Here is a 127,954-nt window from a genome sequence, read left to right on the forward strand (position 1 = left end):
GGCCAGCAGCCTCACGCAGCAGGTGGTGCCTGGAAATGCAAGGGGAGAAAAATTCCTACTAAATGGAAGCATTATTTGACACCACTGCCTTTCGCAATGTTTTCCTTTTGTTTCAGACAAACTCCAAAGCCTCTTGGGCATCGTGGTCAAGGCTGTAGCTGGACTTTTCTGGAGTGGGGGAGGAGGAGACATAGTGGTGTCCCAAGCATGCCAGAGAGTTGGGTGACAGGCCTAGAATTCTGGAAATAATGTTGCGAGGTTTCAAAGGCACAGGTGAAGGGCAGAAGGAGAAAAAAGACTTCTGCCTTGGCTTCTTCATGGCTATTTTACAACCTTTTCTTCTAGAGATGGGCCTGAACTGGAAGTCCCAATCCAAGCGCCCTCAAAAGTTGGAGAAGTTTGGAGCCAGGTCCACATAGAGATTTCATGGTGTTTGGCCCATCTCTACTCCCGGGTTATCTGAAGGCTGAGGAGAAAGGATGGTCCTGTGGTTATGGCATTAGCAGGAGATGCAGGTTCAATTCCCTGTTGAACCACAGCCTTCCTGTGTGACCTTTGGCAAGTCACTTAGCTTTTCTGTGAATCAGTTCCCCATCTGGGGATAATACCACTTCCCTAACTCACGGGGTGTTGTGAGGATAAATCCATTTAAGATTGTGAGGCACTCAGATATTACAGTAAGAATACCTGCCTCATAATAGGAGGTATCCAGGGAGAAATTCTCTTAGACAGGAACTGCTTTCCAATAGACACTGAGAAGTCAGATCAGATCTCATGCACCAAAGAGACTCCCCCAGGAGATGGGGATACCACAGTAAGCTGTAGACAGGCTGTAGAACTAGAGGATTCCATCTTTGTAGACAGACTGTAGAAGTAACAGTATCTGTGTATGGGGTGATGAAGAACACGATTTGGTGACTGGATGCCAAGATGAAGGATCTCACTAGATATCAAAATCAATTTCTGCTGAGTGCTGTAGAGATGGCTGTGGTCATCATACATGATATTGGCAAGGGTGGAGATTGGTCCTGGAAGCTAAATTTAGATTACTAGGAAAAAGACTTCAGTCCAAGCTTTTTATGGTGGCTTTTCTGAACTGCTTCAGTTCCATGCACATAGCTAAATAGGGAAAACTTCAAGGCCTGTGGATAAGAAAATAGAGTAAAGAGGAGGGAATTAAGTTAATTGGAAAGTGGGGAACTTTTGGAGAAGGCAAATTCTTTACTAATAACTTCTGAGGGATGGCAGATCCTACAGGACCCTCTGTTCTCTTTAGAGAAGGCAGATCCTCCACATTAACCAAACAGGAGCTAGGACTCTGGTGCAGAAGATTAACAAGGTTTAGGGGGATTATGTACATGAGGAACTGAGAGAGGCTAATGGGCCCTGAGGAGCACTCAGATCAGGCTAAGACATCTGCTGGGGTTGTCAGTAATACAAAGGTAACTATGTACCCAGGACAGGGCAGTAATCACAGCTGAACTGCAGGAGGGACAAGTTGAGATCCCAGAAGTCCATTCCAACAAAATAACAGTTTGTCTGCTAAAGGAGTTCAATCAAAAAAGGCACGTGGCCAAAAATACAAATGTTAAGGCTGAGATTTTCAAAACTGCCAAGGGGACTCGGACGCCCAATTTTAATTAACATTAATTCTACTTTAAATGTCAATGTACCAGTAAAGTCATCTTAAAAGTAAAAATTAGAAAACTAGAATGCCTGGCAGTAGAAGAAGACCTTGTGGCATTAAAACTGAAACATGGTGGAATAAAAAAAATCAGCAACATCAACAAGAAACTATATTAACTGGGTATAAAGTATATAAGGAGGACAGATTGGGTCATGCAGTTCAGACAGAAGCAGTCTAGCTAAAATATTCCTTAAAATCAAATGAGATAAAATTTCTGACTGGAGAGGATCATTCAGTCGAAGCCATATTGAACAACAAGTTGATTGATAAAGGTAACTGTGTAGATGTAATAGATTTTTGTAAGGCGTTTGACATAATATCACCTAACATTCTGATTTTCAAATTATGCACATCAGTAATCATATGTCAAAAGGACTAAGAACTGGCTGAGGGATCTCAGAAAGTAACGGTTAATGAGGTGTTTCTAGTGGGGTTCTGCAGCAATCAGTACTAGGCCGGGTGCTATTCAACCTTTTCATCAGTGATCTGGAAGTAAATATAAAATCAGTGCTGATGCAATTTGTGGATGACACAAAGTTTGGCAGAGTGGTAATAATGATAAGAACAGGGCAGCCACACAGAGCGATCTGGGTCCCTTGGTAAACTGGGCCTATTCAAATCAAATGCATTTTCATACAGCGAAAAGGAAAGTTTTATACCTCCAGGAATAAAGAATGCAGGCCATGCCTGCAGAGTGGTGGACTGCATCCTGGAATGCAATGACTCTGGGAAAGGATTTAAGGGTCATAGTGAACAAGCAACTGAATATGAGCTCTCAGTATGATGGTGTGGTGAAAAGGGCTAATGCAATGTTTTAATGTATAAGTAGGGGAGTAATGAATAAGGAGCAGGGTGGTGATTTTTTTCTCTGTATATGGCATTGGTGAGACAAAGGCGGGAATATCATCTAGTTCTGGTGTCCACATTTTAAAAGGACGTTGAAAAATTGGAGAGGGTGCAGAAAAGAGCCACAAAAATTATTTGAGGGCTGGACAAAATGCTTTACAGTGAAAGTCGTAAGAAGAGTTCAATCAAAGAGCAAATCAAAAAGATTGAGATGTGACTTGATTACAGTGTAAAAGTACCTTAATGAGGAGAAAATACAGGGTACTAAGGATCTCTTTAATCTAGTGGACAAAGGCATAACAAGAACCAGTGGCTGGAAGCTGAAGCTGGACAAATTAGAAATTAGGCATACATTATAACAGTGAGGGTGACTGACCTTGGGAACAAACTAGCAAAGGAAGTGGTGAATTATCAATCTCTTGATGTCTTCAAGAAGTGGGTGAAAATTAATGGCCTCAGATTATGACATACAGGGGGTCAGACTAGATCAGGGGTCGGCAACGTTTGGCACGCGGCTCGCCAGGGTAAGCACCCTGGTGGGCCGGGCCAGTTTATTTACCTGCTGACATGGCAGGTTCGGCCGATCGCGGCCCCCACTGGCCGCGGTTCGCCGTCTCGGGCCAATGGGGGTGGCAGGAAGCGGCACGGGTGAGGGATGCGCTGGCCGTAGCGACCCGCCACCCCCATTGGCCTGGGATGGCGAACCGCGGCCAGTGGGGGCCGTGATCAGCCGAACCTGTCGCATCAGCAGGTAAATAAACTGGCCCAGCCCGCCAGGGTGCTTACCCTGGTGAGCCGCATGCCAAATGTTGCCGACCCCTGGACTAGATGATCTATTGGTTCCTTCTGGCCTTAAACTCGACGAATCTATGAATGAATCTATGAAATCCTAAACCCTAAGAATACAAACATACTCATAGGGTGTTATACTTCTGGCCTCCAGATCGGGGGAAAGATATTGAATGTGCATTGCAAAGATAGATCAAAGAGGCAGCTAAATCTAAGCAGTAATAAAAGATGACTGCAGTAACTTACACATAAAATGGTCATATGTCCTGTCACGGCAAGGTTCAGAGAAGTGATTTCTCAGCATCTTAAATGAATACATTTGGAATGGATATTTCCAGAACACACAAGAGGAGAGGCTGCTCTTGGCTTAGTCTTAAGTACCACAGAAGTTAGTTCAAAAAGTGACTGTAGTTAAGCCACTAAGTAATAGTGACTACAACATACTTAAGCTGAACAACCTTGCCATAAAAACTTGCACTGTGGCATTCAAGTTTAGCAAAGGTTTTTGTTTTGGGGTATAAAACATAAAAACAAAAAAGGGAAGCTAGTCATAAGTGAGGAAATTAAAATCCATAGACTCAGCATGAAGGCAACTTAACCATAACATAACCGAGTCACATAAGACACGCACATCCCCAAACAAAAAAAGGAAGCAGGAAGGCAAGAAAAAAAAGCAACGTAATGATTCTGCTTTTGTGAATTGGCTTTAGTAGTACTTTGCAAAGGACCCCATGGACTTCAATAAGGGTCTAGCAGACTTGGGTTTTAGTCCCAGCTCTGAACTGACCTGCTGCCTGACCTTGGACAAGTCAGTTCATTTCTTTGTTTCCCCTCCCTCCCTTCGTCTGTCTTGTTTCTTTAGATTGTAAACTCTTTGGGGCAAGGTCTATCTCATGCTCTGTGTTTGTCCTGTGCCTAACATAATGGAGTTCTGATCTTGGTTGGGGCCTGCAGGCATTCCTGTAATACAAACAAATAATAACCATGGAATAAGGTACTATTCGGTGTGAATAAGGGTATCAGAATCTGGCTCAGTAAGTATGTTTACATGAGCTATTTTGAGAAGCTATTTGATCCAAACAAGTATCCTTCAGTACCAGGGCCGGCTCTAGGTGTTTTGGCGCCCCAAGCAAAAAATTTGCCGCCCCAAGCTCTGAGAGCGCAACTGCCTAAGCAAAAAAAAATAATACAAATGGCCTGAATTGTGCCACCCCAAGCACATGCTTGCTTTGCTGGTGCCTAGAGCTGGTCCTGTTCAGTACATAGAAATTCAGCCCAACAGAAACCAATGAAAAAAGAACATACGCTGGCTAAATTCTCCAGAAAAGCCTTCTCATTATATAATAGCTAATCCCAGTATACCATGAAAGCTACTGAATTTTATTACACAAAGCACACAGATATTATAATGTGACAAATATGGCAATGTCACAGACCCAAACATAATGGCAGTGACAGCGGAACTAATGTACAGGCAATTATTCTTACATTATTCAGTACTTTCAATTGCTTTTCTTTTTAAATGGCAACATGATGTAATAATGTATAAATACTGTAAGGGAGGGTTTATTTATAGTTGTCCTTAGTGATAACAATGAAAATATTAATGCATTTTCCCCACGCTATCTTCATTGACTGCAGTAGGACAATCCATTTTTAAGGTAAGAAATGCATTCAAGCCAATCTGCTCCAATGCACTAAAAAGAAGAGGTGTAAATGTAGGATAAGGAGTGGGGTTTTTAACATGTGAACAAAAAGAAAATAGGGGTCAAGGCAAGAGGCCACATCCAATGGAAGAAGAGGGTTAGCATGCTGAGTGTAAAGATACCAGCTACCTTTCAACCAGGAGGCCTTCTTCTGTTAATGGGAAGTTTTAGCTGAGAAAGAACTATTCAGGTGAGTGAGAGTTCGTAGCACCAGACTGTCCGTTGATCAGAGAAAACCACTTAGCTTTTCCACAAGCCAGGACTGCATCTGAGATATGAGTGAAACGATCGCAGAGCTGGGCAAAGATGCAAAGGCATATTCTAGTCTCAGAGTAAATCTGGAGTGATTCCATTGACTTCATTAGAGTTACTCTGGATTTATAACAGCATAATTAAATACAGCATGTGGCCCCAAAGTGAGAATACTTACAAACCACATGGTTTATAATGTATCCTTGGAGTTTCCTTTGGGAACCACATACTCAGAATGTTTCCTCTTTATGGATGTTGATATTACACTGGAGGAAAGACCCCAACATAGGTTAAAGCTACACAAACACCTGACTTCGGGTAACTGCAGTCTGAGAGAGACCTGGGTACTTCCTGATCCAAGAAACCACTTGTTATTGCCCATAAGGGCTGCTGTGTGTTTGTTTGCAAAGAGAACACAGCCTTTCCTTCTCCCTCACCACTGTAATGATGTGCAATCTTCAAAGCAATTCCTCCCTAGTTCTGACACTTCTGGAACTCAGTGAAAGTGGGAGAAACCAGAGAGAACAATGTGTCCTTTGCCTTGGCTGCTTACAATAAAATCAAATCTCACTATTGTAAGATGCTGAAATCACTTGTAAAATATAGATGTCTCTGTGTATGGGAGGAGCTGCCTTTAGCATGAAGGGACAAAGCACTGAAGGCCCAAAAGGAGTTGATTTCAATATAAGTGAGGATCCTAAATGGAAGCTATGAGCCCCATTTCTTCTGAGCATTCAGCCAAGAGTGGCAAAGACCGTGCTTAGGATAAGCAGTGTCGAACAGCTTGATTCTGTGCTGGGCCCATGTCTGACTCTGCAGTCTGTGCTGCTTCTTGGAATTGCAATCCCACAAGCCCTAGCAAAATAATCCTCAATCTACCCCTGAAAGGACTCCTTTTGGGAGACTGAACTGGAATTTATCTGCAGCCTCACCATTCCTGGGACCACCTCTTCCAGACTTTTCATTTACAGGCATTCATGTCTTATGGTTCTGTCAGAGAACATATTGTGGATCTGCAGCTGGTGATGATCTGAGAAGGTCCTCTTGTTTGTGATGGGGATGCTAGAATTTCTCATATTAATAGAGGAGATCCCTCATCCATTTATCTTGCACCCTTCCTACTCAGAACCATTACTGAGGGATACATTTAATGAGATGGAAACATTATTTTGAACTATACCCTCTCCATTTTGCTTGATTTTCAATGTTCCCTCCAACAGCATGTGTTACAGCAGAATCCCCTCATGCTGGAGTCATGTTGTTCTCACAATAAATTCAGCAGAAGCAGAGATATATTTTAACTGGAATGTATGCGTTGCAATGCATTGAAAGAATTCATTAACTTTATTCTGCTTCACTACAAACAGCGTTTCACTGTAACCAGAGTATACTATCCAGGAAGTATATGCCACTTAGAATACTGGAGGGGAAACGTATTTGCAAATATTCATGCAAATAAAAGACATTGTGACAGGGCATTGAGCAGGAACTGCTGAGCCAGCCCTCTATCACTCCAGCTCCAATTAAGGGAGGTGAATTGGAGCTGGTTAGACCACCTGGCCCTAATTGGGGAAGCAGAGACAGCTGCTGCCTAGTTAGGCTGGAGCAGTATAAAAGCCTCAGGGGAAGGGAGCACGGAGAAAGGGAAAAGACGGGGAGTGGAAGTAGAGAGGTAGCTCTCCCCTCCTGCCTGCAGCTGGTAAAGGGCCACTTGTATGGTGAAAAGGTGGTGGGAGCACAACCAGTAAATAAACTGCACTGGTGATTACTGAACCGAGGGTCTCTGAGTGACTTTATCAGCTTAACAGTGGCAGGAGACAACAGGGCCCTGCAGCAACTTGTTACACGTGGGGGCTTGTCTGGGATAACTTGTGCCAGAGCAAGAGTTTGGCAGCCTAGAGATGGAGGAGACCCTGCAGTGGCTGGTAAAGCATCAGGCAGAGGTGCAAAAGGGTATGCAATCCTTTCAGCAGTCCCACCAGCTGGAGAGGCAGGCCTTGCTCAACAGGCAAGCCGAGCAGCAGATGAGGCTGCAGGACTTTATACCAGAGCAGGCCAACATACAAAGCAGCTCCTCCAGAAGATGGCGAGTCCCATGGTAGGGGATGGTATTTGGGTGCTGGGCTTGGGACTTTGTAATATGGGCCTTGCAGATGACCCCGATGCCTTCCTAGGCACTTTTGAGTGGGCAGCCGTGGAAGCAGGATGGGATAGGGCAACCTGGACCTTGCGACTGGCTCTCTACCTGGCTGATGAAGCCCAAGCAGCCTATATAGCCCTGAATGAGGAACAGGCCAGGAGCTATGATGTGGTAAAGGCGGCTGTCCTAGAATGTGTGGGACTGTTGGCCAAAAAGTACTGCCAGAGGTTCCGGGAATCAAAGTGGACAGGGGCTTTGTGGCCCCGGGCATTTGCCCAGAAGTTAATGGACTGGGCCACCCAATGGCTGAGACCTGATGCCCAGACAGTGCGGGGGAAATCCAGGACACGGTTGTCTTGGAACAGTTTTTACAGGGCCTCCCCAAGAACACAAGGCTATGGGTGAGACGGCTCCAACTGAGTATGGTAGAGGCAGCAGTAAAGCTGATGGAGGAGTATGCAGAGGCAGACTTCCCCAGGAAGGAGGAACACCCATATAAGGAAGAGGAAACTGGGAGAAAATCCAGGGAACCCCTGACCGGGAAGGATCCAGAGAAAAAAACGGGAGACCCACTGGGGAGCTCCCACTGGGACCGGGCCACTCGTCTGCTGGCACTGTGGGTGACCAGGACATAAAAAGGGGGACTGCCTGGACGTGGAGTGTGGCTTCGCAGAATTTTGCGGGTGGAAGGCAGGGGAAGGGGTGGAAACTGTCCACCATTCCCGTGATGGTGGGGAGGAGACCCCAGCAGGGTCTGGTGGACACGGCCTCGGCCTGCTCTCTTGTAAGGAGGGGGCTGGTGCCAAAGTGAATTTGGGATGCATCCATGGGGATAAGAGGCAGTGCCCAATGGCCCAGTTGCCCCTTGAGGTCTGGGGGAGGTTCTGTTGGAAAAAGGTTGGGGTAGTGGAGGGCCTGCCATACCCTGTGGTGGTGGGCATCGACCGGAACCCCTGACCAAGAGGGAAAGGAGGTCGGGAGAGGAAATCCATGGTAGGAAAAGGGAGAGACCCCCTCCCCGAGGAAGGGGAAAGCGGTCTCTCTGAAGCTGAAAACCCTAGACAACGCAGCTCGAGCCAGGAAAGACAGGAGAAGAAGGAGATAGAGGAGGTATCCACCCCAGAGCCCTCAGCAGAGCTGAAGGGCCCCACCGAACTCCCTGGAAGATGAGACCCAGGTCCCGCTTGACGGGTTTGGGGAACCTGAAGTCCTGGGTGTCCAGGGGAGAGCTGGGGCCAACCCCGCACCCCTGTTGGAGGCAAAGGGGGCAAAGGAAGGAGGACACACCCGGGGGTGTGAATGGTGCAAGGACCTGTGGGTGGCGGCGGACCTATGGGGGCATCCGCCCATGACGCAATGTGGTTTCTGTGGGTGGGAAATGGCTGAACCCTGCAAGGAAGACCCAGCAGGTCACCAGAAAGATGAGGGAGGACTCCCCCGTTGGGCCACACCCGGTAGGGGGAGAAGGGGACACGGACAGTCGAACTTGGTGGTTCGGTAAGGGAGGGAGGTGTGTGATGGGGCACTGAGCAGGAACTGCTGAGCCGGTCCTCTGTCACTCCAGCTCCAATTAAGGGAGGTGAGTTGGAGCTGTTTGCTTCCCCAATTAGGGCTCGGGGCTCTAGAGACAGTTGCTGCCTAATTAGGCTGGGGCTGTATAAAAGTCTCAGGGGAAGGAAGCCAAGGGGGGCAGGGAGAAAGGGAAAAGGCAGGGAGTGGAAGCAGCAAGGTAACTCTTCCCTCCCTCCTGCCTGCAGCTGGTAAAGGGCCACTTGTATGGTGAAAAGGTGGTGGGAGCACAACCTGTAAATAAACTACACCGGTGGTTACTGAACCCAGGGTCTCTGAGTGACTTTATCAGCAGGAGCCAAGAGGGCCCTGCAGCACCTTTTTACAGACATGAATTTACTTGGACAGTATTTGTGATCCTTTTAATTTTCTCTGGTGAATGATGGAGCAGGTAACATTTTGTTCAAGAAAATACTCATGGAAAGGAAAAGTATTGCAAACTCTTGTAACTATTCATAGGCTGAAATGTGGTCACATAAACCATTCATGGAATAATGGAATATCAAACACATCTGGAATGTCTGCTCCTGGATAATTTGAAAACGGAGGCCCCAGTTCAGCAAGATACTCGGGACTACCTGCGTGCTTAAAATTAGACATGTGCACAAGGATCTGTCTGAAACAGTGCCAGAAAAAGGAGTTACATTTATTTAATGAATTATGTTCTGTGAATAGTTGGCCCAGACATAGGTCCTCTGTTATCAATATGTATAATAGATCTATTAAAAAAATTAAGTATCAATATTGCATGAATAAATGTGGCAACTGGGTAGCTCTTTAGGTGAGCGAATTGGATTGCTATTTGGGCATACAGCTGTATTTCCACACTTCTAATCGTTTCCAGTGGGTGGCCCTTATAAGCAAAAAGCTAAGATGAAGAGGTGATTGGGATGTGCGTGTGGTCACCTCTTTAAATGCTGAATTGTATTTTCCCCAACATAGATACTCAATGGAATATTTACATGTAATCATGTATTGGAATGTATAAGCAGCTATGATTTGCCAGAAAGCATTGTGTTCTGCTTTGGTTTGGGTTTTTTTTGTTGTTCATTTCCTACCAGAACCATTACTGAGGGATACATTTAATGAGATGGAAACATTATTTTGAACTATACCCTCTCCATTTTGCTTGATTTTCAAATGTTCTGAGAAGTCAGTGATTACAAAGTTTAAAATACCACCATGTGAAAGCACAACCAGAAGTGAACACACAAGACAAACAAAAAAATGAAGGGTTAAAAAAAAAAAAAGACAGTGAAAGGCAATGGGTCTGATTTCCATTTCTGTTACACTAGCGTTTACTTTAATGAAGTTACCCTGGCATAAAATTGGCGTATTGGAATGGACACTCAGGCCCAACATATGATTGTGTAATTCATGTTGTTTAACAGAAAAAGGAAGATCCTTTTTCCATTGAAATCAGTTGCAAAACTCCCGTATACTTGAGTGGTCCAAAATCAGACCCTCATTAACTTTAATGGGAGGTGAGTTTTCCCAACAGTGTACCTCTCAGGATTGGGCTATTGATTTAGGCCATGTCTACATTTACATGCTTTCAGCAGCACAGCTGTATCGATACAGCTGTGCTGCTGTCAGAGCTCTTGTGCAGCCGCGTTATGCCGATGAGAAGGGGCTCTCCTGTCTACATAAAAAAAACCAGCTCAAGCAGCGGGGGTAGCTATGGCGGTGGAGAGCATCTCCTGCCGACATACTGCTTTGGACACAAGCACTTATGCCAACAAAACTTATGTTGCTCAAGAGTGTGTTTTTTCACACCCCTTAGCGACAAAAGTTTTGCCAACATAAGCGTTAATATAGACATGGCCTTAGTTATCTATTAACGTTTCCCTCTTCTTAGAGCCATATTCAAATTGCCCCTCAAGTTCAGGTAAATATTTAAAAAGCTGCCTATATAACTCTTGATCATGTCAGATGTATAAAAGCAAAGACAGAAGGTGTTCTTACCTTGCCAAGCAGTGTCCTTCCTTCTTTTAACTCTTTCGGAAGAATAACTATTTTAGAGACATGGACGTCACCATTGTGCTGAGTAAGAAGGGCTTTGGACAGAACATAAGAATTGCCCTACCGGGTCAGACCAAAGGTCCATCTAGCCCAGTATCCGGTCTTCCAACAGTGGTTAATGCCAGAGGGAATGAACAGAACAGGTAATCATCAAGTGATCCATCCCCTGGCACCCATTCCCAGCTCCTGGCAAACAGAGGCTAGAAAAAATGTGTGAATATTTCAAGATAATTAGCAGCATTTTGGTCCCAGCACCAGAAAAAAAAAATCAGCTTTTGCTTGTTACTGATTGCTTTTTTTGGTTACAGAGGCCGTTGTTTGTTTTAATGACAGGAAAAGAGAGCTGTCAGAATATATTTGCATAGTGCAAATGCGGTCACAAATAAGGGAATGTGTATGTTATTTAGCAATTAATGGGGCAATGGTGGGTATGTAACTATGAGAACAAAATTGTTTCCTGGAATATGGTGAAAATAATGCCCCCCTCCCCGTGCAACTGAAGGCTCAGCTAAGCAGGCAATTGCAAACACAAAAACCTGCTTGCTTCCTATTTGCATCGGGCTCTTGAAATGATCTCATGAAACTTTTCTGTTTGTTTATTTTTATTCCTGCCTGCTTAAGATGCATTCTTTGAAAATATAGCCGGTACGTCTGTTTGTATAGACTGTGCTGCTGGTGAGTTAGACCAGGGGTTTGTGTTCATTTGGGAAAAGGAAAAGAATCCTGGCCATCAGAAATGTTTACTATATCAGGAAATGAATTCACTACTCAAGGGTTCCAGTGGATATAAAACAAAAATTAAAACAGGAGCCTCATATAAACGCACTTGGTATTGTTTCCTCCACAAACAGCCCCATACGTGACAAAGCTCAGAGAGAGAGAGGTAGTTTTATTGGGTTGGGGAGGGGGAAGTTAATTGTGTTTGGGGTTCTTCATGTTGGTAAGTTTGAATAAAATTTGGTCGTCTTTCTCCTTCCTCCGATTCCAAAACTTCACTGAGAAATATCACTAGGCAAAATCATTTCAAGCTGTCACCATTACACAATCTAAATTTTATTTCTTCATTAATGCATTACAGAGGAAGAAAAAAAAAACAACAATGAGAGCATTGCTCTGGAATGTGTGTTTATTGAGCACAAAATGATATGTTTACTGAAATAGCAGTTGCTGCCGGGTTACCCAGTGGGAGAAAGCTTTCTCTTTCCACGCTATCCTGATATCCTGGTGTCACTCTGATCCGGAGTGTTTCACTCCATAGATGGAAAGATTCTGCCCTCCCTTGCACCTCTTTGGTTATGATCCGTGTTACAATAGCCATGCCCTCTTCTGAAGGGGAGGCCGGGGGAGGTCATCTCTTATTGTGCAATGGGACGGTGAAGAAATAAGCAAGGATGGTGTGACTGTTCAATGGGAGCCTGACCCTGGGCCAACTGAAGCCGATGGGAGTCTTTCCATGGGCTTTGCATCAGGCCCTCAAGAAAGAGAGATCAAAAGGAAAGAAAGGTCAAAATATCCTGATGTGGGGAAACCAGTGAGTCAGATGACAGGGAAATAGGGCTGAATCCTTGCCCCTTTGAAGTTAATGGCAAAACTCTCATTGGCCTGGGATTTGCCCTTTAGGTGGAAAAAGAGAATGAAAAGTATGAAACATAAGCATGCAGACAAAGACGGTGTGTATCGTGATGGTAAGAGACAGACAAATAAATAGATCAGCTGAAGGAAGAGAGGGAGGGAAAGAAATAGATGGAGGCAGACATGTACCGACAGAGAGAGTAAGAGCAATAAATGCATGTACAGAGAAAGAGAGGCTAAATACAACTCTTTGGTGATGGAACACTTCATCCCAAGAACCCCGGAAGAGCCTAAGGGTATGGCTACCCTTAGTATGCTATAGCGGTGATGCTGCAGCACATCACTGTAGACACCACCTACACCAGCGTTCAGCAACCTTTGGCATGCAGCCCACCAGGGTAAGCCCCCTGGTGGACCGGTCCAGTTTGTTTACCTGCCACGTCCGCAGGTTCGGCCGATCGCGGCTCCCACTGGCTGCCGCTTCCCACAGCCCCCAATGGCCTGGAGCAGCAAACTGCGGCCAGTGGGAGCTGCGATCGGCTGAATCTGTGGACACGGCAGGTAAACAAACCGGCCCGGCCCACCAGAGGGCTTACTCTGGTGGGCCGCATGCCAAAGGTTGCCAATCCCTGACCTACACCGACAGGAGGGATTCAACTGTTGCCTTAGGTAATCCGCCTCCCCAAGAGACGGTAGGTATGTGGACCGAAGAATTTGTCCATTGACCTAGCACTGTCTACACCAGGGTTCAGGTCAGTGTCGCTACATCGCTCAGAGGTATGGATTTTTCACACCCATCAGCGATGTAGCAATACAGATGTAAATTTCTAGCGTAGACCAGGCCTATGGCTGACTGTCGTCAGGCCACAAGACCCATCCTTTTGCACAAGCCTTCCCTCAGTGACGGGGCAGAGGAATGGCTCGGGAACATTGCTCATGGATAAACCACAATAAAACCTTCCCATAAGTAACAGCTACTGGAACCAGGACTGATGGAGAGTAAATTTCCTTTGAGGTCAAAATAATGACAGTCTTAATGTAGTTCTTGATGGCCTGGGTGTGATGGGCACATTATAAATGCATCATCAGGCAGGTAGACGAGGGGTGAAAGGAAGGAAGGATGAATGCATTAGATAGATAAATAAAGAAGAGGAAGGGCCTGATTCACTGCTGCATTACCCCAGGTTCAGCATAAAGCCAGATTACCTAGTGGTAAATAGGGACCAAAGCAAATGAGGGAGAGAGAGAGAAAGAGATGTGGATAGATAAATAGATACTCTAAAGCATGAGGCTCACTTAGGACTGGTCTTCACTGAAAAGTTAGGTCAACCCAACTACATTGCTCAGGGATGTGAAAAATACAGTAGTTAGGTGCCATGAATAAACCGACCTACCTCCCGGTGTAAACCGCGCTAGGTTGATGGAAGAATTCTTTTGTCAATTTAACTACCGCCTCTTTGGGAGGTGGATTAACTACAGTGATGGGAGAACCCTGCCCATCACTGTAGTGCAGTGGTTCCCAAACTTGTTCCGTCGCTTGTGCAGGGAAAGCCCCAGGCGGGCCGGGCTGGTTTGTTTGCCTGCCGCGTCTGCAGGTTCGGCCGATCGCGGCTTCCAGTGCCCACGGTTCGCTGCTCCGGGCCAATGGGAGCTGCTGGAAGCGGTGCAGGCTGAGGGACGTACTGGCCGCCACTTCCAGCAGCTCCCATTGGCCTGGAGCAGCGAACCGCGGGCACTGGGAGCTGTAATCGGCCGAACCTGCGGACGCGGCAGGCAAACAAACCAGCCCGGCCTGCCAGGGGCTTTCCCTGCACAAGCGGCGGAACAAGTTTGGGAACCACTGCTGTAGTGTTTTAAGTGTATACAGAGCCTCACACATCTACACCACAGCTTATGTCGGCATAACTTATGTTGCTCAGGGGGGGTGAATATATCACCCTCCCAAGCGATGTAAGTTACACTGACATAAGTGCCAACGTGGATAGTGCTATGTCTTCAGGAGAGCTTCTCCCACCAACATAGCTTCTGCCTCTCGCAGAAGTGGTTTTATTGTGCCAACTAGAGGGCCACTAGGGTTTTTTCTAAATAAGAATCAAGTCTTCTAGTTGATGTGAAGCACTACTATAATGATAGGGCTGTGTGTGTGTGTGTGCTTGTACATACTGTGGCAGAGCTCCGACCTTGTCCCCGTGGGTCCCGCGCTTCTAGGCGGTTTATGCTAGCCTCAGTGGCTCACTGAGACCCTCCACATAGCCCTTCTCTCTCTAGGGCCAGGGTTACAGTCTACTGAGCCCTTTTCATCATAAGCCAGCAAGGAGGTTGGTGAGAGAACTCCCACAGTCTCTGTTGTCCCTAGGGGCTTGTTTCAGAACAGTTTAGCCTCCTGTCCTGACAGGGGCCTAACTTCCCCTCCCAGGAAGTGTTCCTGTAGTGGTGGGTTGGGGGGAACCCGGGCCCGCCCTCTACTCCGGGTTCCAGCCCAGGGACCCTAATGGTAGCAGCTGTTGGCAGCCGACCTTTCACTGCCAGAGTTGCTACATTTCCCTGGACCACTTCCCCACAGCTCTCCTGCTTCTCCCTTCTTCACCCTTACCAATGACTTGAGGGTGTCTTTATTAACCAGCCCTTCAGCCACACTTCCTCTCCTCTGGCTCTTCTCTGCCTGGCTGGAGTGAGCCCTTTTATAGTATCAGAGCGGCCTTAATTAGAGTCAGGTGTTCACATTAGCTTAATGGCCTCACCTGACTCTTTGCAGGTTAATTGGAGTCAGGTGTTCTCATTAGCCTGGAGCAGCCCCTGCTCTGGTCAGTCAGGGAACAGAAAATTGTTAATCCAGTGGCCAGTATATCTGCCTTCGGCTACTCTGCTGTACCCAACTGGCCTGGGTCTATCACAATACATATACAAGCATATATACATATATGCACACACTCTCACAGGCCAATAACTACAAAGGAAACAAACATGTTTTCTTATTATTACACCAAGATCCAGGCAGCAAAAACAGTCTGCTGTATAATTAAGGAGGCTTTTGCTCAGGATGGCTGCCAAGCAGACATCTGCATTGGCTACTACATTGCCTAGTGTGGATTCCACCACAGCTCTCTAGTGAGTCACTCACCAGCCAATCAGAACATAGCTTGTCAGCTCCCCAACCAACCTAAACAAAACTTCAGTGTTTTCTGTTCATTCCTTCATCCTTTAAAGAAAAATAACACACACACACACAATGCTTCCTGCCATTCCTAACTGGTACAGCATATTAGTCTAATGAAGGGATACTGCTGCTCATGCATCACTCACAATGCTGCCAAAAGAAGGAACAAACAGTCCCTACCATTTGGATGGAACTGCTTGATCTGAACTTTTCAGAGGCTTATAATATGAAAATTCTTGAAAGGAAACATTCTTTCCCCCCTGCTACCTCCCCGCTGTTTATGAAGCTATGGCAGATGTGACTAGAACAATGAAAGAGGAAAGGGCCATGAATAGTTCTGGCAATCGCAGCAGATCTACCTCCACGAAAAAGCAGCTGGGCAGGTAGTAACACTGCTGGCTTGCAGTTATACTAGGCCCCAAACATTGACACAGGGCTCCTCATGCTCTGCATAAGATCATGAAAACTGCACTCACTTTAAGCCCTTGATCCACTGAGGGGCCTACAGAAACCTACAGCCGGCCAGTGGAAGTAAAATTGGTCTCCCACAATTGTTGCAACAGGTCCTAATTAATTATCAATTTCTCCGTGATTATCTTAACCTGTTATGCACCTGGGAGATAGATAGATATAATCAAATCCAAATTAACATAAATATCTGCTCATCTGGGTTTGGTAACCTGGTACCAGCTAGGTGGTGAGTTGTGATTGCAGCTCCAGATTGGCTAAAGTTCGCACACATCCTATTATTTCTGTTACCTGGTTACCCCACCCTCCCATCCCAGCCTGCTTGTTTGTTTTATTCCCCTGTTGTAACTTGTCTTTTAGATTATGGGAGGGTCTGGGATCGGGGAGTGTCATTTTTCAACATGTTTGTACAGCGCCTAGCACAATGAGGCATCAACTGGTTGGCCTCTGTACACAATAAATAATAATAATAATAATTAATTGCAACTCTGAAGCAAACATCAGAATTTAGGCCAGAGTTAGTGACCTAACAAGTCATTGCACTGTGAAGAATTAGCTTCTTGCTAGCACCAGATTTTGCAAATGTTAGCTGAAGCAAGAGCCACGGGCCCAGGTCGAATCCAGATAATGACATGTGAGCTTCTCTCTCATTCAAATTGGGATTTTATCTGTCTAAGGTGCTTGTATGACTCCCATTACTGTAGTACCTGAGCATCTCGCAACCGTTAACATATTGATTCTCATGTCTGTGAGGTAGGGAAATGCTATGATCCCCACTTAGGGAACTGAAGAGAGACTAAGAGGAACATTTTCAACAGGACCTAATTGATTCAGAGACTCAGTCCCATTTTCACAGCTGACTTAGGCACATATAGTCAGATTTCTAAAGGTATTTAGGTGCCTAAAAATGCGGACAAGCTCCTACCGAGATTTTCGAAAGCATCGAGGTGCCTAACACCGTTTGATTTCATCCATCTAATTACGAGCCTGATATGGCCTTCAGCCCATCAACAATGCCAGCCTCAACTACACATTATCCCCTTCTCCCAGAAGTCGCTTCACGTTTACTCCCAAGCCTTCCCATCTGCATAGGGAAAACTCCCAGTTAATATCTGTACAGCCCTTCCCCCACCCCATTTTCTCCAAGTCCCTCGTTAAAACTCACCTCTGCCATATTGCATACAGAAAACTGTCCTCCAATAACAGGTAGGCTGTTGAGTACTCTGATTACAGCTAATGACTGGCTACAAATTGTTCACACTATTATTTGGTGCTAAAACATCTTGTTATTTTTGTTATTCTTCCCTTTTGCCCATCCACTTGTTTGTTTTTTCTACCTATTATGTCTTGTCTTTAGAGTGTAAGCTTTTTGGCTGAGGAATGGTCATTTACAATAACTATGAGCCACCTGTACACTTGAATTGTTATCTACTATACGAACAGTGAGATGCTGACTGAAACTATTAATATTTATATTCAGAATTAATTGCAGGTGCAAAAAGTATGGTCACAGGTGCTTAAGGGTACGAAACTGCTCACAAGAACTAGAGGCCAATGTGTGCCCCCCTGAAAACTTTTCCTTTATGTCTATATAGAGGCTATTACAGACTCATAGTTGTAATTAGATAGTTAAAAGTGAAAGGTAGTTAACACGGCAAGCCATATTTTTGACCCCTTTGTAAGTACAATAATTTTAGTATGTGGAACTCATTGCCACAAGATATCACGGAGACCAAGAGCTTAGCAGGGTTCAATAAAGGTTTGGACATTTTTATGGATAACAAGAATGTCCAGAGTTGCAACAGTAAGGATTATAAACAAAAATGTGAGTTATGGAAGAGATGTAAATCCTCCTGCTTCAGGACATTAATTCTGACTATGAGGGGCTAGGAGAAAATTTTCTCTGTGGGTAGGTTAGCTCATCACTATCTGCTTCAGGGTTTATTGCATCTGCTTCAGAAGTATCTGGTGCTGATCACTGTCGGAGAGAAAATACTGGACTAAGAGGACCACTGGCAATTCCTATATTTCTTTGACCTTTCTTATGTTTGTTCTCAGGACAGAGGAGAATTCCTTTGGGAAGTCTGAATGAAATCTGATGTCATGTCTGAAGCCTGGAATTTAAGGCAATTACCATTTTGGCCAAGTGTTTGCCCACTTATATCACGAACAAGGCTGGTTTGTACATGCTCAGATGTGGTCTGCACATATTCCATTATGAATACTAGTACACCTCTACCCCGATATAACGCGACCCGATATAACACAAATTCGGATATAACACGGTAAAGCAGCGCTCTGGGGGGGGCGGGGCTGCGCACTCAGGTGGATCAAAGCAAGTTTGATAAAACGCGGTTTCACCTATAACGCGGTAAGATTTTTTGGCTCCCGAGGACAGCGTTATATCGAGGTAGAGGTGTATCTGAAGTGTGTTTGAGCATATTGGGTTGAGAAATCCAGAAAGTGAATAATGTTTGACTCCCTTAGCCTTTTCAAGCTCTGTGAACTGATCCTAGGAAAGATGAGAATCCCTGTCAGGCACCTGAGACCACTGGAACAATCACAGGTACCTAGCGGAGATTGTAATCTAGTCCCGGCAGTCAAAAACAAAGTGCAAACACAGAAGCCTAGAGAAGCTGTTTCCTCGATTTCTGCTTTATGCGCAGTTGCTCGTCAGTCTCCTGGAAGCATTGTAACATGCTGCTGATGGCACTGGCTGCATCAGTGAAAAATTCAATGTACTACGGAGGGTCATCGGGGTATTGCTGACACTAGGGCCTGCGTTGTCTCATCACCTTTCCAAGGGGTCTCATGTAGCTATTGAAGAGGAGGGGACAGAGGTTAGATCTCCGTGGGACTCTACCTGTGAGGGCCTTTGTGGAGAAAGAGCATTCTTTGGGGCCTTCTGGAGAGGAATGACTGGTGCAGATGGAGTGCTGTGCTGTCTACCCCAGCTCTGTCCTGTGAACAGGTCGGTAGCATCCTATGGTTGGCTCTGTTGAAAGCTACATGGAGAATTTTCAGAAGTCCCTTAAGGTTCATCTACACAGCAATAAAAACCCCCACAGCAGCAAGTCTCAGAGGCTGGGTCAACTGACTTGTGCTTGCGTGGCTGGCACTATGGAGCTAAAGACAGCAATGTAGGTATTCAGACTAAGGATGGAGCCTGGGCTCCAAGACCCTTCTCTCCTCGCTGAATTTCAGAGCCTGGTCTCCAGTCCAAGCCCAAAGGTCTACACTGCTATTTTTAGCCCTGCAGCATGAGCCCAGCAAGCCTGAATCAGTTGACCCAGGCTCTGAAATTCATTGCTGCAAGGTTTTTGTTTTTGTTTGTTTGTTTGTTTTTCTGTGTAGCTGTACCCTTAGTTACTTAGGAGCCTAAGTCTTATTTTTCAAAGGGACAGGCACTTAAGCATCTGAGTCTTGTTGAAAATCAACAGAATTTAGGTTGAGCTGGGTGAAATTTTTCAATCTACTTTTTTTTTTCCAGTAAAAAATACCGCTTCAGGTCAACTGAAGCATTTTGTGAATTCGTGTCAATTTTGGCAAATTGTTTCAGCTGAAAAAACCAACAACAAAATCAAAATGTTTTGTTTCAACGTTTTCTAAACAAATGTTTCAACTTTTATTTCAAAATAACCTTTTATTTTGAAATTTCCTTTATTTAAAAAAACAACAACCTTAAACGAGCTCAAAATGGAAACACAACATTTTGTTACAAATCAAACAAACTGCTTCATCTGACCTGAAACAAATCTTTATTGACTTTTTGGTTCGCCAAAACTGTTGTAAATGTTTTGCTTCAGGTCAACTGAAAACAATTTTTTTTCTATCTTTCAGAATTGCTAGTGAACTGAAAAATCAGTTATTCACACAGATCTACACCTAAGTGCTTATGTCACTTTTGAAAATGGAATTTAGGCTCCTAAGTCACTTACAGGCTTTTGAAAGCCTTATCTGTAGCCTCTGTTTTGATGAGGAGGTTGTCTCTCTCCATTTTTAAGAAGCACATTAGAACCATTTCTTTTTCATACATGGTTTTTGTCATGAACCATCTCATTTATTACCTTCTGTAACTTTCTATTCCTGTTTTTCTTAAGACACCCCTCAGTTTGTTTTATATTTTAAAAGATACCCCTCCTTCTCCGGATTGTTTTATTTGTATTTTGAATCTGGTTTATACTGGCGATTTGTGAGTCTCTGCCCTGAAATGTCATGATAAGATTGGGCCTCTGAGTTCAAGGATGTCTCTGACGTCAACCACCTGTTGAGCTCTGTGAAGTCCTACACATCTTTGAGGCCACAGAGAGTTCTATTCCTTCACACACAATAAAGCATCTGCTCTGGTATAACTATAGTGGTGTAGAAGCCATTACTGTTCAGAAGAATGCTTTTGACAAATGGAAGTACTCCCACTTTCCTTCTGCATGGACCAGATATCTCCAGGCCAAGGAATTACTCAGCATATCATCAGGTGCGCAAAGATGTCCTTTGCACTCATTACTGGCAGAAAGATAGCTATTGAAAGGACACTGAAGCCAAAAGGCCTCTGGCCAAGTCTGTTATCAGTTCCTGATTCCCATGTTTCTCCCGTGGAGCAAAACAATCATATTTTTCAGTTGACAGAGGGCAAAGCTCAACAAGATTTTTTTTTTCTAGGAATTATTGAACTGTATTTTGTTACTCTTCTCCCTGTCAGGAACAGACGAGGTACCCTGTACATGTAGTAAAAGTTTGCTACTGAGAAAGTCAGCTAGCTGTGAATATTATGAAAGTTCCATGCAAGCCTCTAGCACTGTGACTCTGGAAGTGGTTGGAAATCTGTTAGCATGGCTCTCATGCCTAAGCAGCAGCATAAGTCCCCCTCTGTGCAATCTCTAATACAGCATCTGTTTTATTTTATTGGATATGTGCACTGTATTTAATCTGGGGGGAAACATGTTTGTAACCACTGTTTAGTGTATGTTAAATATCTCCCTCTCTGCTGGATTCACAGAGGCTATGTATCTGCTACAGCAGCTGTGCTCTTAGCTCCAAAGGCCCTGGGTTCAATCCCTGTTGACAGGCATCATACCCTCAGCACCAGGTGATAAGCTGGGATCATTGCTATGGATTGTAGGATGGTTTCGGACTGTATTTGGCAAAGAGGCCTTCTAGTGACGCTTGGATTCTTGCTGAATTGGTGTAATGCTAGAGAAGAGGCAGCTCACTACAGTAATAAGGGCCTGATACATAGGAGTACTGGTAGGAAACAGAAACTTTTCTGGCAACAGTATCACCCTCTGGGTCAGGGTTTTAAAAGTTAAGGCTCTGTTCCATGACAAGGCTCAGTGTCTACTGATTCCAGGGGCTACTGCAAATTACTACTGCTTCCAATGCTCCAGTGTTCCTCTAGGGTGAGCCTCTATTAGCACACAGAAGTGATACAGGCAGCACCCTCTCCCTCCTGATAAACTCCTGTTCCTCGGGGGGGGGGGGGGGAAATGGGGGGTGACATTTCCCTTGTCAGTTTTGACACTGCACCCTAACAATAGCACTAGCCAGAAAATGGAATCTCCACCCCATGGAAATTCCAAGGTTTTTGCGGGACGTGGAAATTGTCCTGATTTTGGATGAAAAGTAAAAACCTAGAAATAGTTTCACCAGACAGAAATTTCAAAAAAATTGCATATTGGGAGAACCTCCCTGCAGGGAGAACTTTGAGTTGAAAAGGGCCTCCCAGGTGCAGCCAGGGTGCCATTGGTTTGATTTTCCCAATGAGAAGTTTAGATTTTGGGGCAAAACTGACATTTTCCTGCAGAAAATGTTGATATTGGGAAAAGAAAATCATTCCAATGGAAAATTCCCAACCAGCTCTACCTAGCAACTGCATATCCTCCCACCTGAGCAAATACACTCACAGGGACCTGCACTTTCATATCAGACCAATAAGTTAGGCTGTTGAGCCAGCTATGTCACAAAGGCCTTTGTCTTGACATCATGCCAGCAAGCAAGATGTGCTGAGGCAGATGCCTCATAGAGGCCTGGGCCTTCACACAAGCCCTGCAAGCTAGAGGCTCTGAGCCAGTTATGTCACAAAGGCATGACATCAGACATTGGCGGGAGAGAGATTGAGCCAGTAACATCAGAGGCCTGTATCTTGATATAATCCTGCCAAGCTAGGAATGCTAAACTACTGGTGTGACAGGGGCCTGATACTTGACACAAGACCAGAAAGCTGAAGTTGCAGAGCGAGCGACATCACAGTAACCTGTTCCTGGACATCACACGAGTAAGCTAGAGGTGTCAAGCCAATAACTGCATACACACTTGCACTTTGATAGCAGCCAGGCATTCTACATATGCTAAACCATTCTCTTCAGAAATGCTTGTACTTTGACATCAGCCCAGCACCCTAGAAATCCAGGGGGTGGAGGGGGCATTTGGCAGCCCAATTCTCTCTCATCTGTTGCAAACAGAGAGCGAATCCCCCATCGTCTTTCCGAGGCTACTTCTTCACAGTCTGTTCTCCAAGGCTTTGTCTGAGCTAGCCTGAAATGATGGGGCTTTGATGGCCTTTTTGGAAAGCCTATTCCACTAGCAGTAAGTAGCAGGGCTCAATTTTTGGAAATCTCTTCTGACATTTCGCCTAACTTTTCCCCTGATTTAACATTTCATTCTATTATTCATTGTTATCCTCCCCTTGGGCCACCCTGGAACAATTTCCTTCCCGTCCTTGGTGTTTACACCCCTCGGTTGATTTAAAAATGCATGACAAAAAATAAATAAATAAAATAACAAGGCACTGACAACATTCAAATATATTACTTGGCTCTTTTCTCTCTATCATTGTCGTAAGAAGGCTGGCTGGGTACCAGACTCCTTGCTTATTACCAATCTTAACTACTCTACTGAAAAATAAAACCTTATAAAAGTCACTAACTAGATAAGTTCTCCCATTTGACACAGTACAAGCAGCAAGGGGATTTGTGTGATTTCCTATGAAGCCTACTGTTCTGAAGGGGAGCTGTTGTTTTTCTTGTAAGGGAAAGGGATTTCAAGGTCATGGAATGAATAAATGATCATATGTGGCTGCAACTTGCCTTGTTACAGAGAGAAGGAAGCATAAAAATCACTCTGCAAGCTAGGAGAAGTGCTCTTGAGAGTATGGTCCCCTGCCCATCCCCCTCTGTGGTAGGAAGGGGAATGCAGACCTACCCTTCCTGGTTCTGTAATTCTGATGCAGGAAGATACAGAAGCACATCCCGATGTTTCACATTCACAATGAAAAATGTCCTTGCTTAGTTTCCCTGCTGCAAACAAGCATGAGCACTTTTTTCTTGACATGAAAACACAAAATTCTCTCTTTCCCTTGTCTTATGCAATGTAGTTGTAGCTGTGTTGGTTCCAAGCAATTAGAGAGACAAGGTGGGTGAGGTAATATCTTGTATTGGACCAACTTCTGTTGGTGAGAGATCTTGTCACTCACCAACAGAAGTTGAGCCAATACAAGATATTACCTCACCCACCTTGTCTCTTTTCCCCGACCTACTGATGCTAAAGATGCCTTTGAGGACTCTGAATGTTATGGGATACATGCACATTGACCCCTCCAGAAAAAAAACAAGTGGGAAATTAACTGTTGGATTTCCTGTTCTTCTTGTGGATTTTTTCAACCAGCCATGTGAAATGCCTGTTCATGGATGCTCCAGCTGGTGCATCAGGGCCTGCATTTTACCCTACTGGGGAGATCTGCATTTAAATCTAATTTAGATCACACATGAGTTTTGTGGTCTCCGTCTACTGCCTAGATTGTTTTTTTTTACCTCCCCAAAACATCATACAACACGTGACTGGTACTCTCCAGGCCCAGGACTAGGACTAGGACGGTGGTGTAACAGATTGTCTGATTCCCCTGTCTTGGGAACTATCATATTCTTTCCATGGTATCATTATATAAACTGGAGAGAGTGGAAGTCAAAAGTCTTGAGTGTCCAAGTGGAGGATGCGGTGTGTGGGCATTGAGGATTACCAGCTTGCCCCAGTGCAGTGAGAGACAGCATAGCTCGGTGGGTATGGCCACACCCTGGGATTCAGAAGATTTAGGTTCTTCTCTTGGCTCTGCCACTGACTCTGGCCAAGTCATCTCAGTTCTTTGTGCCTTCCACTCTCTGCCTCTCTTGTCTATGTAGATTGTTTGTGCTTCAGGGTAGAGACTTTCTCTTACTATGTGTGTGTACAGAGCCTAGCACAACAGGGCCTGTAAGGACTACAAATAAACTGAAGAATAAGTAGCAGTGGCCGGAGAAAGGTAATTCTGTTTCATGGAGGATTTAGCTATTTAAAAATTTGGTTTTGCTCTGATTTGGAATGAAAACAAACATTTCAAAATTCTCTGTGAAAGGGGAGGGAGCCTTGACCCTAGGGCAATCCACCAGATGGGCAGTCCCAAAGCCTCAGACACTGGAAACCCTGGGGTCCCTGGGCTGGCTGGCTGTCTCAAAGCGGTGGATCCTGGAAGTCCTGGTTGCCTGGCCTCGGGGCAGTCCATGTGGACCCTGGAAGCCCAAGGGACCCCGCAGGTCACCAGGTGGGCTGCTGACATAGGCAGTGGGTGTAATAGGCAGGGCAGGCTAAGCCTCCCTGGCACAGCTGCGGCCACAGTCCACCAATTGTGAGGTTTGCAAGGGGAAATTTTTGCTTATCATGTGCCATGCAGGTTCCAGGGCAGCTGAGGAAGCGGTATGTGCTACTCAGCTTCCTGGGTTCATCAGCTCAGGTTCTTTGGGAGAAACATAAGATTTTTCTGGCGGGGCGGATTGGGGTCTCAGGAGGGGAGGCACTGTGCAGCTGGGGGGGCTGCATGGGGGTGAGGGGGCCTCGAGCAGAAAGGGTGCGGCCAGGGGAGCTCCACCCGCAACCCAGGGCTGATAAGGAGCTGTGTGGGTGAGCTGGGAGGAAAGCAATCAGGTTTCTCTCAGAAACCTTTTGAATCCTGCCTGGTTTCCTGAGGAACGTTGTTGATCGAACCTTCCTGGGGAAACATTTCAATTTCAACAAATCAGTAAATTCTGACAAAAAACTCTTTTGTCAGAATTTTTTCAACCAGTTCAATTAATAAAGGGTGGTGTTGTTTTTTCTTCCCTCAAGGGTATCCTGAGGGTTTTTAACAAAGAGGGAAGCTGGTAGCCCTCATTTTCCCTAGCTAGGGTTCAATATACTTGGGGTGTAGAGGTAGTTCTTTCCAGTTTAGAGGGACGCTGGTGTCAGGGGATGCTCTATTCCCAGCTTTCTTTCATTCTTTCCCCCTTCTCCTCCTGCCCCCATTTATATTTCTATCTAAAAGCTTTGATCAATGTACCTACCTATTTTTCTTTCGTTATCTCCCGTCTGAAAATGTGAGAGTGTCTAAGCCAGGGTCAGACCCTTGCAGAGAAAGAAACCTAGGGTGAGTGGCAAGTTTCTAGGTTGCTGCAGCTGCTGCAGGAGGCTAGAACACTTGCTTTTAGGTAATAGGCCCATGGAATCCTGACACCTGCCTGTATTTAGCAAGAGGTTGAGACTATGGTGAATACAAGCTGCTCTGCTGTCGCTGCCGCAGCACAGGATCTGTGGATGCCACAAGCCGGACCCTACTGGGATGGATTTTATTACAGCTGACACAGAGTCTTGAGCCTTACAATGCCAGAGGTCTTTCCATTTTTTTTTAAATGTATAGAAATAAAGGGTATGGTTCCTTTAAAAAGGTGAATGTTGGCAATTACCCAGCTATAAAAGCCCTCTAATAGACCCACTGCTTTTATTTAGGCTGCGATGTTGAGAGAGGACAGACCTGTACCAAGCTCTCCTGAAGATTCTCAATTAGCTCATTCCAGGCTATGCTTAATAGTGGCTACCTGGAATTTTTTGCACATTGTTTAGGTTAGTTTTTTTATTTTAGCTTAAGATCTTAGGTTAGTCTCTCTACCCTTATTTTTGTTTTGTTGACATGACATAGTTCAAATAAGTAAACTACAGACTCTCTGGAGTCTTGCACTTTCCGCTGGTGGGGAAGGATAGTGCCTGTTTTCTACAGAATGATTAGGGCAGAATTTGGAGAGCTGTAGAGGAGCTTAGTGATAGAAAAGCAAGGGGAGTGGCAGATTTGAATTGAAGTGCACAGGCAAAGCTTGGGGGTGGGGGGAAGCTTGCACCACACCTCCCTTTATTGTGGCTGGCTTGAGAACCAGTGAATTGAAAATGCACACACCCAAAGAAAAGCCTTTCCTGATTAGATAGGACACAGTTGTGTTCCTGGAGACATCTCAAAGTGAAAGATCAGGCATAGACTGCAAAAAGAATTATACTGGGGCAGGTGCAGAATTAGGCTCCTTATCAAATGGACTATTATGTCATACAGTCTACAAAGGAAAGGACTTCCCAAAGCCTAGAATACAAAGGATTCTCTGCAGCAGACAGGAAACATGACCAACTCATTCTCACATCCACAAAGTATGTTCACTTATCAAACAGCCAGCAGGCTATTAAAATCTTGCAAAAAACAGTTCCCTAGAGTAAGGAAAAGTAGGAGGCCTGACAGTAACTGCTTTTCAGCTGCTGCTGCTGCTCTTTCTCTTCATTATTCTGAAGGCCATTATTTTTGAACATTATTTCATTTAAATAAAAGATTCTATTGAGCAGCATGGCCTTCCTTCAAACTTAAACAAGGACAAGACAAATCCAAGCAACATTGTTTAGCAAACAGGCTTGTCATTTGACCCATGCAAATACTTAAAACAATCTTCTGTAACTAATCACTTGGAATTTTGAAAACTACCCATCCCACCTTTCAGCTGTTTGCAGGAAAATTCACAAAAAGAGATTATGGAAACAGCAAACTCAAAAAAAAAATGCTGACGAATGTTCATAGAGCAAATGTCAAATCTGCATTGTACCAGCTTTTGAGCTGATTCAGGGTCACATTAATCCATCCTTGTGGCAGAAACATGCCCTGTGACTTAGAGAACGAGTCTCTTAGCTTGAATTTCAATTGATCATCAGTCTTTTGGTTAAGGCATTGGGTTGGGATTCCGAAGACAAGGGTTTAAATTACCCATTTTGCCCAGACTTCCTGTTTTACCATTTTTTTCTCTGTGCCTCAGTTTTCCATTCGCCCATTTGAGATCATACTTCCCTGCCTCCTCGGAGTGTTGTGAGGGACTTGGATACCATGATGATAAGGTCTATAGAGGTACCTAGACGGTGCCCTTAAATGTCACTTTTCAGACGGGAACAGTAACTGCTAGTAAACAAACTACAGACCCGGGCTTATTCCCCAGAAGGACATGGGCGGCAATGGCAGAATGGGGCTGGCCGTTCATTTGAAGCGTGGCAGGACGGGTGGGGCTGATATGCTGCATGTTTAGCTTGGGTTCTTTTGTTACGTTTGTATCTTTTTATGTAAAAAGCACTGATAAGCTGCAGATAATAAGCATCAGAATAAGGACAATGGACTTCAAAAAGCCAATTTTAACAAACTCAGAGAACTGATAGGTAAACTCCCATGGGAAGAAAATCTGAGGGGGAAAAATGGAGTTTAGGGGAGCTGGCAGTTTCTCACGGAAACAATAATATTAAAGGCACAACAGCAAACAATCCCGATGCAAAGGAAAGAGAGTCATATTGACATCTTACTATTTTTCCTATCAGGAGCTCTTTAGTGACTTGACAATCAAAAAAGAATCCTAAAAAAAGTGGAAACATGGATAATTGCTAAGAAGGAGTACAAAAGTATAGCACTAGCATGTTGGAACAAAGAGAGGCTACGGCACAAAATGTGTTACACCTAGAAAGGAACATAAAAGGCAATAAAAAGAGGTTCTTTAAATACATGAGGAGCAAGAGAAAGATGAAGGAAAGCACAGGCCCTCTACTTAGTGGGGAAGGAGAGCTACTAACTGGTGACAAGTAAACATGCTTCTTTATACAAATGAATATCTCACTTTAAAAAAAATTGTATATGAAGCATCAAGCTGGAGCACGCAATAGACAAATCTAAGAAAGGAAACAGTAAAAAGAAAAGAGCGTGATGGTGGAGGAAACAAAGCAACTGGTCATCTCTAGACCCCCAAAGCTTTTTCATCACAAGGATAGACAAAGCAGGAAGAAGAGTTCCCATCTGGATACCTATTCAGTATACAATTTCCAGAACAAGATTCATCAGCATCTGAGCACGTTAAGTAAATGGACTCATCTCACTCTTTGGATATAGATATTAAGCCATGCATTTCTGAAGGAGTCTCTTATTTATTATTTTGTATTGCAGTAGCACCTAGGAATCTGGTCAACAGCATGAAATTCAGGGTGGTTTTGCCTCTTTAAACTTCAAATACTTTTAAATGACTTTACATTTATGCCTACAAAGACTTTCACATAGACATTAGCATTACCAATGGAAGAAACATGTCATATCCTTGTATACATAAAGTGATCAGATTTCTGGAAAATTAGTCTTCTTGGGCCAAGCTGACATTGTCTGAGTCCTTTAGACAACTCTACTATAGCTGTTTGTTTCCAGCATTTCGTTGTTCAGCTGATGAGCTCTCCTCTGCTATTCTGGGAACGTATGTTGTGTTTCCCTCAATGGCATTCATTGTCAACATAAATCCACTGGGAGCCCTAAGCCACTTCTCCCATTGTCTATTGTCTTGTAAGTATATTTATAAACCAAAAAACAGCACAATTAAAGCTAATAAAATACTGAAGTGGAAATTGCAGGCAGCTCAATAGCTCATTTTCTACTTCAATACCTTGCAACGGTGGCAAGGGGTGGATGGGGACTGGTTTTGGAGGCCATGATCTTCATTTTCTCTATAGTGTCCAGTACCATAGTATTTAATTGCATTAGACATATTGTTGTCTACTTATGCTATAGACCTATCCAATGTATGTATAGCCCTCAGTGTCATGTAATAGGGATTCTTCTCATATTTAAAGGATTGCATGGGTCAAGGTTGGGCAATATTAAGGTTACTAATCTCCAACAGGCTAATATTTATATATATATATATATTAAAATGGATGGTAAAGAAGTTCTGGTGCATGTCATTAATGTAAAATGCAAGTTTCTCTGTTGCCAAGATTCCCAGGTTTTATTAGGCCATTCTAATAAGAACAGAAAAGCTGTCCTGCTCCATTTTATAGCAATGAACTTGCTTAACCATTAAGCAAAGTTCTTGGGAGTCAGTTCACACGAAGGAGACTCAGCAGCAAATATCTCAGCAAGGGTCCCCAAACCCCAGCAGCAACATTTTGGCCCCAAAACGGTGGCATCTGGAGGCAGGACCATGACTGACTTTCAACCTCTGATGTGGTCGTATAACTCCTGCTTCCCACAACTTGCTTCAGCAAGGGTTGGAGGATGGTTGCCTTTTGGAAGTTTATCCATCATTTCCACATTCCATCATTTCCACATTCCTTCATAAAGGATCCTTTTCGTCTTCATTACAGTGTCTCATCTGAAAAATCAAGGCGGTCAGGAGCGGCAGTGGTTCTAGATGAATAGGCATTTCTCCAGAGGAAAGCTCAAACAGCACGTGAAGAATGAAACCCAGAAGATATAGAATAGCCTCCCTCGGTGCTGGCCACTTTGCAGTAAGACAGTTTTGCCTGCAGACCTCAGAGGACAAAGGAAGGGGACAAATCAAGCAGACACTTGTAGATTTCTCAAATATAGAGGCTGAGGCTGCTTCCCAGATTCTGATGCTGAATTTGGAGAGAAGAATTCTGATGAGTTGTTAATTAACCTGCCCCAGAGTCCATGAATAACAGTGATGGTGGGCAGCAGCGAAGAGGACATGGAAAGGAGTAGTGACCCACTAGCAAGAGGATGAGAGTGCAAGTGAACCCACCTCAGTCAGGGGAGCAGCTCTGTGGCCCAGGAGATGGAGCAGCCCCATCACACTTCAGCTGCTGAGGCCACTATTGCAAATGCTATTGCTTTCTCTCACCTCCGTCACCACTGACGCTGCCATACCTGCTCACAGCAGGCTGCAAAAGGGCTGAAGCTGCACAGACATCCCGGTAGCTAGCTAACTGATTGCAAGTGCACTGTTCAGACTCCGTAACACCAACCATGCAGACCATGGAGGATGCTATTTGGGCACTAGGCGGCAGTGTCTAATTCTCCTGTTGGTGTATCTGCATCAGCTGTTCTCTTTGTGCAATTCTGCTTATACTTCTTCGTCTAAATGCTGCCTGCTTTTTTGATCCTGCTGCTGGTAGCATTTGTAGCCAGGTGATGCTGCTCCTGCCTGCCGATCCTGGCCTAAATTCCATGACCTTCTTGTTTAATGCCAAGCCAATACAATGGGCTGGCATTCAAGTTACTGGCACTCCTCTGAAGGGATGTGGGAAAAAGACATTTCACCTCACAATCACAGCAGACATGTGGGCCAATTATTAGGCCACTGACACATCGGGCCAGCATGCTGCTCTTCCACTGGACTTGCACTGAGATGACAGAGCAAAACACAGGTCCTAACGAGGCACAGGTCAGCTCTGGGTACGGAAGCACATGCAAGGAAGAGGTGGAGGCTGCCAGCATGATAGCAGCATCCAGTAGGATGTCATCCAGGGCACGTGCAGTTTCCAAACATCAAACCGGTTGCAGAAGCAGAAGGAGATGATAGATGGGCAGTTTGAGCTGAACCTCTTCTCCCCCGTCCCCCTCCCCCACAATGTTTGTTGCTGATGACAATAAGGCCAAAGGGGTGGGTACAGTTCATCATGGCAGATTTGGTTATGCCCTGTGATTTGCTCAACATTTTGGGGAGGGAATTTCATTCTCTAAAGACAGCAAACATTCCTCTTCCACTAGGGGAGTCAAGGCAATTTGCAAGCACTGGGGAAAAAACGTTTTTGGTAGCAGTTGAAGGAACTCTTTCTCCTTCACATCTGTAGCCTCCTGCCAAAGTCTGCTCTCAGTTACACCTGGTGCAACTCTGTCAGAGTCTCTGGGGAGAATTTGCTCCACACCTTGTACAGCGCTTTAGGATCCTTGTAATATATACCTTAAAGATAGGAGTAACTTTTTCCCGAGTGGTGAGGCCTGGTGGTATCTCATGACCAGACACAGCCATTGGGCAACCACATCCACCCCTGAGTCATGCAGTATCAAATTAGATCTAAAAAATGGAAAGTTGGGGTCAAGCATCGTTGCCATGCTGATGACTCGGCTAGCATCAGGTCTCTTCTCGCTCCTACTTCTCTACCCCACTTTTATCAGAATCAAGAAGTAACTGGACAAACGCTATTGGCAGAATTTTGCTCCTTGATGTTAGCCAGTAAAATTCTACCAGCTCCAAAGAAGGAGGGAGGCAGAGCGAGGTGAAGTCATCGTCGCGGTGTGACAGAAAAAAGTAGAACAAAATTAATTGTTTTCAGCGAATGAGAAAATAGAAGGGAAACACTTAAGAGGCAGAAAGGAAGTTCCAGAAGCAGCTGTGGCCTCTACTGTCTGTCTCTGACATCCCTCCTCTCACTCCCCACAGGGGATGTTTAGGTTGAGAGAGAGAGTCTCATTTTATTTTTAACACGACTGGCGCTCTACTGCCCTCGGTGAAACCTTGGACGTTTCCTGTCACATCCTTGAGCCCTCCAAGACCAGTTTATCCTGGCACATGATCTGATGTTCCGCCAAGCACCCTCATTTGATGCAGTGGTAGAATAATTGTGGAACGTGCTTGTCATTTCTATTGTTTTGGAAAGAAGGAACTGACTTCAGCTCCTTGAGGGCTCCCCTCCCACCCCGCCCCATGTTTCCTACTCTGCCCTCATTCTATTTGTTGGCTGCTTTCGTGTCTGTTTCACTAGGAGGGGGGAAATCATCAATTCCAGAAGGATGGTTTAAAGCTGCTCAAGACTCTGTAAAGGTTATTTTACTTTATTCTCTAACAGGAAAGAGGTTCCGCAACTTTAGCTGGAAGAACAGAATGTTTGGTTAGAACAACAGAACATTGACTGGGGATGGGATGGGTGACTCATGCTAAACTAGATGAGGTAGCACCACTAAAAGTTAAGTGATAAACAAGTCAGGGTCCTAACCTCAAGTGTATTCAGAAAACAAGATTTCCCCAGCTAAGTAAAGCCAATCCCAGCTCCATCACCCAATGTTTTTTCAATAGAAGTAGTTCCAATCAAAGATATTACCTCACCCACCTTCTCTCTCTCTCTCTCTCTCTGTCTTTTTAACACACACACACACACACACACACACACACACACACACACACTGCTTTCAGACTTTCTCTCAAAATGTTGCTGTGTTTTACTGCTTCATGGCACCAATGGCACATCAGTGCGTAGGCAAGCACTGGACATGCCTTTCTGGCACAGCTCAGTTCTAACCTGCTGCGTCCCTTGCAAAGGGTATGCTCTGGGGGTCAAGGCACCAAGTTGGAGACAGGAGAGCCGTGTTCTTTTCCTTGCTCTGCACAAACATCCTGGGAGACCTTGGGCAAGTATCTTGGTGTGTCTGTGCCACAGCGCCTCCTGTGCAAAATGGGGGAAAATAATACTTCTTTTCTGTCTTCTCTATTTAGACTAAGCTTTTTGGAGATAGGGGCAGTACAATGTGCTTGTGCAATGCCTGGCACGACAGGGCTCTATTCTATAGCCAGTAGCTCCTGTCATATTCCACACTGATGCTTCTCCTGCACGGAGTGACTTCTCCTGCACGGAGTGACACCCTAACCACCCTCACTGTGATACATTTGGACTCCCTCCATCTTTGTGGGAGAGCCATAACAACAACGGATGTGACAATTCCAGAAGCCTGTTGCTACCATTGAGCCTATTACAATGGAGCCCGTTGTTTCCACAGCGATGGCTATTTCTTCAATTCTGTGTGCCTAGGTTTCTAACCTCCTTCTGACCTTACATCAGCACACACATTTTGGTCAATGGTGGTGGTAGTGGGGGCACTGCAGTAGGAAGTGGACATCAGCCAAAGGCCAAGTTTGCTTCGCATGAAGTGGAGAAGCAGGTCTCAACCAAAGGTCTCCAAATGAAGCATAGTATGCTTCATCTTAATCCAAATAACCTGGCATATAGGCAGTGGCATCTTGTAGAGGCTACATTTCTATACTAAAATTTAAAGGCTGCATATTGGTCACCCCTGGCCTATAACTGAAGATCATAATACAGCCTGGCTATGTGGACACCAGTCTAAACACCACACATTGTGTGGTGGGCATTACAAGGGTCACAGAGAGATGTGTATGATAGCATTGAGATGCACAAAGGCTAGCAGAAGTAGAGTGCTTTATAATGGCATTCATTAGTGTTAATAATGGCATTCATTCCAAACGAGATGGGATGTCACCAATAAAACTTAAAAGTGACAGACAAGCAATAGCATTAGTGTTCTTTTCAGGTGCTCTTTCCCAACAGGCTTCTCTCAAAGCACCTTCTAGCACAACCTCAGCTGGATATTAAAGATGTAGAACATCTGAATTTTGGATGTGGTCATGGTGCAGTTACCAAATGACTATTTCCTCATTTGTCAAAATCCCTCCCACTCCCCCAAAAAGGTAAGTTTTATAAAATCAGACAGATTAAAATCTGTCATGTCCCAAAGAGCTGGGAAGCAAGTTTATCATTTCAAATTTCATAAAATATACAGCACCGATAATAGGGTCCTAGCTTATGACTGAGATGTGCCCCTTCTGGTGGAAAGCCTTTCTGTAGAAGTCAGACAAGAGTCAGATGGCAAATGCGTATGGGTGGGGTGGCTTTGCACCATTTGGGGGTGGAGAGGGAAGGACCGTAAAAGGTTATATTCTAGTTTTAGGGAGTTGTAACTTGCCTTTAACATTTCCCTCTGTGCCAAATCTCTTCATTTGAGGTTTCCTTGGGCATAAAAGCATTTTTAACACCATTGTTTGAAAAAAAAATCAAATAGATTTTTCTTTTGACGTTAGTCACTTTTCAGCCTTTTTCTGAAATCAAAAAAATATAAAAGCTTCGTGGCAGCAGATGCCCTGATTGTGTTTCTATAGCTGGGGGAAAGGATTTTTGATTGAAAATAACAACTTAATGATCATTAATCCATAAGGTGGATTGTTAGCATGATTGTTAGCATGATCATAATGAAACTCCAGCAGTGTGTTTTTAAAGACAAATACAAGACAAAAAGGAAGGCACAGTCCTTGCCCTAAGATGCTTACCATGTAATGTGTCCTGCACTATGAACTGCACAGTATATGAGTGTTAGCACCCAGGGTAAACAGAAGGGCTTGTAAAGGTTCACTGTCTGGGATCTGTCACCATTAGAGCATTACCTTTGGGTGTTACATGGAAAATGCACTCACAGAAGTCCAGTTCTTCCAGCAGGAGCATTTGGTGTCAATCTAGCAATGACAGGCTCTCAGCTCTCCCGCTGAGGCCATCTGATTCTTTCTCCCTTTTTCAGAGTTCCGAGTAAAACCAACAAGCCAAGGCCAGCAAAAGAGATTAAACGAAAGGGCAAAAGAAAAAAAGAAACCTGTAGGCAGTTCTAGCCAGTATATTAGCCTCTCTTTCTTCAGAGGTGCCCTGGATGGGGCACAGCCTGATCCAAATTTGTTGGGCTGCCAGCTCAAGTTATAGGATTTAGTCTGTTTCCCCTATGTAATACAGGGGATCTGTGTCCCCTTTCTGTGAGGGCAAAGACTCTGCTAGTCACAAGGCCTCTTCCTGGGGGCTGGGAAGCTCAACAACCCGCTCCCATCCCAGGGCTGCCAATGGCCAAGTGGCGCTTTCTTCTTTCGAACGCCTCCTCCATTCCTGGCATGACTTGCAGGTGTGGCAGGGTGGGGCTACTCCAGCCCAAAGCAGCTCCTGAACCCCTTCCATGCTGGTGCGGTGTTTATACACCCAAACACAGATACTTCTCTTTGGTAAAAAGAAAACTCGCTCTTTAAAATGTGCTGCTATATATTGATCTGAGAAAGATGCCATCACATCTCGTTCTCCCCACTCCATCCCACAGCAGCTCAGGGACAAGGTGCAATGGTAGCAAAATCCCATATTTAATGTCTATTTTTTTTTCTCTTCTTGCCTCCATTTTTCCTGGCATCTGAAGAAATGGAACAAAAGGCACCACACCCTGTAGTGCTGGCGGGATATGACCTCAGAAGCCTGGTGCCAAGGTTAAGGTCAGATTCTAGTCTCCTCTGGATTGGAGTCACAGTTCTGTGACTTGCAAAGTAACGACCCAAAGCCCTGGTCCAAAAGACAAACAATTTTTTCTAAGGCTTGTCTCTCCCAGCTCGTGAATGAGCTGCCAGCACTGCAGACAGGAAGCGGCTGTTCTGTAAAGGTCAGGTTGGTCGGCAGAATACATTACATTATGTAAACACCATGCCCCTGAGCCAACAGAATCGTTCCAGGGGCACGGCTGCTGAGGTATCATAGAAATTCCACTAGCAGGGAGCTCTACTGCAGAGCTAGTGGGGGGAACTCCACCACTGCAGACCAGCTTAGACTCCACAGCTTTGTTCCATTGTCAGCTCAGACTAGGTCTCCAGTTCCAATGAGTGTGGGCTGGGGTGTGGCAGGTGAGAGGGTCAATGACACCTAGTCAAAATACTGGAAGTTTAGTGTTTTTAAGCAGGCAACCTGAAAGTTATCTAACCAAAATATTGATTCTTCTTGGTTACTGAGCATTGGCAACTAAATCTTCAGCTCACCCACCCAGCCCAGTGCACTGATATCTTTGTGGTGACATGTTCCTTTTGAACAAAGTTCCTCGAGTTCTTACAAATTCCTAGTATGCATCGAATTCACTCTTAAAAAAAATGTCTAGCTTAATAAAAAGGCTGAGGTGATCGCAATCTGTAAGTGCCTACATGGGGAACAAATATTTAATAATCGGCTCTTCAATGTAGCTGACAAAGGTATTATAAGAGCCAATGGTTGGAAATTGAGGCAAGACAAATTCACTCTGGAAATAAGATGTCCATTTTTAATAGTGAGGGTAGTTAACAATCGGAATAACTTACCAAGGGTTGTGATGGGTTCTCCATCATGGGCAACTGTTTAATCAAGATGGGAAGTTTTTCTAAAAGATAAGCTCTAGTTCAAAAGGAATTATTTTGGGGAAGTTCTATGGTCTGTGTTATGCAGGAGGTCAGACGAAAGACCACAATGGTCCCTTCTGGCCTTGGGATCTATGAACACTCTGGCCTTGGATATACAGGGAAAAGAACCAAATTATCCAGAGGTGCCTCTGGAAAGACACACAAAGACTCCTGGAAATCCCAGGCTACCTTGTTAAATAAAGTTGCTAGATGTAGGTTTTGCCTTGGGATGTGGTACCACTAGCAGCATTTGTCACCACATCACCCAGTGGCTGTTATTGTAACATTTCATTGTGAAGTTCTTGCTCTACAGAGGCAGTTGTCCTGTATTGATATCATTCACATCCTGGTTTGGAGGACATACCATCTTTCTCAACAGCTTTCCTATGTGGATTCCTTCCAGCCCTTATCTTGTGTCTTTTACTTTTCTGTATGTGTGCAAGCCCCCTTGGAAGACCCTAGTAACAATGCCACAGGCAACAGTGTCCCTAGCTTGCTGATGACACTCCTTCTCCTTCCTAGCTGATGCGACCAATACCACCACACAGATGGCACAATGCCGGCAAGAGCATGAAAAATATCTCTCTGAGGCTCAAACCAGGGGAGATAGAAATCATGGAGTTTGGGAGAGGGAAACAATTTGAAGACTTAGCTAAGACACTGACCTTGCCCTCTATCGGGTACATCTGACCTGCAGTTCCCAGAGCAGTGAATAGCCTTCAGGCATTAGATTGCTCTCCACTCCTCCGTAACCAGATAGCAACAGGATTGGCTTTTTTAGTCATCTGGGATTTCCTTGCAACTGTCCTAGGTGAAAAATAAATAACGATAAAATCTGTGCTAGGATTACACCACACAGGAGATGACGCTCTCTGTCTGGGCATCTAATAATTCATGGAACAGCTAGAAACAAACCTTAGGGTCCAGTTACAATTACCTTCCATCTCTCCCTATCCCCAAAAGGGACTTCAGGAATGCTCTTGCTTCTGGACTACGAGTATGGTTTTGGACTCTTACCAATGCTGCAGATTGTCTCGTTGGTGACCAGAGTAGAAACAAAGCTATAAATAACAGAAGTGAAATCTTGCCCTGCCCCCCACTGATGCTTTACAGAGTTCCTCAGGATATTTGTAATGCATGAGGCATGAGCAGTACCACGAGGCATGAGGCATGCAGCAGTACCATATTAACTTGCAGTACCTTGAGCAGTACCATGAGGCATGAGGCATTCAGCAGTACCATGAGCAGTACCATGAGACATGCAGCAGTCAGCGGCAGCTCCAGGCACCAGCGCACCAAGTGCGTGCCTGGGGCGGCAAGCCGCGGGGGGTGCCCTGCCGGTCCCTGCGAGGGCGGCAGTCAGGCAGCCTTCGGCGGCACGCCTGCGGGAGGTCCGCCGGTCCCGCGGATTCTGTGGCAATTTGGCAGCGGGTACGCCAAAGCCGCGGGACCGGCGGACCTCCCGCAGGCATACTGCTGAGTCCGCGGGACCGGGGACCTCCCGCAGGCGCACCGCCGAAGACAGCCTGCCTGCCGTGCTTGGGGCAGCAAAAAAGCTAGAGCCGCCCCTGGCAGCAGTATCATATTAACTTGCAGTACCATGAGGCATGCAGCAGTACCATGAGCAATACCATATTAACTTGCAGACTCCAGACATAGCTTTCCTAACTATGCTGTCCTGCCTTCCCTCACACATACACATACTCTTACAAATGTGCACACATGATCCAGAGTGGTTTAACCTTTACTCTATCAAAATGGAATGTTTGATGTGCAAGAAACTATACAAAGCAAAAATTTTAAATAGTGCTTTGCCCTGGCAGGCTAATTCATTCACACCCTGGCCACTAGTCTTCAAGATCCAGCCTTCGTGGGGGGAGGGGAGGGGAAGATAAGGTAAAAGTTATCATTGGTGACATCCTATTAAAATCAACTTTAGACCACTGACCTGCTTGCTGGGATAGCTATGCAGAATACACCACTCTTGTTCCTAAACTATATTGAAGGTAGCTGACGGTGAGGCGATGTGAGCTTTGGTCAAGAAAACGAGACAAGCAATTTCTCACAAAAACCCCAATCCTCAGCATTGTCAGCTTGGCTACCCCTAGTGTGAGGGGTGTCACTGATACATTATCTTCATGTATTCTTGACTATGACTTCATAATGAAGGATCTTGCAATCCACTGTTAATGACCTCGCTACTTTGCTGCAGTGTGGCTGCTTTGCTCCTCTCCCCGGCAGTTTTTGGCCCTATAGTGTAGAACTATCTGGCTTTCCTCTCCTCTCCCTAGGTAGTGAGCTACCATTGGTTGCCAATGCCCTTTCTAGGGGACAGAGTTCAAATTTCAAAGCCTTCATCCTTTTGAAGATTTAAGGGAGGAGAATGTTAAAAAACAAAAACAAATATCCTGACTGATTGAATTAAAAAGTTGCCTCTTCCATTTCATTCAGTATTAACATTATAATCCCATTGAACACCAGTTGTCCTTCTATTTTTGAAAGATCTTACTATACATGTGATTACCAATTACTTACAAGAGAACTACTGGAACCACCAATCTTCTTCTAAACAGAAGAAACTTAACTAAGACCACAACACTCAAGCAGTGCCAGCCTGTGTGCAGGATATTGAATGCTGACAGGATTTCCCTTTTTCTGCACCCCAAAAAGCAATGTCTCCATCAATAAATGTAGCTTCTGAAAACTTTATTTCATTGTGCCAATTTTCCAAATGTCACAAGTGGCACTGCCTTTAGAACTTTGGAATTAGGATGGCTAAATAATGTGTCTCTCATACTTTTTACTTGAGGGTCTCGAAGCACTTAAAGACGAGTAAACATTAATTCCCCATTTTTACCAAAGGAGAAACAAAAGGGCAGAGAGAGGCTAAATGGCTTGCCTGAGGTCACATGGTGAGTTATTGGCAGAACCAGGTCTTCTGCTATAACCACTAGACATTACTGGCTATATCCGTAAACTGGTTCAAATTTCAGTTCTTGTAGCTAAAACATTTTCCTTCCCACTTCCCTCCAGTCCATCCTTGCTCCATACAGGTGACCAGACATGGAATTGACTTAACTCACACAACCTCTCTATATAGTCTTGAAATTGTCATCAACTTCTTATGACTTTTCTAAGAATTGGCTTTAGGAGAATATGCTCAGAAGTGTTTGAGGGAGAAAGTGAGCTGGTATTGAATTCTCAGCTGTTATGTTGCATTGTCTCCTAGGTCTCCTGCAGTGCACTAAAAGCGAGTGTTTGCAGCATTATAAAAGATTAGCCTCCTACCCACCTTGAAAATCAACCAAGAGACTGGAGATAAAGATAACTGGCTCTGTGGATGAGGGGAAAGCAGTGGACGTGTTATTCCTTGACTTTAGCAAAGCTTTTGATACACATTATTCTTGCCGTCAAGTTAAAGAAGTATGGGCTGGATGAATGGACTATAAGGTGGATAGAAAGCTGGCTAGATCGTTGGGCTCAACAGGTAGTGATCAATGGCTCCATGTCTAGTTGGCAGCTGGTACCAAGCGAGTGTCCCAAGGGTCGGTCCTGGGGCTAGTTTTGTTCAATATCTTCATTAATGATCTGGAGGATGGCGTGGACCCTCAGCAAGTTTGCAGATGACACTAAACTGGGAGGAGTGGTTGATACGCTGGAGGGTAAGGATAGGATACAGAGGGACCTAGGCAAATTAGAGGATTGGGCCAAAAGAAACCTGATGAGGTTCAGCAAGGACAAGTGCAGAGTCCTGCAGTTAGGATGGAAGAATTCCATGCACTGCTACAGACTAGGGACCAAATGGCTAGGCAGCAGTTCTGCAGAAAAGGACCTAGGGGTTACAGTGGACGAGAAGCTGGATATGAGTCAACAGTGTGCCCTTGTTACCAAGAAGGTTAACGGCATTTTGGGCTGTATAAGTAGGGGCATTGCCAGCAGATCGAGGGACATGATCATTCCCCTCTATTCGACATTGGTGAGGCCTCATCTGGAGTACTGTGTCCAGTTTTGGGCCCCACACTACAAGAAGGATGTGGAAAAATTAGAAAGAGTCCAGCGGAGGGCAACAAAAATGATTAGGGGACTGGAGCACATGACTTATGAGGAGAGTCTGAGGGAACTGGGATTGTTTAGTCTGCAGAAGAAAAGAGTCGGGGGGATTTGATAGCTGCTTTCAACTACCTGAAAGGGGGTTCCAAAGAGGATGGATCTAGACTGTTCTCAGTGGTACCAGATGACAGAACAAGGAGTAATGGTCTCAAGTTGCAGTGTGGGAGGTTTAGGACAATCTTTTTCACTAGGAGGGTGGTGAAGCACTGGAATGGGTTACCTAGGAAGGTGATGGAATCTCCTTCCTTAGAGGTTTTTAAGGTCAGGCTTGATAAAGCCCTGGCTGGGATGATTTAGTTGGGAATTGGTCCTGCTTTGAGCAGGGGGTTGGACTAGATGACCTCCTGAGGTCCCTTCCAACCCTGATATTCTATGATATTCTATGAACACAAATTCCAGGGAGCCAACCTAGAAGCTCTGGGATTCCCCAATATACTCCAGTATAAATTTACAGGTTGCCTAGAAGGTACCTTTATTGGTTTTACACAGCCTCTCCTCCAGGTAGCCTGGGTTTACAGGACTATGAAGGGAAATGCAGTGGGACTAAGCTGGATAAACTGAGACACCACAGACTACTCAAAGGAGCCTCTGGGCACCTTATTTCATTTTTCATTACCTCATATGACAGAAGTTTAATTTTTCTTTAAATCATTTTTTCCCACTTAATGTATCCCTAGAAGTCTAAGTAAGTCCCACAACATGAGGTATTAGAGGTGAGGTTAGTTTATAGTCAGCCGTTCCAGGAATCCATTTGGCTTGACAGCCCTTAAAGGTTTATATGAATTTCATCTCTTAAAGGTCTAATACAGCTGGATGCATTGCAGGAGTATTTCTGAGGAGATTCTTGTATAACAAATGTTCCCTTTCTAGGACTTAACTCTAGCATTTCCTTCTCCAGCACGAGTTCCAGCTCTCTGGAGTTAACAGTAAATTGGCCAGATTCTACTTTCAGTTATAGACAGTTGTCCGTGCAGAGTAACACCACTGAAGTGTGGGCCACATTCAGCTTTTTCCCCTAGAATGAACTGCTCTGCTTCATCGTGCAGATTCCTCTTCCCACTCAGAGGCTGCATAGCTCTTCTGGAGTTTGTAACCATGGTGGCTACCCCACCACTGACACCTAAGCTAGTATCATGCTGGAGCTACAAACACTTCCATATTATCTTGCTTCTTCCTGGGTGGGGAAGGGTTTGGATGAGATTCATTCAATGCAATCAAACCCTACAAAGAACTGGAAGAAAGTTCAAATGTATATGAAATAATAACTTTGTTAAAAATGCTGGCAGCGGCAGTCCTATTTTTCCTGTCTTACAAGAAGTTACACAATCAAATGATTAATTATCCATGGCACAGAATGAAAGGTGAAAGATTAATATCTTGGAGACTGCTGCCGACCTTGCTTTACACAGACTTGGGAACACTCCTAGCTTCCCAGAACAGCACTCAGTGCCAAGACTCTTCCCTCCTTCAAGGAGTGGGGAGTTTAGTTTATCTTTTACAGTCCTATCCTTTTAACAGGAAATGTTACCGTCAAAAGGCCCCCAACCTTCTCCTGGTATGAGAAGGGAGTTCGTCCCTGAATGGACCGCTTGGAATTCCAGGGTTTCACCTCACACTGGTGTAGCAGTGGAGAGCAAACCTGGGGCTTGTCTACACTGGGAAATGCCATTGTGTCATAGCATGTGTTAACTGACATGATACTGGATACCCAGTGTAAACAAAAACCATCATGTTTAAAATTGTCACCAGGTCATGGTTAGCCTTAGGGAGAACCTTAAACTTAATCACAACCAGATGACACAATTTTAAACATGATTGTCCTTTTCTACGCTGAGTTAGACCACGCTAATCAACACATAGTGTAACACGATATCATTTCCCCGCAAAAGAACCCTTGTAATCTTGGGCAAACCTCTAATCATTGGCCATCACCCTAACCTAGTGGTAGTACATTACTGGTGGATAAGAAGATATACAAGCTGATTGCTGATCATGAAACTATCAAACACCATTGGCCTTAACTCAAGTGTTGGTGCAGAAATCACAGAAAAGGGACACAGTTGAGGAAAAGGGCCAGAATGCTTAAATAACATAACTTGAAGAAACCTTTGAAATGGTGATCTGGAACTTGCCTACATTGTTTCCCTTTGAACGTCCCAAACCGCCAAGTCTTAATGCTTGTGAGGTGGAGTTCGATGCTTATTACTTCACATGTTCAATAACATTAATGTCATGTTTCACCACCAATTTAGTAGAGTACTGGGATCCAGGTTCCCAATCATTCCTGGAGCTCATGAGGTTTTTTTTTGGTTTTGTTTTGGTGTTAGCATTAAGGCCACCAAAATGTGTGTCAGAAGTGCTAGAAGCAGAAACCCACTTTTCCTCACACATCTGGTTTTTATGCAAAATGGACTGAAATAGTTGAGGTTTTAGTTTTAGGCATCTTTAGTTAATACTTCATCCCTTCATGGGAAGGTAAGGACAAAGTTGTGATGAAGAGTAGTTTCACTGTAAAATCTTAGTTATATTGTACTAGAGGAGGCTTACTTTGTACCTTTTGCATGGGCTTAGCAGTAATAATAATAATTTTAAAAATAAACGTAGCTATTGTATTTAACCTTGGACTGTGCAGTCAGCGGCATTGAGCAGCATTCCAGCTATCTATGGCTTCTTTTCACCCAAGCTTCCCTTCAGGAAACAGAATAAATTAATGATACAAACAGGAAGCAGCTGTCTTTCCCAAAATAATAATTAAAGTGGGGTCCCCTTGATGTGAGCAGAGGGAAAAGACCTGGAAACCGGTCAATAGCACTTTGATTAGTCTTTACGGAGCATGCTCAGAATGGTTACACTCAAGCATTGGAGCTAGGAAGAATTATTTGTAAAAGAAATGTTTCACATTCATATTGATGTGTGATGGGAGTTGATGATGCAGAGAGAGGTGCGAGAGAGAGACTGACTCTTCATCTTTGGTATCATTCATGCGGAAAGAAGCACCAATCACTGTCCCATGGCACTCTAATTCCAGGACTTCTGAGGAAATCATCAGTAGCTGGTCTTGTTCTCCAGTTCCTTTCATTTGACATCACCAGTGTAAAATCCCAGCAGCAGTCCTGATTGTTGTATAATTATTCCTCTTTCTCCATAACTGAGATTTTTAACATATGATCTTGAGAAGAACAAAGTGCTGAGAATGGGAGGGGGCTAAGAGCTATGAACCACACCATCTTCTTCCAATTAGTTGAGGAGCATCACTTGTGGATTATGAATAGCCCATATTACTGAGATATGTTGGGGCCCCAGTCATTGATCAGGGTCCCATTGTGCTAGGCACTGTACACACACAGAACAAAAAGATTGTTTCCTGCCTCAAAGAGCTTACAATCTAATTGTAGGGTGAGAGAACAGATGGATATCGGCACAGATGGGGAAGAACAAGAAAACAATGAGATAAGCATGATAAAGAGCAGTCACCAAATGATCTCAGAGTTTTATCATTAGTTATAATCAGGTGAGATAAAGCAAAAAAAAGTTCAGCTTCATTAACAGAAGTGGTGACATCTTAATTTGATGATGAAGTAAACTTTTCAGGGCTTTTGAGTTTGCTCTTTCGAGGGTAGACAGATGATATCTATTTCTATCACAGCTGAGTTGATATATGTCATCAGATGCATCTTTAGTGAATGTCCTGCCTTGTTGCTGCATTCAGGGCCCATGTCAATACTTAAACAATATTTACCTATGGCAGTGGGAATTCAAGGTATGTCTGCATGGCAGCTAGGAGAGAGCTTCTCAGCCTAGGGAAACAGCCCACCTGACTTCCTAGGCTTGAGAGCCTGAGCTGCAGCCCAAGCTGCAACGTCAACGCTGCTATTTTTCAACAGGCTAACTCAAGTCTCACTAGTGCAAGTCTGCCTACTTAGGCTGGGAAGCGCTCTCCCCACTGCAGTGTAGACATATCTTGAACTCCCCACTGCCATAGGTAAATATGCTATTCTTAGTGTGCTAGCTCGAGCCCTGGTAGCACAAGTCTGTCTACCTGGGCTCAGAGCCTCACTCCCAGGTTCAGTGTAGACCTACCCTCAGGGTCTCCTTTTGTGGTGACATTGGCTCTTGAGTTGCCACTTGGAGGCCTTAAACTGGCTGACAAACCAGCGTTGAAAATCTAAGCCGTTTGACCTCTTGATTAGCCAAGTGGCTCAACATCCAAATGAAATGGAGGCTGGAGAAATGTACGTTGGGAGAGATTTAAAGGTTTTGAATTTTAGTTCAGAGGTCAAACAAGGTTTTTAATGTCCCCCTTCCTCAAATATATCATTTAAATATGAAGAAATCTTTGCTCAGATCTCATTGTTCTGGCAATCAAGAGATTCAGGGTTTGGAGAATAATAAAGGGAAAAAGAGGAATATTGGTGGTAACCCTTAAGACTCCATCTGGGATTTGAAGGACTCTCATCACATACCAGGACCTCCGAAGTGTGACAGTGAACCACTCTTGAGCCTGTAAACCAAATCTAGGTACCAGTTTTGTGTTAAAAAAATTGTAGAACTTGCTGTTTTAAAATAGAAAGACAAGGTGGCATCTAATCAGAATGGGCATGGTGATGTGTTTCTCTTCTCTGTCCCCAGAATGTTCCTACAGTCCATTCTAACTGGGCATAGATATGCAGATTAGTAGCCTCTTTGTGAATTGACTCCTAAATGTATTTAATTTTAACTGGGCACATATACCTTATGTGGTTCAGGTCCATTACTTCTGGTAACTGATGCATCGCTTCTTCACTTGCATGGGCTCTAAAACTAATTCATACATTAGGAGTTTAAAAAGACAGAACTATTGTGTTAACAGCAGCCCAGTGGTCTGTATCTCTCCAAGAGTCCCTCCAAGGAAGACAAAACAAAATCTAATAGTAGCCTTTCTCCCTCTGCTTTCCAATGAATATAAAGACCAAGGGAGTCCTCCCCTGCCTGACACTAGTCCAAACTTTGCTAATTAAAGTTTTTTTCACATGCTCCCAATGAGCCTGCAGCCAAGCAGACTGCAACAACAGAAACAAGGTATGTGTGAAACTCCCTCCAGATAATCTATGGCTGGATTTTGCCTTGTGTACTTGAGAAAAAGCTACTGATTTAACTAAATGGGTTTAGAAATGGATTTAAGTAATCCAGTACAATTCGCTTTGTGTGGACATGCCTACAAAAGACACTCATAAACTGAAATAAGAGTGTTCAAACCAAAGAACCCATTTAGCTAAATAAGTTTCTAAACCTCAGGTAAAATGCCTTAGAACAATATCCCTGATGCAAATGAATCCTTAGAAAACAGCAATGTCTTACTTATTCTCATCCCCATTCAGGAAAGCACTTAAGCAAAACACCTTGCCTTCCTGAACTGAAGCCTATATCAGTAACATTCATAGTGCAATCCTAATCTAATGTCAAAAAGGAAAAATGTGGGCAAAATGTGAATGGCACCAATGTTCCATCATCCCCATGACCTGAGGTTAATGCTAGTGTTCCAGGTTGTTCTAGTTTTAGGTTATCTAAACTATCAGCACCGGACTCAGCTAAGTGTGCGAAAGTTCAGTCATGACTGTCAAAGATACTTAGCAGCCTTCAGTAGGTCTTCAAACATTCATACTTGGTGGGTCACTCCTTAATATACTGATGGTCTCCTTTTCCAGATGTTCAAACCTGATTCCACACAGTCTAGGTAGCTATGATGCTTGGCTTATACGGAGACAAAAAACTATTAAGCGTCTCAGATGAAAAATAAATTTACTTTCATATGAGGAGTGTTTGCTGCTTGGTTACATCTCCCCATTTTGGTGATCCATCTATTTCCTCTACTTGGTATATAATTCTCTCTCTTTGTGTATCTAATCTTCTCTTATTGCCAACAGTCCCCACTGCTCCAGTATCCATTTGTCACTTATTCAGTTTGTGTCTATCCTGCTGTGAGCCAGCTGTGCCAAGTAGCGCCTGAAGCCGGGTGATTATAATTCAGAAAGTCAAAAAGGCCTCCAAAAATCTTTCAAATTCTGGACAAGATACAACTATGAGGGTGTCACTGCATAAATATGAGCAGATGCTTATGCAGTGTTACAGAAACACTTTCCTGGACCACCCAGAAGAGCACAATTTGAGACCCACAAGTTACAAATTTAGGCCCTGGTTTTGCATACACTTACGGACCTATACTTAACTCTAACCCTGAGTGCGAAATCAATGGGATAGCTCATGGTAGTGGAGTTGAAGCATGTTTTAAGATTTTGCTGGATCAGGGACTTAATTCTTTAGCCAACATTGCTTCCAGGAGATGCAGTAATACTAGACAATTCCTCGATCCATTTATCAAAACACTCAGAGGTAGAGGAAACAATAATAAATATAGAGCAAACAAAATTAGTCTGTATTCTGAGTATTTGAACAAACAAAGTAAAAAACTAAACCCCTCAAAGCAAACCTCTTGACTCCTGCCAATCCACATTCTCATGTTTAGTTTGAATTAAATTAATGTATGAAGGTTCAGGAAATATAACTTCACGTCTCTGATTTTTCTTGGGCAGGCACTGAAATACCAAAAAGGGCAGCTTAGTCTTTATCACAATGTACAATTGAAGGAAAGTGAGAGGGTATTATTCATGTGGGTGTGACATGTGAGTGCTGATTCACCCTCCCACCCCCAAGCACTTCCTAAGCCCTCCAACATTTAGAGCTGCTTTTGGAAGGGTCCTTATTTGGCTAACAGGGTTGCATGTTTTTGGCCTGCACTTTATCCTCCCTGCTACAAGTTATTGTTGTAGTAATAGCTCAGTAAGATTTTTCCCCCAAAGATTAGACTCCTTATTGCTAAGAATAGCATCTGCTGTTACGCTAACAGTAACAAAAATGACAAAGACTGTCAACAAGCTGATTGTCACATACGGCAAGAATCCAACTCCACCCATCGCCCCAGCCATACATTTCCAAAACTTTCTGGGTGCAACATGGATCTTCTTTTTTAACCACCTTCTGAAGAATCCATGATCAGTGTGAGAAACGGAATAGCAAAGTAAGATGGTCAGTTCTGATCCAGCAAATTCTGTGTTGCCGAGAACCTTCTAATAATCATGCATAACTGAAAACAGAGCACTTGAATACATGCCAATTGATTGGGCTTGTTTCAACACTGAGTAGTTTGTACGTAGCTCCCAGACATATATTAGGGAGCTGCTTGAAATTCAGAACTGATTGGAAATAGTTATCTTCATGGATGCCCTCTACCCTGTTGTGAACTGGAAACAGTGTAAATTAACTCCATATGTACATTTTTCATCTCAGTTTTGTCTACGTACTCTTCAGATATCCCTACTCTTCTGGAACCTGATGGCTCAATGCAATGTTTCCCTAAGTGTGGGGTATGAGCCCCCAAGAGGGGGAAGCTCGTAGGACTGCTAGGAAGGGTGTGTGAATGGAGCACTGACAGAACTCTCAATTGTTCTGCAGAGTCTTAGCATTCTTTTTTCTGAAAAGTAAGTCTCTAGCTCTTATTGCTGCAAAGAAAACCGTCAAAACATGTCCCAAGTATAAATGATGAAGTAATGTCTGCTTGAGTTTGCAAAGAGTCTGAAACAATACATCCAAGGTGTGAACTGCTCCATTAGTTTCAGTGGGAGCTAATTTAGATGCTAAAGGTGATACTTTAAATGTATCATTATTAACTACTTCACTGCTCTTCATAGCACTGTAAATATAATTCTGAGTTAAAACTCATCCAATCGGAACAAAACATCATGTAACCTGTTTGTCCAATCAAAAGTAACTAAAACAGTTCTAACTGTGAACTAGCAAATACTTGCAATGAACTATCTGGGAACAGTGTATAGGCCAGGAATTGTTTATATAAATTATATGGCAAATATTGTATACTATATTCAAAACCTTAAACTGCTCGGACAATTTCAATCAGTAAAAGAGGCTTAATTTTTTGAATGAATTATTGCCTGAGATGCCCTGATCACGCTAACTGGAGGCGTGGTTGGGATGTTTTGAGAGGAAAATGTATATGTAATCAGAAGAATGGGGTACAGCTATCCCATCCCTGGTTCCACTGGTCAACATGAATGTAGTGTTTTTGTGAAGGAATTAATCTGCACTGCGGCTGCCCTCTTTTATGAGTTCCAATAAGCTTCATGATTAGTCTCATAGACTCTAAGGTCAGAAGGAACCATCATGATCATCTAATCTGACCTCCTGCACATTGCAGGCCACAGAACCTCACCCACCCACTCCTGAAATAGACTCATAACCTCTGGCTGAGTTATTAAAGTCCTCAAATCATGATTTTAAGACTTCAAGTTACAGAGAATCTGCCATTTCTACAAGTTTAAACCTGCACTTGACCTGTGCCCGATGCTGCAGAGGAAGGCGAAAAAACCCCAGTGTCTCTGCCAATCTGACCTGAGGGAAAATTCCTTCCTGATCCCAAATATGGCGATCAGTTGGTCCCTGAACATATGGGCAAGCCCCACCAGCCAGACACCTGGGAAAGAATTGTCTATAGTAACTCAGAGCCCTCCCCATCTAGTGTCCCATCACCAGCCATTGAAGATATTTGCTGTTAGCAGTCACATCATACCATCCCTTCCTTAAACTTATCAAGTTCAATCTTGAAGCCAGTTAGATTTTTTGTCCCCACTACTCCCTGTGGAAGGCTGTTCCAGAACTTCACTCCTCTGATGGTTAAAAACCTTCTAATTTCAAGCCTAAACTTGTTGAGGGCCAATTTATATCTATTTGTTCTTGTGTCCACATTAGTGCTTAACTTAAATAACTCCTCTCCCTCCCTGGTATTTATCCCTCTGATTTATTTAGAGAGAGCAATCATCAGGGCCGCCCAGAGGATTCAGGGGGTCTGGGGCAAAGCAATTTTGGGGGCCCCTTCCATAAAAAAAAGTTGCAATACTATAGAATACTATATTCTCGTGGGGGCCCCTCCAGGGCCAGGGGCCTGGGGCAAATTGCCTCACTCCCCCCCCCCCCCCCCGGGTGGCCCTGGCAATCATATATCCCCTCAGCCTTCTTTTGGTTAGGCTAACCAAGCCAAATTCTTTGTCTCCTCTTATAAGGTAAGTTTTTCATTCCTCTGACCATCTTAGTAGCTCTTCTCTGCACCTGTTCCAGTTTGAATTCATCTTTCTTAAACTTGAGAGACCAGAATTGAACACAGTATTCCAGATGAGTCTCACCAGTGCCTTGTATAACAGTACTAACACTTCCCTGTCTCTACTGGAAATATGTTTCCTGATGCATCCTAGGACTGGATTAGCCTTTTTCACGAACGCATCACATTGGCAGCTCATAGTTAACCTGTGATCAACCAATACACCCAGGTCTTTCTCCTCCTCTGTCACTTCTAACTGATATGTCCACAGCTTATAGCAAAAATTCTTGTTGTTAGTCGCTAAGTGCATGACCTTCCACTTTGCACTATTAAATTTCATCCCATTTCTATTAATCCAGTTTTCAAGATCATCCACATTTTCTTGTATGATATTCCGGTCCTCCTCTGGATTGGCAGTACCTCTCAACTTTGTGTTACCTACACATTTTTATTAACACACACCTACTTTTTGTGCCAAGGTCAGTACTAAAAATATTAAATAAGATTGCCCCTAAGACCAATCCCTGAGGAACTTCACTAGTAACCTCCTTCCAGCCTGATAGTTCACCTTTCAGTATAACCCGTAGTAGTATCCCCTTTAACCAGTTCCTTATACACCTTTCAATTTTCATATTAATCCCCACCTTCTCCAATTTGGCTAATAATTTCTAATGTGGAACTGTATCAAATTGTTATTATAGTACTAGAGACACCTGTCTTCCTATTAACAGAAAAAAGTCACTGACAGAATTTTGTCCAACCAAAAAAAAGTATAGGAACATAGGAATTGCCATACTAGTTCAGATCAATGGTTTATTTAGTCAAATATTGTGTTGCCAACAGAGGCCAATATCTGATGCTTCAAAGGCGGGTGTAAAATCCCCAAGGTGGGCAACTATGCACTAACATGCCTATGGAGGAAGTTTCTTCTGGAGAGTAGGCAGTTAGTGATTGGCTTTGCTCCTGAAGCATGAAGGTTTCCATCCTTTATACATGTTTCTCCTACATAATGTAATGATGGATATTCTTGTTAATCATTATGGCACTCTATACCTCAAAGCAGCACCCTAGAATCCCCATATTCACCACTGACACATCATTATGATATATTTTGTACAAAGTATGCCTTGTGAAGTATCATTTTGAAAGTCCGGATATGTTGAAGTTTAATGTCCTGTTGGATTGTATGTGCTAGCATTGTATGTGGAGTTATGAAGTTTTGCTATGTGTGTGTTACTGAGATATGTCGGAAACTCCCACAACCAGCCTTTCAGGTACAACAATGGAGTAGCCAGATGCACTGATGATCTATTGGATGGAATCCAGTCTCCCAATGACCATCTCAGAGAGAGAGCACATAAACAATGGAAAATGCTTGATCAATGGGAGAAGACCCCCACATCATTACCATAGATCTTTCCAGCAAGCTGGAAGAAACTATAAAAGGGGGAAGTGACATCATGATTTGGCCTCACTTCCCCTACAACTCAACACCTGGAAACACATCAGGAGGAGAAAGACTTTGAACTGGGGAGGGTGATCCCGGGCTGGAGGAGAGTTCCAGCCTGTGTATTGAAGATCTGTGACCTGTTTGTACCATCTATCAGGGTGAGATACTGCTTGATTCAAATCCTGTTTAGTTTATAGAACTCAGATTGTGAATTTACTTTTATTTCTTAGGTAATCAACTTTGATCTCTACACTTACTACTTATAATCATTTAAAATCTATCTTTCTGTAGTTAACAAATCTGTTTTATATTTTACCTAATACAGTGTGTTTTGGTTGAATTGCTTGGGAAATCTCAGCTCCATTCACAAAGGCTAGCGTGTCCTCTCTACATCAAGGGAGGGGGCGGGCTGGATGATGAACTTACACTGGTCAGGCTTCTGACTAGGGCAAGATGATACAGTTCTGGGGTGCAAGGCTGGGGAGCTGGGGGAAATTGTCTGGAGCCTCTCTATTGTTGGTTCATGAGTGGCTGGGAGAAGCATTCATGTAACTCAGTTGGGTGTGACCCTGCCTGTAGATGTCTGTGTAAGTGCAGTACCTGCCAGAGGTTTGTAGCTTGCCAACAGCATCATAATGTGAGAGGGAGCCCACATTGGTGAGACAGAAGGCTCAATGGTCATACCGTCCACATTGCACCCTGGGAACCCCATTGCAATCATATACATGTCTAATCCTTTTCTGGATTTCCTTGCTTCACTAATATCTTGTGGCAGTGAGCAGTTTCCTCATCACTGAGTGAATCTGTCTCAATTGAGGACATCAGGTACTTTGTTTATTATTACCTTTACTTTCTGTGCTTCATTTTCATTTGAAACCAGGGACCCAGTTCTGCTTTATGTAGCCCTGCCTCCTGTAGAACGCTTTTCAGGTATAGCTCCACCCTCCCTGCACACCCCAGCTTGCACCAGTTTAGTGAAGGAGAAATCCTAAGGTTGATGGTTGTTCCCCTTTGTGTTAGCATGAAATTCTACTGGTTTAGGTAGCAGACCACCAAAGGTAATCTGTTATATAGTGGCCAAGGTACATTTGTGAAATGGACAATGCTAAAGTTCATTCTATGCATGAGATATGACACTCAGAAACAGGGTGTAGTCCTCATTTTCAAGAATCTGCTTCTATCTTTAACTTTCATCCAGCTCCTTAATTTGTTTTCAGGAAATCACCTTTCCCCTCCAAATGAATGCATTTCCAAGGTGGCGTGATATTTCCAGACTTTGGATATTTTTTCCCCCAGAAGTTCCAGCAAATCCTAAATCTGTCAGCATGCCAGGAAATGCAGGAAGTGAAACATCTAAACTTCCCATCATATTTTCATGGAGGGGTCAGAACTGTCCTTGCCCTGGGGCATGAGCACCAATTTACCATCATTCTTTTGCTTCTAGCACAGGAAACGTTCCAATACAAGATCCAGAACCAAAACCACCCCGTATCCTTTAATGGTAATTCCATGATTAGTATGTGCCTTTATGGGCTGGCTACCTTTGGTCTAACTAATACTCAACTCCAAGTATGAGGAGCTGGCATTCTGCTATTGTGCCTTCATTTTCCACTGCTGCTGCCTCTTCCTCCCAAGATGGTTGATAAAATAGGCTCACTCGCACATGCCATGAATGCTACATTCCAGGATTATGGCACAGTGGCACAAAGCCTGTATTGTGCAACTTTGCAGCCCTGAGACGCGATCTAATTGTCTTCCACCGAACAACAATTTGTTGGCAGGGAGGCTTGTATAATTACATAACTATAGATGGCCTGACTCGTAAACAGATCTCTGGAACGTGTCTGTCTTCCCTTATTTTGGGTAAACAGCAAGTTGGGTCTGGCCGTCACCTTGATGCTGTTTATAAGAGCAAGAAACACATTCAGGGGCGCAAACAAAGTCTTGGCAACAAACCATAATTTATGGCATCACCTTTTCTTTTGTGATAGAAAGGCAGAAATCAGGACTGGAATTCCTGGAAATGTGTTCTTATAAATAACTTTAAGGTATGCAGTGCTGGATTCCTTAGTTATGCCTCAGACATAATTAGAAGATTTTCCTCTGGGATGGCAGAGGAACTCAGTTTCTCTGATCATTGAGCAGTGAATCACCCACTACATTTTTCCAACAATAGAGCTCTACCTTGACTGGAAAGGCCTAGAGTGCTGCAGTGAGAGGAGGAATTTGGCTACCATGTTCATACTAGTCTACTTTCCTCCTCCCCCCGCCCCTCCATCCCACTGCTCAAGTGTTAGACCTCACCACTAACCTGAAGTAATCAGCCTCTTTGGGGGAAAAAACAATGGCAATTGGCCTTTATTTTCATTTATGCCTGGGATTCCCAGCACTACTCCAGGCTCTAAAGGGACTGCCTGTTTCTGGGTGAGAAGATTTTAATCTTCATATTCATTCAATCTGACACTTCAAAAATGAGTTCTGGAAGACAGGCCTTTTGTTTCACGTAGGGACAATGGTAATGAAAATTGGGACTCTCATCAAATACCTCACCTGAGCAAGAGGAGTGCCAGGAAGAAGAAACTTACGTCCATATTCAGTCTTGTGGAAGGAGCTGAAATGACTATCCATTCTTAATTTAACACTTAATTTAACACAAGGCTTCCCCATGTTCAAGCATTAGTGGGTATTCTAACCCAGGGAGGACATGTCTCCCACAGATAAGAGAGGAAATTAGTTTCTATGTTGGTTTTAACCTTTTGAGCCTCCACACACTGTGACATCGATGGTCCAAATCTCTGGCCTGGAGGAATCTCTCCACTGAGATGAAGGGAGAAGTCAGTCTTCATGTTAACTAACTTCTGGGCTTCTTGTACTGCTGCCCCTGAACCCTAAAACCAGATGGAGAATAAGGGACGTCAGAAGGAAAAAATAGTGATTTAAGGTAGAATTTCTTACTACCTGTCGTTCTTCTGGGTGAAGACTGAATTGACTAAGATAAAAGCACTCTTAAAGTCTGTTCCAAAGCCTCTTGAATCAATGACCACTGACTTTTGTGGGCTTTGGATCAGGCCCTTAGGAATGTAGCAATGAAGCTGACTTTCCCAGAGCCAGCAACAGAAGTTTATTGCTTACCAGTTTAGGTCATCAGCTACAAAGTAATCTTATTGTACTTTATCTCTGGTGCTTCTAATTGCAGTCTACCAATGACAAGCATCCCTTCTCTATCTCATTGCACCCGAAAAGCTCTGGGCACTGCATCCCAATCTTAGAAATAGAGTAGAAAAATGTTGGGAGGCTACTGTAGTATTATAACGTGGCAGTGGCTAGTTCTGTGTATCCTTCTTCCTCCAGCCTAACCTCCTGCACTGTTAGATTCAATTTCATACATAAATACCCTGCATATTGACGTCATTGTAGGCCTTGAGAAATTACATCCCTGCCTCTTCGCTAAGCACAGATAGCATAGGGGAAAGGGAGGCAGAAAAGAAGCAACAGCATCTTGGAAGATGAAGTATTAGTATATTATTGTATTAATCACCTCACTCCCTTAGCAGCTATGCACCAGCTGTGAAGAAAACAAAGATTACCTTTGCCAGTGTATCCCTTCGGATTTGGCTAATCAAGTATCTAAAATTCCTGCTCATGGCCACATTTGTTACTGAGGGAGATGTGGGAGGAACTCTGCCCTAGCAATACATACTTCTATCCCTTGCTACTCCTAGGACTCTGCGTGCATATGTGCACGCACACACACACTCTTTAACATGGAAGTTGTGCAGAATCATTGATAGTAAAGCTAATTGATTTCCAATTACTGATTGGTAACCCAAAGAGCACTTCAGGTTCATGTGTTCATGTCCATTTGAAGAATAGGGTCAGGCTTCTAACCATAGGTGCTGGAACTAGGGATGCTGGGGGTGTTGCCGCACCCCCTGGCTTGAAGTGGTTTCCATCATATACAGGGTTTACAGTTTGGTTCAATAGCTCTCAGCACCCCCACTATAAAAATTGTTCCAATGCTCCTGCTTCTAACTGTCCCTCATTATGAAGACTGCTCCCCTCAGTCATTACCAGAGGCTGGTTGGCTGGGTCATATGATGAATCAAACACAGACCATTCTGCCATACCTTCTCCCCAGTTCTGATTCCCCCACACTCATTTATCCACCTGTGTTTTGTTGTTGTTTTTCCTTAGCAAAATATTGTGTGTCACAGATTGAGGTGCTTTCGGTTTTCCATGCACTGTGCACCAGTTTGCCCTAGCTTCATACCTAAATTTGCCTCAATCCATCTATACTCTTCTATGGGTTTCTTTCTAATGCAACCCAATTCTAACTTGGAGGGATCATGTGAACAATGGTGTTTGGTTAAGTTCTATCCTGACATGTTCTAGCCTGTTTTAACAATGAACTCTTTACTTGGAACTGGAGTTACTTTGTTCTTGTGTTAGTAATTCCCCATCTCTCATTCAATCCTGGATTCCCACTACCACATTCTGTAATGGACCTTCTCCTCTACTGGGGAAAATGGTAGCTTTTCTCATTCCTTGCCAGGTGATGACAGGGATTTGGACAGCTCTGTTTATGGAGACTGGGATCTCCCAGTTCCAGTGAGTGGCTCCTTTGCCATTCACAAGGTCTCTTATATTTATATCCCATGGTACACTACTTCATCCATGGACAGAAACAGGTGTAATTTTGGAGAATGTCTATATAACCCTGAACTTTTAATCTAGCTACTGGTATTTGCTGTGCCATATACATTGTTCACAATGAATGTTTATATAGGCAGACAAGCACAAGGGAGGTTGGACACTCTGACCCAAGAAGCTCTTAATGCCTACTGGCAAGGGGGGGCACAGAGGGGCCATAGGGATCTCCTGGGTCTGGCAAGTACATTCTAGTTCACCAAAGAGTCTCATGAAAGGTCTCAAATAAAAGCCGGTGTCTCACTAGTCACTAATATTGTCATGAAACGTGTATGCATGTTATGTAAGGAGTTACATATATACATTGAAAATTATGTTCTTACGGTCTGTGTTTAGGGATTGGTCACCAGCAAAGGTGAAAAAAAGGTTTTCTGCCAGACAAGAACTGTTATCTATCTGGCTGTTCACATGTCAGTTACGTATTGTATGGTTCACAATGGGTCTCCTCTCACCAGTCTGAACTTATTGCTAATGAAAGATTGTGAAAACTTCAAAGAGAGAAGAGAAAAGTAACAGGAAAAAACAGCCAGGCCTGGTTGAAAATGCAGGAGAGAACTTTGGGTGAGATAAACTTCTGTAGACAGGAAAGTAACTTGTTAGTAAAATTTAGTTTCCAGAAAGCATGTTATGATTTTTTGTATGTAACCATATGTTTCCAATATTCTTACGCACTATCACTTGAATCTCTGTTCTTTGATAATAAACTTATTCCCACTCTCACTAGAAATATGTCTAACTGCTGTGGTTTTAAGCAAAGTGGTGATCCTGCGTGGAACCTTACAAGTTGGTGTGTGCTGTTCCTCAGCCTGGTAATTACGTGAGTGCTCAGTGGGCAAGGGGCTGGACACGTCACAGAATACTCCAAAGACTCAGGGACTGGTGTGTGTCTATTGCTAACTTGCACGGAGAGAGCGAGGCCTGCAGAGGCCTGGAAGGCAGTGCTTGTGGTGCCAGGGGCTGGTGGTTTCAGGGGACTAAGCCACAGCAGGCACGGACAAGATTGCCTTATGCTACAGGCAGGTGATGGTGAAGTGCCTCACAACCTGGGGTACCCCTGGAGAGTGTCACAGGCACATGCTGCCTTATGCTATCTACTTGCAGCAATTAGTAAAGTCACAGTTATAAAAACTGACCCCTACCTAGTGCTCCTAATACACCTCAAATCTTTCAAAAAGGTGAGAGAGTATTGTTATTCTGGAGCTGGTCCAAAAACGGCAGATATTTCGTGTGGAAAATTTTAAAGAATTTGTTCTTTAACGGGATTCTATCAGGAATGAATTTTGGTTTATTTAAAAATTGTGTGGAAAAAATATTTTTTTGTTTGTTTATGACCCACTTTTTTGGCCCCTGTAAAAGGAGGAGGAAGGAAAAGACCTCAAATGTTTCTCTTTCTAGTTTCCTAGGGTTGTGGTTTTTTTTAGTGAAACTTTAAAAGGAACCTTCCTAATTTTTCATGAATTTCCTTTTTATAAAAGGCTATTTTTGATTAACAATTTTCGTTTGACAAATTTTGACCAGTTCTGCATTATCCACATTTCACAGGTGCTTTGCGAAATGTTGCTCATAGTTTTGGAGGGCATTCCCATCTTGGAAAAGCAACCTTTCCATTTGCAAGAAAACTATGTTAGGGAGAGACTATTAACAATAATGTCAATTCCCAACATGGAGATCTTTGTGGAGAGTGGTCTTACAGAATTTGGGCTGGGAGTTTCAACTGAACCTAAGGAAGTCAAATGCCCAGATAGCTCCCTTAGGCCTGGTCTACACTAACCCCCCAAGTCGAAGTAAGGTACGCAACTTCAGCTACGTTAATAACGTAGCTGAAGTCGACATACCTTACTTCGAACTTACCGCGGTTCAGACGCGGTCCACACGGGACAGGCAGGCTCCCCCGTCGACTCCGCGGTACTCCTCTCGTTGAGATGGAGTACCGCAGTCGACGGCGAGCACTTCCTGGTTCGATTTATCGCGTCCAGACCAGACGTGATAAATCGAACCCGGAAGTTCGATCCCCAGCCGCCGAACTAGCGGCTAAGTATAGACCAGCCCTTAGTCTGTTTATAAAATTCCAGCCTTACTCTATTGGGAGGAGGGGGTTAAACAACATAATACAAAGGAATATTCCTGCTGGTTGACTATGGAGGGGATTTATTGCATCAGCATGAAATCTCTTCCCCAAAAGAATGATCATATCAGGACTTCTTGTCTGAGACAATCATTGCCAAGTCAGGACTTCTTTGACACAAGACTCTTTTTTCATCCATACATGAGCAAATGGCCTACAAGAACACTTGCTTGTGCAAAGAGATTGATCCACAACAGGTGGAAAAATTCCTGGCCCCATCTCAGAAGGTCTGGTATGTTGACATGCGAGACCTCTGCTCCTAGGAATATCTATGACTGATGAGAAAACTGAAGGAGGCTGTGTAAGATGTGAAGAACTGCAGGGCAAGGATGTCATGGACTATGTGAAGAAAATGATGGGCAAGGACATGATGCTAGAGAGGTACTGAGGAGAGGTACCAGTCCATTACTTCTGCCTGGGGAAAGTGGCTATATGTTGTATGCCCGCAATTCTTATGTACAATTTTGTGTCATTGTCCTTAAATGACTAGACATTTTATTAACATGAGTTGAAACGTGTTAAAAATTTTGCATGAAATTGTCACTGACACTTTGTTAATGTTGACCACATCTATTTATTATCATTTAAAAACCCCAGCCAGGTGCTGGTACTCTGTTATTAGCGTGATGGATGCAACTCAATCTCTCTCCTGGTACATGTCAAATACCCTGCCAGGACATTTTTCATGATTCTTTCCTCCTGGACTTGGTCAACATTGAAATACATTCAACATTTTCCCACCAGCTCTTTCTGCCATGCAACATTCTTCATTATACACATCTGACCCGTATCTCTTATATCATTCTATTCATCCTAGACTGTGGAATGTATGCTTTGGAAAGATGCAGTGAGAGCTGCATCTGGGGAAGCTTCATAGATTTTAAGGCTAGAAGGGGACCATTATGGTCATCTGGTCTGACCTCCTGAATTCCTGCATCAAGCCTACGTCGTGTGGTTGAGAAAGAGCATAGCAAGTTGGACATTTCAGCTTGCCATTTGCTGTTGGCCAAAACAAGAAGAAACTGAAGGGAGGGGCAGTGGGGTAGAGGAAGCTCTTGGGGGGGGGCTCCCTGCAAATGCTGACATGAATTTAATGAGCAAGTACATTTCTAAGTATATGCACAGCGGGTAGCACAACAGAGAACCAGGCCAAGATTCCTAAATGGCCAATGAGTTTCCGGCAGGTTGAAGTCATGTCTGCTGCAGAGTACTCCCCACTGACACCCAGAGCCAGAGAATCCTTGGCAGAGCAAAAAGAGCTGCCGCCAGCCTGAATCCTCAAAACACCAAGGAAGCCTTTATCCAAGGACACAGGACCCTGTTGTTTCTCTCTTGGAACTACTTGGGAGTCATTTTTTGAATTGCACATGCAATAAATATGTGTGGAGTCTCCTCTGTTAAATTGTGGAGCACTTGTGAATAGTGGTGTCTACAGCAAAACCCCAACGATACGAACACCAGAGTTACAGACTTACCGTGCAACCGGACACCCCATGGAACTGGAAGGCCTCAATCAGGCAACAGCGCAGACCAAAAAAACCCCCAACAAACAAATACTGTACTGCCTCGGGGCTTTAGCCACGGGAGGCTGGGGATGTAGCTGTGGGTGGGTGTGCACCAGGGCTCTGGGCGGGAGGTATGGGAGGGGGGCTCGGGGCTTCTGACCTTCAGGAGCACCGGGGCTCAGGGCTTCAGCCCCACATGGGGCGCTGGGGCTCGGGGCTTTAGCTGATTTCAGCCGCAGCGCTCCCTCTGTAGGTAAAGCCCCTAGCCCTAGAGTGCCTCCTTCCCCGCTGAAGTGGGGACAGGAGCCGGGGGGAGCCCCGAACCCCAGCACCCCCTGCGGGGCTGAAGCCAGGAATGGAGCTGCGGGACTGAAGCCCTGAGCCCTAGCGCTCCTCTCAGGTCTAAACTGCTGAGCCCCAGTGCTCCTGCAGACCCCGAGGGTCAGAAACCCCAACTCTCCCCAACACCCGGAGCCTTGACCCCTTCCCTGCCGCTGCAGACCCAACCTCCCATGTGGCTGAAGTCCGTAACCTCTTCAGAGTTCCAGAACATTTTAGAGTTATGGACAACCTCCGTTCCTGAGGTGTTCGTAACTCTGAGGTGCTGCTGTATTTCCTGCATCACTAATATTGGCAATTCTCTAATGTGTTCCAGCGGAAGACTTTTCACAAGCATCTCCACATTAAATTCCTGTAATGTGGAAATTATTCTAATGATCCCAATTTCACAGCAGAAAAAAAATGCAGGCAGAGAGGGCCAGATGCATTCCTGTTGCTGGTGTGGGGACAGAGCGGAGGTAGGTCATACCTCCTCTATTCAGGCTAGAGTAGCCCTTACATCGTATTGCCCCTATGGGCCATGACAAGGGCACAGAACTGCCAGGACAAAAATCCACCCTGAATAGTCCTCCCATTCCCAATCTTCTCCCGCCCTCCCTTTAGCCAGCCTCCACTTCACCACTAACCCTACCAGGAATGTGCCCTGTTCCAGGGGTTTCCCAAGCTGGCACTACTGCACATCTATCATATAATAATCACTGCACCCCAGCAGGTTTCTTCAACACCTCCACTGGCTCTGAGGGCTCCCATTTTCCCTCCTTCTCTGCAGGATCTCTGACTTCAGTGACAGCCACCATCTTGGCCAACACACCAGAGAATGAACCAGGGGCCTCCAGAGGTAAACACTTTAAGCTAAAGAGCCAAAGCTCTGAATCTGGCAGCTGAGAGGACTCTCATGGACTGGGAATCAGACACACACACGCAAGCATGGGGCAGCAGGGGTTTGTAAGCTAGTGGAATGGACTCAGCAGAAAATTACAGCTGGAGTCCACAAGGTCTTGTTTCAAGGGCTGCTTCAAACAAAGAAAAATAAGTGAACCAGCAGAATGTGAAGTTGGGAGAGGGGGTGCCCCAGCTTGGAGGCTCAACCCAGACCTGGGGGAAGAGCCTTGCTGCCCAAAGGCATTACCTTCCTTCTGCTACCACAAGAAGCCACTCTTACAGCCCTTTTCCTGATCATCCTCTGCAAAAGGCAGAGAGAAACTGAGCCAGGTTTAACCCTTTCTTCACTGGGGACCAGGGTAAAGTGAGGAAGTCATTCTATAGAATGCTCCTGGAACTAAGTTGATGCACTAGCGTCTTTTATGTAAGCATAATAAGTGTTGGCCAGTTTTATCGTACCTAATGGCAGGCTGTACCATGCTGACGCCACTGTGGGCTGACCCCTGTGCCTGCACTGAGCACTCCTGGAGTCACTGGCGTCTCTAGACTAGTGCAGAGGTCTCTCTGCACCAATGTCATGGCAGAACTGGGAGTGATATTTTGTACCTCTTCATTAAAAATGAAACTGACACCAGAGGGACATTATAACTGATTGCTTTATTGATACAAATGAAAAGTACAATAGGTGCAGAATCCGGGCAGTTTGAGTCTTGCATATTAGGCTGAGTGCACACAAGTGAAATGATTCAAGATACATTAATACCCTTCCCGGCCCACCCACCCCCCACCATATAAAACATGAGCGGACAGTAATACATACAATGACAAAACCAGTTTTTTAAACAACAAATACAATTCTTCCCTTCATTTAGTGCAGAGGCAGCTAGGTCCATCACCAAAAGACTGAGCCTTTGAGATCAGGCAGGATGAAGTGGATGAAGCTATTGTGCGATACTAAGACAATGGAACCAGTTGGGGGCCCTGCTCCATCCCTAAAGTGCTATTGCTATGCACAGAAGGTTGGAAGAACAGCTCTGGTGTTTTCCAGCAAACAAGCCATAAAATAATGTATACAAATAAAAAGTGATTTTCCCCAAATGCAGAGACACTAACTTATACGCTTTAAACACTGCAGCCAAAGAATTAGTTGTGCCACTTCCATAAATGAGTTGCACCCCCAAAATCCCAGTGTATCATGCTGAAAATGAATCCCAACAAAGGTGTTTAATGTGAAAACAGCTGGCCCTGCTTCCCCCTGCAAACCTACAGAGAAGCAATACCTAAAATCATCATCCAGAATGGCAATGGGATGGGAGGAGAGAAATGATTTTTGTGGTTACTTCTGTGGCACCAGAGGAATTCCACTAAACCCATATTGCGCTGGCAGTTTCAGATGCTCTGCTGAAACAAAAAGCTGTGAAATTGTCCTTCGCCTGCCCTCTGCTCTCTGAAGCACTGTCTGAACTAGCACAGTTCCACATGGAAAGTCTGTGTGAGACATGTCATCAGTGGGACAGACTTGGACCAATTGGGTTAAGCTTCTAGTCAGAGGTTTTCAAACGATTAATGGGAATTGGGTGTTCAAGTCTCTTAGTATTCTAACTAGGTTGGTTCTTTCCATACAAGCAAATGTGGCCCCTTACCTGATCTATAGCTGTTGTAGTTAGTTAACAGACAAGCACAAGGACAAATTCTGATCGGTTCTACTGGTATAAACCCATTGACTTTGTTTACACCAATGTAACCTGGAGCAGACCTCAGTGCTCTGCAAGGTATAGGGATACGGTGAATCAGATAGTGGGACTAACAAGAGAACTTCTACCTGCTAAGATACTAAATAGGATTTTAAATCCCTCTCGTTCTCACTTGCAGGATCTTGACTCCAACCCCATCCACACTACTGATGAGAAAATATTTCTGTAGCTTAGCCCAATTGGTCCAATGCCCTAAACAGAAGCCCCCGGCAACATAAGGTGTCAGAAAAAGGTAAGTCATTCACTTCTTAAAGGTACCAGGCATTGCCCAGTTCCACATGTAGCTTAACCCGTTCAATCTTTCTGGCCAAGTGAAGTGAACCAGCCAAAAGGAGAAGCACCTACCGGTACTTTGTTTAACTCGAAGATTTTGATCAAATTAGGGCTGCAGGACCCCCTTTTAGTTCCTGTGTTACATCACAGCTCCACCTGCTACATGCAGTTAGCGATGGGCCAGACTTCAAAGGTTGAGTTTGAACGTTTACTCAAAACCTGAACCAAACCTCTCGCATCTTCAATACGGAGCTGGAAACATCACCAAAGGGATTTTTTTTGGTAGTTCCAGCACTTCTGCTCATGCTCCCAGTGGGAACCAGGCACCGCAGATAGGAAAAGGTTTGGTTGAAGTTTTAGGTTCTTTCTGTAGCATCTCTAGATGCCTTAGCCCTCTTTCTGAAGCAAGGAAAGCGTTAAAACTTTCCCTTATTCCCTAGAGCTACCATGGAGTAAACAGCCCACACAGTGCAGGAGAGGAGGTCTGTGCGCTGAGCCATTTCTATAGTGCTGCTGAGTTTCAGCACTGAAGCATTAAAAAAGTCCCTCTAACATGGAGGGACTGAGCCTGTGGCAGCTCACACAAGGAACAGCAACCAAGTAAGGAGTCGCTGTAGCCTTTAGAAATATCTTTTGGTACAGTTAAACCAAATGTCTGAAAAATATCCACTTTCCCTTACTCTTGGGTGAATGTTAATGAAAACCTGGTTGAATATTCATAAAGGACAAGAGGAATAATACCTCTCAGAAAATCCACTCTTACAGCATATTTAAAAAAAAAATCAAATAAAAGCCTTTTCTAGTGCTTCAACTGCTGGCTCCAGTTTTGAAGTTCATGAGCCTTTCCACTTGGAGACTGAGGGCTGGATTCACCAAGGCTCCTAAGCAAGTGGCTTAGTGTTAAGCATGCAAGTACAGTACTGCCACTGAAGTCAAAGGGACTGTGCACACGCTCACTTAGGCATGTGTGTGAGTATCTTGCTGGACTGGGACCCAAGGACTGATGCACCATTGGCTCTTATCGTCACCTGCATACACTTTATGCATGGGTGGAAACTGCAACCAAATGAGAGTGGTAGCATTTTACCTCCACTTTGTACTGGTGCAAATGACTACACGAGGTGCAAAGCGGCAACTGTGACCTCGACCCACAAAACTGCAGAGAGGCCCACAATATTCAAGACCCCAAACCACATGGAAGTCCCAATCTTAGTCTGAACTTTTGTGCCTTAGGCCTATCTTTTCTTGTGAGCCAGAACTCCAGCTATTACTGGGTCCTTAGAAAGGGCCAAAACTTGTGACGCGCTGAATCCTAGCAAAACCCATCAGCGGGATCTAGAAAATCACATAAGCATATGTTTAACAATATGCGTGAGTTCAATTGACTTCAATTGGATTCCTCATATGCTTAAAGTTAGGTGCACACTTAAGTGCTTTGCTACATCAGGGCCAGAGTATATGTAGTATCTTGCAGGATTGAGCCAAAAGAGAGGATATTTAAAGAATTTTCCTCTGTGCCTTTATGAATATTGTCCCTTGGCACAACTTTCTCCTCACCCCTTCCCCAATAACAAAAATAAATAAAAGTAAAAAGAAAAAAGGCATGCTTCATATTCCAGATGGATATTTACTTGCTTAATAGGTATTTTCCACTTTAAAAAAAATATTTATTTTTGGTACAAAGCATCCAGGAAAGCTTTTTTTTTTTCCATTTCCCCCTCTTTTTAAAAATAAAAACTATGTTTTTAAAGAGACACAAAAAGAAAAATCAGTTCTTTGCACTTGCTCTGTGCCTTCCCCACCCACTCCCAGACCACCTTTTAAATTTGGACCAATTTTAGTTTTCTTTCATATATATTTAATAATAAAATAAATAAAGGATTTACTTTTTGTTGTATATTGCAGTGCCATTTTTTTTTAAAAACAAAGGCTTTGTGGCTCAACGTTGCAAGGTAATATTAATAAACAAAAGGATTATACATTAATATCCTCCCCCTTCTCAGTCCCTCCCACTCGCTCCCCAAACCACAAAATAGAATACAATTCAAGTAGTCTCTTAAAAAAAAAAAGTTTTAAATGTCTGGCTATATAAGGCAAAGCAAGTACAGGACTAGTTAACAGAGTGTCCCCATCTTATTAGCAAGTGAGAGTATATCTGAGGGAAATGTAGTTGATTTCCCTCTTTTTATTGTTCCTAGACAGAATTTATATATATTAAACCAACCTATTTTACAGCCCTCTACCCACCTCACACACCTGTTTGCTCACCCAGTGTTGAGCCTTGGCAAGCTAATTGGCTTTTCTCTCCCATCTAGGCATCAGCTTTGATTCTGCACTAGGCGCAAAAAAGCCACCTTTGCACCTCTGGAATTATGTGGCTGTCTCAGGGGCTTGCCCCATCTCCCGTGTTAATCAGAGCAGCCTAGTGCTCTAAGTTACAGTCAGACTTTCCATGGTCCCGTAAAGTGAAAATAACCAGAGTGCAGCGAGCTCTGACTGCAGCCTCTCTATGCCATCCTCCCTATACCAGGCTTGTTAGGAAGGATGGTACAGAATCATTTTGCCAGCTCTACCCCTTAGGCTGGGGATATTCCCTGAGGGACCACTCTGCCCACCTGTCCTGGAATGGTATACGGGGATCACAGTGGAATAGAGTCTGCGCCTACCCCTTTGAAAAGGGAGGAGGCAAGGGAAGGAGCGGGATGAGGAGATGATTAGTCATGGAGCTATTGCTTCTGAGGAAACTCATGCAGGCCTTGATTCAGCAAGATACTGTGCCCAACTTCAAACATGGCTATAGTCCCATTGGATGCCTCTGGGGCCTCAGTGAGCCTTAAAGTCAGAGAGAAGGTGGTAGAGGGAGACCAAAAAGGACTCCATGAATGACACACAAACCTTGATGTGAATGTTAGGGCCCTAATCCTGCAAAAGCTTACGCCTAACTTTCCAAGCTATTAGTAGTCCCGTTGAAGTTGATGGAACTACACTCAGGGTGAGAAGTTAAGCACAGGCCTAAGTTCTTGCAGAATAGGGGCCTAGAGTTGTAACTCGGATACTTTAACAACATCAGAATAGTTTATCTTTTTTCAAAAAATTCCCTTTTGATCTAAACAAATGCGTATAGACGTATTTCTGCATGTGCGTGCATCTGTGTATGTGAGTGACAACCAACTAGCTCATATGGTCATGACCAAGCTATATTTCAGAAGAGAAAAGAAACACATTTATCACACTTTTCCTAAAACGAAAAGCTACAATTTCAAGTTCAGTATTGAATATCTTGTCCTTCCCTCCCCACCCCACCCCCTGCTATTTCTGGGTTTTTTCCCCCCTTCCAACTTACTTTAGCACCATAACACATTTTAAACATTACAATCCCTCTTCAGATACTACACAAAAATTGTCCCATAAAAATAGTGCTTTTTGCCAAAAAAAGTTATATATATTATATATATAAATCAACTAAATCCGTGGCAAATGTGCAATGCAGACGCCTCCTCTATTTAAAGTGAACATCAGTTCACTTCCTCTTTTTTATTTTTCCCCCTTTCCTTTACCTCTTTCTCACACTTCATCCGTGATTTTAAAAAGGTGCAAGTCGATTTGGAATCTTGTAATTAAGCACATACACACACATAAATTCAGATGGGTCTTCTTGGAATTTCTTCTCAGTTACTTTTTTTTTTTTTTTAAGTAAAGGTGCAAAAAAAAATTGCTCTTTACAAAAATAAGAAAAAATACCAAAGAAAAAAGTGGGGTGGGAATGAGAAAAAATGTAACCCCTCCAAATAAATTTTGCCCCATTTTTTTCACTTTATTGTCAAGAAAGACATGGAATGGACTCTTCTGTTTTTCAATTTCATATTCTTTTTTTTCTTGCTCTTGCTCTTTCTTTTGCCTTCTGCTGCTGGCACGTGGGATGTCATGCCCTGCCCAATATTAAAATAGTTCAAGTGCCAAACGGTCCCTTTTAAGTATGGGCTTGAAAATACTGGGTAGATAGGGGAACAAAACAAAACAGAAGTTTAAAAAAAAACCACTTTAATGCTTAAAGGACAATGCCACAGAAATTATGTTGTTGCTGACAATGCTGTAATCCCCTTCTCACTATGTCAGTTGTTTGGTTCTCTTTAAATTGGCGTTACAGTGCCCCCATTTTATTGCTTCTGGGTGGAAAGGCAATATCCCTCTTGCTTCACAGCCAAGAGGGCTAAGGGCTAGGGAAGTTAGGCTTCAAAAGTCCCCCCAGGAGATTTGAAAAAAAAAAATAGAATCCATTTCACAGTTCATTTCCGGTTGCCTGATGTTTCTGAGGAAACTTGCACTACCAGGGGCTTCTGGCTGGGCAGGGAGATGAGGGGACGATGCACCTTGGTTTCATCAGATGCTTGCAGCCCTTCGGCTTGCCACCGGTACCTGCGAGCGCGGAAGATGCTGGGAACTCCCCGTTGTAGGCGCTGTGAGCTCTTTTTCTGCCACACATCATATTTGGAGTACTTGGCATGTGAAGGTTTTTGAAAGCTATCCTGAAAGAGGAGAAAGGGGGTGGGGTGGTAAAGGAAAAAGAAAATGAGGGTCACTCTGAATAGACCATTGGCTGAAAACCCCATGACACTGTGGGCTGTTGTTGCAACAGTGAAGCCCAGCTAGGCAGACCTGCACAACCTGAGGTTCTGAAAGCAAAAGAGGTCACGCAAGCCAGCAATAGAACTCTGGAGTCGTATGACCAGTCTCCCTCTTTCTCCACTAGCTTACAATGCTTTCCTATTGCTCTAGTAGCCATTACCGCTTTTTGTGACTGAACTACTTTCACTTTGTAGTGGCCAGCACACATTTTCTAGATGATCTGGTGTTCCTTTGTGTTCTTATTAAACTCATTTGATTCCTCTCTTGCCTTTCAGTTTTAATCTCTATTTACCCTACTCTCTTTATTTACTTCATCTAGTCAGCTGATCTCTCACTTTATTATATGTTTGTTTTGGACAGGTTATTTTACATTATTTCCCCATTCAAGATATTCGCTCTATGTTCCATGAAGGTCTCTAGGTACTGTTGTTACTGCAGAAGCAGCAGATCTTAGAGATAAGAACTTTCCTCTCCCGTGGGATTTGTTTTTTTAAAGAGCAGCTGATTTCTAGATACAATCTTCACTTACCTTGCTTAGTGCTGGTAGGACCACAAGAGAAGAGGACGAGAGGTCCCGCTCAGACTTAACAGACTTTGCGCAGTACGTTTCCAAAAGAGCAAGGTCGCAGCTCCGAAAACAGCACTCCTCCACTATGCCACGGTTGAATCTTCTGTTATTTCGTCCCACGGGTCTACCTGAAATGGCAGACCTAGCAGTTAGGTATCAATGGTTTTGAATTAGATTGTCCTCTCTTCTTCCTATGTCTGCACACAGAACCTAGCACATTTTAGGTACTACTGCAGTATAAACAACACACAGTTTTTGTACCAGTGTAAATATTTCAGTTAGGGGTGCCATTTTTCACTGATGTAGTTATACGTACAGCTCTTAGTGTGGACACAGTTATACTGGTATGAAAGTGCCTTATAGTAGTAGATCTCGTTCCCTTTCCCGTATTGGAACAGCAATATAGGTATAAAGCCCCTTTAGACCCATATAACTGCATCTGTGAGGTATAGTTAAAGTGGTGCAATTTTTTTAGTGTAGACAAGGCCTAAATAATACACAGATGAGTATTAAAGCCTCTGGTGTTGGTCCTGCCAATTGTACGCTAGTAGAACGAGGTAGTAGCATTCCTTATGAGTAGGGGTTCTACCAAATTTGCGGCTGTGAAAATCACGTCATGGACCATGAAATCTGATCTCCCCCATGAAATCTGGTCTCTGGCTGCCCAGCTCTGAAGGCAGAATGGAGAGCAGCAGCTGCTGGCTGGGCACCCAGCTCTGAAAGCAGCGCCATGGCCAGCAGTAGCACCACCAGGCAGCAGCAGCCACTCTCCTGCCAACCAGCTTTAGGTAGCGCCACTGCCAGCAGCAGTGGAGAAGTAAGGGTGGCAATACCACAACCCCCTCATAGGCTTACGACCCACTTTTGGGTTGAGGCCCCCAGTTTGAGAAATGCTGCGGAGAAATCAAACATTTTTTTGCAGGTTGGTCCACATCATAAATAGCAAATTTCGTAACTGTATAATGCATCCACAGAATTAGCTATTTATGCCGTACCAACCCATGAAAAATGTGTGATTTCTCTGCGATTTAAGTAGACCCCTACTTATGAGGTGCCAGACTTCTATTGGAATGCTGACAGTCCAGCGGTGAAGTGGACCAATGGAGGGAAATTGTACCAGATAGACCAGTTGCAGCCATCTAAGAATAGTTATTTAACTTCTTAACTGAGTCTTTTAATACAGTTTTCTTCTTCCGTATTTCTCTGCAAAAGGATGCTGTAGCCAGCAGTTACGTTTTCAAATGCTCTGCAACAAGGGGATTTCATTTCACCGTGTAATTAAAACCAAAAACACTAGAGGAAAGGCCTAGATAGTTTGATATCTTAAACAAACAAAAAAACAGACATTCAAATTTGCCCACACTTCAGTGTGAAATGGGTCAGCTTGGGAAATATCAAACTTCTCAACCACAAAATGTCCTGGAACTAAATTGTGACTTTTGTTTTGCACATTTCCCCCCCACCAAAAGTGTTTGTAGTTTTTTTGCACTTGGCTGTTGTGGAGTTAGCTGGAGGGGTCTCTTTCTGAGCTTCTGAAACTAGCCCGGGGTTCTCAACCTGGGGATTGCAATCCTTGGGGATGGGGAGTGGGTCGTATCACTTTGCCCTTCCCATATTGCTGTGTGTGCATGCACACGCGAATGGTGGGAGTGTGTTCTAGCTAGATGGTGGGTGTAGCGGGGTGGTTACCCCGCTCCTGCCCTGAAGGGCTTACAACAGCCCTGGGAAAGGGCTGTGGCAGGGGAAAAGCTGGGCTGATTGGGAAAGCAGCCACAGCTGTAGCCAATGCAATCAGGGCCCAGCTGGCCCTTATAAGAGGGCGGTGGGCCAGACGGAAAAAGAGACACTCTCTCTAGCTTCTTGAGGGAGAAGGACCTGGCTGCCTGGGAGCTGAGCAGGGTACCTGAGGTGGACTAGTGCTGGGGAAGGGCAGAGGGAGATGGGGACCCCAGGCTGCAGGCTTAGTTAAGGGCCCACAAAAGGGGTATTAGAGCTGCAGAGGGGCAGCCCAGATATAGGCAGAGGGAGCTGGTCCAACCCCCCTTACCGATGATGAGTGGTTTACAGACTGAAGTCTGCCCCAGGGAGCGGGGGCTAGATGATGACTGGTAGTAGCCACTGAGGCAAGGTGCGGATAGGGGGTTGGGGAATCCTCTGGGTGGGGAGACCTAGATTATGGGTTGCTGCTAGGGGGCAGAACCTGATGTAAAGGGCACTGGGGTCCGAGAGGGACAATGGGGCCAGTGGCAGGTGAGACACCAGCCTGCAGAGGGCGCTCTGGACTGGAAGAGCTCATTCCTAGGACTACCAGCAGGAGGCGCCACGCCGGTGAGTCTTCGCCCCGCCACAGTGGGGAAGGGGACAACATCCTGGTATAAGAGATGTTAAGAGCCGGTGATCTAGAAACAGTATTCCAATTCCACTTCACTTCCCCAGTCAGAACATAAACACTGCAGGCTACTTGCACTTCTCATTTTCATGGGCACAGAGAAGTGTGCAGAAAGATCCAAGTTCAGCAAAGCACTTAAGCACGTGCAGGATTTCAGTGGGACTCTTCATGAGCTTAAAGTTAAGTGCTTTGCCAGATTGGGGTCTTAGTTACATAGAGCATTCTTCAGACCCATTAAAGAATAACCTACCAACTCTGCATAGACACACGCACTCTCATGTTGATGACGTACAGTAAATATGTAGTATGAAAGGAAGCCCCTGGAGACATACCACTAGTTTAATTGCTTTTAAAACAAAAAACACAACCTCTGTCCTATTTCATCTGACATCCCCATTTTCCGCCTTCGCCGCACAGCCACATTTTAAGGTCACTAGAACAAGTAAGGCACCAGAGTGAATCTGAGCTGCTATAGGGGACTTTGCTGACTCAGAACATCTAGTCCAGCTTCTGGAATCATTTAAAAAGAACTATTTTTTTTTCTTTTCTGAAAACATTTCAGGCACGACCTTTAATCAGCGAGCCGTGAAGGTTAGAAGGATGGTTTTCTCCCTAGAAAAGTTCAGTGAAGAGAAAAAGACAAGCATTGTTGGGAGTTTATTTCTCTCATTAAAATGTTGGTGGCATGTGAACTCCCTGCATTTGGATTGTTGTATTTAAAGGCAGAGCCCTCTCCCCCAGCCCCAGGCTTAGAACTGTGGCTCCCCCATTTAATTCTAATTTCCAACCCCAGCCCTACCCTGATTAGTTGAGCCAGTCCCCTGGCATCAGAAGTCAGCAGTAGTGGCCAGTTCCCTGTGACTGGCTGCCAGTCACTGGACATAAAAGGGTGCATTTTAGTGCCTTGCTATCTCTAGGGAAAGCCCCATGACTGCTATGGGTGTGTCCTTATGAGCTACCTGTCCCATTGGTGAGTCTGTGCATGTATTCCAGTTTGTAATACCCACTAATCAGCTGGTAAACAGTAAAGACAGCTGGAAGGGAGAGAGGCAGATGCCTCACTTACAGATACAGTGGATGTACTCTTCTCTGTGTGTGCTTAACTCCCATCAAGGTCTATGGCAGGGGTAGGCAAACCACGGCTCATGAGCCACATGCGGCTCTTTTACAGTTAAAATGAGGCTCGTGGAGGCCCTCGCTTCCCCCTCACCCCCCATTCTCCGCCTACCAGACTCGTCAGGGGCCAGGGAGAAACTCAGGGCTTCTGCTCTGTGGTGGGGCTAGGGGGTCTCTCAGGCAGGGCTTCAGCCTCACGGGGCATACCTGCTGGGGCTGGGGGCTTCAGCAGGAGTGGAGCTGGAGCCCCAAGCCCCGACAAGTGCTTCCTGTGGGGCTGAAGCCCCGAGACCCCCTTCCCCACAGGGCAGAAGACCCTAGCCCCACCACCCCACCGCAGGGCTGAAGCCCCGAGCCCCAGCAAGCACGCCCGGCCCTCGATTATCGTACGTGGCTCAGAGGATCAGTAAGTTTGGCCACCCCTGGTCTATGGTAAATGCAGGCCTATGCAGAGAGGGAGGGAATACTCCCTACCTGAGTTCATACTAAGAAGGGATCCACATTTACCTGGATAACCGATCATACTCAGCTGCTGGAGAGCTAACATGACAAATGTCCCCTTTTCTATTACAGACACTGGGCCAGTTCCTATAAGCAATTGAAATCTAGGAGAATCTAAGTATTGCACTGTCCCTGCTGTCTGAAAAGCTAGGAACAGCTCAAATATTTAGCATATTTATGATTCCAGGAAGGGGAGAGGGAGTGTAAAGTGAAAATCAAGAAAAAGCAAAGTGATCCTTTTTGATAGTACTTCATTCACATTCACACTAGTAGAAGGCTGTGTCAGCATTTCTGTCCTAAGGTGCTGAAGTGCATAGATTTGGGGGAAGGGATTATGTTTTAAAGACTTAACATTTCTTTCAAAGAGAGAAGTTAGCTATCAGTTGTGTATATTTTCCAAAGCACCTAAGTGACTTAGAAGCCTAAATGCCATCAACTTTCACTGACTCTTAGAAGCCTAAGGGTGGGATTCAAAAAGGTATTTGGGCACCTAACTCCTACTGATTTCAATGAGAACTTGGTGCCTAAATCTCTTGGCAAATTCCAGCCTAAGTTGCTTTTGAAAATGGGACTTAAGCACTTTTGAAAATGTTAACCAATATCTACTGCACACAGTTATGTGTGGGATTCTCAGAAATACGCATCTTTGGCCTAACTCTGCTCCCACTGACGTCAACGCAGCACCAAACGCTCTTGAAATTCCCACCCTTAGTTTGGCAGGTGAGTAGTCCAATATGGCCTTGTGTTTTTGCTTCTGCTGTTTCCACCTTCCATTCTTCAATCCTTTTTCCCAACCTCAACATTCCTTTCCCACCAAAAAGAAAACAAACAAAAACACTTGAAAACCCTGAGAATCTGCAAAGTTATCTGCTGTGTAACTGTCTGCCTGCTGTTTTCCTTGCTCACTTTGCTGCCAACTATTTTCCTATGATAGGACACATTTCCAATTACATAATTGTATGATGGCCGGGGATTTGAATCTCACCAGAAGCCACTACAACCTTTCATGAAAGATTTAGTGCTTTTAAAAACAACAAACAAGGATATTCAGTACCAGAAACTACTGCTAGATAATGACCCAAAGGCAACAGAAGCCAGGAAATGTCTAGTTAAGGATGATAACACTGCTGGACTAGGTTGGGGTGAGTGTTAGTTCCCTAATGTGATTTATTCATGGACTGAAGGGTGAATTTTCTGGCTTTTGGCCCATCTGTGGCCTCTTGCCTTAATGTCACTGAAACACGTGAGGAGGTTGGGTTGCTGTATTACCACACTGAAATGCACTACCTTAGGGAATCTATTCTTTGGCAGAGGTGATAGAAGAGGGATCAGCAGCCATTCACTCCCACATTAGTGCAAGAGTTAAATGTTTGCCTTTTCCCTTGTGTTTTCTATTTAACTAATAATTGTATTTTCACAAGGAGACCTGCTTCCTTTCCTGCTCCATAAATCAATCATTCCGTTAAAGCCCTATGCTTACTGGGCATGCTCGTCTGAAATCGACCCCCAGTATTGCTGATATGTACCAGGTTACCCAGAATCCCTAGCACTTTTAATATCATTTAAAAACAGGACCCTTTCTGGATCACTCCACACCCTCTGGGAAGGGGGGTTGGTTTGAAGTATGTTATAGAATGAGCAAAGTTAGCAGTAACATTAGCTCACGTGAACGCTGCTGGGGCAGTGCAAGTGCATTTCATAGCAAAGTATTATGCATCGTCTCTGGCCAACGTTTTCAGAGGTGATGGGCACCTGCATCTCCCTGTGACTTCAGTGTGAGCTATGGAACATCTGTGGGAAAATCAGGCCAATGCTACTTAGGTGCCTAATTTTCTGCACGGATTTTTGCTTTGATTTGCAGCAAGAAAAAGTGATTGTGCTCAGTCACCAAGCTACTGGGCTTCCGGGTGACCGCAGGCAAATCACTTCACCTTGCTGTGCCTCAGTTTCCCCACCTGTAAAATGCAGCTAATATTGCCCTCCTTTGTAAAGCACTTTGAGATCTACTGATGAAAAGAGAGCTAGGTAATATTATTATAGTCATGTAGATTCTTCTACTATCACTAATACTTACACCGCAGAGCAAATATCTGCAGAGTAACTGCAGGCCTCAGCTTTGTCATGCATGTAAGTAGCAAACAGGATTTTTGATAGCACTTCTTCCCTCTCCCTTAGTATGATGTGAAACAAGTGCTACTTCAGGAGGCACATGGGTGTATGCACATGCATATCCTAGGTGACACAGTAAGGCGCTGGAGGAAGAAGATCCAGTCCTGCTCATGTCACCTACATTCAGATCTGCCAAATCAAAGCGAGTGTGGCAGGCGTAGCTGGGCAGATGTCAGGTCACCACCTTTCTGCTTTTCATAGGAGTGCAACATAGCAACAAGTGTCACTGGGTCATGCTGCCGGTCTGGGAGCCCATTGCTGGAGAGCTGGTATCTGGAGAAAGCAGACTGTCCAGAGTAGTACCTAATGTTCAGAGCTTGTTTTTAGAGCTCACGGAGGAGGAGAGGTGCTGGCCGACCTGTTCCTTTAATTCAAACAGCCCCAGGACACCAGCCACAAAGTGGGGACAGGTTTGCTAGACTGGTCATCCCTGAATTTCTCTGGCTCCCCCACCCCTCTATCAGCTTCTCAATCAAAATTGCTGCTAGCACTTACATTTGAGTGCATGTATGGATATGTATGCATAAGGGAGACCGTGTTAGACAGACACCTGTCAGGCATGGTCTAGATAATACTTAGTCTTGCCATGAGTGCAGGGGACTGGACTAGATGATCTCTCGAGGTCCCTTCCAGTCCTATGATTCTATGTGCATAGCTGTATGTGGGTGGGGGGGAAATGCACACATGCACGTCTTTGCACAGAGTGGGGGAAATGCATGTACTTGTTCATGGCTGTGTGGGGAAGGAACAGTGTGTACGCGCTGGGTGTTTGCGTGCCACACACAGGAGAAATTTTAGGATTCTCCGGAGCCCTCTCCCCGGTTTCTCCAATCAGTCAAGCACCAAGCCAAATGGAATGAGACTTTGGGTGTAAACAATCCCCTCTCCCCTGTCAGAGGAATGTAGAGACCAACAAGAGAGCCTTTGTCAGATGGCTGGGCAGCCACAGCCATTGTCTCAGTCCCCCTGCCTGCCCCTCCCCCCACCCAGCAGCAGCTCCCCCCCCCCCTTCTTTTTCCTAGTGTTATTGTGAGGAATGGCAGAGAGAAAGAATGTGCCCTGTCAGCATAAGTGGCTGTTGGAAAGAGCTAAATTCTTATCAGCTGTTGGAAAGGAGGAAACAGGAGCTGTTGTTTACAGAGAAGTCAGACCCCCCCCCCCATTCCCCCCTTCTCCACTGGCCCCTATTCCAATAACTCCAGATCCAGGTCTTCCTTTCTACCCACCCCTCTCCCTGGTTCTGTTTTTTTGCTAATAGCAGAAGTCCCTTGCTCCTGCTGAGGCCCTAATCCTGGTGTCAGACTCTTGGCCCTGCACCCCTCATTCTAATGCCTCTGGGCCTAAATCACCATCATCCTGCTCATAGTGCAGTCACTCTTACTGGTGCAAAAAGCTTCCTGGTCAGAAGGATAGCCTTCAATGCTGCCTTTGCATCCCTGTGTTGGACTGTAGGAGGGTCAGGATAGCAGCGAGTTGGAAACTATCAAAAACATTCACACAGGGTTTGGTGTTTTGACATCCAACTCGTTTTAGAGAGCTGGTTTTCTGCCACTCTCTCCTCTCATCAGCCTCAGAGGAAAATCTTCACAAGTGTCTTGCTCAAATACAAGAACAGTCCAGAAGTCCTGCAAGATCACTTAACCTCTAGGGCCAGATCCTCAGCTGGTATAAATTGGCAAAAGCTCCACTGATCTACACCAGCGGAGGACCTGGCTACGAGGGGGAGAGGTTTATACTACATTGTGAGAGGGTCATAGGAGTTTTCATTGCAAAATGTTTTCATAGTGTCTCTCCCCAAATTTCCTCCTGAAATGATTTGACGAAGGGAAAAATCACATATGGTACCAGCTGAAGGAGGATGTACATTTTTTCGCATGTCTCAGAACTGTTTTTTCTCTGCACCGCAAAACACCTTTGCATCCTCTCTTGCTAAGTACAGAAATGGAGAGGAGCTGAAGCAGAATCCCAGATCAAAATATTCTCCCAACCCTTCTCCCCTGGGGGTGCACAAGATCTAGATTTAAATATTAAGGCTTTAGCTCATTTCCATGCAGAACAGAGAGAAACAATATCTCCACCCCACCCCCACCCCCTTAAACCAGTGGTTTTCAACCTTTTTTCATTTGCAGACCCCTAAAAAATTTCAAATGGAGGTGCAGGCCCCTTGGAAATCTTAGACGTAGTCTGTGGATCCCCAGGAGTCCGCAGACCACAAGTTGAAAACCACTGGCTTAAACCAAAAAAATATCTAAAGGGTGTGGGGTTTTAACGCCTGGAGTTAGGAGTACACCCAGAAGAACTGTTGCCTTTGGACTATTCCTGCAGATCTCATTCATGTGTGAATTCCATTTAAACATCAGTGGGCTTTCTCACAGAGTTTTCTTCAGGAGTAAGGGCTACAGGATTGGGACCCTGGGGAGCAGAAAGTACATCCTCTCCATTTCCGTTTATCGCTGTTGGGTGACAGTAGCATCCGGACCTCATAGTATTGCATGCTACACAGACAATGCCAATCCCTGGACCACAGAGATTACTGTCTAAGTAGACAAGAGAAACTATACCAGACAAAGCAAAAAGTATTTTTAAAAGTGCAAAACTTTTTTATGGTTTATATGAAAAGAGATGATTTCTCTCATCGATCCCATCCCCTCAGTCGAGCAACGCCAGCACCAGGACTGACTCAGTGTGTCATCCTTCTGTACTAACAACCCAGCAGAAATGTTCCTCTGGTAACTAACTAGGCACCAGCATTTAAGTTAGTTTCAACACCGATAATCTCTGTGATAGTTTGTATTTCTTTTAGAGCCTCGGCTCTTGGGAGTCATGATTAATATTTATGATTTGTAATGCGATGGTGGCTAGGAGCCCCCTGGCATGGACCAAGACCCATTGTGCTAGGCACTGTGAAAATACAGACCAAAGAGATGGACCCTGCCCCAAAGACCTTGCAGTCTAAGTAATCTCCCCTTTCCTGTCATTCATAAGTTTCTCGCTCTTGTGCAGAAGAGTTTGAAAATGTGAGCCCTAAAGGCTCCGAATCCAGAAGGCATATAAAAAAGAACCCAATGCTTATTTTTAAGATAATCTCATTATTTATGAACACCTGAGGTTGGGGATTCTGATTCTTCCAAGTTAATTTAATTTTTAGTCCCATATAGTAACCATCTACCCTCCCCCGGTGTACTTCCCTGCGTCAACAGATAAATGCATTGACCCAGCTCTCCACTGCTTTGCACCCTTGTACTGGCAACGACCCCTGTCTAACGTGGGTGTAAAGTGGTTGCCATTCTGATCTGATGGGATCTTGCATCTACCATGCACTGGTGCAAATGGCAATAACACAGTGCAGGGCAATGGAGAATCAGGCCCAGGATGTTTGAAAGGTGCTCAGACACTACAGCAACCAGGGCTAATGGAGGCACATAAATGCAACAGTGCTGTGCCTCCCAGCGATGCCTGCCTAGTGCTTTAGTTTTAATTGACTTTTTAAAATTATTTCCTTTCATACTGATGTATAGCAGGGGGTTCCTATGAAAATCCCAGGGCTGGAAGAGAAGCAATGCATGAAATAAGTCAACACATTTTAATGTTTAGACCTTTCTCTGATAGATGCAGGTGGAGCTCATCAGTGGGGGGGGGGGGGGGCAGATTATCCAACAGGTTCACCTCCCCTGTATGCATGCAAATGCTGTGCTTAATTTGTGCCAGGGCTTCCCAGAGCTCAGCCCCAGCACCTCTAGGCTTGGCAGTTCGTAGCCCCAGCACTTCTGGGCTTGCTGCATCAGTTATGAAAGTAAAAAAAAATTGCTTGAGCCCTGGCACCTAATTGCTTGAGCCCCGGCACCTCTTTCATTACAAATTAAGCACTGTTTAAACGGCATGCTGAGCAGCCAGTGTTCTCAATGAGAGCTGCTTGGTGCTAAGCAGTTATGAAAAATCTGGCCCCAGTTTTGAAAAGTAAAGCCAGAATTTTCCAAAGACTCAGTTCAGCACAACGAGCAGGAGATAAACTAAAGAGAAAGTTCCTTAGAGCATTAGGGTGCATTCTAACTCGGATGCCACTGAGGGCTTTTTCAGAGCTAATAAGCATGTTTCTATGCTATGCTCCTCTGTGCCCAGTGTCTCAGTATAGTGACATGTTCCCATGACTTGCCAGGTGTAATTTGATTTACATTGCGGGTCCTATGAAGCACCCCTTCTTAGGTGGTAAAGGATTAACATGGGCTTGGGCTGGTTTTAGTTCCTCTCCCTGTGCACAGGGACCCTTCAGAAAAATTGAGAGAAAAGAGTATTTGCCACTTGGCATGAAGCTGCTTATCTGCCTTCAAAAGTGGTTGTTGTTTTTTTTGGACTGGAAGAAAGGGTTACTTGAGGTGAAAGGAGGTCCGTATGTCAGCAAAACAAAAGCCCCATTCCCTTTCCTCCCCAGAGAGGGGGAAGGGAGAAAGATGCACAAAAGGAGAGAGACAGACACTCAACTATATATAGACAGAGAGGAAGAGGTGTTAGACCCAGACAGAGTTATCCTCTTCACAATTGGCTAGTAAAGCAAGTCTCTGGTCCTATAGTCTCAGCAGAACTTTGGCATGTGGTCTGTTGACAGAAGGAAATGTGGAAGGCAGAAGATGAGAACAGAAAGAGTAACTAGAACTGCAAACTCTTTCAGCTAAGCTAACCAACAGAAAGGAAGTGCTCCAAACCAGCTTCCAGGACTGCAGCCCCTGGAGCACTTGCTAGTGGTCAGCAGAAAAGTAGCTGGTGACATGGTGAAAGTTTATGATCAGCTGCTCAATCACACCAGTGCAGCTAAAAATACATTCTTAATATTACACTGCTGTGCCACTGGGACAGCCAGTCGAGGGACAGTGCATCATATTGTGTCCAGTTCTGGGTATTGTGTCCAGTTCTGGGCACCACATTTCAGGAAGGATGTGGACAAATTGGAGAAAGTCCAGAGAACAGCAACAAGAATGATTAAAGGTCTAGAAAACATAACCTATGAGGGAAGATTGAAAAAATGGGGTTTGTTTAGTCTGGAAAACAAAGGATTGAGAGGGGACATGATAATTTTCAAGTACATAAAAGTTTGTTGCAAGGAGGAGGGAGAAGAATTGTTCTTAACATTTTGAGGATAGGACAAGAAGCAATGGGCTTAAATTGCAACAAGGGAGGTTTAGGTTGGACATTAGGAAAAACTACCTGTCAGGGTGGTTAAGCACTGGAATAAATTGCCTAGGGAGGTTGTAGAATCTCCATCATTGGGGATTTTTATGAGCAGGTTGGACAAACACCTTTCAGGGATGGTCTAGAATCTAGATAACACTTAGCCCTGCCTTGAGTGCAGGGGACTGAAGTAGATGACCTCTCGAGGTCCCTTCCAGTTCTATGATGTTATGCTTCTGTACCACCACGAATTGTAGGTGAGGGGTCCAGGAGACAATCTCAATGTGGTTTGCACTATGAAAGTTTTGGAACCTCCTTCTGCTCCTGTGAGATGAGGCAAAACAATAGAACTGATGCGACATCAGTTGAGCTGACCTAAACCTCAAAGTTCAGATCAAAACACTTTGGGGGTAGAGATTCAGGTTCTTTTCTAAATGTATCAATTCCCCTTCCCCCTGGAAACTGAGATTGAGATATCAATATTTCAGAAAGCAAATTTCCCCTGTATCTCAAAATAAATCTATACAGTTGGTTACCAATTTAGATAGGCTAATTAGTGGCAATTCTCAAAGTCAGATTGGAGGTAAGGGAGGGGAGAATTTATAACAGGGAGTGCATTTGCTATCTGCATCAAATTCATTAGTTCATCTACCTTTACCTCTCCTGGCCATCTTCCTACCAATTATACTTGTCTTTCAGTGTTACTCCTGTAATTAGTTTAAAGCAGTTCAGTCAGCAAGCGAATAGCAAGATGTAAGTATTCTTTAATTGGGGGAGGGAGAAATAGCGTCCTTTGATTGAAACACCTAAACAAGACTCTTGCAACAAATTCAGGGTGCAGCTCTACTGAAACCAGTGGAGCTGCAGCCTCACTGCAGAAATGAATTTGCCCAATGTAAGGCTGAAGGGATGAAGTGTGACCCTGTCTACATGAGGAAAATGGCCTGGTGCTAACCACAGTATGTTCATCCTTCCTCTCCTTTCCCTCCTATACCTCACAGTTGTGGAATCCTTTAGCTGCTAGTATAAATGGGACAAAATGATGTGATATTGTTAAGGAAAGGGGATGGCCTAGACAGTATTTGGTCCTGCCATACGGGCAGGGGACTGGACTCAATGACCTCTCGAGGTCCCTTCCAGTCCTAGAATCTATGAATCTATGACAGTGTGATGTGATTGGGTCTCTATCATACTTCCACTAATGCCGCCAAAGACATTTTTGCCCTATATGCCAGCAGCTAAACAATTTTTTTTTTTTGACACCAGTTGTAGAGCAACAGGGTGGGAAAGGACTGTTAACCACTATTGTCAGCAGTGGGTCATTATCCATGCTTGGGGACTTTGAAATTCACTGGGAGTGGCCTGAAACAGACAAATGCAGACAACCAGAGCTGCACAGATAAAAGGAAAACTGAGTATTTCCTCTTAAATCAATGTATATTGTTATTGGCAGCTTTTGTCCGTAAGCATCAGGTAAAACTGTAAGCGGAATGCCTGATTGGATGTGTGTGTCTGGGTGTATGTACAAGCTTTCACTCATGCAGGGCACAGATTGAGCATGCAGTAATAAGACAATGGCTTGGGAAAATCGTTATGGCCATTGCATTCTTGCACCAGTGTGATCAACTTCCCAGCAATCTCCCTGCTCCACCTCGGATATGGGAGTTTTCTGCCAAGAGAATACTCCTAGCTTAACAGGCAGCTTCCTTTTGACACTTCTGGCACAGCCACATGCATGAAAAACAAGGGCTTCCCCCAGTATGGTAGAGCCTTCATCACACTTGGGGCCTGATTCCCTGGTCTTGCTCCTTGGGTAGTTGCTTATACCTGTACAAAATAGGTGTAAGATGCTACAATTTTGATTTGTGTAGGATTTGACACCTTCCACTTTATACTGGTGTAAGTGATGACACAAAAGTGCAAGAGAGTAGAGAACCTATGCCCTCGTGTCTTATTACAACTGCTAGTGTATTTCCCATAGTCTTCACTTTTTGGGTGGTGCACTGAGCCAGGGTAAGTTATGTTAGATCTAATGCCCGGCACATGGGGATATTGATACCAGAGCATGCAATATGGCACCTCCAGTCAGAGAGATCTTTAGAATGAGCTCTGTCTCCCTGGAAATGAGCTGAATCCTAGTAGTGTGAGCTGCCCACCAGGGACATAGGACCAGTGCTCTTAGAAGTCACCTGTTCATCCACAGGGATGAAGCATGTGTGATTGTGTCTGCACTAATGTATCTTTGGAGGAGAACCTTTCCTGCTGCATGCCCCTCCGGCTTCCCTGATGCACAAGTAGCCAGTCAATGCAACACAAAAAAATGCCAGAGCTACTTACTGAAGTAGAAGCCCCTGTCCCCACAGACAAACTGCAGTGTGTCTACTAGTTCCCCACCACAGAGCGTTTCAGCAGTGCCATATGCCGACGTGGAGTCCACCGTGTATGCCAGGAAGGTGAGTGCGAGCAGCAGTATCCGCCTAGAGGCGCACATCCTCTGCACCTGAAAGACACAAATTCAAAATGTTAACTATGGTGCAGAACCCCACTCGAGTGTTCTCAAGGCACCAAGCACAACATGCATGTGTGCATGCACAGGAGAGCTTGTGACTGTTTGTGTAAGGAGAAGCATGTGCTCTTTAGCTTATTTGCGAAGGATTCAGACTCTTCTGACAGTGGTTAAAAACAAGCAATTGCCAGACAACATTCATCTTGCCACTTCCATACAGCTGGCTCCCGCAAAGTAACATCTCCTCTCAGTCACCCAGAGAAGATTCTGCCTCTGAGGGAAGTTCCCATTTTTGTCACAGCCAAGGACAGGTGGCCTTAGTTGCTGCCATTAGATGTTTCTTCTCCTTTTTGCTCAGCCAATCTCAGGGGCCGAGCTTTGAATACAATCTCTGGGAGACTAAAGGTGGGGTTACAAAGAGATCCCTTAGAACTGCCATTCTCTTCCTTATGGAAACACCACATTAGTCTTTCAGACACCAAAAGTTAGGGCTAAGGCATCATAGGTAGGGCTAAGTTTTCTACAGCAATAATTTAAACTGTGATTCTGTGCGACTGTTATGTGCTACCATTTCTCTATTCAACTCCAGCCATGAACCTCAGTACTGACCTGCTGTATCCCCCTCTATTCCAGTCCCAGGCCTCTGAGCATTGACTGCAAAATGTGTGAGGGGGGGAAGGGGAAAGTTGGTTGTGGTGGTGGTGGTCATACAGGCCAATAGTCTAGGGTTAAACAACCAACTAATCTTATTTTATTTGTGGCCTAAATCAAGATTTGAACCCAGATCTCCAGAAGGTTTAAAGGCCAATGCCTAATGCCCTCCATCACAAAGTCTGTACCTCAGGTTCCCCTCCCTAGCATGTTAGGATCTGATTTTGATTCCACATGGGTGTGTATGTAACGCCATTAAGTGCTACCATACACCTTTGGGTGGCCTTAGGCAAGCCCCTTTACCTCAGTGTCCCACTTTCAGCCTCTTTAAAATGGGCCTGATACCACCTCTCAGGGGTGAAGAGGCTAAACCCATGAATGACTGGAGACCGGGATACCTCAGTGATGAGCACCTCCAGAGAAAACCCGGATATAAAGCAGCATGGTGAATGTGCCTGCTGAAATCCAATCAGAACTGCAGGGGGCAAGAATGGCAAGATGGCAACTGGAATAAGGTAATTTTGAGGTCCAAAGTTAGTGCGAAAAAAATGCTGTATTATCTATGTACTACTTAGGCTCTCATCACCAGAGCATCTGAACAACTCTTAATTATTAATGGATTTTTATCCAGCTCACTCTGGTGAAACAGCATGGTTTTATTCCTGTTTTACAGATGGGGAAGAGAGGCCTAGGGTAGATTAAGGAGACTTGCCCAGGGTCACATAGGAAGTCTGTGACTGAGCCTAGAACTGAATTCAAGTCTCCTGAGTACCAACCCAATACCCAATCCATAAAGCCGTCCTTCCTACCAACTTTCATAGTAGAGTATCGCTCAACCCACCAGTGATAGAAATAATCTGACCTTACAATGGTTACTAGTCCCTTTTAGATTATGAACAAATAAAAGGCCATTTACCACGTGGGCCAAGCATGGCGGGGAAATAGGAAGGGGAGCCGAGGACTCCTCCAGTGTCATCTTTTTCCTGTTACAATTTTAATGTTTGATTTCTTATTAGAGATGGACCTGAACCAGAGCCCCGGCTCAGAACATCCCTGACCTAGTTCTGTGATTCAGGCCTCATTTCCATGACCAACACATGATTTTGCTAGCTTGTATGAAGACATGTTCTGAAGAAGCTGCAAAGAGAAAGATGCACATCCTATCCTCATTTGCTGGTCCAAACAGGAGGTATAAACTGATATGATCTGCCACTGTCCCTTGTAGTTCTGGCTTGTGCTCCCACAAGCCAGTACAGTGGGTACTCCTTGTTAGTCTTCCTAAACTGGCAACACTCCTAAAATGCTCCTATTGGAAGATGCTTCAGTTCAGGCCAGATATCCAGGCTGGCTTGTAAAATTAAAAAGATAATAGAGGAGTTTTTAAACTAAGGGCTAGGGGACAGCTGACAAGTGTGGAGGAGCACAAGGTTCGGACAGACACATCCCTTAAGGGAGGATTTATTAAAGGGGATACTCTAAATCCTAGTAAGGAGGAGAGGATAGAAGTTGATAAAGTACAGGTAGGAACTGAAGAGAAACAGTCAAACAAAAGAGTTCTATTCAGTTACATCATAGGAAGGCAGACAACTAAATATTGACACATTTTATAAGTGCTTGTATACAAATGCTAGAACTCTAAATACTAAGATAGGTGAGCTTGAGTGCCTGGTATTAAATGAGGATATTGATAATAGGCATCACAGAAACTTGGTGGAACAATGCTAATCAGTCCGACAGAGTAATGCCAGGGTACAAAATATATAGGAATGACACAGTACATCGCACTGGTGGGGGAGTGGCACTATATGTGAAAGAAAGCATACAGTTGAATATAGTAAAAATCTTCAATGAATCAAACTGTACCATAGAATCTCTATGGATAGAAATTCCATGCTTGAGTAATAAGAGTATAGCAGTAGGAATATACTACCGACCACCTCACCACGATGGTGACTGTAATTGTGAAATGCTCAGGGAGATTAGAGAGGCTACAAAAACAGAAAACTCAATAATAATGGGGGATTTCAACTATCCCCATATTGACTGGGAATGTGTCACCTCAGGGTGGGATCCAGAGATAAAATTTCTAGACACCATTAATGACTGCTTCTTGGAGCAGCTAGTCCCGGAACCCACAAGGCAAGGCAATTCTTGGTTTAATCCTAAATGGTCTAAGAGGTGAATACAGTTGAATTGCTTGGTAATAGCAACCATAATTTAATTAAAGTTAACATCCTTGTAAAGGGGAAAATACCAAAGAAACCCGCCACAGTAGCATTTAACTTCAAAATAGGGGAACTACACAGAAATGAGGAGGCCAGTTAAACGGAAATTAAAAGGCACAATCACAAAAATGAAATAGTTGCAAGCTGCACACCCCCCCCCCCCCATAATAGAGGCTCAAACTATATGTATACCACAAATGTATTAAAATAAGTAAGAGGACCAAAACATTTCCACCATGGCTAAACAGAGTAAAAGAGGTGGTTAGAGACCTCTTTTAAAAGTTAGAAGTCAAATCTTATTGAGAAAAATAGAAAAGTGCATAAGCTCTAGCAAGTCAAGTAAAATTAGGCAGGCCAAAAAAAAAAAAAAATCTGAAGAGCAACTAGCAAAAGACATAAAAACTAAAAACAATTTTTTTTTTAAGTACATCAGAAGCCGGAAGCCTGTCAAACAATCAGTGGGGCCACAGGATAATCAAGTAGCACTCAGGGAATTCTTTGCACCGGTGCCTTTATTGCCGAGGCTGTGAGGGAGATTCCCACACCTGAGCCATTCTTTTTAGGTGACAAATCTGAGGAACTGACCCAGACTGAGGTGTCAGTAGAAGAGGTTTTGGACCATATTGATAAATTAAACAATAAGTCACCAGGACCAGATGGTATTCACCCAAGAGTTCTAGAGAAACTCATATATTAAAATGCTGAACTACGAACTGTGGTATGTAACCTATAGGTTAAATCAGCCTCTGTACCAGATGACCTGCAGATGCCTAATGTAACACCAATTTTTAAAAAGGGCTACAGAGGCAATCCTGGCAATTACAGGCCAATAAGCCTAATTTAAGTACCAGGCAAATTGGTTGAAACTATAGTAATGAATAGAATTATCGGACACCTGGATGAACATGATATGTTGAGGAAGAGTTAACGTGGCTTTTGTAAAGGGAAATCCATGGTTCATCAATCTATTAGAATTCTTTGAGGGTGTCAACAAGCACATGGAAAAGGATGATACAGTGGATATAGTGTAGTTGGACTTCCAGAAGGCCTTTGACAAGGTCCATCGCCAAAGGTTCTTAAGCAAAGTAAGCTGTCACAGGATAAGAGGAAAGCTCCTCCATGGATCAGTAACTGGTTTAAAAAAATAGGAAACAAAGGGTAGGAATAAATGGTCATTTGTCACAGTGGAGAGAGGTACATAGAAGGGTTCCCCAAGGATCTATACTGGGACCAGTGCTGTTCAACATATTCATAAATTATCTGGAAAAAAGGGGAAAGAGTGAAATGGCAAAGTTTGCAGATGATCTAAAATTACTCAAGATAGGTAAGTCCAAAGCTGACTGCAAATAGTTACGAAGCAATCTCACAAAACTGGGTGACTGGGCAACAAAATGGCAGATGAAATTCAGTGTTGATAAATGCAAAGTAATGCATATTGGAAAACATAATCCCAACTATACACACAAAATGATGGGGTCTAAATTAGCTGCTACCACTCAAGAAAGAGATCTTGGAGTCATTGTGGATAGTTCTCTGAAAACATCTTCTCAATGTGCAGTGGTAGACTGTGATGGGGTGTTCACCCCACACCAGAAAGAAAGGGGTTAAAAGCAGCCTAGGGAGGCTGTACAGGAAGCAGTCAATTGGAGGGATACTGTACAGAACAGCCAATCCCAGTGGGCTCACATAAAATGAGTTGCAGGGCCAGAGTAAGTCAGTTGCTGCAGGGAACCCACGGAGGGTTCCTAGCAGTCTGTAGGAAGGTAGCACCTTGGACAGAACAATTGCTGGCAGGGAGCAAGGGAGCTCTTGGCTGGCTGCTGGGACTTGCGGGCTGGAGGCCCTGAGAAGAAGGCAAAGAAGGGGCTGGAGCCACGAGGAAGTGGCTCAGGGGACTTAAGCAGCACTGGTGGAGAAGTTAAAGAGAGGTAGCTGGATGCTGCTATCTACAGGGTCCCTGCGCTGGGACCTGGAATAGTGGGTGGGTCTGGGTCCCCCCACACTCACCAATGGGGAAGTGGCTGGACTGTAGAACTTTGAGATACTTCCCCCTGGAAAGGAGACAACACGGATGGTGACATAGCTGGAGGGCTGAGTCATGAAGAGGACGCTGTGGCTCCTGGACTAAGGAGAAGGCAGTGGGGGAGGCACCACCAGGAGAGGGTGCACTGGCTGAGAGAGCTAATCTCTGAGAGGGCCAGCAGGAGGTGCTGCTCTGGTGAGTGAAAAAACTAGCAATGTTAGGAACCATTAGGAAAGGGATAGATAATAAGACAGAAAATATCATAATTCTACTATATAAATCCACAGTACACCCATACCTTGAATACTGCATGCAGTTCTGGTCACCCCATCTCAAAAAAGATATATTAGAATAGGAAAAAATATAAAGAATGGCAACAAAAATGATTAGGGGTCTGAAATAGCTTCCATGTGAGGAGAGATTAAAAACACTGGGACGGTTCATGTTTTCTTTTAGAAAAGAGAAAACTAAAGAGGGATATGATAGAAGTCTATAAAATCATAAATGGTGTAGAACAAGTGAATAAGGAAGTGTTATTTACTCCTTCACATAATACAAGTACCGGGACCACCCAATGTAATTAATAGGCAGCAGGTTTAAAACAAACATAAGGAAGTCCTTCTTCATACAATGCACAGTCAACCTGTGGAACTCATTGCCAGGGGGGGTCTGTGAAGGCCAAAAGTATGACTGGGTTCAATAAAGAATTAGATAAGTTCATGGACGATAGGTCCATCAATGGCTAATAGTGAGGGTGAGGGATGCAACCCCCTGCTCTGGGTGTCCCTAAACCTCTGACTGCCAGAAGCTGGGATTGGACGACAGGGGATGGATCACACAATAATTGCCTGTTCTGTTAATTTCCTCTGAAGCATCTGGGACTGGTCATTGTCAGAGACAGGATACTGAGCTAGATGGACCATTGGTCTGACCTCGTATGGCCGTTCTTATGTTCCTATGATATTTAGAGTCTGACCCTGCACTACTGAGGTCAGTGGGGACTTCAATGGGGATCAAGCTCTTAGTCACTTACTGAGGTTTTGGCCTGCACAATGCCTCCATTGAGAAGCACCAGGAATATCACTGAGCCATGATTTCATTTTCATACACTCTTCCATGCTAGAGTTTCAAAGTAGCAGCCGTGTTAGTCTGTATCCGCAAAAAGAACAGGAGTACTTGTGGCACCTTAGAGCATAAGCTGTAGCCCACGAAAGCTTATGCTCAAATAAATTTGTTAGTATCTCCAAGCTAGAGTGTTTCCTATGAGAAGGCTTTCACCTGATTTAATGGCCTGGGCTGGGAGTCGTGACCAATGCTCCCTGTGATCTCTAATTAGCACAATTATCCCATTTTTATGAGGCTTCTGATTGCTTAACGTCCCCTGGGCTTAAGCTAAGCTTGCAGCTCATCACTAGGGCAGCAGGTGGTGTATAGGCAGTGTCATTGCACACGCAGCTGATATGGGGCTTAAGGACAACCAAATCATTCCCCACTTCCAATTAACCTCCCACTCACATGAGCACCATGGTTAACCAAGAAACTTGTCATCAGTTCCTCCTCCTCCCCACCCCACCATAGTCAGTTCCTCAGAAGGAGATTGCTTAATTTTGTGTTTGACAAATCTGAGCAAAAAAACAACCCTCCGCAGAAGGACAAAGATATCGGGCTTTGTCTGTCTCCGAATCTTGGAAGAACCCTTATAAAATCCTCTCCCAAACCACAAGCCTGTATACTTTTACCTGCAATATTAGCTAGGGTCACACTTTAAGAACAACTGTCAGGCAAGCAAGTGACCCTCCCCCCCCCCCCGCTGCCAGTCAGCACTGTGGGACTGCTCTGAAAGATGCCATGCACAGAGAGCCTCACTGTTTCACAACCCAGAGATAAGTCATGTCCAAAACACACAGGGTAGCTGCTCTGAAACAAAGGTCACTTCCTCCGATCCACCCCTCTCCAAGCAAGCCAGTATCCAGCTACCTACTTCCATCCCCATCCTAACCACGCAAGGGAACCAATGGGATATTCTGAAGTGAGTTAATGCTAGACCGATCGGTTCCTCTCTGGTACCTCTAGTCTAAACTCATTACAAGTCCTCTGCCCTGGCAGTGATACCCTCCACCCCAGACAAGTGGCTTGACAGAGAACAGGGGAGAGCTCCTTTCCCACCTGTGTGCACTAGCAGAGAAAACAGAGCAGCAAGTAGCCACAGAGCCCCATGGACTAAACACCTTAGGCCAAATGCCTCCATGGAGTTACTCCAGTGACTTGTATTCAGCTCTTCCCCTCCCTGCCAGAGCCTTCACCTTAACCAAAGAAGCAGCTGTGGACTAGTCCCCTGCAGAGTTGCCCACAACTGGTTTTTCTCTTAGTGTCTCCATCCCTACCATGTACCATGAGAGAATAAAAACATACCGGGAGGGAGAGTTTTTGTCAGCAGTGCGACCTGATACACTCCAGTTCTGTGGGAAAAAACTTCAGTTCCTTTGGAAAATGCCAGCACCTCCAGACTTAAATTACCTCTGTTTTGTTATTTAGTCCTAAGCTGGCCCCCCTACCCCTTCTCCCCATACAGGTGAGGAGACAGAGTAAACTCGTGCCATCAGTTTACTCTCCACCCTAAAAATGACCCAGTGACTCAGGTACAGAGCCCCTTTTTAATATCCTGTATTAAAGGCTGTGAGGACAGAGATGGTACTGATGATGTAATCTAACCCAATACCGATATGGTCATGTGTGATCCAATGAACTGCCTAGTCTGTAACCCCTCCTCTCACTTTGAATGCTGGCTCTTTCCAGACAGGTCTCAGGGTGATTTTCACCTTGCGTGTATTTTTTTCCCCTCCCTTCCACAGAACAATGTAATGAGAAACCAGACAGGCAAGCAGGCAAGCAAGCAAGCAAAAAGCATATTTACTACCTAGTGCTGCACTTTCTCCCTGGTTAAAGCAGCTGCAACATTACACAGTCCCATAGACCTTTATTTATCCATTTGCCATGTTTATTCTCTGGAATACCCAGCAGGCTTGACTGCATGACAAGTTCTGTATGGGCCTTCTGACCTCTGTGACATTGTCACTTGCAGAGTGCCTGGAGGTCATTCAATGTGCTCTCTTTCCTCTCCAGTTACATCCCACCCCAATCTGGAAGGGGAGAGGTGTTTCAGGGGTCACTTCCGCAAATGTACAAAGCCTATCTTTTTCTGGTTACAAAATCACTTTGCAGGAGGAAGCCTCCTAAATTCCAGTCGGGATACGCTGCCCGTTGTTGTCGGAGAGATCTAGGTTCAGTTCCTAGCTCTGCCACTACCTTGCTGTGTGACCTTGGGCAAGTCTCTTAATCTGCCCTTGCCTTAGTTCCCCACTGGTAAAATTCCTTTCTTCCACCTTTTGTCTGTCTTGTCTATTTTGACTGTACGCTTTTCAGGGCTGGGACAGTCTCTTACTGTGTGTATAGGATTTAGCACAATGAGGTCTTAGGCACTAGTAGAATACAAATAAATTAGGCCTGAAAATGGCTGGCAATATTCAACCTACTCAGGAAGTTTTTCTGGCTAAGATGTAAGGTGCACAGCACCATGTCGGGGCGGGGCATGGGGGGTCTTCACTAGAAAAAAAAAATCAACCCGTTGTACTCTTGTGAAATGAGGTTGGCTCAGCTGTGTGTATAATGCTGTTTCTTCTTGCCTGCATGGACACGAAGTCAAAGAGTCCTTACCAGGGTTAAACAATTATCCTATAACGTCATTATAATATGATTTTCTCTACACACAGACAAGTAAAAATCCATCAGGTTTATAAAGCTTGTTGGGCCACAAGCATGTTTTATACGAGTTTAAACATGGTTATTTTTTGTAGCGTAGTGTCCCTCGAGTGGCTATTTTACTGTAACATTTGTCTTTGGCTGCTTGCTCTCTCCTCAGTTCATTGTAATTTCTCTGCTCGTTCAGCGACACCTGCTCCCGCGCAATGTTTCCACACTGTTCAGCAGAGGAGCTGTTCCTCTACTTGTGTGCATCAGTGTACAGGGGGAGAGAGAGGGAGACTGAATATCCCTCTCCCCTCCAGACAAAGTCAGCCCCCTAGGTCAGGGTCTAACAGAGAAGCAGCGTGCGGAGAAGCCCCTGCACTGAACCCACACAAAAGCTGCCTCTTCCAGGCCCACTGCAGCATAAGATAGGAGGATGCAAATTGTTCCTCTCAGTTACCAGGCTGATTGGTCCCTCACTGGTCAAGGAAATCAAACTTAGGATTCCCTTAGATGATAACAGGCTTCTACCATCTGCTTCCCCAGCACTGTTCAACAAGCAAGGAGCTGAAACAAGACAAGAGCATGAATCCTATTCACCTGCAGCATGCCATCTGCCCCGCACTGAGTCAGGTGTGTCTATTTACCCTTCACCCCATTTCCAAGTGACTATCTAAAAAGGCTTGTCTGTTTCAGGGATTTTTGCACTGATATAAGCTATGCTCATGTAAAGCCCCAGCGCAGATGCATTTGCACTGGGGTAAAGTGGGGCTGAAACTGGGGCAAGTTTATATAGTCACCTCTTCAGAGATGGAGGCTGTTTGCACAATGGCTTGCACAGTGGGGCGCTGATCCCTGATTTGGAGCCTCTAAGGGCCACTAAAGTTGTCCCGGTGAAGCTCAGCCATACAGGGTTTTCTTCTCTATTATAGCTACATTGGTATGGCTATACCAGTATAAAAAAAACTAATAATAATTAGGGCTGTCAATTAATCATCGTTAACTCAAGTGATTAACTCAAAACAAATTAACTTGATTTAAAAAAATAATTGTGATTAATCGCAGTTTTAATTGTACTGTTAATTCCAATTTAAATTTATTATAAATATTTTTGAATGTTTTTCTACTTTTTAAATATATTGATTTCAATTACTACACAGTGAAGTGCAGTGCTTACTTATTACTTATTACAAATATCTGCACTGTAACAAAGATAAACAAAAGAAATACTATTTTTCAATTCACCTCGTACAAGTACTGTAGTGCAATCTCCTTATCGTGAAAGTGCAACTTACAAATGTAGATTTGTTTTTGTTACATAACTGCATTCAAAAATAAAACAAGGTAAAACTTTAGAGCCTACAAGTCCACTCAGTCCTACTTGTTATTTAGTCAATTGCTAAGACAAGTTTGTTTATATCTACAAGGTCCTACCTATAATTCCCCACCCTGTAATGCACTTTCATGATAAAGAGATCGCACTGCCTCAGATGAATTGAAAAATACTATTTCTTTGGTATATCTTTTTTAGAGTGCAAATATCTGTAATCAGAAATAATAACAAAGTAAGCACTGTATCCTTTGTGTTGTGTAGTAATTGAAATCAATATATTTGAAAATATAGAAAACATCCAAAATATTTAAATAAATGATATTCTATTATTATTTAACAGCACGATTAAAACTGTGATTAATCGCAATAAATTGTTTTAATCATTTGACAGCCCTAATAATAATTAGACGAGCCCTGAATGGTACTCAGAGATGCTGCAATAGCAGTCTCACCCATGCAGTGGTATGCCAGCAATACGTGAGTGGCCATGTGAGATTATGCAGAATACCTGCACTCTGCTGTGTCGTGAGTTGAAGCTTGTGGCACAGCCTCCCTTATTGCTGTTACAGATGTTTTTTTTAAACGACATACAGCCCAGTCAGCTGGGTATGTTAGCTCCATTCAAGTGCTGGAGAAGAGGCCAATGAGTTGTGGCCAACCGAAGGTACTGTACCAGAGCTGAGCTGAGAATGCAGAAGTTCCTTGTGTGCAGGTCTGTGCTTAGGCTACTAGACCCCTGTGATGCCTCTCTCCTGTGTGAGCTCCCAGTCAGGCAAGATACCAAACTTTCTGACTGATCAAGTTCCTCCTTTGGTCTGGCCCACTTTAGAGTTTAATTCTACCAGAAGGATCAAATTAGAGAGATGGCCCAATCTGCAAGATTTGAGTCAGAGACCGTGGGTCCAATTCTTCCCCTTGGGAAATCACTTACACTGCATAATGGGTTTGTAAAGCTGCAATTCCCATGTGATATCATTTCACACTCACTTTGCACTGGTGTAAGTAATTACGCATGTAACAGGGCAAGGGAGAATTAAGCCTAAATTAATAGACATAATGAGTGACTAAGGCGTGTGCTTAAGCTCATGTATTCAACCATATTAGGCAGGAGATTGCATGGCAGTTCCACAGGGACTGCCTGATTCTCAATTACACCATCTCAGGCACTTATGTGCCTCCCCTATTACCATACTGTTGGGGTGCCTCACAATCTTTAATGACTTGATCCTCAATGCACCCCTCAGAGACAGGGCAGTTACACATGGGAAACCGAAGCTCAGCGAGATTGAGTGACCTGCCCAAAGTCACACAGGAAGTCTGTTGCGAAGCCAGTCTCCCAAATCCCAGGCTGATGCCCAAACCATTGGGAAACGCTTCCTCTCTAAAGGCCCCTTGACACCACTCTGGCAGTATAAACAAGAATCCGGACTCTGATTTTTCAGAAGTGCTGAGTATCCAGAACTCCAGCTGACGTCAATGGGAGAATGCAGATGCTCAGCATCTCTGAAAGTCAGGCCTTGACTTAACGCACACCCAGGACAGAGGTGATGTTACCGCTCCAGGGACCTGGGAGTGTCTGGAAGTTATAAGAGGGCAGGGGAAGGTGTTTCATCTTAATACAGGTCTATCGCATCTTACGCGCATTTAACATGCGCGATTTCAACTTTACGTGGTCGGCAAAAACAAAAAAAAGAGAAAAACAACAGTTTTAATACTATACCTGTAGTGCGGGCGATTTCGCCCGCCATTGAACTCAATGGGGTTTTGGCTATACGCGGGTTTCGCTTTACGCGCTAACCGCGGAACAGAACCCCCGCGTAAGATGAGACAGACCTGTACTTAGAATGTCAGACCTGTACTTAGAATGCTGTGAAATACCTGCATCCCATGTTACTGTGACTGCTTTGCCATTCTAACAGTCAGAAGAAAGAAGCCTTCCCTGTATAGGAAGGGGGAGGAACTCAGAGCCCAGTGCCATGTCAGATGGCAGAGTGGTATTATGAAGGAAGCCTATGCTATGCATTACTCTGGAAGTGAGTTGCTAGGGAGTGGCTTCAGGGTAACTTCAGTAGTTTTCTGAGGACTAATCTTTGTACAACATGCCAGTGTGGCTCCTGGGAACATGCTTAGTGAGCCCCAGTGCTGCCAATTCTCATGATATTTGGTGTTTCCTTAAAGCTCTAGGTCCTGGAATCATGTGATTGTATGAAACACTCAGCTTTCATTAAAAAAAAAAAAAATGAAGTTTCTAGCCCTCATGGTTGAGATGAAAGGACAGCTCTCAAACACCGGAAGGCAGATAACATGAACCCCAAGTGTGCTAGTTTTAAAAATCACATGATTTAAGCCAATCTTATGATTTTTTGGCACCTGACTCATGATTGTTATATGCTGGAGGCTGGCAACACTATGTTAGCTCTTACTTTCTTGTGTCTTAAATGGGAAATGTGCCCCTCCCTGCCCCACTCTGGGAAGAGGGTTCCCTCCATACCCCGCAGCTCCCTCTGGCCCACATGTGGGGATGAAGGGGTCTCTCTCTGTACAGTAGGTGTTAGTTTCCCCAGCAAAGACTATTGTAGCTATGGGGGGGAGGGAAATGAAACTAGAAAAAGGTGAAAGGGGTACTCAGTATTATTTACTCGGGAGTGTATTGCACAAACTTTGGTATGCAGCCCAGAAATATTTGATTTATTGCATTAAAAAGGGAAATGAAATCTTGCTTAACTCTTCTAAAGACAGCTGGCAGAATCTGGAGAAGGGATTTCAAAGTCAGTGTTAGTAGCCTAATTTAACTTTTTCTGATTTACTCCAGGTTTTGGAAGCAAATACAGCAAAGCAAGCGGAACGATAAAGAGAGAAGAGTTGAGCCGTTTAATCAGAAATTGTGGTGATTGGAGTGTTCTGGCAAGTGATATTCTCACAACACATTGAACTGGCTTTAGGTCTCGGCAGAGCATGGTTAACCCTTTCAGTTCCATTTCAAATAAGTGATCAGTATGTGTATTTTATCCCTCTCTCACTGAAGCCAGTAAACCACCCCCCCCCACACACACACACACACCCCGCCCCAGCCGTTCTCTAGATATAGAAGCTTTTAAAGCAAAGACAAACCAAAGTAGGATTTGAGAGCTCAGTCCCAGGATATGCACTGGTAGTAGACAGGAGAAGGTGGGCCACCTGCAGTGCTCCTACGTAATCCTGGAAAAGCATCAGATTCTCTGTCCCTCTAAAAATAAGTCCTGTGTTTGCTTTATTTTAAAAACTAGAGCAATTCCTTCTTATAATGCTCTGTTATGCAGCTGGGGCCTGATCCAAAACCCATTGTCATCGATGGAAAGACTCGCAATGACTTCACTGGGCTTTGGATGAAGACTCTGTGTAGTAGTTTGGTCCAGCCAGTGATCCTCCCACACAGGTTATAGTAAAGGATCATCAGTAGAAAGCACACACACACACACACACACACACACACACACATACATACATTTTGGCTTTGAGATTTTGCTGGGAAGGGGGAAAAGCCCAACATTTTTTTTGCAGGAAAAGTGGATTTGTTTATCCCTTTAAGAATTTTCACAGCAAGCCCCTTTGAAAGGTTAAGTGAACATGTGCCTGTCAACAAATCTGAGCGGGTTTTACAACTGTGACCCATTCTCCCCACCACCAAACCTGTCAGTTTTGGTCCAGAGAAGCCCAAACCAGAAATGTCATCTGGTTTTATTGCCCCAGATTATGGTGTTTCATTGTTTCCTTAATATGCAACCGGAGTCACCCTCACAAAACCTTGGACCCAGACTCCTGAACTCTCCTACCTTGATCCAAACAAACCCAGGGGGAAAAATAAAAGCCCAACAACCTGTTATGTCAAAAAAACAAAACCTCCTTCTGCAAACCTTGGGCTCCACAGCCTGTCCTGCTGTTAGTAAGAAAACTATATACTTTGTATAGGGAAGTTCCAACCTAAGGGTTTAAAACAGAGGCTCTCCCAAAGTGTCTATTTAAAACCACCCACACAAGTCTTATTTTTACCCTTGATTACTCGATGTTGCCTGAGCAAGACCTAGTGTATCAGAAACCCTGTTGACGTACCACTGGTTGAAAGCAAGGCAGCCACATCTGCTGGTACAGTTATGTTAAATCTAAGTTTCCTCGTGTGCCCCAATTCCCTACCGCTGAACAGAGTGTTAAAACCTTTCCAAGTTGCTCTCTTAAAACAATTACTGTAGGGAAAAGCAATTGGGAAGGAAGGAAGGAAGAAGAAGAAGAAGAAAAAAAAAAAAGACTCCACACAAAGTAGAAGGCTTCATGCCAACCATTAACTCTCATTCCATTTTGGCTTCATTTTCTTGTTTTTCCTCTCCGAATTTTCATTCCTCTGAGACCGAACATGCTGCAGTGTTTTTCAGAATAGTGCTTAATAATCTCTTTAGGCTCTGAAGCTAAAGAACTGTCCGTCCCTTCCACACAATGCACAATCTTAATATTCCCCACTGCCAAACAACTTAAGAAAAGCATACAATACTCCGTTAGAAGAAGTCTATTTAAAGTTCTGTCCAATAGCCCATAGGTGACCTTGCATGACCTCGTATAATAGAAATGAGATCCAAACACTCCAATCTGCACTCAGATTAGGGATGTTGTGCCTTGAACCCTCTAATATAAACACACACACACTTAAGGTGATCTTAGTATTTGCCTATGAAATAAACATTCCTATTTAGTTCCATATATCATTCTCCATGCACAGCCTCCCATGATCACCTGCTATGCAGTTTCCGACACTGGCTGTGGTGTTGGTATACAAGGGCAATGCTTCTCATTTACTTTTAAGCTTTAAATGAACATATGCACAAGCAGCAGAAAATCCATTAAAAAAAAAAGTGTGCTATGCTCCAACTCCAGTCTGGGAATCCCGGCATGATGCCAGTATCTCCATTCATACAAGGACTCAAGAGTCCAGAGCTAGCATATGAGTTTCCTGCGTTCCCCCAATGACAGGTCTCAACTCCCCTCCCCTTAGTGAAGAGCAATGTCCCAGCAGGTACAGTGCGCAGACATACACCAATTTTTTAAGCGTGAGCCACCCCCTTGCAGGAGCACAGCTCTCATCTCAGTCCTCTACAGCCAGTCCCTACCGTGCAATGCGGTTACAGCCTAGCCAGCAATTGGTGTCACCGTTCCCTTTTTTAACCTGTTAGGCTCTCACTGGGAGAAGTCCAGTCCTCTAGTTTAAAGTGAGGCGACTCAGTCTGGGCCGTCATTTGAGGTCCCTCTAGCGACCCTAAAGGGGAACTGCAGTCAGGGGGGAACTTCTGCTTTTCTGTTTCCAAAACCCAAGCTCCACACGCAACCGAGGAAGAAGGGGGGGTGGGTGCGGGGGGGAGCAGTTCATAAATACTCTCGCTCTCCTACACCGGTCACTTTTGCAAATATCCCATTGCACCCTCTTGCAAAGACTTCACCATCACTCACTTACACAGAAGATGCCGGGATGCAGCAACAAGAAATACAAACATTTCACCCAAACGCTGCTCCTGGTTGTAATCACGTTGTTTGCATGACTCCAAAGCTACACAACCAAAACCCTCCTGCCTTGCTTAAAAAAGAAAAAGCCAAGCCCGGCCCCTGGCTCCTGCAGGAGAGGGATCTCTCGCAGTAAGCTGGGCACCTTTTTTAGCTCATTTCCAACCCGTGTCCTTCTGTGAACTGGGGACACGCGCGCGCTAAGCAAAAGGAAGAGTCAGAGTGGAGTCTCTGGATCTGCTGGGCTGACCATCAAAAAGTCTGATGCTGCTGATCTTAGCTCAGCGAGCCCCCTGGCTGCCCCCTCTGCCCTGGCCCTGCCTGCTATAGTACTAGAGACAAGTCCAACATGGGTTGTTTAATGTTGTCCTTACCTTTAAACTTCCACTGCTACTTTCAACTTCTTGTGTGCAGACCTGGAGTAAGGCTGGGTGACTGTAGCATTCATCCATGTATCTCTCTGCTCCTGACATGCTTCTGTCCTGCTTGGTTTGTTTGTTTGCTGTTTAGTGTAATTTTGGGGGAGGTTTTTGGTGTGTCAAGTCCTTGTTTTACGAGGATGTTGCTGTTTTTTCTTTGCTGTCTCTTGGCTTGTTCTTGCTTTTCCAAGAGTCTGAGCTGGTGGGGCTTGGTTCTCCCAGCTGCAGCTATATTCTCAATTAGCTGCTCCACAACTGAGGAGACAGGCTGAGAGCACTCACTGCCCCTTCTTTTATACACCATCCAATGGGCATGCTCCAACTTCTACTGTAACAACGATCAAGGCAACTCAGCCAATAACCTTGCAGAAGTTATCTAACCCCTCTTTCCCCCTCCCTCTCTCTCTCTCTCTCGTGTAACCCTCGGAGTCTCACACTAGGAAAAAGTTTCAATAACATGGTTTCATAGAATGTTCCTCTCAGGGGGCTGAATGCAGCTACTGCTCCATGCAGAAAAAAATATCTGTCCTTTGGGTGAGGGCAGAAGGAGGATGTCTGCTTTCATTGCATGCTGCTTTTCAGATGCAGGTAAAATGAGCAATAAGCATGTGGACAGATGAATGCATTTTTTTATTTTTCAGAAAAGAGCAGATCATTCTGGGGCTGCCAAATGCCCTACTACGGCTACCAAATTCCAGACTAACGCTACCAAATGTTTAGGAATGGTTGCCTTTGAGCTCATTAGTGTTTCATTTAATTTCACCAATATTCCTATGGGGGAAAAAACCCAATATCAGCTGAGTCGTGATTCATTAGCCAATGGGTATCAAGTAGTGAGTCCACATTGTTCTTTTCCATGGGGCAAACTACCCATTTTGCACACTGAAATCTCTTCATCCAAGTCAGAGAGTACTTTTCTTTAAAGGTGCCTGTTTCATCTTGAATCTGATCTTTCCTCCTTTTACACAACTTCCTCTGAGCTCCTTAATTTGGTCAAAATTCCTCGCTTGCCAAGAAATAAAATCTAGATGGCTACTCTAATATTTGATCTTTATTTTCAATGGCAGCATTTTCACCGTTGGTCCTGCAGGTTACCTTCAAAATAACTCCTGGGGTAAAGACAAGTTTCAGTGATTAGTGAAGGTGATTTTCAGTCAGTGAAGAAGTTGGTATGGGAGTCAGGATTTACAGTCACCTACCTACTGAAGTGACTGGACACATGAAGGATTTCAGAAGCAAGCAGGTAGGCATGGGAGGGGGTTGTTCACTGTGATTGGTAAGCTGTTAATCATTCATAACTTCATTAACATCCTTGCTATCCTAAAGTAAATATGGAGGCTTTGCCTATCTAGGGCAGACAGATACAGTATGTTCTGCACCTAGTGCTGTACGCTGGCTCTCATGCTGACTTTTAGTTGTCAACCAACCTAATTAAGGTCCCATTCTGCAAAGATTTATGCATATGAATAATCCCATTTAAGATAATGGGACTTCTCCCATATTTATAGTTAATTGTGCATGTAAAGCTGTGCAAGGTTGGGGTCTAAATGTATTATTATTGCTACTGTAGTGCCCAGAGACGCCCACTGAGATAGGGGCCCCACTGCGCTAGGTGCTGCAGATACATATAAGTAAGATAGCGGTGCCCTGCCCTGAAGAGCTTACAATCTATATGGACAAGACAAAGAGCAGGAGGGGAAAGAGAGGTGAACTGACTTGTCCAAGGTCATGCAGCAGGTCAGTGTCATAGATGGGAATAGAACCCAGGTCTCCTGACCTCCCAGGTCCCAGTCAGTGCCCAAATAGTTAATGAAATTCAGTAGCTAGGATGTACAAGGCATGGTTACAATGTGCCAATGCACACTTAAACAATAGAAAATAATGCTTTATTTTTATAATTGTTGGGTTTTTTTCTCTCTGAGGTTGGGAACTGACTGAAGGATTGCTCCAAACAAGTGGAATTTAGAAGATTTCTCCCAAACCCTCCAAAGACAAACTGAAGAGGGAGAAGAGCTGGTACTTTCTTTATAGGCTTTTGACCTCCCAAAGGACATATGTCACCCTCTCAAGAATCTGTTCATTCATCAGGTTGTTCTTTTGATCACATCATTCGACCCTAATTTTCTTTCCGTGTTTGGATTGTGTCATTGCATTTCAGACCCACCAAACAATCCAATGCCAGTGCAATGTCCTTAAACTAAAGCTGTCATCAGAACAGGGAGGAGGACATGGTGTTGATAAAACATACATACAGGAAAGATTTTCACCCTAAAGTTAGGCACCTAAATCCATATATAGGCACTTAAATAAGTGGTTTGGTTTTCCACACCTCAGTGGAAATTAGCTGCTAAGTGCTCGGCACTTTTGAAAACCTGGCCACTTCTTTAGGTGCCTAAATATGGATTTATGAGGCTAACTTTAGACACCCCAGTTTGGAAATCTTGGCCATATACCTTTACACCATTTACAATGTAAAACTTTCAGTAGATGGGAAAGAAAGTTGTATTAGTTTTCACAACGATCCTTCCCCATTTGTTTAAAAACAAAACCATACCCATGGTGGTCAAATGGGCTGTTAGCAGCCCAGAGAGAAGAACTGACTTCCCTTCCCCCAACTTGCCACCAGCACCTCCTTTGAGTAGACAAAAGAAACCTAGAGAGGGTGAGAGGGCTAATCTCTCTGAGAAAAACAAGTGATTTTCCAGTAAACAACTGCAACAGCAAACAAAGAGGGTGAACAATAATGATAATCAAAAACTATATTGTAAGGAAGAGATGACCCCATCATGTGAGGTGTCTCACCAGCTCAGTGAAAACAACCAGCATTTTGGGTGAGCCTTCATCAACAACATCACCACGGACAACAAAATAAACCCCACAAGTTGCCATTGGATCCACTTGTGTTTGTGCCTTTGATCTTTTAATTGCTTCTTAGTTATCCTTCAGTGCAAATAAATAGTGCATTGTGTCAAGAAAGAGAGAGAGAGAGAGAGAGAGAGGGGAGGATAAGAAAGAAAGAAAGACACAAAAGAAAGAGCTGTTGACCAAAAGAGAAAAAAAGCAGGTTATTTTCCCGTCTTTAAAGGAGTGAGTGTGTCTGTATTTGGGGGGGGGGGGAAGGGGGAGAGAGAAGAGATTGGAAATCAAAGCAAAATAAAGAAAAACACATTAAGCCTCAGGCAAATATCATCCTTACGTCAGTAGGAAGAAATGGGGGAGAGGGCAAAACCCAGGATTAACCTCGTTTGAGTTTATTCCCTGAGAGGTGAATTGATCCAAAGAAGGTATGATGTAGCAGCAGAGGGAAGAAAAATAGCTCTGAGGCTGTACTGACAGCTAACCATATCACTTCTTTCTTTCTTTCTTTCTAGCATTTCCATGGAAATACTCACTGGAATGTCATGGGGAGGAAAGTCCAAACTCCTTTAAGCACAAATGTGAAACTCTGACAGGCACAATCAGCCCTTCCAAATAACAAGGGACAAAGTTGGCCTTTATAGCATTGTGCAAATATATAGAATTATGATGTTCTGTGTATGGCTATGGAATAATCTAGCTTGCCAGTGATGCCTGGGAAATATGGTGCAGGAGGGCAGATGAGAAACTTTATAGATTGGAATCCTGTTGGGGCAGGGACTGTGTCTCACTATGCGTCTGTGCAGCACCTAACAGGATAGGGCTCTGATCTCAGCTAGGGCCCGTAGGTTTTACCCAGTAACAAATAGCAATATTTTTCTGTCACCCACTGGATGGCTTTGTGGAACAGCAGCAACACAAAGGCAATTTTTCCTGCTACAACACCTGCCTTCTGTCAGTAGCAAATCCCTACAATCTAAAGCCTGGTTGAAACACAACATTGCACAGTTTGACTAAAGGTATGGTTTTAAACCATTGTAGATAAACTGATGCAAACCCCTGTGTGGACACGCTGAAATCAGTTTTAATCTGGTTTATATTGGTTTCATTTGCTGCAATAAATTTACAGGCACATGCTAAACCAATATATTCAGTTTTAAAGACGTTTAAGTGAGTCCATATAGGGGTTCAAATAAATGTTGGTTAAATTGGTGCAACTTATGTGTGTAGACCTGGGCCAAGATCCCCTCTGCTCCTGATGTATTCTACAGCTGTCTTTAGGCTGACTCTACTTCTATCTATGGGTCTCTCTCTTCATAGAAAATCCAGAAGAACTTCACATATAATAGGTATACCTGGTCCTGCCTTAGGCAGGGAATATCACAAATTGGGTAATATTTTAAATGTATCTGATACATCTTGTTACAATTAATGTACACATAATACAATTTATGAACTATATACTAGATCTTGATTTGCCATAGAGATTCTAAGCAGGGTGGAATGGTGGAGATATGTCTGTTGAGTAATTAATTGCTTTAAAACAGCACAGTATGTTGGCTAAGACAAAATACCTCTGAGGAATTCTGGAATCCCAGCTATGTATCTTTCAGGCATGTCTTTGACTGTTTTTTTCCTTGCTGCTGCGCTTCTGTCAGTGGGTCCTTGTGTCTAGTCCTCATTGTCTTCAGGGTGATCATTGGATGTGATTCTTAAATGTTCTCCAGAAGCCACTTCCCACCTTATCAGAGACCCTCACCTTTGCTGTCGTTCATTACTTAGCCCTGTCACTCCCGCTCTGAAGTTCCAGGAGCATTTAAAATGAGCTGGACTCTTAGATCCAACAAACGGTGTTGGGAATTCGGATCTGAGTTTTGCAGCGTCAGCGCAGCAAAAACCTGAGGAGAGACAAAACAGGGCATTGTATTGTCTCTTTCTACCTCCTCTTCTGACTCACTTTTTGAACTGCTAGTCCTTTGGCTTTCCACAACAGAGTAGTTCTTTGGTCAGGCTCTTTTCAGAGAAAGACAATGGTCCTGGGTGAAGGTACTGGGCTAGAACTCAAAAGAGCTGGGGTCAGCTTCTTGCTCTGCTACAGTCTTCCTGTGCAACCTGGGTCAAGTTATCTAATCAGTCTGTGCCTCAGTACCCTATCTGATAATGCTCCCTTTCTCCATCTTTGGTCGCAGTATTATTGTAGTCAGGCTGGTCCCAGGATAGGAGAGACACAAGGTAGGTGAAGTAATACCTTTTACTGGACCAACTACTGTTCGTGGAAAGCTTGTACCTTCCACCAATAAAAGATATTACCTCTCCTACCTTCTCTCTCTCCATCTTGTCCATTTAAATAGTAAGCTCTTCAGGTCAAAGACTGCCCCTTGTGGTATGTATGTACAGCACCTAGCTGCATTGAGGTCTCTAGATGCTACTGTACTATCAACGATGATGTTGCTCTTGGAGTCAGTGAAATTGCTTATACTCTGCTTTCATTCCTATTCCTGATGCACACTGGGATGGGTTCGATCAGGAAGCCCGGCTATGAAATTGGTGGTGAATTGCCAGTGTTTTAAAGGAGGAGGTCCTTACAGAAATGTTCCCTTCTGCCTGGGATAGGCCCACTGTACCAGGGAGGTGTGCGCTCAGAGTGGAGGGGGAGAGAGTGGGAGAGCTGAATGATTTGTTTTATCATTTAAACAAAACACGTTCTCATAAGCATAACCAGGGAAGGGAGGCAACAGCACTTGGCAAACGAACGTACACTAAGTGCACTTCGCTGGAAATGTTTATACTCTGCTGCTGAGAAATACGCTGAGCACATTGACAGGACAGCATGGTGCTCCGCTTGTGTAATTTGTAACGGGGTGAGGTGAGGACCTTGCAGGGGGCCCTGAGGACATTCTCCTCCCCTATAGGAGCATGATTTCTAAAATACCTGCCACTTGCTGCACCCTGGTACATTCCCAAGGCCCCAGATCTACTCTCCAGAGGCATTTATGTGAGGCAGAAGCAGCAGGGATGGTTTGGCAGCATCAAGGAGGAAGGGGGTGAACACGCCTCTCTTTAGCTGGGTGTGATACAACTCTACCAAGGGGAGCTCCTGACAGCACACCACCACCAGGGGTTATTACTTGCAGGACTGCTGTGTACATAAGAAAGAGGAAGGACGTGGTGATTAATGCACTAGCCTGAGATTCAGGAGATCTGGGCTCAGTTCCCAGCTCTGCCACAGACTTCCTGTGTGACCTTGGCCAGATTTCCAAAAGAGCTTAGCACTAGCACAGGGGTTCTCAAACGGGGGGTTGCGACCCCTCAGAGGGTTGCAAGGTGGTTATGTGGGTGTCTCAACCTGTCAGCCCCCGGGCAGCGGGGCTGGGGCTGTCAATCCCACGTATGGCTGACAGCCCCAGCCGCAGCCGCCTGGGGGTGGGGGTTGCACTCAGAGGCTTGCTGCGTGAAAGGGGTTGCCAATACAAAAAGTTTGAGAACCACTATCTAGCAGTTTTCATGGGGAGGTACTGGGGACTGTGCACACCTGAAAGTGTGGCCTTTATTAGCTCTGTGCCTCAGCTTCCCATCTGCATAATGGAAGTAATAACACTCCCTTTGTCTGTCTTGTCTGCATAGACTATAAACTCTTAAGGGCAGAGACTGTCTTTTTAGCCCCTGGCACTCTCATAATGCAAATAATCAGGTTTCTTTAATTGTGATACTGACAACTTTTGTTTTAAGGTCCTTGTACTGCCCCTACACTGAGGAATGAAATGGGGAAGCTGAGGCAATGGCATCTCTGCAATTGAAGGCCACCTGGCAGAGATGCCAGAAGAGGCTGGGACCCTCTGAACTGCTAATATGCTGGAAAACAAACCCAATTCACTTTTCTGGATCCTCAAAAAATGCAAGTAGCCCTTTAAAACCATGAGTGCATGTTCAGAATATTGTCACAGGAGTGTGTGTTTTTGTGCCTGAGTGGGGGCGAGCATTGTTTAGTTAGAGCAAGGGCACAGGCGATCTGGATGCTAAGGGTATGTCTACACTACAGGATTAATCCGAATTTAGATAATTCGAATTTGGGAAACAGGTTGTATAAATTCGATTGTGCGCGGCCACACTAAGCACCTTAATTCGGTTTTTAACCACATTAATTCGGTGGTGTGCGGCCACACTACCCCATTAACTTAAACACAGTAATTCGGTGGTGTGCGTCCACACTAACCCTAATTCGAATTAACAAAATCGATTTAGGCTCTACTCCGTTCGTCGAGGTGGAGTACAGAAATCGATTTAAAGGGCCCTTTAATTCGAATTAACTGGCTCTGTAGTGTGGACGGGTGAAGGGTTAATTCGGATTAACGCTGCTAAATCCGAATTAATCCCGTAGTGTAGACCAGGCCTAAGTCTGATTCTTCCATCGATTAGCTGTGAAACTTCAGGCCACTCAAGTAATCTCTCTGCCTCCTCAGTTTCCACATCAGTCAAACCTACATTGGGTGGTTGTTATATGTTATAATGCTAATGCACTGGTGATCCAAAGAGGAAAGGTAATATAGAGGTGGCAAGTACTAATGCTATCATGCTGTTTGGGGTATGGCAGATGATCAATCTCCGTGCTACACACAGGAGACGGGTTATGTCATCTAGTCCTTTCCCCTGCCAGTCAGGGCAGAATCTGACACATCTGGGGACTACAGAACAGATATTACACTTTGACCGTAAGGAGCATCGTCAAAAAATAACCAATGTCAGGTCATGCTAGGACTGGTCAATGACTGGTGGCTGGGTGTGTGGAGCTGATGTGACTTGATTGAAAGACTTGTGAAGAAAGCTGTTACCTATATTTTAGTGGACAGCAGACATCCCATTGATAGACTTATGAAGAATAGCTTCCCCCACCCACCCTCCAATTGCCAGTCAGAGGAAAACACCCGAGAGCTGTGGAGGGAGGAACCACTCTTTAATGACATCATTTAACAGCCTTTTGAAAATGTACAGCGATATCATTAACAAGCCTGTTAGAGGACCAGCTCCCTCCCCAATGGTGACCAGGAGCAGGGAGGACTGGGGCCCACTCTTTAAGAGGTTGCTAATGTGGTTAATCCCGCAATTTCATTTAGCAGCTCAACCTCCCATCTCTTCTCTTCTGTCCCCTCCCCACCCCACATATCTTCACTGCCTTGACTTTCTTTTCATTAATTTCTGCCCCAGCAGTTTAACAGATTAGAAGGCACTCATGTATATCATTGTGGCTTCATTAAAGTCATTGTTATACATCAGGTGAAGACCTGACCCTTTGCATTTAGGAATTGCCATGCTGTGTCAGACCAGCTGACCCTAAAGGCCTGGCCTAGGCTAGAGTGCCACCTTCTTTGTAATTCTATACATCCTTTTGCCCTGCTTATTGCACAAATGGATCAGTGTGAACATTCCAGATGTGACTAATGGTGCTTAATCCACTTGAAGTTCTGCCCACCATCCACACTAGGGCATTGGCTACACTGGCACCGTACAGCACTGCAACTTGCTGCGCTCATGGGTGTGAAAATGCCCCCCCCCCGAGCACAGCGAGTGCAGCGCTGTAAAGCGCCAGTGTAATCAGGGCCTGCAGCGCTGCACGCTCGCTCGCAGCGCTGCAAGCTACTCCCCTCGGAGAGGTGGAGTATATACAGCGCTGCGAGAGCTCTCTCGCAGCGCTGGTGGCGCGACTACACTCGCGCTTCACAGCGCTGTCGCGGCAGCGCTGTGAATTCCCAAGTGTAGCCAAGGCCTATGGCTCCACTCAGTTCAGCTGCAGTGCCTTCTGGGCAAATATCCCAGAGTTCCCATCAGCTCCAAGCAGCTATGTATTCTGGGAGATACTGCAAGGCTTTGTGGAATATTTTGTGTGTTCCCAGAGGAATTTTGAGAGGCGGGATCAAACGCCCATAACTCCTTGGGAAAATCTCCTGATTCCCTGGCAATGTATCCCATAAAGCTCCTGGAGAAGGCGCTATTTCCAAGCAACATAGAGGTCTGGCCAAATGCCCATCACATGCTCCTACATCATCAGCAAAATTTTGTTATGGAATAATCTGTCCATAGAAGTTCCTTCTTAAATCAACAGTTAGTGAAAAGCTTATGCCCCAGAGCCTGAGAATTTCTATCCCTTATATGTTTTTATCCTGTATAACATAACTGCATTGACCCAGGATTACAAACAGATGGCCCGTTTCCACAGACCCAGTTCCTGCCCCTTGATTTATAGGCACCGACTCTAAATGTTAGTGACAGGGAGATTTCTGTGCCTGGATTTAAAATGTTGCTTCCATCCCACATGCCACTGGTGAGACATTTTTAAGTGCCATGGCAAACAAAGCACATATGTGGCTAAAACATTCCAGGCGATGCTCGCGTGTGCTTTTATAAAGTTCTCTCCAAGCTCTGTGATTGGTTGCATTGATAGTAAAAGGGTTAAATGGATTCCCAAGGCAGGTGGGGCAGTGGTGGGTCTGATGAGGTAATATCATAGACATGTTATTTGAAAAGCTAAGAATTGTGGAATTCCTCACCTAATCCAATATCCCAACAGTTTAAATAAAAGTGAAATGTGATATAAAAGATACCACTAAATCAAAGTACAAAGAAGACTGAATTAAAAAACCACACAAACCTCTCCCTATATAACCTGCATGCACTATGATCTACCTCCCATAATGGTCATTTTCTAATTTTTCGTGTATTTTCTGTTGGTAAAATTAGCTGCATCAACACCTGTGAGGAATTGGGAGTCCTCACTAGCCACGGGACAGGTACAGCACAGGTAGCAGCTGCTTCACCTTTCCACGTTGCACCGTCGAAGAGCCAGTCACTATTTTTTTTTTTCCATGAAAAGTTTTTTTGGGTTGAAAAATTGCCTTTAAAATATATATATATATATTGGTAACAGCTGTCAACTCTTAAAGAAATGTTTGATTTTCCACAACATTTTCTATCGATGTCACAGTAGAGATCAAAAAGTTGTGTTTAGAACAATCCTAGGTTTTGGCAAACAAAAGATTTCGATAATGTTTTTGATAAAAACATTTTGTGGGGAAAATTATTATTAAAAAGAACCCTGGAAAGTGTTTAGAAACCCGTGAAATGGAAACCACTTCAGTGGGTGGAAATGTTTTACAACATCTTGTTACTTTCCTTGATCAGCTCTACCCATCCCTATGCCTCAACCCTGATATGGACCAGCTGCCTCTGTGGGTCTGGGTTGGCCACTCAGTCCTTAGTTCCTACAGTGAGGCTGCAAACATGCCCAGTGTAGTGTTTCATGCAGAGGGGAAGTGGTGGTTGTTGATGTGAACAATCGATCACTGGGGTTGTGATCCAAAGCCTGTGGACTCCAACGGACTTTAGACCACGTCCTAGGAAGCGATCCACTACACTCCCAGTAGTAACAGCGTGGTACAAGCAAACAAAAATTGCGTTGTTGTGATACTGGAGAATCGTAAGAGTCATGAGATAATGGGGAGTTCCATTGACACCGCATTAATGCATCATGGAGGGGGAAATGGGGGCTCCAGAAAAACAAACTGCAAGGATCTCAAGACTGAGGTTTAGCCACAACATTAAATCAAAACAAAAGAAGGAGAAGAGCTAAAAACAACAACTTATTGTAATCTTCTTGGGGCAGGGACATTAATCCAGTTAACAGAAGAGTCACCCCCCCCCCCCCACGCACACACTCCAGCCTATGAAAGATTTCCAGATGGCTTGAGGAGTTCATGGAAAAGGTGTGCAAGGTGTTGCAATTACTAGGGCCAGCCATTCAAGCGTGTAGCTTCTCAATAGAGAAGGTGGCTCAGTGTTTGCGAGCCCTACAAGAACAACAATGGAAGAAAACAGGCAGCCACTGCACTGAGCGGCTGGTGTTATGAAAGAGGGCTTTTTAAACCAGTGGTTTTCAACCTTTTTTCATTTGCGGACCCCTAAAAATTTTCAAATGGAGGTGCCAACTTCTTTGGAAATCTTAGATATCATCTGAGGACTCCCAAGGATCCGCGAGCCACAGGTTGAAAACCACTGTTCTGTGGTAATGACAGCCTTTCATGGACCCCTTAGACATAGTCTGTGGACCCCCAGGGGCCGTGGACCATATGTTGAAAACCACTGTTTTAAAAGAAACAAATGCATCCAAAGTGCAATTCAGATATCCAACGCGCAAGATGAAGATGCTTTGGATATTAAGGTGGGTGCTACCAGGCATCTTCAAAATATCATTTCAGTTGCCGTAATGATGACAGTAGCTTCCATCCAGAAGGATCCCAAAGAACTGAACGGATCATGTGAACCATTGAAATTGCAGTCACCTCTGAAGTGGAGAGCAGCAACCCCAAGCACACATGTGGATGAAGGGAAAGTTTGGCCAAGGAAACTGGTCCAGTGCCCCTTGCCCTACTCTTTTTTTTTTTTTTTACAAAATGTTCCATGGAATCTTAGCAGTCCATGTAGAGAAGCCAGGACCTAGGTTTTATTGTCTCATCAGAAAAATACACACAGTAAAGTGCAAGGAACTCAATTTATCTAACTGAGAAGGATGAAGAAATGAGTTGACTCTGGAACTGGCTCCAGAGTGTCTGAGTATTTCATACCTTAGGCTTAGGTAATTAAGCCATCCCCTCTGCATAACCGTAATGTACTTCTCAGACATTGCTCTGAAGCTGACCTCACACTGTCATCTAATCAACATTTCCCAAGATACTATGTCCTTTTTTTAACATGCCACCTCTGGTGGAGATATGGTGTATTGCAAGAAGGTGTTAGTTTGAGGAACAATTTGGACAGCATTGTTGTGCTCTATGCAGGAAAATAATAACTCAAGTAACTATCCTTGGTTTAATGAGTTGGGCCATTGCTAATCATGGATGGAGTATTACAATTCAAAGAAATGCACAGTCTAACACCTCCAACCTAGACAATTAAGAGTTGAAGGTCATGCCACATATCATCAGAAAGTGAGTTTCCTCTAGATTTGGAATCTATCTGGGGTACCCATTGACCTAGTACAGGGGTTCTCAAACTGGGGGTTGGGACCCCTCAGGGGATCACAAGGTTATTACATGGGGGGTTGCAAGCTGTCAGCCTCCACCCCAAACCCCACTTTGCCTCCCACATTTATAATGGTGTTAAATATATAAAAAAGTGTTTTTAATTTATATGGGGGGGTCGCACTCAGAGGCTTCCTATGTGAAAGGGGTCACCAGTACAAAAGTTTGAGAACCACTTATCTAGTATGTAAGCACCTCACAATCTTTACCCCAGTGATGTAAGGAAGTGCTATCCCCATTTTACAGATGGGGATCTGAGACAAGGAAACTAACTGACTTGCCCAGGTTCACATAGGAAGCCTGTGCCAGAACAGTGATTTGAACTGGGGTCTCTCAAGTGCTATGCACGCTAACCATTGGACCATTCTTCTTCTCACAAGAATATGATCTGAGTTGTCCTATGAACTTGATGTAACAATATATTTAGTAGTAGTAGTAAATTTGTTAGTTTACCCATGTAAATTAATACAATCCCATCAGAAGAACTGATTTACTTCTAAAATGTAATTTATGCAGAAGCAAAATCTTAGTGCAAGGCCAAGACGTGGTCAGAGGGTATGTGCTGGAAATGAAGACCCGGTGAACCAAACTGGTGTACTGCAGGTCAGGGATGAGATGCTGCAAGACACAACAAGGGGACAAGGTTTGCCAGAATCCCAGTGTAAAGGCAATTTCATGAGCCAGGCAAGGCTCTGACTACACCCTTCATAACTTGGATTGTGCTCTGAAACCATAAATCTGACAGTAGCCTTTTTTTTTTTTTCTAGGAATGATGCCTTAGGTGAGGCCTGCCTGGCCCACATAGGAAAAGATTTGATTGATTGATTGATTTTAATTCCCTAACCCCAGGGTATGTCTACACTGCAATTAAAAACCCGCAGCTGGCCCATGCCAGCTGACTCGGACGCGAGCTAAGCAGCTGTTTAGTTGCGGTGTAGACATTCGGGCTCGGGATGGAGCCCAGAATCTAGGACTCTGTGAGGTGGGAGGGTCCCAGAACTCGGGCTTCTGCCCAACCGCAATTAAACAGCTCAATAGCCTGAGCCAAGTCAGCTGGCACAGACCCGCCCCGGTATCTAATTGCAATGTAGACATACCCTTATCAGTGCTCACTCCCTTACAGAATCAAAGCCCCTGTCTTTGCCATGCCCCGCTCCTGTTACAAGAGCCACACTCATCCAATCAGGGAAAAGAAACAATACCTTGTGGCTTAAGTGACCAATCACACTAACCAATGCTGATTGAAATTTGAAACACTCAAGGGGAGGGATTGTGCTCCCCACTTTGGTATGTAGGGGTTGTAAACAGCCTGCAGGCAGGACCTGGGCTGTCATAGTCACGCCTACATAGTTTGCAGCACTGGGGTGGAGCCAGTGGCAGGAGTGTGCAGGGCCATAATGCAAAATACTGAAGGGATCCTGAGCTGTTTCCAATTGTAAAGCAGCCCATAGGCAGACCCCCAGAGTAGCCCAGAATCTTGAGCATGCAACAGTGGTTTACTGAGGTCTTTGCGCTACCCTTCTCCCAGCCTTAGACTGTCCAGGAGAGGCAGCAGAGAAGTCCAGCCTATGTAAACCCTACATCGCTCTAAAACCACAACCACCTACACCTGTGATTGAGAGAGGAAATCTGAAATCGGCTCACAGACATTCCTCAAACAGAAGCTAAGTTCACCTGGTAAAGTATTCACTGCAAATTATTCGCTCAGCTGGAAAATTAATCCACCTTGTGAATGTCTGCTTGCCCTCTTGGATGGGAATTTTTTTCTTTTCTTTTAGGAGTATAAAACATTATTTATTTATCAATCATCATAGGGAGGGCAAATTTTTTGTGCTTAGACTGGTAAATTCTCCTGTAAGCTTTGCAAAGCTGCATGGATCTACGATGATGTCAATTGCCCCGTTTTCCTCCCCTTTAAGGGCCTGATCCAAGGCCCATTGAAGTCAATGGCAAGAATCCTCTTGACTTATGTAGACTCTGAATGAGGCCCTAAGTGATGTGAAGTCTTCAGGGTAGAACAGTTCCAGCTATGACAGGTTAACACACGGAGCCTCTGTAGCTATGCAAATACATGAATGTGATTAATGATTAACAGGCATGTAATTATAGCAATGGAAATTGTATCAGTCTGTCAAATCTGCCCCCCCTTCTTTTCCCCCCCCCCCAAATTGGTTTATTACTCAGCCATAAAAATCCACCAGGTGAAACTTTGGTTCACAAGATCTTAGCCTGAGAGTAAATCATTTGGTTTGGTTTTGATTTGATTTAAAAAATTAAATTAAAATAAAATAAAATCTATTCCTACTAGTTTGACCCTTTCAAAACAATAAACTGAAAACAAACCACTTCAGATTTTTTCCCCACAAGTCTAACTCAAAGGAGGGGTATGATTTCTAAAAAATTAACCCTTAAAAGTGACCAGGGGAATTACACTGACTTAGATTAGTTTATATGTAGAGAAAAAAAGACAGTAAAACATGGGCAGAGAGACTAGACTTTTAAAAATCACCTGGTAGGCATCCTCAGTGGTCACTTCTCCAAGAATATCATTAAAGTGAGTTGAAAAATGTTAAAGTCTGACATTTCTCAGCAAAAGGCAGGGCCAGAGTTTTTGTGAAAATGTTCACAACTTCCCCCCATACTTTGACTAACTCTAGCCATAAAGGGTGGGATTTTCAAAGGCTTTCCCTCTGTGCAGCTCAAAGGAGATCAGTCTTATTACTCCCATTTTACAGATGGGGAAACTGAGGGACAGGCAGAGGAAATGACTTGCTCACGGTCACTCAGCAGGACAGTGGCAGAGCTGGGAATACAATCCAGGTCTCCTGAACCCCTGTCCTGTGCTGTATGCACTGGTGCACGAAGGCCCAGATCCTTTGAGGATTTTGGCCTAAGTGATATAGGAGCACAAATCCCATTGGATATGCTCTTAAATCACTTCAGTGCTTTAAAAGTCCCCCACCAACTTTCTTTCATTGGATCCTAAATTCCTACTGAGGCTCCCTTTCAGCAAGTTGGTAGACCCCAAATGGGGCCCCACTGACCTTGAAGCAGCTTGCAGGATCAGGGTATTACTCACTAGGGGCTTGCCAGGAAGGTTCCCCTTGTCAACAGAAACTTAATCAGGAGGCCCACAGTCCCTTCAGTGAATGATACATGTTTTACAGCCTGCTTTCCCTCACCTACCTCCACCCTTCTGGTACCATGGGGACTCGCAGTGAAGCTGTAATAGCCCAGTCAGGGAATGCAGGGTAAAGGCTGACACTGCAGCACTTCCAGGACACTATTCTGTTCACAGCAACAGGACGGGGAGGAACACCAGGGTTAACTCTGAGTTTCCTGGATTTTGTCTGTTTAGAAGGTGACCTCAAGGATTTGGGATGGGGGACACAGAGGGAAGAGGGTGGAATTTATTATTATAAGAAGAATGTTTTCACTAAACAAAGGTTTTTAAAATCAAACGGGTTGGGATGTTGAGAAGACGGTAAGTCTAAAGCCTATTGCTGGGCCTGGTTCTGCTAGCCTTTGGCCTGAGCTACACTTAAAACGTAAGGCTGACGCAGCTGTTGTACTCAGGGGTGTGAGAAACTCACACCTCAGAGTGGTACAGCTATGCCGACCCCAATGGAAGAATAGGTGTTGGCGCTACACCACCAGAAAACCCCCGCCTTTGCTGTAGGTTGCCTCTACACTGTGGGGTTATGCTGACATAGCTGTATCGATGTAGCTATGCCAGTCTAATCCCTGCAGTGTAGACACAGCATGACACTGAATGGAGTATGGTGTGCTATTTCGTATGAATAAAAGTGGCAGTAGCTAGTCCATGGTGATCTGTCTGAGAAAGGGGAAAGTGACCGACAGTGAATGCAGCAGGCAGGGCCGGCTCCAGGCAGCAGCTTAACAAGCAGGTACTTGGGGCAGCCAAGGGAGAGGGGCGGCACCTGCGGCAATTCGGGGGCGGCAGGTCCCTCACTCCCTCTAGGAGTGAAGGACCTGCCGCTGAACTGCCGCCGCCAATCGCGGCTTTTTTTTTTTCCAATTGCCGCTGCTGGTCACGACTTTTTTTTTTTTTTGCTTGGGGCGGCAGAAATGCTGGAGCCAGCCCTGGCAGCAGGCATGGGGAGAGAGTGTATCATCCCACTACAGAAAGGATGTGGACAAATTGGAGAGAGTCCAGCGGAGGGCAATGAAAATGATCAGGGGGTGATTTACGAGGAGAGGCTGAGGGAACTGGGCTTATTTAGTCTGCAGAAGAGAAGAGTGAGGGGGGGATTTGATAGCAGCCTTCAACTATCTGAAGGGGGGTTCCAAAGAGGATGGAGCTAGGCTGTTCTCAGTGGTGGCAGATGACGGAACAAGGAGCAATTGTCTCAAGTTGCAGTGGGTGAGGTCTAGGTTGGATATTAGGAAAACTATTTCACTAGGAGGGCGGTGAAGCACTAGAATAGGTTACCTAGGGACGTGGTGGAATCTCCATCCTTAGAGGTTTTTAAGACCCGGCTTGACAAAGCCCTGGCTGGGATGATTTAGCTGGTGTTGGTCCTGCTTTGAGCAGGGGGTTGGACTAGATGACCTCCTGAGGTCTCTTCTAATCCTAATCTTCTATGATTCTATGATCCTGAGTTCATCTAAGGTAATTACATGGCCACTGACACTATAGCATCTGAGCACCTCACAAACTTTAATGTAGTTATCATCACAACACCTCTGGGAGGCGGGGCAGCAGTATTATCCCTCTTGTACGGACAGGGAACTGACACACAGAGAGGCTAAGGGTGAGGTGAGTGCACTGACTTCAGTGGGAGTTAGGTGCCTAAAAACCTTTGTGATTCCCACCCCAAGTGACTTGCTCCAGGTCACACAGGAAGTCTGTGGCAGAGTGAGGAATTGAATGCTGGTCTCCCAAGAACCAGGCTTGCACCTTAGCTATTGGACCATCCTTCCTGTCATCATTAACACCCACCCCGCTCTGACTGTCAGCCAAACAGGCTCTTACAGTACCTGTTATGAACTTCAGTGGTATCCACCCATTTTTGTTGCCATGGCATCACACTGGTAAGTTGTGCTTTCAGAAGACTGTCTTCACCGGAAGGTAGTGTTCACTCACAGGTACAGGTGAAAAACACAAAGCCTAGGGCACTGGGTGACTTATTCTTGTAGTCCCTGCTACCCTGGACTACACTGATCCTTTGTATGACAGTAATGCCTGGAGGTCTCCAGCTGAGTCATTAGGTGCTGTACATACACATTGTAAGAGACAGTCCCTGCCTGTGGGTGAGTTTACAGGATAAATAGACAAAGGGTGGGAGAAAAGGAGGATTATTATTCCCATTTTATAGATGGGTAACTGAGGCCCAGGGAGAGGTTAGATGTCTCCCTCAGGACTGCCCTACTTTTCAAGATCTCTCATTGCTACTATAGGCATACTCAAATGTCACACAATGGGTCACAGGCTCCAAACACTTCTCTCTGTTTCACCTGGTCTCAGCCCAATAGGCCCTGGTTTTAGACTCCTAGTTTAGAATGCAAAATTTCTCTTTGAAATGCAAGCAATAGTCACACATTTACCCAGAGTGCCTGGGGTTGGTAACAGCTTCCCAACCTGCCTGTTGTCTGGGTTTACTACTAGAGGGAGCTCTGGAGAATGAGCTTTCTCATCCAAAGCCTTTTTGAAATATGCGCTGCTCCTTGCCTTAAAGTCGAGCCAATTCGCCACACAGTGCCTCCTCACAAGGACAGCTTCTCGGCTCTGCTAGCCCTCATCCCCGTAGTCTGCCAACCTTTGTCGAGCAGCAAAATCAGAATAGGCAAGTTAGCGTTGTATACGGAGAGAAAAAATGGTCTGACGGTTACATCACAAGAGCTGGAGCCTAGCTAATACTATCGCTGCAACATAGTCCCTCTGTGATCTTGGCCAAGTCACCTAATTACTCTGTGCCTCGGTTTCTCCATATGTACAATGGAGGTAATAAATCCTACCTACTTCACAAGTTGTATAGAGGATAAACTCACTCATGCGTGTGAAACGCTTTGAGATATTTGGCTGGCAGGTGCTGTAAAGGTGACAGCAATTATTTGCTCTTATGCTGTTTTAGAACCATATAACTCTATTGGAATATGCCCTCTCTGACTATCTTGTGACCAGGCAGACTGAACTCTTCCTACTCCTGATCATCCAGAAAGAGTTCAGATTCAGCAGTGCGAGGTTGTGGAAGAGAAGAGCAGGCTTGGGGATTATAGGTTAAGACTGAAGTGAATTTTACAGAGCTGTGCAGGAGCCTGGAGGTCCTTCCAGGCCTAAAAAGGAGACAGTGGCAGCTTAGTTGTGCTACCTGTAACTACACCTATCTGCAGCTCACTTTCAAAAGCTCCAAAATTAGACTCATAGTCATATTTTAACCTTATAGTTCCTTGGGGTTTGTTTTTTTTCTGTTCCATCTGCTTCCATTCTCATGATTATAATTAACTGTTGCCCATTTTTAAAAGGCCAGCAGCCCAGCTTTGGCGTGAGAACAGGTTGCATGATTTGAATGGACAGTCTATCTCACAAATGGCACATGACTGCTTTAGGAAGCTTCTCTACGTTTTTCTTGTTAGCCTGGGGTTTCAAGTTGGTACAGACTATCTTGGGCCATATCAGTGACATTTTGAAGCTGAAAGCTGCTGAAGGCACGTCGCATGGTCATATGACTAGAAAGCTTGATAGTGAATCAAAGAAGGTTTTTCCTAGACTGGAAACCTTTAGTGTTTGTAGGAAAATCAAACAAACATGAGATTCAGAATAAAAGCTCTTTTCTCTCTCTCTCTTCAGTTCCCCCTTGTGTACAGGGAATGGAATAACAAAATCTGGGGATGGGAAGGGCACTTGTGCTACGAAATCATTGCTGTGCAGAAGCTACGAAGTAGCTTAGATAGAATTCAAACATTGCCTTTGAGCATCCAAACCATCAGTTATGGATTTTGGCATGAATAAGTGATTATAGATATTCATGAGTCTGTATGGATAGAGATCTGAGAGCTTGGTTTATCAAGGCCCTTTCTCCACCCATGTAGACAAGCTCCTACAACAGGGCAAGGGGAGCACATGGACAAAAAGTACTAGGACCCACGAGAATTATGGGATATGTGAAGCCTAATCAGAACAGTGCGTCCTAGGGATCCATCTTAAAACTGGGCACAGCGTTCCCTATCCAGAAGTGGGTACTGGGAGCCTGGATAATGGTGATGTAGGAGGCCCAACCTGGACATTGTGTCCTCGGGCTTACCTGGATAGTGGCTCCACTTGAACAGTGAACTGTAGATGCCCACCTCCTGGTCAGCTCAGTCACAGTTGGAAGATGACACACTAAACTAATTCATCTTCCTCCAAAACACTCCCATCATCCACATAATGGAGGATGAAGAGGACAGGTGCTCTCTGTGCCCCAGAGGGGCAAGGGATTTGGGCAGGGTGAGTGGTTGGATAGAAATGGAGTGGGGGAGGGGAGAAGCTAGTCAGAAAATCAAAATGCCTGGAAGAAAAGGTGGATCAAGAAACAGAAGGAAAAGTGCAGAAAAGGAATGGGAAAGAAGGGGCGGGTGGACCAACAGGTACGTGTGTTTAGCAAGGTGCTCTTCTCTCTAGCATGCTTGCTGCATATAACATTCTAAATCTATGATTCAATGACAGCTTGGGGCTTTTATAGCCAAAATAAAAAATCTGAATATCTTCCCAGGTGTGGGTGAGAATGGAGAAACCCCCCCACACCTCCACAGACCAGACATCCACTGGATGGGACTTTCAGGCTCTTAGTAATGGCTCCCTCAGACTCTCCTCTAGTGAGTGGGTACTGGGAGCACCAACCAATACAATGGGACACACCTAAACACCGTGTCCTTAGCTTGGATGAGAAAGAACATGCCACAAAATGGTTCAGAAACCTAGCTCTGAAATGCCAGCCCTGAGGGAGATAAAGGACCTTTTTTTGTAGGCTCACAACTAATGAAAAGCATCCTGACAACTGAGAACATAAAATCAGATCATTCTTCCTAGAGAATGGGAATTGGAATGGACGGTAGCACTCCTGGGTTATAGTGTGGAGTTGTACCAGCTAACTGCTTAGGAGTTAAACATTTACTAATTGGGTGGAAAAAGAAGATTTCCAAAGAGCTCAGCTCCCAGAATTGGAATCAGATTTTCAGAAAATCTCAGCACCCAGCATGCTAAACCCTTCTGCAAATCTGGCCACTTATTCGGTACCTAAATAGATTTTAAGGCCAGAAGGGACTATTATGAACATCTAGTCTGACCCTTCGGCATAACTTAGGGGTCAGAGAATTTCACCCAGTGGTTCTTGACTCAAACCCATCATTTCTGGATGAGCTAGTGCATAATGTTCAGAAAGAGCCAATCTTGATTTAAAGACTGCAAGTGATAGACAACCCACCCGTCCCTAAATAAAATGTTCTAAGGGTTAGTTACCCTCACGGTTAAAAATTTGCACCTTATTTCTAATCTGAAGTTATCTAGCTTCAGTTTCCAGCCATTGGATCTTGTTATACATTTGTCTGCAAAACAAACCCCACAGCACGGAGTTTCAGATCCTGGATCAACTGACTCAGGCTCGCGCTATGGGTCTGAAATAGCAGTACAGATGTTCCCACTCGGGCTCTGAAACTTGCTGCTGCGGATGTTTTTTTGCAATGTAAATGTACCCATGTTACATTAGGCCATGATTGCACTTACACGCTTACAGCGGCACAGCTGTACCGATACAGCTGTGCCATTGTAAGAATGCTCCTGTAGTCACATTATGCCGATTATGCCCTCGACATAATAAAACCAGCTCAACGAGCTGTGGTAGTTCTGTCAGTGGAAGAGCATCTCTCACTGACATAGCGCTGTGCACACGAGTGCTTATGCCGGCAAAACTTATGTCGCTCAGTGGTGTGTTTTTTCACACCCCTAAGCGACAAAAGTTCTGTTGACATAAGTGCTAACTGTAGACCTGGCCTAAATCTCTTTCCAGTTTCTGTTCTGTGTAGAAATACATTTGAAAATTGCCCATTTGTTCATGAAAAGGATTCATTTAAAAACCTGGGGAGTTGAAGTAATTAAGATTCTCCACAAATGTGTGTAATTAACTCCACACCTACACCATTGTATCTGAGAACAGAAGCCAACCCACCTTAGTGAGACTTTGTGGAGAATAAATGAGACCCCTTATACTGAATCAAGTTCAGAGCAAATTACAAATGTTGGACCCTTAATAGGCAAAGAAAAATGATCAGAAGTTTGTGTTGCTCGTTTTTCTCTGTTTGGTCTAGACGTGAACACAGCTCGAGTTAAAATGTAAGGCTGGTGACAAGAATTGACTCAATCTGGAACTAAACTTGGTGCAGGTTTCAAAATATCTTGGTGTTCTTCCTGGTTGCAGCTGAGAGTAGAAGCAAAAGAAGTAAAATACTTCTTAAAAGGCCATTTCACTGGGCAGTATTATGTGCTATGGGGGACATAACTAGGAGGAAATGCTTTAATAGAAATAATATTAGTAATGTGGGAGTTATTTTCTCTGAATGGCTGAGTTGCAACAGTGACCTGAAGGCACTTGAGAAGACAAATAATCCTGAAGTTATAGTTAATGTGAGTCTTTTCATTGACTTCAATGGATTTTCGATCAGGCCCTATAACAAGGCCAAATTTCAAAGAAATTATGCTAGGTTGCAGCCACAATACAAAGTTTTGGACCTTTATTCTTTTGTCTAGGGGCCCAGTGCTCCTCCACTGAAATCATTAGGAGCCTTGGCTTTATTGTGAGGAGGCTTGGACTCCTAACTCACTTGAACCTTATATATGGAGGGACGTTTTAAGATGAGCTCCATGTACAAGAGGAATGTATAACCACATGGCGTTTTAAAAATGTCTTTGCTTTCTAGCCGAACAAAGCCTAACAGTACTTTAAATCTGAATTCTTAAATGCACATCAAGCCTGGTTTGAACCAGGAATATACTTTGGCCCTGACCATGCAATAATTTCTGCATGGACAGACCCCCGTGGATTTCAGTGGAGCTCCACATGGGTGCAATCTCCACCTGCAAGGAGGTCATTGCAGGCTTGCGGCCTTTATACCAAGTCTCTAACTCTTATGATCATTTTTTTAAATTCATTTTCCTCCTGAGTCCCCAATATGTTCCGTTCTGTTGATGGAACAATGTGAGTGCCCTCTGCTGGCCAACATAACACATTCCTAGCCTCTTATCTCTAGACCTGAGTTTTCTCCAGACATCATCAGTCTTATGTTTCAAAGGTACTGAGTTCAAATCTTATGAGAAGCTAATTTTTTTTTTTAAGTTAACAAAACAAAAAAACACTCAGTCTCGCTTTCATTTAAAATGTTATACCTGTTTGTAAACACCAAATCTTTTCTCATCCCTGAATCTGCTGCATTTAACCAAAGTATTTAGAAAAATCTTTATGCTGAACAAGCAAAATATAATACACAGTGGCGAAGGACAAGGGTCATACTCCCCCCACCCATATCCACACACACAAGAGACAGTTCATTGCCCCTTCCAATGTGTAACGAGCCCTCATTAATCTCTGTCACACCATCCCCCCACTCCTTCCTTCTCCACAGGCCCCTTTCCCCCACCCAACCACATAGGCCAATTCTTAACACTTACCCAAGAGCAAATCAAAAAGATCTTTTATCAAAGGCCATTTTGTTAAGCCAACCTGAGCAGGGTGGTTCTGGAGAGTCCAGCCATTCATTTAAAGAGCATAACAACAGTTGTGTTAGAAAAAGGAGAGCCCCCATAGTGTTGCCTATCCCAAACATTCAGACCTCATGAGTCAGACACTCACACAAATCATGAGATTAGCTCAAAATCATGAGACTGAAAAAAAATATTTCAGTCTCATGCCTTCCACCCCCCACGTTCCCTAGCTCTCTTGTACAGAAGCAGCACAATTCCACCTGATCTCTAGGACTTCAAGATGAAGGGCACTGGCATGAAAGAATAGGCTGTGTAAGTGCTAAACAGTTTACAGACGTAGCAATGCCAGCAGCAACGAAGACAAATGAAATTCTAAAGTCCCGATCCACCAAAGCACATAACCACTTCCATGACGAGACTGCATGCGTGCTTAAATTGACACACATGGTTAAGTGTTGCTTCCGGACCGAAGTGATTGGGAGAGAATGGAAGTGCTGGCATGCACTCAGGACTGTGAACAAGACACTAGAATTCAGACACTTTCCCAGTGGCTGGGGTCTTCGGTCATTGGCATAGTATAAAGGGTAGATGATGATAAGTTCCAGTTTGGTTTTGAACGTCAATATTTATATACTACACAAGGAGGGGGGCTCTGGCAGCTCCTCATTATTGCATGGGCAGGCAGGTGGTTTTGTTCCAAGGTCAAGGCTCTTTAGGAATGAACAGCACACTGGCGTAGTAGCAGGAGCTGGGGCAGCTCCTTTACTATTGCAGTAGCAGCAGTTCCTTAAAAGCCAGTTTGAAAGCCTTATGGTTTTCTAGGTGGCCACAGCTAGAATTAGCCAGGGTCACATGGTCATCAGCAAACTTTAGATCTCAGGTAAGATGGTGGCTGGACACACAAACAGTTTACTTAGGAAGGGGGTTACATCTAATCCACTTTACATTTAGGTCATGAACTCAGAATTCCAAATTCCCTTTAAGGTGGAGAAGGTGGAAGAAGAGGCGACTGCTGCAGAAAGATTCAGACCAACATTTTCAGAAACAGCCACTGTTTTTGGGTCGCCAAGATGAGATTCCTTAAAGAAGCCTGGTTTTCAGAAGTGTTGAGCACCAGCCGCTGTAACGGAAGTCAAGTTTTTGACAATCAGGCTCAACTTGGGCACCCCAAATCTATGGCCCAGTTCCGAAAACATGAACCCCAATTTCTAGTAAAGCAGCTACAAACTGGTAACAACATATAAAAACAAACACGTGACTGCCCCAACTACTTGGCTATGCTCAGATGGGTCTCTCTCTCTCTCTCAATTTTTTTTAAAAGGGGTCTCGAGTTCATCCTGATGCCCAATTGGCAAATATCCAAAAATCACAAAATTTTTTGCAAGCCAGGAAAATGGTTTCCCACCCAGTTCTATTTAGACAAGAATACAGAGTGTGAAGAGAGACACTCTCTGTATCCCCACTTGACCCAGACCAAAGACTTGCTGTGGGAGTGTTGTCTGGTGATTGGGGAAGCTGAGCAATAATCAGGAGATGTGATTATCTTCTGCGGCTCTGCCACTGTGTCTCTGCCACTGACTTACGGTGTGACTTTTGGCAAGCAGTTTAAGGCCAGATTTTTAAAGGTACTGAACATCCGTAGTTCCCACTGACTTTAATTAGAGCTGTGGGTGCTCAGGAACTCTGAAAATAAGACCTGTAGCATATCGATACCTCAATTTACACCTGCCTGAAAATTAGTACAAAGCCTGGCTGGCAGGGAGTGGATCATTGGGTGCAAAGTATTATCTTTATTATTGACAGAAATACTGCCTTCAAAACCCCAGCTCTCTGGTGCTTCGAGGTCACAGAATGTGCGTCTGCAAACTGATACCATGCAGCGTCCCTCATTCTGTTTACCAAAACCACAAATCTGCTGGAATCTTTATCAGAAACACTCCATGCATTTACGCACCATTCCCTCCATTGTTCAGGCTGTTTCTAGTTACTGTTCTGCTTTCATTGGTCCTCTGTCCTTGATGCTAGGACTTGATCCAGTGTCATGTGCTAAGATATTGTTGGTTTACAGACACCTTGACTGTACTTTTTTTTTTTTTTTTTTTTTTTTTTTTCAATCTCCTTGTTTTTTTTTTTTTTTTTTTTTTTGGTACTTATATGCAATGTACAGTAACAAGGTTACTTTCTCTCTGGGAAACAAATAGCATTTTTGTTTTACTGTTCATAATAGATAAAAGTGAGGCCATCTGGTCTAGCAGTTACAGCAGAGGGCTGGATGTACGTAACCATTTGTGCTGGTCAGTCCAAAAAGAGTTGATTGAGTTTTATTCGTCCTAACATGTCCAACATCTTTATACACAATCGATTTATGGATTTTAAGGCCAGAATGGACTGTCATGATCATCTAGCATAGGCGCCGATTCCATGGGTGCTCCGGGGCCCACCGGCAGGCCCCACAGATCAGCGCCTCCCCCCCACCCCACCCCACGCCTCCCGTCTGCCACGAACCATATGCGGGATGCTCTGGGGGGAGGGGGAGGAGCAAGGATGCAGCACACTCGGGGAAGGGGTGGAACTGGGAGGGGTGGGGGCAGAGTATGGCCTTGGGGGAAGGGGTGGAGTGGGGGCAGAGCCAGGCGTCAAGCACCCCCCAGCACTTTGGAAAGTTGGCACCTGTGTCATCTAGTCTGACCTTCTGCAGAGCACAGGCCATAGAATTTCACCCAGAACAGCCTCGGCTCTCCACTATCTATGAATTAGAGGAAAAGTTTTAGAACATTTAATGGTCTCAGCTCAAGAGAAGCGCAAAGCCTGAGATAACAGGGCGTGTGGCGGGGCAGGACTGAGGTTCATGAGCAAAGCAGTGCGAGGCAGGTGCTGTTATTAACTGTTTGTATTATAGTGGGAACTAGAGGTTAGGGCTACATTGCTGTAGTGAGAAACATGAATAAGTGACTCTAAATAGTCTGTATGATAGAGATCCGAGAGCTTGGTTTATCAAGGCTGTTTCTCCACCCATGTAGACAAGCTCCTGCTACAGGACAAGGGGAGCACATGGACAAAAAATATTAGGACCCTTGACAATTATGGCCTATGGGAAGGCTAATCAGAACAGTGGGTCCGAGTGAGAGATGGTCCCTGCCCCAAAGAGCTTGCAGTCTAAACAGACAAGAAAGAGGCACAAGGAGGTGAAATGACTTGCCCAAGATTACCCAGCAGGTCAGTGGCAGAGCTGGGAATAGAAGCCAAGTGTCCTGTTTCACAGTCCAGGGAACTACTCACTAGCTCACCCTGCTGTCAAACACGTTGTGCTCCCTTCCCTTCTTTATATGCATTCTCCCTGCAATGCTCATCAGATCAACACAAAGCCTTTAAAAGGGTGGGGGTGGAAAGGAACTGGAGACTCATCTTCACCCTAATGTTTTGGCTTGATTTCCCTGTATTGAATTAAGAACATTTGAGTACCATGGGGCACATAGCGAAGTCCTGCATCCGACTCAGGATCAGTCTTACCCTCCCCACACTGACACTGGTGCCAGTGCTTACTGGGACCCATGAAGGCCAATTCAGATGGTAGATCCAGGGGAAAACACACAGGCACAATGCGCATTGACTTGAATGGGGCCAGGTTTTCAGCTGTAGGGTGTGCTCTCAGTTTGCATTTCTTCACTGGTGCCCATGTCAAAGAATAGAATGGAAATGTGACTGATGGCCTTGAAATGCTTGATCACCTTTCCTGAGTGGCAGCCTTGACTGACTCTCCTCATCCCTGGGAGCAGGGGAAGTAACCATGCCTCTTGTTCTTTGTACTGTAGCGAGCGTACCATTGGTGGTCAATAAATATTTGATAATAGTAACAGGCGGACATTAACATAACATGCCCCAGTTCAGTTGGGATAAGCACCTAAAAATCCATACCCCTGTCCATACTTACAAGGGCGAGTAGTCTTAGTCCTGTCTATACAGATGTGGAAAGAGACAGTAGCTGACATACCCAGGATCTCATAGTAAATTGGGGACAGGCTCAGGAACAGAAACCACAAGTCAGACTTTGATGTCTGTTATCCTGGTTGAACTTCATAGGTTTCAGCAGAGCTACTCTGGATTTACACAGAAGAAATTAGACCAGAAGTTAGCCCCAACCCCCAGATTTCAGTCTCTTGCTCTAACCAATGCAGCGCCTAGCTTTCTGAAGCTTAAAAATCCCTATCTGGATTTTATTTCCCTTGGGTAAACACTTGAAGACACACACATGAGCCAGTTTTGATGGATCAGAATTCCAGGGCATGTTCTACTTCTTTGTGGTAAGCTTCATTCCCTAGGTCAACCATGGTGTCAGGGCAGCTCTGGGAATAGGATTTCTTTAGTTAACCTGTGCTCCATCTGCTGGTTGTGTCTGGGACGGCAGGAGAAAAAAAACCTGTTAGCAGCTTTTATGTATTGGGGCTGTTCTATTATTTTTTGGCAACAGATCAGTGGATTATTTGTTGTTCTTAAATAGATATTTTAAATCTAATGACATTTTACAGATTCCAACTATTTTAAGTACAACAAAAATGATTAATTTATGAGGAAAGATTCCAGGAACTGAAAAGGCAGGCAGGTTAAATGAGAACTATGGGGGGGAAAGTAGGATGCTAATAGTCTTTAAGCAGACGAAGAGTGCAAATGAAAAGGAGGAAGCGAAACTGTTTATTAACTGAGTATAAATAGAATTAATTGGATAAACCTATGCAATGGGAAAGTTAGGATGAATATCAGTGAAAAAAATCACAACAGAGACATCGATTAGATGTGGGTAATCTCTCATGACAAGTGGCAGGACCCCTCTTGGAAAGCCATTTAGAAAGTAACCAGCAAAGTGAAAATTAGAATGACATTAACCTGAATGTTCATAGAATCATAGAATATCAGGGTTGGAAGGGACCTCAGGAGGTCATCTAGTCCAATCCCCTGCTCAAAGCAGGACCGATCCCCAACTAAATCATCCCAACCAGGGCTTTGTCAAGCCTGACCTTAAAAACCTCTAAGGAAGGAGATTCCATCACCTCCCTAGGTAACCCATTCCAGTGCTTCACCACCCTCCTAGTGAAAAAGATTTTCCTAATATCCAACCTAAACCTCCCCCACTGCAACTTGAGACCATTACTCCTTGTTCTGTCATCTGGTACCACTGAGAACAATTTAGATCCATCCTCTTTGGAACCCCCTTTCAGGTAGTTGAAAGCAGCTATCAAATCCCCCCTCATCCTTCTCTTCTGCAAACTAAACAATCCCAGTTCCCTCAGCCTCTCCTAATAAATCATGTGCTCCAGCCCCCTAATCATTTGTTGCCTTCTGCTGGACTCTTTCCAATTTTTCCACATCCTCCTTATAGTGTGGGGCCCAAAACTGGACACAGTACTCCAGGTTCAATATCCCTGATGTGAGGTCAATGATCATTTAAAAAAAGAGGTAGCTACTGGAAGGGCATTAGACTTTGGAATTCAATCCCACACCCTGGTCTGAAGTAGCCCAAGTCTGTTGACCTTCAATCCCTTCTCCAAGGCTCATCTTTTGTCCCAGGCTTTGGGGAAGGAGGAGTTAATGGTTCCTGTCCCAACCCCTGCCCCATCTCTCATGTACTGGGGAAGCTGATATGTTTAGTTCTGTGTTTTTAATATATGCTGAGTGTGGATAACTGTCTTTCATAGACCTGGTCAAAGAAGGCATGACAATTTTCATCCAAATTGTTTTCTTCATTTTTTTTTTTGGTTGAAACTCAAAATGTTCATGACAAAATGTGTTGAAATTTCAACGTTTGAAAACATTTGACCAGCTGTAGCTGATAATTATTAAGGCGACTGTTTTGTCACAGAGGTCCTGGTGTTCATGGTAACTGAGAATTTGAACAACGTCCATGACTACCACCACCACAGGGATGGCTCTTCTCCCCTCCTGACCTTGCAACCTGGCCCACATGGTCACAATGCCACTTGGGTTTGGTGTGTCTGCTCCTCCATAGATGGAGACGGAGGGGCAGCGCACCAAACCTGAGTGGCTTTGCAACCCTGTGCTCTAGGTCAGTGGTTTTCAAACTGCGGGTCGCGACCCAGTACGGGGTCATGGAATGTAAGGCACCGGGTCGCCGCAGCTCTGGTCAGCACCACTTACCGGGCCATTAAAAGTCCCATCTGCGGTGCTGCCCAGCTAAGACAGGCTAGTTCCTACCTGTTCCAACACCATGCTGTGCCCTGGAAGCAACCAGCAGCAGGTCCAGCTCCTAGGCGGGTGGGAGGGGCCCCATGGGGCTCCCTTCACTGCCCCCGCCCCAAGGACTGGCTCCCAGGCTAATGGGAGTTGGGGGCAATGCCTCCAGAGCCGCTTGCGCACCTCCGCCTAGGAGCTGGACCTGCTGCTGGCCGATTTCGGGGCACAGCACGGTCTGCAGTGCCAGGACAGGCAGGAAGCCTGCCTTAGGATCCCCGCTATGCCGCTGACCGGGAGCCGCTCCAGGTAAGCCTGTGCCCCAATCCCCTGCCCCAGCCCTAAGCCCTCCCCCAGCCCTAAGCCCTCCCCCAAACCCAGAGCCCCTTCTTGCACCCCAAACCCCTCATCCCCAGCCCCACCCCAGAGCTTGTACCCCAAGCCCAGAGCCTTGGCCCCCTCCCACACCCCAACCATCTGCCTCAGCCCAGAGCCCCCTCCCACACCCCTCATACTCAGCTCCGTTGGGTGACCGGCATCAACAATTTTCTTCAATTAGGTCGCCAGAAAAAAAAGTTTGAAAACTACTGCTCTAGGTCACAATGCCGCTTCATCTCCATATACAGAAGGGCAGCTGCACCTAAGCTGAGTGGCACTGAAACCATATCGATCAGGTCACAAGACCTGGAGCAGGGCTCTAGGACAAGAGAAGCCGCTGCAGGATTAGTGCAAAATAAGCTCAGTTTCCAGCCCCTTTCCACCTCAACCTCCTGGGACCTCCCCTCCTCACTGGCCTGGGCTCGCTGTCCACACACCCCCTCCCAAACCCTATGTTTTCCCCCTTTCCATGACATACCCTGGTTTTCCTGCACCTCTGCCATGAAATGTGAAAAAATTGCAGCCTTAAGAATTTTAAATAAGTCACTATAAACCAACTTTTGGTGTGAGGTGTGGTTAGTCAATGGCTCAGCCATTTGGGAGTCTAATTTAGAGAGAATACTTGAAGTGGATATGAGTGAGATTTTTCAAAAGGATTCACTCGTGGCTTAACTCTGCTCCCTTTGAAGTCAAAGGGAGTTCATTAGAAGCAAAGTTTAGGGCAAAAACAAAAATCTCACTGTAGCAAGGTTGCCACTCACAAGTGCAGCACCCCCTGCCGGTCATCCTGGGAATTAGCTCTTTCAGCATTCAGAGCACCCTCTGCTGGCTGGTGCCTCACACCCCGTGTCCCTCCTGGACCCCAGTGCCCCTTTACCTCAGGGTTCTGCCCCCACAGTACCCCCACTCTCTGGGTCTCCCCTCCCAGGGGAACCCCCATCTCATCTAAACCCACCTCATCTCAGTGGCTACTGCTAGTCATCATCTAGCCCCCATTCTCTGGGGCAAACTGCAGTCTGTAAAGGCCACTCATCATTGGCAAGGGGGTTGGACCAGCTACCCCTGCCTAACCCCAGACTGCACCTCTACAACCCCAGTACCTGCTTTGGCCTTTAGCAAGGCCTGCAGCCTAGGGATTTGCCAGGCTAGAGCTCCCCAGCTCCTCTTGTCTTTCCCCAGCACTGCTCTATTCCTGGTACCCTAAACTCCCCAACAACCAGGTTCTTCTCTCTCCACAGCTA

General features: G+C 44.6%; 1 protein-coding gene across 1 annotated transcript; it reads right to left on the reverse strand.

Annotated features, from left to right (window-relative positions):
* Window positions 1–66,252: 66,252 nt before the first annotated feature.
* Window positions 66,253–97,814, reverse strand: IGF2 (insulin like growth factor 2). The gene is made up of 4 exons (XM_024209134.2): window positions 97,488–97,814; window positions 81,446–81,608; window positions 67,732–67,898; window positions 66,253–67,102 (listed from the first exon to the last, which is right to left on the reverse strand). Exons 1-4 carry the CDS (start codon window positions 97,584–97,586, stop codon window positions 66,863–66,865), a joined length of 669 nt encoding a protein of 222 aa, XP_024064902.1. The 5' UTR covers window positions 97,587–97,814; the 3' UTR covers window positions 66,253–66,862.
* Between the last annotated feature and the right edge of the window lie 30,140 nt (window positions 97,815–127,954).

The sequence above is a fragment of the Terrapene carolina genome, unplaced genomic scaffold (genome assembly GCF_002925995.2).
Source record: "Terrapene carolina triunguis isolate 2854851 unplaced genomic scaffold, T_m_triunguis-2.0 Scaffold171, whole genome shotgun sequence".
Lineage (NCBI taxonomy): Eukaryota > Metazoa > Chordata > Testudines > Emydidae > Terrapene > Terrapene triunguis.

What these genes read in the sequence shown, in the direction of transcription:
- IGF2 (XM_024209134.2), bottom strand. Translation starts at nt 97,586, where the DNA reads ATGTCAGGAGCAGAGAGATACATGGATGAATGCTACAGTCACCCAGCC. An exon ending in GTAGCAGTGGAAGTTTAAAG is followed by an intron (nt 81,609 to 97,487) that starts GTAAGGACAACA and finishes TGTGTCTTTCAG; the next exon opens with GTGCAGAGGATGTGCGCCTC. An exon ending in GGACAGGGGCTTCTACTTCA is followed by an intron (nt 67,899 to 81,445) that starts GTAAGTAGCTCT and finishes CTGCCATTTCAG; the next exon opens with GTAGACCCGTGGGACGAAAT.